General features: G+C 41.7%; 4 protein-coding genes and 1 long non-coding RNA gene across 15 annotated transcripts; 3 read left to right on the top strand and 2 right to left on the bottom strand.

Moving 5' to 3' along the window:
* Positions 1 to 3,926: 3,926 nt before the first annotated feature.
* LOC147210063 (uncharacterized) lies at positions 3,927 to 20,694 on the bottom strand. The gene is made up of 3 exons (XR_015102917.1): positions 20,198 to 20,694; positions 5,590 to 5,663; positions 3,927 to 5,454 (listed from the first exon to the last, which is right to left on the bottom strand). It is a non-coding gene; the product is annotated as an uncharacterized LOC147210063 (long non-coding RNA).
* A 7,795-nt stretch (positions 20,695 to 28,489) lies between these two features.
* oprl1 (opiate receptor-like 1) lies at positions 28,490 to 72,461 on the top strand. Its single transcript, XM_086103141.1, has 5 exons — positions 28,490 to 28,805; positions 56,205 to 56,292; positions 57,772 to 57,954; positions 58,610 to 58,700; positions 67,778 to 72,461. Exons 1-5 carry the CDS (start codon positions 28,597 to 28,599, stop codon positions 68,320 to 68,322), a joined length of 1,116 nt encoding a protein of 371 aa, XP_085959267.1. The 5' UTR covers positions 28,490 to 28,596; the 3' UTR covers positions 68,323 to 72,461.
* A 7,240-nt stretch (positions 72,462 to 79,701) lies between these two features.
* On the top strand, positions 79,702 to 83,398 carry LOC147210061 (Ig-like V-type domain-containing protein FAM187A). The gene is made up of 5 exons (XM_086129945.1): positions 79,702 to 79,881; positions 80,129 to 80,406; positions 80,614 to 80,973; positions 82,495 to 82,736; positions 83,181 to 83,398. Exons 1-5 carry the CDS (start codon positions 79,702 to 79,704, stop codon positions 83,396 to 83,398), a joined length of 1,278 nt encoding a protein of 425 aa, XP_085986071.1.
* Positions 83,399 to 96,723: 13,325 nt separating this feature from the next.
* LOC147210060 (regulator of G protein signaling 17-like) lies at positions 96,724 to 130,837 on the top strand. 9 transcript variants are annotated; one of them, XM_086102707.1, is made up of 6 exons: positions 96,798 to 96,948; positions 107,650 to 107,757; positions 118,734 to 118,903; positions 120,000 to 120,095; positions 121,250 to 121,484; positions 125,121 to 130,837. In XM_086102707.1, exons 2-6 carry the CDS (start codon positions 107,743 to 107,745, stop codon positions 125,307 to 125,309), a joined length of 705 nt encoding a protein of 234 aa, XP_085958833.1. In that variant the 5' UTR covers positions 96,798 to 96,948; positions 107,650 to 107,742; the 3' UTR covers positions 125,310 to 130,837. The 9 variants fall into 9 exon arrangements, with proteins under 9 accessions (XP_085959143.1, XP_085958710.1, XP_085958833.1 ...); XM_086102656.1 differs by having other exon boundaries at positions 96,810 to 96,948; positions 107,647 to 107,757; XM_086102512.1 differs by lacking the exon at positions 107,650 to 107,757 and having other exon boundaries at positions 96,840 to 97,490; positions 125,121 to 125,357; positions 127,036 to 130,836.
* Positions 130,838 to 132,943: 2,106 nt separating this feature from the next.
* On the bottom strand, positions 132,944 to 142,733 carry tcea2 (transcription elongation factor A (SII), 2). 3 transcript variants are annotated; one of them, XM_086102303.1, is made up of 11 exons: positions 142,479 to 142,733; positions 140,549 to 140,820; positions 138,698 to 138,760; positions 137,458 to 137,563; positions 137,056 to 137,152; positions 136,371 to 136,501; positions 135,388 to 135,442; positions 134,943 to 135,099; positions 134,687 to 134,833; positions 134,527 to 134,598; positions 132,944 to 133,281 (listed from the first exon to the last, which is right to left on the bottom strand). In XM_086102303.1, the coding sequence occupies exons 2-11, from the start codon at positions 140,615 to 140,617 to the stop codon at positions 133,273 to 133,275; spliced, it is 906 nt and encodes a 301-aa protein (XP_085958429.1). In that variant the 5' UTR covers positions 140,618 to 140,820; positions 142,479 to 142,733; the 3' UTR covers positions 132,944 to 133,272. The 3 variants fall into 3 exon arrangements, with proteins under 3 accessions (XP_085958429.1, XP_085958267.1, XP_085958353.1); XM_086102141.1 differs by lacking the exons at positions 138,698 to 138,760; positions 140,549 to 140,820; positions 142,479 to 142,733 and having other exon boundaries at positions 137,458 to 138,228; XM_086102227.1 differs by lacking the exons at positions 138,698 to 138,760; positions 140,549 to 140,820; positions 142,479 to 142,733 and having other exon boundaries at positions 136,371 to 136,498; positions 137,458 to 138,228.
* Between the last annotated feature and the right edge of the window lie 1,446 nt (positions 142,734 to 144,179).

Here is a 144,179-nt window from a genome sequence, read left to right as displayed (position 1 = left end):
GAAAATGCTGTTAATAGGCATTCCAGGCCGGCACGTGACAAAGTCATATAAAGGACTACAGTACACACATTTCCAAAGGGGGATGGTTTCAAGCTCCAAAAAGCACAGTTTTTATCCACTTTCCTTTCCTGCACATACGCCAGCACCTGAATCCATTTGTGATCATCCCCTCTTGAGTTTAAGTGGTTGTACCATATACAGCAGATACAAAAATGATGTCAAGACCCGGGATGGAAAACTGCAAGGCAAGCACTTCAGAAATCTAGCCTTTATGGAAGAGTGGCAAGAAGAAAGCCATTGTTGAAAGTCAGGGCATAAGAAGAGTCGTTTGCCATGCAGGGAGCACACCACAAGTATGTGGAAGAAGGTGCTCTTGTCAGATGAGACCCAAGTTGATTGTATTTATTTATTTTTACCTAAATGCAAAGTGCTGTGTGTGGCGAACAATCCAGACCTAAATTCCATTATGAATCTGTTGCCGTTTTGAAAAGAAGAGCGGGAAACAATGTCAAGGTCGAGATATGCAAAGCGGGTGGAGACATACAGTACCTCAAAAGACTGCAATTGCAGAGAAAGGTGGCTGGCTCTACAGAGTATTGATGCCAAGGGGCTGAGTACAAACGCACAACACATTCCACTTAACACCCTATGCGCTACTTTGTGTTGTATGTTCCAAAACCATACATGGCCATACTGTATTTTTATATCTTGAAATTTCCTTCGTAATAAGAGGCAATATTTTGCAGCTGAGGCGTTTCGTAACTTGAAAATTTCGTATGAAGAGACGTTCGTAAGTAGAGGTACCACTGTATACTGTTTACTTACTGTGATTCACTATCTTTATTGTTCTCTATCATACCCACCTTTGTCAGGGCTTTCTAGAGAACACGTTTCACATCAAAAAGGAACTGTGATCTCGAACATCTATGTTGCTGCGTTACATCAAAGGTCCGACTGAAGACAGTAAGGGGCACTGGTCTGGTCTCACCTCACCACTCCCAATTTTACAGCCACACCGGATCAGATTGCATTTTGCTTTCCTTGTTAGTGTTTTGCATGAGGGTGTGACTGTCTGCCTCTCATGAACATATTGTCCTTATCTACACTTATACCTGTATTTGGCCCAAATCAATTCATATTGTGTTGTGATAAAGTGAAGAAAAGATGTCGTGGTGTTGGGTCTTTATTCCACATGATAGGGAAATAAAAGAACGTGTGCGTGAAGGATGGGCAAACAGCCGGATCCTCTGCATCTTCCATCTCAGGCTGTGAGTGGAGCAAAAATGAAAGCGGAGACCAAAAATTTTAGCTCAGTCGCCATGACAACAACCTGAGGTGGACGCTCACTGATGTTGCAGTGGTGTTTTGTTTGAAGCCTAAAAGAACTTTGTGGGGTTTGTTTTTTTTGTTTTTTCTTAGAATGGCCCACCAATTCTGTGCAGTGTCTTGCATTCATCGTATTAGTCTGCAAAAAAAAAAATTAAAAATAGATCAAAATTAAAGCGTATAGTGCAGAACCAGAAAACTGTAACTGTTATGGAAATGTGTGTTGAATGCTAATTTCACCAATCCTCTCTTGAAAATGCATTTCAGCAGTCAATGAAATTCCAAAGCCACGGCAAGCAACACACAACACTTTCTGAGTGTTTCAATCAGCCCAACTGTCAAAAATAAATGAATGTTAGAGCAGCAGATAGCTTACAAGTTATGTAAGCTATCTGCTGCCCCCCCCCCCCCCCAAAGGCTGTACATGCTCGGCTATGGAAAGAAAAAAGAAACAATCGGTTGCGTGCAGACGCGCTAAAAATTAGAATTCTAATTTACGAAGAAATACGTCATTATTGTGAAATCAGACACGGTTTATGTAACTGTCCTTTAAAAACAATAACGCTTTTATTGTTTTTAACCTAAGGGCACTCTCTTGTTTTCCACACTGAACTCTGCTTCCTTGCGTAGAAGGCCGTCGGCGGTGGTCATTGCCGACACTTGAGGGATGAAGGGGAAACGGCTAATAGTCAGCACCATGTGATGCGAGTTGAGGGCCGACTCACTGCATGAGACTGAACCGTGCCCAGAACAAGCCACTTCCACCATGGGAAGAAATAATGCTGGAAAAATGTAAATCTAAACTTCTTGAAGCTTTGGATATTTTCACAGAACTAGGTTCAATTGACTTCCATTGCACTTTTCACAAAGAGGAATGAACTCCATGGCCGTAAAAATGACGTTCACTGTGGACTCTTCAGTTGGCTAGGAAGCACTTGTGTGAAGCAATGGAATCTTGTGTCGACGTTGCCCATCTCCACGCAGCAAAAATGTGACATCAGAGACTTGGCTCACCATGGAAACACATCTGCTGATACGACCGTCACCGCCGCCGTGATGATCCACTCCTCAGTCACTCTCGACGTAATGCAAACGGAAAACAGTGAAATATGATTATAGGCAGAGGGATAGCAACTGGGCCAGAATTATAAAACACAAAATGACTCAAAATGTCCATGTACCGCTGTGATTTTTAGTTTTCTCTTTCTATCTTGTGAGGATACATTTTGTTTCGCTCGTTTACGTGCCTTCCTTCCAGTCAATCTCTGTCTACCTCCTTTTTTTATTTTTGCTCATCCTTGTGTTTTTGTTTCATTGGTAGCGCTCTGTTGGACAAGGACACAAGACTGTTCCTGTTCAAACTTTATTTTTTTAATCTGCGTTGTGGTCCATTCATCTACCTAGGCCACTTTTGACTACAATAAGTACAGAATGCATTTACCTACATTAGCTTGTCCCATTTTTGGTCAGAAGTCTGTGGAATTGCATGATAAACTATAATAAATGGAATGTGACCCATTCTAGGAGTGGACACGACAAAAACACACACTGTCAGTTGCATACATTGGAGCAGGGGCTACTTTACCCCCTGGGGTATCAGTGGCTTGTTCAAGGACATCTCATCCATGTGTCCGGGGCTTGCTAAATGTCTTGTCAGCATGTGACAATCTTGACCACAGCGACCAAGACGAGGCCCCACCGAGACATTAACTTGGATCAATGGATTCAAAGTCGAGAGTGCGAACCATTATGAGACCGGTCGATGAAGGAAGCGCTAAATGGCCCTGTCTATATGTGCAAAAATGTTTTCGGTGGGATTAAACGGTGCTCTCTTCATTTCATCTCCTTTGTCCTATGGAAATTTGCATTGTTTGATCGACATACACCTTGAAATTGAAAACAAAATAAAAATACTTGAATGACACAGAGGGGATTGTGCTTGGCTTCTGAGATTTCACTCAACATTTTTCACTTATTTTTCTTTTTTTCCTTTTCTTGTTTTATGTTTGTGTTATGCTTTACCCACTACATCTTCACTTCTTGGACATATTCACTTGGGGAGCACATCTGCATCTGAAGAATGTGATCTGTTATACCAGCTTGCGTCTCCTCACGCAACTAATTAGCTCAGAAGCCGAAAAGAAAAACTCCATCATGGGGAATTGAGGAGGCCTCTTTCCTGGATGTTGAGCTTTCTTTTGAGTCCTATTCATTACTGCTACCACACAGAAATGGCTTGATCTCGATTGATTGACAAAAAGAAAATTCCAGGTGCAGGCCATTCACTTGCTCAAAAGTTGGTCACACTTGATCAAACATGAAATAGTGTCATGGTACTTGTACATCCATCCCTTTTCTAATCCGCTTATCCTCACAAGGGTCGCGGGTGTGCTGGAGCCTATCCCGGCTGTTTCAGGAATTAGTCGGGGTACATCTTGAACCAGGGCGGCCCGGTAGTCCAGTGGTTAGCACGTCGGCTTCACAGTGCAGAGGTACCGGGTTCGATTCCAGCTCCGGCCTCCCTGTGTGGAGTTTGCATGTTCTCCCCGGGCCTGCGTGGGTTTTCTCCGGGTACTCCGGTTTCCTCCCACGTTCCAAAAACATGCATGTCAGGCTGATTGGACGCTCTATATTGTCCCTAGGTGTGAGTGTGGGCGTGGATGGTTGTTCGTCTCTGTGTGCCCTGCGATTGGCTGGCAACTGATTCAGGGTGTCCCCTGCCTACTGCCCGGAGATGGCTGGGATAGGCTCCAGCACCCCCGCGACCCTAGTGAGGATCAAGCGGTTCGGAAAATGGATGGATGGGTGGACATCTTGAACCAGTTGCCAGCCAATCACAGGGCACACATAGATGAACAACCATTTGCGCTTACAATCACTCCTAGGGACAATTTAGAGCAGTGGTTCTTAACCTGGGTTCGATGGAACCCTAGTGGTTCGGTGAATCAGTCTCGGGGGTTCGACGGAGCCTCTGCCATGGAGGTTAAGAGACACCCGACTCAACATGTCAATTAGTTTAGACACGACCGCCTCAATTAACATTGAGCATAGTGTTCTTTGAACCTCTTAAATGTGTTTTTCTAGCTATAGACAATTCACACTTCAACTAACCTAATGTACATAATTCTGTAAATATCACATCATTTATAGTCTGGAATCAACACAATCGTAGGGTTGTTGTAAACAGAGAGGACAATTTATCATTTTTACTTAAGGACCGTAACGTATTTGTTTTTGGAATATGGGAGAAAACCACATTTAGACAATGACAGTAAGACAGAAAAGCACAAGGTTGAGTTTTGAACCTTCTCCATGGCAGAACTCAGGTGCTAAGCTCTCTTCCATTCCCATCAAACATAATTGGCTACATTATCACAGCGTTCGCTCGTGTGAGGAGCATCTTCACATCTCTACGGGATGATACAGAAACCTCTCCTACCTGTGTCTTCCAATTGTGTCCTTGTGCCGCGGCGTTATACCGGATTCTAACTTCCTCACCTCCTTTCAGTGGTCACCTCCACTCACTCATCTTGTCTTGACAAACCTCTTTTCATTTGGATTCCTCCCACTTTTTTTTAGCTCTTCTCTCTTTCGTCCCAGACTCACCAAGCTTGCAGTGTTCCACAAACCCTTTTCTATAAAAAAAAAAAAAGTGCTGCGGATTGACTCTATGGCCAAGACCGCGACAGGTAGCTATGTGTGAGTTGGTTTCGTATTTCCTCTCCAAAGGGCTAAATGTACATATGCGATTGTGTTTGTGTGTTTATGCAAACGATGGGTGTTTCTATGCCCAATTGGTCCCCTCACTATATTTACTGTAATTGCAGCCTTCTTTCCCGAGCGTGTCTTGTCCTAAGGCACCCATGCTTATATCCCCGGAAGTTATGAGCTCAACAACAATAAACCTATCTCGATATGGTCACAGTGCTCTCTGTGCACGCATATCTTCCTGTGAGTTCATTACAAAAAGATGCTATTGTCGTTGTTGAACTCCGAACATGGGGTCAGTGACATGGTGATCATCGAATCCGGACGACCCGGCGGCCTCATTCTCTTCCAAGATTTGTTGTCCGAGAGGTCGTTTGGGGTCGATTTCATTGGAATCTCAAAATTCCAAAACCAACCATCCTGCGAAGAGAGCGAGGCAACCAATTCTTCATTTTGTGAACTTAAAGGCAGTGCTAATGTCTGTTGGAGACAAATATATATATTTTTTTTCACAGAAAAATGTTTTTCTGGCAAATCTCTCCTTTTCTGCCTCACCTCAGTGGCGGGACGTTTCCTTCTGCCCACAGCAGTGACATCCTGGACAATTTTAGGCCAGCCTTCAGTGCTCCCTGACCAAAAAAAGTGCATGGTTAACATTTGAAACACTGCACCATCCTTGAAATTCGACCACCTTTCAGACATCATTGCTTTCATCAAGCTTTGACAAATGCAAGTGTTTTCATACTTGAATCGGACTACTGTATATAAAAAAAGAAAATCATAAAGATGTGCATTTAGTGTGCGCGCGCATATTAATTTGTAACCTGTGAAGCTTATTGATTTCCACAACCAAAGGCACGGTGCATACGCCAATTTTATTGATGAGCCCCAAAACATGCATTTCGTCCTAAGCTCAGTGTGCTGATTGAATTACTTCAATTGGATTTATTCCACCCAGAATAAAAACGCATGCACTCTTTCAAAGTAAGGGGCCTTTTCAAATGTAATATGTTTGTTTTGCTTTTTTTTCCACGGATTTGAATGTCTTACATAATTCTCTGGAAAATTCCATTGACAAGCGAGCCTCCATCGTGCAAATATCAAACTTCTGGGAAAAGGCTGCCTTCTTTCACGGTGGGTGTGGCACTAATCTGTGTGGAAGAATCTACGTCATTGAAAAGCGCACAAGTCCAGGGGCTTTAAAAAAAAAAGAACTCGACAATCGGGACAATCAGAACCTAGACACGTACATTACTGCACTTACTGAGATGTTGAACAGTGACAGTAATGATACCAGATGCAACAGAGCACCTTATCAATGTTTTTCTAAAATCTTGGCCATTGTCAAGTTTGTTTGTGTTGATTCATTGATGAATGGATTGATTGAATATGTGTATAAACACACGACGATATAAAAGTAAAAGTTGAGAGAAAGGAAAAGATCATCTATTGATGTCTCAGTTCCGCGCAGTTTAGGAGTTCAAAGTGTGTAGCGAGAAATAGCAAAACATATCAAGTCCTTTTGTGAAGTGGCTGCACAAAGTAACATCATCTGGATCCAGATAAAATTTCAGCACACTATACGGCTACTTAAAAAATGTATCAAAATCCATATGAGTGGATTGTGTGCAACCATTTGACAAATGAAAATTGAATGCATTCAACACAACATTTTTTGCAGTGTGCAAGAACAAAGAAGAAAAAGAAACTGTCAATCACAAAAGTGTCTCAAAGGGCTCGAGAGGCCCGCAAACGTCGACCACGGACCCTGGTCCAATTGTAAAATGTATGTTTTCAAATCATTTACTCCGGCGTAGAATAACCAAGGCCGACGTGACCCCAAGCTAAGGGATACCACAGGCTGTATTGAGACACCTCAGAGGTGGAGGACAAATGAGGTAAAGTGGACACAAGATGGAGTTGTCTTGGTAAATTGATGAGTGTCTCTCACAGTAACTACCCGACTGCAGTCCCCTCAAACATTGAAATATATGAAGCTCAGCCAAAGCCTATTACTCTGAGACTGGCTGTTTATTTGAAAGAGAAATTTCTGCTTTAAGGAGATCGTTAAAAAAAGCCCTGCAGCAAGTTGCTTTCGACTAGCTTTCAGAGCGAGTCTAACCGCGCTACCACCAGTTGCTTCATGACGAGAGCCGATTGGTTGGGAAAGACAAGAGAAACTTGTCTTGCCCTTCCATTAAGTACACCCGAGTGACTTCAGCTTGGTTCTCAGAATCCGTTTGATGTTTTTTGTAGGGCTGTTCTGTTCAGAGCTTGGCTCCTTTCTTCGTCACAGTATCTTTGGTGTAGACTATAGATTTTGTGGAGTTTTGGTTGGGCAAGACTTGCCCTCAAAATCTATAGTCTACACCAAAGATACTGTGACGAAGAAAGGAGCCAAGCTCTGAACCGAACAGCCCTACAAAAAACATCAAACGGATTCTGAGAACCAAGCTGAAGTCACTCAGGTGTACTTAATGGATGATTGCAATATCTTTCTAAGGGGGGCGCTGCTAAACAAGGGCACTTAGCAGAAGATTAAAATGGGTTATTCAATTTATGAAGCATGGCCCACTCAACGCCTCCTTGATCGACATTTGTCCTAACGGACACCTAGGAGAACTCCCCCGAATATCTCACTTGCCTTCAGTAAGGCCCACCAAGCGGCTGATAGCAACGGAAATTGGATTGGATACAACTTTATTGTCATTTTACAGACAACATCTGAAAGACGGGGCTGCATTCTCATTCACGGCCTGGTTGACTTGTTATGATTAATGAAACCATTCTGTTGTCAACCAAAAAAAATCATACGGGCATCATGTTCGGGCGGTTCTGTTTGTGACAAACGGGTGGCACTGTAGGGCTCTTCCTACAGTGGCACACATGTTGGTCATTATGTCATTAGTTCGTGCTGTGTCAAAAGGACTCCGTGCCCGACAAGTCGGTGTTGGATCATTGTCGCTGTTGTGTGTGTCTCTGTGCACGTGTCATGTTTTTGTTTTCTGTCTTAGGTTTTGTTTGCTACTTTGTTTCCTGAGATTTTCTGGACTTCATTTGAGTCCGTTTTTGAGTTCGTTTTTCCTGTGTACTTCTGTTTGTGAAATACATCTCGGTCAGCCACCCTGCTCCTCCCTGACTCCCTGGTTTTTGGGGTCCTCCCAACAACTACCATCATGCAAAATGTAACACAGCAGTTGCATCCCGCATGCACAACTGAAAAGCAGCAGGACCTGAAACATATCAGTAAGTGCGCCATGTAATGACTCAAAAATGTTTTTTGGAGGGGCTAAGTCAAAGTCTGGACTGTACTGAAACTCATATGCTGTGGTATGACCCAAAACGTGCAGTTTTCGTGAAAAAGAGTCAAAGGGACAATATTCTTTTACAGGGATGCAGAACCAGTTATTAGGCTATGGGGCAATTACTTTTTCACATGAGGCCAAATTTGTATTTTATTCCCTTAATTAAGAAAATCATTAAAAAAGAAAAAAGAACCCACACATTTTGTATTTAATCGGGTTTTCTTTGTGAGACGTCAACATTGGTTATTGAATATATATTTATAAATCAGGAAGGGCATAAATGCTTTATCCACGGCACTGTATTATTTCCTCAAGTGAGAGATATATTTAGACTTAACCCCTTACAATTTCAATAAAAACATTTGTTTTCATTCTTTCGGTACCTGTATGAGTTTCATTCAAACCTGAGTATTATTTTATTCAGTCTTTGTACAGTTACATTTATTTCACATTGGATTGTGTAGGTGTATCAAATAAAGTGGCCAATGTGACTTTTCAAAAGAAAACAATTGCTCAGATGTAAAAAGAATGGTCGGAGGGTGGGGGGGGGGGGGGGGACTGTTGATTGAGTAACATGTTTTTATTGCACTGGTAAATGCTCATTGGCACGGTTTGGAGACTTAATTGACAAGCAGAAATGTGTGAGCTGTGACAGAATTAATTGTTTGGATGAAAGACCTCAAACAGCTTAGCTCTTTATGCTCATTTACATCTTTGTGTTGAAAAGTGATTGAAGCGACTATTTCTTTCTTTTCTTTTTCTTTTTTTTCTAGATGTGTAATTTTGGGCGATGACGATGACTGAAAAAGCACTTTGTCACTTCACGCCGCCTCCGACTGTGGCAGGCACACAGTGGGTGGTGTCTCACTTTGGCCTCATGCTCATTTTGGACGTGTCGCAAGAGTGTTGCTAATAACGGAGCCAGTCCAAATCAATTCTGTCCTCCCTTTGTAAGCCTCCCACCAATTTCTTCAGCAGAGGTGCGAGCAAAATGTCTTCAAGTATTCCCTGAAAAAGATGAAGTAAGCACATTGCATATGAGATCGGGTGACTAGAATCCTTCGGGTATCTGCTACAGAGAGGTGGCGGCGAAACAAGTCAGCCTCCTGTAAGGTGAGGAGCGACCAATGTAATATAATTAGCCGTTACTAGACCTATAATTCTACTGTATATTAAAAAATGTACGTTGAAGTGATACAACTTTTTGTTTTGATTATTATTGAAGTTAATGGTGGGTTTTAAATGGATGAACATTGAAGAATCCAAAAAATTCTACACATTGCCCCTTTAAATTTGTGGATGATGCTGTGATACAGTATGCTGGTACATACTGGAGTAAGTCAAACAAGCTCCCTTCTGCCCACAAAGACGTGTGTTTCTTGGTTTGGGGCAATGGAATTGAGCTAAGACAGACAATGGACTACACAGCGTGCCTCTTTGGCTAAGCTTTATGGTGCATATTTCTCTCTTGGTGAATAATTCATGAATGCAAGCCAACATAAGTCACTGCAATGCGATGCTTTGACTGGGCCGCGGAGGCGTCTGGCAGCTGCAATGGTCCAATTGAAAGATTTCCCTCCTAACACGGTGGTTCTCCATTAACCTGATGAGCTGGTAGTGGAAGAATCCAATCCAATCCAAGCTCAGTTTGTAATTGATGCTTTAGATTCATCATGAACGACAACATTGTCCTAGATTTTATGTAAATTCCTTTTCAAAATAGAGTGGATAAGAATATTCTTCTGTAATGATGAGGTTTCCTGAATTGTATAATTGCTATACAGTAAATATTCTGGGCGGCCCGGTAGTCCAGTGGTTAGCACGTCGGCTTCACAGTGCAGAGGTACCGGGTTCAATTCCAGCTCCGGCCTCCCTGTGTGGAGTTTGCATGTTCTCCCCGGGCCTGCGTGGGTTTTCTCCGGGTGCTCCGGTTTCCTCCCACATTCCAAAAACATGCATGGCAGGCTGATTGGACGCTCTAAATTGTCCCTAGGTGTGAGTGTGGGCGTGAATGGTTGTTCGTCTCTGTGTGCCCTGTGATTGGCTGGCAACTGATTCAGGGTGTCCCCGCCTACTGCCCGAAGACGGCTGGGATAGGCTCCAGCACCCCCCGCGACCCTAGTGAGGATCAAGCGGTTCGGAAAATGGATGGATGGATGGATAAATATTCTCTAGTACGGACTCGTGTTTGCGCTGTCCAATTTGTCCTGATAACAGAAATTCCTCATTTGGGAAATGAGCACATGTCCTTTATGAACCTGCAAGTATGTTGACAAAATGCACGTGTAACAACACAATCAATAAAATACAAAAATACACTGTCCAAAAACTGTTTATATAACAAAAACTGCAATACAGGTGTATCCCCAAAAAATCACAACAGTAAAATACGTACAGTATTTTAATGTTTATTTTTTTCTGTCTTGGGGGGGGAAAAAAAATGCGTATTTTGGATTGTTTTGTTGGATGCATTCTTTGGTTTATGACAATGTTTGCCTGCGTGTCATACAGTTTTCTTGCTAGTTGCAAGTAACTGACCCGTTGATCACCGATGTCTGGTAATTGTTGTGCATACTGAAGGATTTTTGTTGCCATTTGCATTGCTTCCTTGCTGGATGGTGGCTTGTCGTCAGGAGTTGAATCGATGCCTTGTTTTTTAAAGTTTCGTAGATTTGCGTCTTTCCGACTCCAAGTGTCTGCTGGATCTTTTTAACTTTGTGTCCAGCCTCGCTCAAACGGATGCATTTCACTCGCTCCGCTCCAGTCGTTACAGTTCCTCTACGTTTGGATGCGATGATCTACACAACGTAAGTGAATAAAGTTAAAATCTTTCGCAATTACAGTAAAACGCACGCCAATAAAAAGTCGCTTAAACGTCTTCGTTTCGAATCTGATGAATGAAAACGGCGAAGCGAACACGTTTCTTCGGTCGTGTCGAGTGGGTGCTGCTTTTAAACTAGTGCCGCGTTCTCCAGGACGTAAGTGAATAAAGTTAAAATCATTCACAATTACAGTAAAACGCACGGCAATAAAAACTCACTTACACGTCGTCGTTTAGAATCTGATGATCGAAAAACGCGAAGTGAAAACTTGTTTCAGCGTTGTGTCTTTTCCGTCGCATCGGGTGGGCGTTACGTGTATTTAAGCTCCCGCAGCATTACACCTCCATCGGGGTTACGGGTAGTGGAATTTCCGCTTACGCAAGTTCCGGTAACACGTAATATCGTAGTCAAAATGTTAATGCATAGGTTTTTATTCCGGGTGAAGGATATTCCTTTCCATAGAATTCCGGGGATGGGAATATTGACTGTATTGTACAAGCGTACTCCCATTTTTTTATTATTTTCCTCTCTTGTCATGCTCTACAACACTCCTTCATAAAGCTGCTCCTTCTTTTGGAATACTGCAAGTGTTATAAAGAAAAAAAGAGACATGAAAAGCCAAAATAAAGTGAAAAACGCCTTGAGCTAACAATTTGGTCCTTGTTAAACTGAATGCTCGAGCGACATCATGCAATTCAAACTGCACAGTTGCGTGTTACTCCAGAGGTTAATATCGCGGCCCTGTTTTGTTTGTTTGGATGGCCGTCCAACGTGTGTTTAAGGACCACACTTCTAGCGTGTGTCTCCACAAGTCAATCAATTATGTCCATTTATTATTTTTGAATGGTTGTCATTGTTATTGTTTTTCTTTTTGTGTGTATCATTGCTATTTTTGACTGCTGCTATAAAGCAGGATACTTGGTAAATTGTGTGTTGGCTGGTTACATGTTAAAGGAGAGATTAAAAAAAAAAAAAACAACAACTTTGAATTGTGACACTATTCTTTTTGGTTTCAAACAAATAACTGTCCCAGCTAAGCAATTATTCATGAAGCTCTATGTCAATATGATATTGTGCGACGGTTGCAGTTTTGTTTCCTGGTTTGGGACCAGAACTGAACAGCACGGTGCAGTCGCGCTTTACACGTCTTCTATCGAGTCTTCCTGGATGGGGTTTGCACATATTCTTTAAGTGCTCGCTGGGTTTTCTGTAGGTATCCTGGCCTATATTCCCATCAAGCGAAGACTCTTCACTGCCCATTGCTGTGTAGCTCACTGTGAAGGATTTTTTTTTTTTTTGTCTGTATGTGCCCAGCTATTGGCTACAGGGCGTATCCTGCCTTTTGCTGGGAACGTATCCAGTTAAACCATGACCCCAATGTTATTGACGACAAGCTGTAGAGAAAACGGAGAGGGGGATCACTTATAGCGTAGCGATAAATTCTTGTGACTTTGGAACATGCAGTGTGGCTTTGTTCTGTCTTTATATGTGCCCTGGGATTGACTGGCAGCCAATCCAGTGTGAATACCTCAATTCGCACAAAGTCAGCGAAGAGAAGCTCAGGCTCCAAGCAAGCGTGAACAGGATAAATGGTAAAAGAAAATGGGAGTACTGAATCAGGGCGGCGTCATTGAGACAGACAACAATGACCCATTTCCACTGAAAAACACTGTTAAAGAACATCTCCAATGACAGAAGAAGACTCGATTAAACCGGTTACTACACTCAAAACGCACATTCTGCCAAAGCAGACGTAAATATATCAGTCTCGCAGAGGCGATAGAACATGAACGGAACACTAGCTAGACTCCTTCATTCTGCCTTTGGGCTATTGTACATCGCAGTGTGCATCACATACATCACTACTTGTGTTGTATGTGAAGATCATGTCCCATTAATTACAATACACTTAATCGTGGCCCTTTTGGTATTCTGAATAACCCCTCCCGACCCCCCAAAAAATGGAAAGGGTCAATTGTGACTCTAGTACATGTGCATGGACCTAAGATTGAACCAGCCTAAAGCTGGTGCCTGCCGAGGCGGGCAAATAGCAGTCTGATTGCGACACTCAGCTTCAATCAGTGACAAAAAAAGCTACGGCAGGACCAAGGATGCAGCTGGATTCTGAATTGTGAAGAGCGCAACTGCTACAGTAAAGCTACAGTAGGAGACGATCACCTATTTTTAGCTCTTTTCAAACATTTGACTTCTCATTTGTGGTTTGCAAAGCCTCTTAATTGACACCAATGATCCTCAAAACACATTTGTCAAGCGTGTTGATGAATTGTTTGTGTTGTTTACAAAAAGACCGATGTAAGCTTTGCTCAGCTGTAAAGGTAAGAGTACAGTCACAGCTATTTGGTTTTCTGCATTTAAAGTTGGTTACACATGTATATGTACCAAAAATGTCAACCCAATGGTCCCCTTCTGATCAAAGTCAGCAAGGGCCCATTCTCGGATTATTGTGTGATACGGAGTTAGTTAAGTGTTTTCCTCCACGATCTGCTTGGAAGATGGTCGTCGCTGACAACTGTGAACATTGAATCTGTTCGATATTTACAATGACAAATCCATATGTGCGTGGTCAACACAAAGGACAGCCAAGCCATTGGCTCCAACAGTGAGAGAAATCCCACTTAACACGACCAACACATGAAGATAATCGGTCAGGATTGTCTTTCAAGACATCTGATACACAGGCCTTTAACGACTTCAACTGGAAGAGGAGAATTGGGTATTTTTTAAGTATTTTGTGTGTGAAAGGCTTAAGTTTCCTCAAATGATTACAAAAACACCCATGTTAGGTTATCTGAAGGCAAAACATGTTCCTTAATTTACAACAAATACACATTTATTGATTATGAAAACATAATGCCTATTTTTTTTTGTTTTCAAAACTCCTATTGTCTGCATATTTGCTAACATAGCATCAGATACTGTACAACCCATACATTATTCACATTATAGTGGCATTATTGGACTCTTTAATATTCTTTTGTGTCACTTGTGCCTTTCCTCCCACCCGAGGGCATCACTTCACACTTCACATACTTTTAAGTGGAGTGTAAAATGAAAAGACTTCAGGCAGGCCTGCTGTAATTGCTAAATTTCTAGTTACTGTGAACATCTTTGAGTGTCTTGGGCAAGGACTGATTTATTAAATTCATCGAACAAGCAATGCTGCCTCTAATTTTTCAACTGTCTGAGCATTGATTCAAACTTCTTGATCATTCCTTGGATCACGGTGAGCTACAGCAGACAAACCAGTATCAAAACTATCCAAAACCTGAACTCATAATAAGTTGAATGATGTATAAGTCTCACTCATTTATCTTTGAACTAAAGTTTCCGGCACTGCTTTTGAACTAAGGAATCAATCCCTACTTGTTTTTATGTGTCTTACAATATTGAATCTATTTGATTAGTTTTTTTCAGAATTTTAGGTTGGAAGTTTCCTTCAATATTTTGTGTTTTAAGATGGATGTGGGGCGGCACAGAGGTGGACTGGTTAGCACGTCTGCCTCCCAGTGCAGAGATGCAGGGTTCGATTCCGGCTGCGCCCTTCCTGTGTGGAGTTGGCATGTTCTCCGAGTGCCTATGCGGGTTTTCTCCGGGTACTCAGGTTTCCTCCCACATTCCAAAAACATACATGTCAAGTTAATACAGTGGTTCTCAATTATTTTCTATCATGCCCCCCCCCCCCCAAGGAAGAGGAAAGCATCTCACGCCCCCCCTCCCCTCCCGCACGGCTATAAATAGTATCATTTGTCTATAAAATTCTTATAAGTACACCTTTGCATAACACCGTATCCTTATTAAGGTATAAGAGAATAAAAAAAAGAGAAATATGGACCAACTTACAACAAAGAATAGCTTTAGTAACTGGAACAGAAAAGGTTTAAAGTGCATCTGAAATTCGAAAATAACATTGAATCCTTAATTTAACAATAAATATTTTTTGACTGAGCATGTCAAACCATACGATACTGAAAAATAAAATGGCATAAACTCAATAACTAATAATGCATCCAAACTAATCACCAACATTATCTCAGAGCACAATATTAAAAAAAAAAAAACTTTAACCAGCAAAACAAAAATATATAAAAGAATGTGTGCTTTTTTTTTTTTAAATCAAAGATGATGTCTGGATTCATGGCTACAATGAGCACATTTTGCAATGCACAGCTTTTCAAAGCGAGGTTTGAAGCAGGACACGGCAACTCTCGGCTCCTGCTCAATGTGTAGCGGGGACCTGTATTATTAGTTTACTGAATTAGCAGTCACAACGCGGCATGATTGTTGGCAATATTCGGCACGTTTTCGCTGAAAAAAACTCAAGCAGCTTATCAGCGTGATTGGGGTGTAATGTCTTCAAGTGACGCCTTAATTTATTTGGCTTCATGCTGTCCGCTACCACAACTTTTTGGACAAAGTAAGCACAGCGATCTTCCCTCGTCTGCCACCGCAGGCACATTGAAGCCAAGCTCTACATACGCCTCGCCATATTTCCTCCCTGAGAATGCTCCCTGCACAAACTCTGCCAATGAGAGCGCCACTGCCCCCTAACGTAGCGGAGTTGCAACTGCAAGTTATTTTAGGACAGTAAAAAAATAAAAAAGCATGTTCCCCGAGGTCAAACGCGCCCCCCCCCCTGACGGAGCCTCGCGCCCCCCCAGGGTCATCAGTGGACTAAAGCAGAGATGAGTTCCATGTGATTCAATGATGCTCTCAAGTCAGGGTCCTTTAAGAACCAACACCACCGTTTTTCTTTGCAAATGAATGGCAGGACCCCTTGCATGGAGATCAGCTTGAGTCTCACAGTATGTTTGTTGATGTTCCAGGGGAAGTCTGACACCAAGATATACTTGCATTGTGATCTGTATGTCAGACGCGGACATTGCATTGATATTCCTTTGCAGTAATTTTCAGGAAATCTGTCGGTGGGCATTGGAGCTGCTTTGAAGAACATCAATTTAACTTTTATTCGTGCTGAACTGGGATCTGACCTTTTTGCTGCACGATCAGCCTTCCATGCACTCACGGGGTCTGACTATACATCAGCATTTGTCGGAAGAGCAAAGGTTTGACCTTTGGTTTCAAATTCTGGAGAAAAACACATTGAATGCTTGACATAATTACAGATTTAACCGACAGAAAATAGCGTCCAGTCCACTCAAAACAGCCTTTTTTATAGACTAGAGCTCGGACTAGCACCCAGAGTCCATGTTTGCTATTCTGCATCGAGACCCGATTCAACTCAACATAATGAATTGTAGATTTGCCGAAAAACACGTTATAGTCCCCAAAAAATTACCATAACATGTTGTCCAAAGCACTTTACCAAGCCTCATATTCACTTTCTGAAACCTTGTGGAATGTACACTGACACACGAATGCAGGTTTTTATTTTGGGTTTAAAATATCTTACTTTAACCTCCAGGATCCCTCGCTGTACACTGGCCAACGGCCATTTACATCGTACTAGCGACTAATTAGCGCTAAGCTAACCTGGGCATTTTCATAAAGTATTTCATCTCCCTTGCTAGGACAGCGTGAAAAGCCAACAACGAGCAAACAAAAGCATTGATACACTGCCTGACTCACGACTGCTTAACAGTTGACTTGAATGCTCATTTGAATGTATGACGTTTATTCACCAGATGTATAGCTGAGCAAGTTCTGTGGTTTACTTTGGTCGAGTCCCGGGGCGAATGCAGAAATGACACTGCAATTTATGCAGCGGTTAGTGTTGTTGCTTTGGCGTCACCCATTCTGACTGTAATGCAAAAATTATGATTCAGCGTTTATTTTTAACAGCCAATTCGCTTCTCTTGACTCACCACCAATTCACGCGGAACCCTAGTACAGACAGTAGTTGTCTAAGTCTTTTAGTTCCAGAATTGGCCACTGTTATTTACTGGCGCAATCAACAGACTGAGACTGGTACACATATTTCTGAGATATACCGCTGTTGTCACATATACTGTCTACGATACAGATGCGATCTGGCTAGCAGCGAGCCAATGTGGTGTCCACGTTGGCAGGGATGACATACGTGGTGGCCATCTTGGCCGGGGCAACATTCCCATCACCATCATCATCTTCATCATCATATATATAAATGTCTAGAGTGTGTGTGTGTGTGTGTGGCAGCGTTATGTCGGTTGAGCCTTCTTTTACAGTGGAAAGCCCTTTGTGGTGTAATGTTTGAATGAAAGAAGTTGCATCCAAAGATTGATTTCATAATCATTTTCAAGGGAACTCAAATGTTTGCATCTTTTAAATAAATTTGCATGCAATCATGCTATTAAAAGTGTTTTCATCGAACTGTAAATTATGACCTTCCCTTTGAGATTTATGCCCGGCATCTAACCTGCTTCAGTGTTACCATGGTGATGTGCTGCAGTTTGAGAAGCGCGGAGGACAAACCACAATGGGTTAACACTGTTTCTTATTCTCTTCATCCTTGAGAGTGTTTAATAATAAATAAAACTGTTATTTCCGCGTGCACCTTATGCAAGACACCTGTGAGCTTTTCTCCTATAAACAGCTTTGTTAATAATTATTTTATTTTATTGTTCTAAATGGAATAGGCTTTATGTTCTTTTAAAAAGAACATCACATTTTACCAATACAAACTGTGACCCCACACATTGTGGTTTGTCTAACAAAACTACCAAATTTGCCTTGTGTGTTATGAAACAATACACAAATTAAATACAGTGTGTTGAATCTATTTAGTGACTACTGGCTTGCTCTCGATGGTTGAGGTACTCGATCAGTGTGTTAGTCTTATGTTGAATTTTCTACCCTGCTCTCCACCGCAATTCATGAGCCCATCTAAGTGTGAGTCATTTGCTATTCCCTCTTATTTTGAAATAGTTGCAGTTTTGTTTCCTGGGCTGGTCTTTGTCTTTGTTTTTGTTTTCAGGGCTGGGCGTGGTCAGCTGTGCTTTGCTCCTTGCACACCTGGTCTTCATCACTCAGACTTCCACTCTTCGCCACGTCTTCTTAGAAGCAATTTCTTTACTCCTTCCGGCTAACCATGATCCTGAGTGTTTTCCTTGCTCTGAGTTTATTTATTCATTTTTCCTCCATTGTACATTACCTCTAGTGTGTAATTGTGATTTTCTATGAATAATTTTGTGTATTTGAGAGCTTCTTCCTGGGTTCTGCCAGTGCTTGACTTTTGAACACATTTCTTCTTTCTTCTTTTATATGCTCGAGTGTTGAGAGCTCAGCCGTTGCCATGCCTGGTCCTCGGTTTGTTTGTGACTTTATTTTTGAAATGTAGCAAGATTTGTTCCTTTTATATCCGTGTCCACTTCTGAGTCCTAACACCACCAGCCTCACCCGTCTAACATCACAACTGACATTAATGTAGCTATTATCATTAGCCGGCACAGTAAAGACAAGATATTTAATGTTTACACTCATAAACTTTATTTTTATGTACAGTATGTATTTTCCATATATTCACTTATTTTGAATTTGACGCCTGCAACACTATTCCAAAAAAACTTAAGTGAGAGGCTTGTTTACCAATTGTTTTTGGAAATCATGAATCATCTCACAGCATTTTGTATACAGCGAGGGCTGTTTTAAAGTGCTCTATAAATACAGTTGAGTTGAGAAAAAAGGAAAAGGTCGTTTGTTATTAGCATCAAGTTCACAAGCCAGTATCTGTGATGGTGTGTGAATGTATTCGAGCCCATGGCATTGGTAACTTGCACATCTGTGGAGGCACCATTAATGCTGAAAGGTACACACAGTTTTGGGAGCAACATACTACATCTTGCCATCCAAGCAATGTCATTTTCAGGGACATCCCTGCTTATTTCAACAAGACTATTCCAAGCCACATTCAACGCGTTACAACAGCGTCGCTTCATAGGAAAAGACTACCAGACTGGCCTGCCAGCAGTCCAGAACTGTCTTGCATTAAAAATGTGTTTCTCATTATAAAGCGCAAACTATGACAACAGAGACCCCGGACTATTTAACAACTGAAATTCTCCTTCAAGCAAGAATGCAAAGAACTCCAGCTACAAAGCTTCAACAATTGGTGTCTTCATTTCCCTAATTCTTAGTGAGTGTTGTTAAAAGGAAAGGTGATGTAACACACTGGTTAAAATGTGAAAAATGAAATGTCCTGTTTTTGTTGTGCACTCTATGGAATATAGGTTGAATTTACCCGACTGTATAAGTGAATATTTTTAAAAGGATAGAAGGATCATTGTTGTCAGTTTTTATTTATTTATTTATTTTTTACATTTTACACAATATCGAACTTCATTGAAATTGGGGTACGTAATTATATGAGTAGTTACTGGATGGATGGACAACATACTACGTGAGACCGCTCAAATATTTTGGATGGAATTGTAGCGAGGAAGAAAAGGGAGCAAAGAAGGACAGAAAGAAATTGAAAGTTGAATTGAATTCAGGAAATTAAACGAAAATTAATTATAGAAAGCAGAGAGCACATGGACGATCACGCGGTTGTATGTCTATTATCACAGTTGTGGGTTTTGGGTTTGTAGAGTGAAAAAAATCAATGAAGAAATGAAAGAGAAGTACAAGACATGACAGAAGAGAAGAAGGGAATAAATGAAAGGAAAAGGAGACAAACAAATTGGAAGTGGAAAAATAAAGAATGAAAGAATAGTCAGTGGTCTTGATTGGGATCAATCAAAATGTAAGGTTAAATATTAATAATTTGATACAGATTCATTTAGCTTCAACAAAATGGATTTTAAAAATGTGCATTTTTTCAACATACATCTTTTTTTTTTTTTTTGCCTGTGTATTTGTGAGCAGTGCAGATGTTGAGGTTCCACTGATCTGTCAGTGGTGGGGGAGAAGGATGCATCTTTATACACCGCCCCCCCCCCCCACTCACCCACGAACCACCGTCCACCAACTCACCCCCCTCCTCAGCCCCCCCCCACCCCCACCCCGTTTGCCACCCGCCTGATGCGGAATGCTCCGCGCGTAGGGGTAAACCCGTTCGTTCGTCCGCCCTCCTCCTACCTCCCACTTCTTCATCCGCACCGGACCAACAGCTCTTGGACCAACTAGTCCTTCCACTTCATCATCTTAGCGTTCTCTTCTACGGTGCAGGAGGCTGCGGGGTGAAACGGGAGCAAGAAGAAGGCAGCAGGACGCTGCAATCAGGCGACAACTACTTGCGCCGTCGCTGCGCGGTCCGCAAAAAAAAAAAAAAAAAAAAGGTAGGACCAGGAACGGGACCTAGACTAGACTGGGCTTTACTACATCCAAACCTAGCGCGCTGCAGCGGAACGTGAGGTTGTGCGGAACATTGCGGGGAATGTTCTATAGACATCTGCAGTCGGTTGTGGCAAACACGCCGTGCAGATGATGCGTTCGGTATGCAAAAATGCGGCTGCAGTTTGTACCGCGGGGCGTGAAGTGACAGGTTGCACGCGACAAGGAGAGAGCTGCAAAATGTTGCGTTGAATTGTACGCGTAATTATATAAACACCTGTCTGTCTGTCGGTGTGGCTGAGGTGACTTCTTCCACTCCCGTGCGTGATGCATTGTGGGTCTTTTTGCTGTGATTTACTGACTGGAGTTGTTGATCCTGCCATAGTTTGCGCCTCATCTGCTCAGCAACGAAAACAAAGACGTTTCTGGCACCACTCGTACACAAAATAACTTGATGGAAAATGTGGATAAGGACGATGTCAGGCTTTTATTTAGTTTAATGGCAAAGCGTATTCATGTTTGTATTCTGGTGAGGTCAAGAACGATGTTGATCTGATAATGTTGAGGCTAAATGTGTTATTTATTGTTGCCTTAGTGATGCGCTAATGACCAACAACAGCAAATGGTTTTACAGGCCGAAAGTATTTCGTGTGGCGCTTTACATTCAAGAGGCTTAGACTGAATTTTCCTGCGGCGCCACGGTAGTAGCCTGCTTAGCACATCCATCCAACAATACAGAGGTCCGGGGTTCGATTCTGTGCTCTGGCCTTCCTGTATGGAGTTTGCATGTTCTTTCCGTGGCTGTGTGGATTTTTTTTTTTTCGGGAACTCTGGTTTCCTCCCAAATTCCAAATGTATTATAGGTTAATGGAACACTCTAGATCAGGGGTGGGCAAACTTTTTGGCTCGGGGGCCGCATTGACTTTTAAAATTTGACAGAAGGGCCAGGTCAGCACGAGCTATGGTACATTAAAAAAAAACTGCATTTGTTGACAGTCCATATCAAACATCAACAGAACAAAAGCATGAACGTACTGTATTAATATACTTTTTTAAAATGACGACAGTGTTGTTGATGACCTATTTTAGCCTGTGCATTTCTGCAGATGGGTTGTGATCAGACCAGTAGAAGTAGAGCGATACAGAGGTCCTAGGTGGTCGAAAAGATCCCGCCCCCCCCTCCCTGTGTTCTGCAACTTCAAGTCAATGCGCCACCTGGTGGTGAAATGCCTGTCATTACAAGTCCAATTGAAATGAATGCAATCATTCACATCGAACCTTAATTGTAGACCGACCTTCGGCGGGCCGGATTAAAAAGACCAGCGGACCGGATTCGGCCCGCTGGCCGTAGTTTGCCCACCTCCGCTCTAGATTGTCCCTGCAGGTGTAATTGTGAGTGTGAATAGTTTTTCATGTACATGTGCCCTGTGACTGGCTAGCAACCAACTCAGGGTGTACCAAGCCCATTGACCGAAGATAGCTGGGAAGGGCTCCAGCATGGCCGCGACCCACGCAATGATGAGCGGTTCAGATCACGGATGGATTTAACTGAGTTTGTGAATGTCAAGCGTTGTTTGTTGGCCAATCTGAGTACTCGCAACACAACCAACAGTGGGCCACAGCGCTGTTGTGTTTTCATTTCCCCTTCATTGTCGAGACTGCTAATGCAGACAATCCAGTCACATTACCTGTTATTATTTGCCTAAAAATAACCAGTTACCAAATAAAAAAATTGTATTGTACATGCCAGGCCAGAAGATGGCGATGTCACTTTGTCAAGAAACCCTACCTGCATGCACATCAAATTGAATGTAAAGATAAAAATGTTGAATAGACACAAGAATATTGACATTTAATCTGGATTGGGCACCCCATTTTGTGTTCACCCTTTTCACTCAGTGTGAGTAACAGTTTCTCGCAAGGTGCAGCAAGCTACTCTGAGGTAGCAGTGGAAACAGAAGCTGCGAGTGGGCACATTTGTGTGTGCATGCTGGTGCGTGCTCTTCATCATCAGTGTCATCGCACCCGGGTAGTAATGACTACTTATGTAACCAAAACTATTTGGACGCGTCCAAGAGACCAAACAACTCTTCATCTTCTGTTTTCACTGAGTTATGTTCACTTTAGTGCGACCTGTTTGCCCTTAGTCACACGAGCATACTTTCAAACGAAAGGAAATGCGGTTTGCATTTGTTATCAAACTGGATTAGGTTTTTGTAATGTTAATAATGAAAGAAGCGCACCTGATTGGGACCAAGAGAGTGGCTTTGTTTTTCCTGTTGTTGTAGAGGAGAAGGAAGCCTTACATGGACACACACTTTGGACTGTGAGTTGAATGCATATTCATCAAAGTGCAGACGCACACACACACACACGGATTGAAGCAGGAAAACAAAACACGCTCAGACAGATTTATTGACGGACTGAGCATGTGCTGTATTTATCAGACAGATGCAGCCAGTCCTTCATGGGCACACTTCCATTTAGGGAAGGTCAACTGCTTTGATGACATTTTTTTTTTTTTTTTAGCCTGTTGGCTGAAAAATTTCCTCTTTGAAATTGTGTGATTTATTTAAAAAAAAAAAAAGAAAGCAAAAATTGGATTTTGTTCAGAGAAGGATGTCTAGACATCTTCATGAAAAGTAAAGAAAAAGTGGAGTTGCATGGTAACACGATTTTCAGCTTGTGTTCCGAAGGGGTTGTGACTTGTGGTACACATGAAAGCTTATCATAGCCAATTCTTCGAAATGATTTGTTGTAATGAATTGATTTTACTGCATCAGCACAATGAAAATAACTGCCCTTATGACATCCGTGACTTGCAGTGAAAGCAAACTGAGTGGTCTTGTTTGTCTGAATATTCTCATTCGGGGTGCTCACGAAATAATATGCCTGACACACAGTGCAAATAAAATTATAGCCCAACACAGTACAAGTAAGTAAAACGGACACACCCAACTACTCTATGGTTACAATTAACAACTATAATAGCAGTAAACAATTAATTCCTAGCAACGTGCCTTGAAGTATTTTAATAGTTGTTCCCAATTATGTGTTTAGAGTTGTTTTCTTTCAGAGGGCTGTTATGTGAACGCAAATAAATGTATGCTAAATGCTTGCCACATATCGACATTTTTCAAGATGAAGATAATTGGCAATTTTTGTATTTTAGCAAAAACCGTGAAGTCAATGCAAATAATTGGCTTTTGGGGGGGGGGGGGCACATAAAATGATGTGCGGGGCCTGATTGGCCCTCAAGTCTTGAGTTTGACATCTCCGCCCTAAGATCAGACAGAATATATTCCAGGAAGCCGGTCAATGGAAGAAAAAATACTTTAAAAAAAAAATAATCAAAGTGATCAGTTCCGGAACTGTTGCCATCATCAAAATGGCAACATTTTTGGGACAGTGGATAAGACGTTTTTTTTTGTTTTTTTTTAAAGGATCGATTGTCAGGAGGCAAAATAACAAGGCCAGAGTGTAGTCAAACATTGCATTTTCTTAACAGTTTTTTTCATCTCAACAGTATTTTTATAGCAACACTAGTGTGGAGTCGGAGAAAATAAAGTTCCTACGGACACCCATTTCACTAGCCATAAATCCAGCTGGATAAGAAAGCTGACTGTGTTGTATATCTCTCGGTACCCGCCCACCATGCTGATGACCTTAACGTTGATAATAAGTGACAAAGTGTGGTGACATTGCAGTGTTGCTTTTTCTTTGAGTACGCTTACATCTTGTAAATGAATTCCTGTATATTGTTCTTCTATTCTGGCTTTCTTCTTCTCTTGTGCTCTTTTTCTGTTTTGCTTCTTGGTTTCTCCCTTGTTGAGGCTATTCCGAGGTTTTGAATAAGTGGTGCAAAAAAGCCCACAACATGAAAAGAAAAAAACATAACAAATGCAGAGAGTGCATATCCTTTGATGATCAGTGAACGAAGCTCTCAAATGAAGGCGTACAATTTGTCTGCTGATTTGATGACGTGTGTGCAAGGTGTTTCACTTTTATTTTTGATGTGACTTGAAAGATAGGTATGTATTTTATTTTATTTTTTGAAGCTTTTGTGCTTCTCCTCATTCGGGTTGCATGTAAGTTGCACCCTATCTCGGATGACTTTAGGCAAAAGGAGCTGTCCGCCGCGGGTGTCGCCATTCAATCGCAAGGCTAGGACTGCAGACTCACAACCATGCACACTTGCATTCACTCCTTTGGCATAACTCGGAGTCTTCAATGAACCTGACATGAAAGTTTTTCAACTATAGTACAAAACTTGAGAAACATATAAACTCCACTCACCAGATCCAGAACCAAGATCTGAACCTGAAATCCCCCACCTAAGAGGCAGATGTGCTAACCATTGCATTTGGTTGAATTCCAAATTGTAAAAACACTTGACTGTTTGAATTTTGTGACAACATCGTATATATAAGTAAAGTAAACATGAGAAAGACGACTGAAGCACTCAGGCTGCTGTTAATCGTCTGTGTGGCCACGGTAACGGAAACACTGTGAGGAATTGGAACATGATCATGGCTGCTTGAAATGCTTCCACACTGCCACACAACTTGGTTTACACTGTCCTTGCCAGCCAGGCGGCATTTCGACTTAAAGGAAGTCATGCAACACCCACAGACTGTGGAAACATTTCCAAACAAGTGCTTTCATTTGAGCTAACAGGAGGGCAGAAGTGTCCCGGCGATTAGCTCACTTTTAGTCTCCTATCACCGAATGTAATTTACCGTATTTTCCGGACAATAAGTCAGTTTTTTTCATAGTTTGGCTGGGGGTGCGACTTATACTCTGGAGCGATTTATGGGTGAAATTATTAACACATTATTCTATCATTTCACGTTATTTTCACATTAAACCACAAGAGGCCGCCCTAGACCTGTGTTGATGAAACCACGATGAGTCTGACGTAAGCGATGTAGAAGAGGAAGCGCTGCCATCTTCAACCTCCGGAGTTGGTGGAGTTGCTTTAAAGTGACACAGAGGATGAAGATGTCATTGGATTTAGTGATTTGGAGTGACATTGATGGTTTGGTGAACTTGTTAGCATGTTCTTTATGCTATAGTTATCTGAATAACTCTTAATATGTTACTTGAACATACCAGGCACGTTCTCAGTTCGTTGTTTATGCGTCATGTAACGTTCGCACATCGTACACTTATTCAGCGTGGTGTTTTCTATTTTATTTTAATTTTAAATTGCCTTTCAAGATGGCATGTATGTTTTTGGTGTTGGATTTTATCAAATACATTTCCCCCAAAAATGTGACTTATATATGTTTTTTCCTTCTTAATTTTGCATTTTTTGGCTGGTGCGATTTATAATCCGGAGCGACGTATAATCCGAAAAATACGGTAAATACACGGGTCGACACTTTTCTGTAGCGTTTGTCCTCATTAGGTTTCGTGGATGAGCTGAGCAAGAGGCAGGTACACCCTGGAGTGGCCACTTGCTAATTGCAGTGCACACGCAGCATCTCACAAAAGTGAGGACACCCCTCACATTGTAGAAAACAATTTTATGACCGTACGTGCAGGCATTTTAAAGTGTAAATGACACTTTGCTACAAGGTGAAGTAGTCATTGCACAACTTGTAGAACAAAGAAAATCTGTCTCCTTAAAATAACTCAAGACACAGCAATTAATGTCAAAACTGCCGGCCAGAGTGCACACCTAGGTAAAAATTTGCAAATTGGGCCCAATTAGCTATCTCCTCTTCCCTTGTGTTCTGTGACTCGTTACTGTTTGAAGATCTCAGGTGTGAAGGAGGAGCAGTGTTGCAGTTTGTGCTGTCGCTCTCACTCTCGTACTGGTCACTGGTAGTTCAATATGGCACCTCATGGCAAATAACTATCTGGGGATCTGGACAAAAGAGATTTGCTGCTCTGTTTTATGAAGACGATGACATTGAACTGAATTTCACCATGGTGGCTAAGACCGCAGAGCATTTTAACAAGACGGTCAACGGGAAGTTGAGTACATGTGGTCAGTGTTGTATCCCAAAGTTTTCTTCAGAAAAACAGACATTTGAATGCTGCCAGCATTTCCGCTTTGAAGGTGTGACGGGTCAACAGCATACGCCACACAATGCAACAAACTGCTCTCGCGTGGCCGTTGCCCGAGAAAGAAGCCTTTTCTGAAAATGAGGCACTAGAACCCCTCAACCACATTTGCTCAGGACACGCAAATTAAAGACATGGATTACATGAGCCATGCCGTGTTGGCCTGATGAGACCAACATAAACTTAATTGGTTGAGATGGTGTCAAACATGTGTGGCGGCAACCAAGTGAGCGCTGTTATCATCTCAGCGTATTATTACCTAAGACACAACAAACTGTTAAGTCACTAGTTCTGAAATCAAGAGCTAAGGATAGTAATTAGTTCGATTATTGTTCAAGTTATTGTAAAAAAGGGTAACAGAAAATTCTTGCATAATCTCAATGTCATTCTTTATAACGCATGACAATAATTTATTTTTTTTTACAGATTTGAGCAAGGGTCATGGGAGTTGACACACGTGACTTGCTTTTCGAGCGCCTGCTAAAATGATGTGGTGGTCCGGATCCTTGAATTTGACACCTGTGTCCTAGTTGATGTTTTTAATGCAATGAGAGAATCTGTCTCTGGATGTTTTGAGCTCCTGTTTCAATGGCGGTGTTGCCTTGAGCAAAATTATGCTTCCCTGACATTGGAGCTCATTTCCCCATTGCAACTAAAATATCCAGTTCGGTGTCGACTGAATTAACAGCTCTGCTGGGTTTCGAAACATCACTCAACTTTCAGTTCCACACAATCGGCTAAACAGTAAAGAATCAATGAGTCTATTATTATGCCCATCCATAGCATGTATTGATTCGCTCATGGCTCTGGAGGAATTACAAAGAAAACAAATCATACAATACCTGCTTTATAGTCTGCCTAAGATGCATGCAACCCCCCCCCCCCCAAAAAAAACAAAAACAAAAACAAAAACATGGACATACAAGATGCTTGCCAGGCAACGCCACACACATGCTCACTATCCTACCACAGCGTCCGTGCATTGGTTTAAAATGTGACGACTTCTCTTCTCCAAGAACTGTCATGAGCACCTGTCATCATAAAACGAACACATCGCATTGCACGAATGCACCCTGATTTTCCGCCCTGCAGTGACTGACTGGATGTGGATGGTGGATCGCGTATCAGTATGGCGGGATGCAGGAAAGAAGGGTGGGGGTTGGGGGCGGTCTAGCGCATATATAGCTCACATGTATTGAGGCTGGCAGTAACCGCGGGGATGCTGCAGCCACAGAGTTACTGTTTCGATGAATATTCATGACCAAAGAGAGGCTGAGTGCAAGAGTCGGTTCGTGGCGACAATTTGAGGTATTGGTGCAGCAGGTGATGCAGGAAAGCAAGCACTGCATCACCATACGCTGTTCATGTTTCTTCACAACCAAAAGCCTGAAATGAATCTTCAACAAGATGTTCGGCGCGGAATTTGTTTTTCTTTGATTATAATGTTTGTGAGAAGCCAACGTGGAAATCAGGATTAATTTTTTGATGAATGTCCAGCCCTACCTGTAGGTGGCGTTATAATTCAAATTAAAACTAAATTCCATTCCGATTTGTTATAAACCGATTTCAGGGACACTATTCCGTCACCTCATTGTCTTGGCAACTTGCTTTTCTCTCTTTGACACTGTGAGAGTGAGAAAACCCGCGTCCTTGACCAAAATGATCTTAACATGAGTCGCAAACTGTGTCACAATGGGGAGGAGTCATCAGCGGTGAAAGAATGCTTAATTAACTGTTGCCATTGTACATGTAGGGCAACGATAACAATTATGTTTCAAATCTGTACGATAAAATGTACAGTTAGTCTACTTTTTTCCCCTTTCTGTGACATCATTCGTCATTTTAACTAGTGGGTGAGAGTAGACTAACATGACAAAACAAATGCAAATAGCCTAGCTTGATTCATGTTTGGGGCAGTTGGTGGACATTTAAGGTCTGTTTTCACTCAACAGAATCAGGGTCAGACTGTTCCAACATACGTGAATGAAAAGCAAATTTGATTGTTTTCATAGGATGGGGCAATATCTTTCGTTCGGACGAGTAGAGAGAGACTCAGTGTGTTCTTTTGTGTCCCTCTCTGGTCAGATTGATTAATTAGCAGGCATCTCCTCGCCCCGTGACCTCGCCCGGACATGGACTTCCCTGACGAGCTTCTGCTGGCCGAGCTGAGTCACCTGCAGCTTTACAACGACTCCCTCTTCGGGAACAACTTCAGCAGCGCCGACAATGAAACCGACGCCCTGCTTCCGACCGGAGTGAGGGTCACCATTGTGCTGGTCTATATGATCGTTTGCGTCGTCGGCCTGGTGGGGAACTTCCTGGTGATGTACGTCATTATAAGGTAAGAAGAACTCTTGATGGAACAGACTGTTCCCAGTGTCCAAAATGATACAACAGAGAAACATCTGCTGTGCTGTGATATAGTATAAATGAAACGCATTCCGAACCGGTAAGCTCACTGTTGTGATATCGATGGTGAGTGTCTATTTGATTACGTTTATTGCATCAGATGTGCTGCAGCTGTGTGCTCAAGCTTCACCCTGTCACGTTTTGCGTGATGGCAGTTGTAGGACCCCAAAAAGCAGGGAGGAGCAGGGTGGATTGACCAAAATGTATTTAACAAAAAATACACACAGGAGTACAATGGAAAAAAACACTAAGTTGAAGTACTCAAAAAATGCCTGGAAATCACAAGTATCAAACCAAACTATAACAGGAAACAAATCACGACAGGAGCACACATATGCTCACATACTCACAGCTCACAATGACCCAACAAAGACTAACAGAAACTCAGGGAACTAAATACAAGCTAAGTGATGAGACAACGAGAAACACCTGGATAAGACACGAAGGGTTGAGGGAGCTAATTGGTTACACACAAGGAACACTGATAACGAGAACAGGTGGCGAAAAAAGGGCACATGAGGAACCAAAACCAAACGTAACCAGACCGAAACATAACACACCCGCAATTCAAACTGTCACTATCTGTACCTTCTCGGGTTACAGTCACAAAAGGGTAATGTATATTTTTATTTTTATTTTTTTTTAAGGTGAGGGTTTCTTTTTTTGACATCTTCATGTGCTCCTTTTTTTTTTTTTTTTTTTTTGTATGTGAAAGGAATGGTAAGGGGCGGGGGAAATATCATAACTGCTAAGATACTCTTATTTTTGCACTTACATCACAGTATCGAATTAAATGAGAAGATTTTTCTACAATCAAATTAAAACAATTCCATGGTGTCTTTGTAAATGGTCTTTGAAAGCTTTGGTGTAATTTACACAAAATGTATCGAATTACAGCACACCGAATATGCTTTTGGAACACTTCACCTGAGATTGCTTTGTTTTTCTACTCTATGGTGCATTCTCATGTTGCGCAGGGGCACAGTTTGGGCATTGCAATGAGGCGAGAAGCTAGTTGCTCTCGAGCAAGCCACAGTCTGAAGGGAAAGGCAAGCAGAAACACGTTTTCACTTGTGGAGGCGGGACTTCAACAACGCGTAAATTCAGCTTCTCATTTTACATGTGGATCACACACATCACCAAATACAACACACATTTTTGTGGGTGTGCTGTCCCAAGTTTTAAACGCAATATTATGCATGATTGGGACTTGTGATCAGTTCAAACAAATCATGACTTTTTTGCGCTTGATGGCTTCATCCAAAATGTTTTGAGATATGAATGTGTTTTGTTGTCTTGCAGTCACATTTCCAATTCCATCACTTCAAACTGCATTTTGCGCTTGTGGTACTGTTGCGTGGTGAAAACAGTCGGAGCTACCAAAAGCATAAATGCCTCTTTTAAAGACAGGGGGAACCACTTTCACACCTTTTCAAGTTGTTGAAGTAAGCAAACATACAATTTAGAGTCTGGTATTTGGTATCGGAGTAAATGAAGCCCAAAGTGAGCTGTTGTCATGACAACAGTGATGTAGGAAACGGCAAAGAAACAGTCTGGTGGTCCGTTTAAAAATAGCACTTTCAAATTGACTCTTTTTATTTTGTAGTGTCATCTGCCTTCCGCTAAAACCAGCAGTCTTCATTCTTATTAGAGTTCGTGTGTGGGAAAAAAAAAAAGCTGACGTTCAAAGGCAGGTGAGCGGTGTCACAGAGGCCAAATATTCTCTCAAAGATTTTTTTGGGGAATATCCCCAAATTAAACCTCGTCTACTCTGACTTGCTGTCTCTTGTTTAAGCCGCATCAGATGAAGGATGTGGTGACCAAGGACACACGGAGGCGTGTCACGATGACTCGGCTGTGATAGAGGGGAGGCGGCAACAGTGGGAGGCAGGAAAAAGTGAAAGGGTGATTCACTTTCTTAGAAAGACCCAGAGAGGGCTTGGAATGCCAACAGAGATGATGTCATGCCCATATTTTGCATGGGAAGCAATCACACACCATAATGAGACATTACCAAAGGCTATATTTGTATTCTGTATTCTTCAGATCGGTCCACGGTTTCATCCTTCCTTGTCCTCCCAAGTCGCAACTTGTATCAATCAAGGTGATTGTGTTGCTATAGTGAGTAGGGTCATGCATGACAGGTATGATATAAATCAATGACTCTTGGCAATTGCATAGAGTTAGATACTGATGTTCTTCTCAATGATCCCATGTCACAGCTACATTTTGGGAATCGAGTGAAACAGCACAGGCAGAAGTATTTAGCAGCCAAAATGCGCTACAGTGAATCCCTATCCGCTATTAGCGAACAATCCCTCCCGCAAAATGTGAAAATCTGCAACTAATTGAGAGCCCACATAAAAAAGTGTTTCGATGTAATGGGAATTTGACATATAACAGTGCTAAAATGGGGCAACCCGGTGGTCCAGTGGTTAGCGCGTTGACCTCACAGTGCAATTCCAGCTCTGGCCTCCCTGTGTGGAGTTTGCATGCTCTCCCTGAGCCTGGCGTGGGTTTTCTCCAGGTACTCCGGTTTCCTCCCGCATTCCAAAAACATGTACGGCAGGCTGATTGAACACTCAAAATTGTCCCTAGGTGTGAGTGTGAGCGCGGATGGTTGTTCGTCTCTGTGTGCCCTGCGATTGGCTGGCGACCGGTTCAGGGTGTCCCCCGCCTACTGCCCAAAGACAGCTGGGATAGGCTCCAGCACCCCCCCCCCCCCACGCAACCCTTGTGAGAATAAGCGGATCGGAAAATGAATGAATGAATAACAGTGCTAAAACGTAAGTACCATTGAATGGTGACCAGTTATTTTGCAGATAAGCAAAGTTGCCTGCTCATGCACTAGACTGCATTCTGTGTAGCTGCTCAAAATGCTGATTGTGTTGACCTTAACCCCTCCCAAAGAGAAGAAAACAAGTTAAAAAGAGAATGCACGACGCGAACTAAAGCTAAAATTGACAAAACATTCCCATTAACGAAAAATGTCAAACTAGTGTTTTTTTTTAACTAAATAACCATGAAAGATAAATTCCCTCGAATAATATCCAGTGAATACTTTTATAAAATTGATACAAAAATGCATCGATTGCCCACTTTTAATTGGTATGTGGACCCAGGATGCCTTGTCCGTATATTCTCAAACGTTACCAATATACAACAACATCGATGATGTCATCTGTGAAATCTCCCTGAATGTTTTTACGGGTAGAAAAAAAAGTGTAAGCGAGCCATGAGGAAATTCTGAAGTTTTCATATTTACATTGCGTTTGATACTTATGTACGGTTATAGAAACAAGTTGTTGCAAAGTAACAAAGGTTTTGTGAAAATGTCAGTTTGACCCTATAACAGATTTATTCGATTCTATTCTATTAAATCTTATTTCTAATGACGTCGTATTTCCAACTGTAATCATTGTTTTTGAACAAATCGGCAATCAAACAGCGTCCAGAAAGTGATGGTGGTTTCCTAATAATTGGCAAGACAACTAATTTGTTTTTGATGTCCCAGACTACAGTCATGCTAACGGATCTGTCTGGCTATAAAACAAAACAATTGATGTTCCCGCTTTCTATCTGTCCAAATCAGCACTGAATTTTGGTGTCATTTCTCAGGAAGTGAATCAAAGTTGAAAAAAAAACCTTAGAACATAAAGCGAGGCTCGTTGATGTTATGATGTTGTTTTTGTGACCACTGCAAGCAGCACATGTTCTCTCATATGTCAAGTAGGGGGAAAAAACATTTCGAACCCTCATGTGTTCACGCTCACAATGATAACAATCAGGGCTATGAGAAGGCACTTGGACAAGCATCTGCGCTCTCCTGCATCCTTCACAAAAGAAGTTGTACTTCAGAGAGGACCGTCATCATCGTGAAAAAAAAGTGAGCAGCTAGCTGGCCTAAGGCCGAAGCTCAGGCTGAAGCCTTTCTTTGAGCAGCCCTCCAAGGCTCCTGCCTGTTTCCATAACAGCCCATGTTTCGAGTATCCACAAGATCCATGTTAGGATATCAGACCTCAGCACTTTAGCAATCCTCTTCCAAAAAAAAAAACCCCCAAAACTTATTCAAAACATAAAATTGCACATGCGATGTTTTGAGGTGGCACGGTATGTTTTGAGGCACTTCGGTGAACCTTTGACAGGAGTGTCCAAATCTTTTCGTTTGAGGGCCACATACAGGAAAGGACACAAGAGCCACTTTAAAATTCTTTGATTTAAGAGTGTTTAATTTATAATAAATCAATCAAATAAGCAATTATATATTAGGGGTGTTCACACGGCACACATTTGCTCCGGCGCTGCACCGATGTATTTTTTTGCGATATATTTTGCACCGCAGCAAATTGTGTGGAGCGTTCACACCTACAAAGCCGCTGAGCGTGTCTGCACCGGCACAGCGTCGGCGCGGCCCCACTTGCGTTCACACGGCAGTTTCTGCAGCGGAGCAAAACGACAGAAAACAAATGAGCTGTCGTGTTGGTTCTTTTTAAAATGTATACACAACTCAAGCGACTACTGGACAGGAATGTTCTTCTCCTTCTCGGTCTCCATGCCTTCTGCTCGAGAGTGACCGCCCCCGAAAACGTAAATCAACGATGACTTCAATGACACACAGAAAAGCAAACACGTAATGCGCCAAACAGAAAATCAAGAGAGGAAATCACAAAATAAATTATATGGGGGGCGGGGGGTTGTGGACACACAACAAAGGAACAAACTACACTAACAACTCCGAGACAGTTCAGTCTCCTACAAAAGGAAAGATGTTACCAGCCAAGTCTTGTGTCGTTATTAAACAAACACATGACGGAAGTCCGACAGAGCGCGAAAGCAACGCATTCTCGCCGTACGTAAACTCTTCACAAGCATTTGCTCTGGAGCAAATTTAACCCAGTTGCGTTCACACGTGCAAATTTACATCGGTGCTGCTTCGCTAACAAGCATTTGCTCTGGAGCAAATTTTTAAACCACCTCCCTGAGGTGGATCAAATTTGGTCCGGTGTAAGCTGTTTTCCGGGGCTACTCCGGAGCTAAGTTGCACGTGTGAACGCTTTACTGGGGCAGCCCCGGCGTAGCACCGGACCAAATGTTGCCGTATGAACACCCCTATTGTTTATATTTTATGGTTAATTTGATAAACTGCTACAGTTACACGATTTTAGTGTGCATCCCACCAGACTATCCCATCTCCACATTCAGAACCAAAACAAGAACAGTCAGCTGATCCTTTTTCAATGTATTCAGCATTTGTTTTAGTTGTATGTTTATAAAACTCTACAAGATCTGAACCAATTTATTTTCTTTTAATTTCAGTTTTTTTTTTTTCAGGTACTACAGCTTCTCTAAAATTCCAGAAACATGCCACAGTGGCTGTTGCCAGAGCAGGCGGAGGCCTCAGAGGACGATCATAGCACTTTAAAAAAAATTATAATGAATTACTTCAGTGACAAAATCAAATCCCAAAAAAAGGAAATCACAAATGAACGCAACATATAAGAACCGATCGTGCAGCTCTGTGCTGAGAGCTTTTCGTGAGATTCTCCAAATAATGACAGCAGGCTGAGTTCAAACGAAAACTCCCGTCTAAAATAATTAAATATATAAAACAATCAAAAGCAACAATGAAAAATCAAGAAAGAAGCCATTCTTGCAGGATTGTTCAATGTTTTACAGTCAACATACAGAATTCAGAAAAAAGAAACAGTACTTGTAATCACAGCAAAATGAACAACAAAAACGGCAACAACAGCAAATAAACCAAAGCAAAAAACAAACAAACAAACAAACAGACAGACAAGAAACCCCCCTAAAAAGTGGCGAAACACTGTATTTTCAATTCCAAGCAAATATGTTAAATAGAGAAAGTGAAGAGATGAATAATAACATTTTAATTTTGGTTTTAGACCAGCTCGTCAGTGTGTGCCCTGTGATTGGCCGGCAACCAGTCCAGCTGGGTTAGGCCCCACAATGCCCAAAACCCTCGTGAGGAAAAGCGGATTAAAAAATGGATGGATGATTTTAGATCAGTGCCCCTCCCTGAGGGAGCACCTTGATGACTGGTCAATATGATCTGTTTAAATATTACATATGCAAGAATGAAGGTGGACAAGCACACTCTGCTGGCATTTTTCTCATTTTTATTATTATAAGGAATGAATTAACCCATGAAGAACGCATGAAAAGCATGTGTGACACTGGTGCTCTCCACAGCCAGCGACATCTTGAGGCCAAAGAGGGCCGCCCTGTCGACCTTGGCACTCAATGTTTTAGGTCACATTTTATCATTCTTAATTGTTGCTATATAAATAAAGATGAGTTGAGTTGATTTGAGAATTCAAGTTGTCCACGGTGCGCAACCAGTGTTCCTTTTGCACTGCTCAATACCTGCTTGTGCTTACAATTTAGGTAACATCAGTGTTTAAGAACTACAAAGTCCTATTTTCTAGTATTTGACGAGTTGTTTTTCCGAGTGTCCGTAGCAGGTGCAATTTGGGTGATGAAAACCATTCCTGATTGAGTCATCAAAGTTTCAGTGCAACATCAAAAATTCCATTTTAATTAGAATGTATTGGTTTTACTTGAATTTGGTTTTCAGGCGGTCGCTAAGAGGAAAGAAAGCAGAACTTGAATAATGCGGCAAAGTCCTTCTTCTTGTTTTCCTTCCATTCCTTATTATCTGATTTTTCTCTTTCATCCTTGTGGCCCTCCTCATCTCCTGGTAGCCGTGAGTGTCGGCTAATGATTGCTGTAAGCTCACAGCGCAAAGCAGCATTCGGTTGCATTAGAGAATTTATCAGCCATGCGCAGCTCATTAGCATGCTTCATAATGATCATGAAAAAAAATCCCTGTTCCGAAAACAAGGTGCGACAAATTAGATCCATCTTGTGAATTGCACCGAAATGGTGACCTCCATCAATGATGCGCGAAAGCCCTTTTTTCCGCTTTAATATTGTCCCCTCTCAGGCAGCTGTTTACATTAGGGGTGTTCACACGGCACACATTTGCTCCGGCGCTGCACCGATGTATTTTGTTGCGATATATTTTGCACCGCAGCAAATTGTGTGGAGCGTTCACACGTACAAAGCCGCTGAGCGTGTCTGCACCGGCACAGCGTCGGTGCGGCCCCACTTGCGTTCACACGGCAGTTTCTGCAGCGGAGCAAAACGACAGAAAACAAATGAGCTGTCGTGTTGGTTCTTTTTAAAACGTATACACAACTCAAGCGACTACTGGACAGGCACGTCCTTCTCCTTCTCGGTCTCCGTGCCTTCTGCTCGAGAGTGACCGCCCCCGAAAACGTAAATCAACGATGACTTCAATGACACTCAGAAAAGCAAAAACGTAATGCGCCAAACAGAAAATCAAGAGAGGAAATCACAAAATAAATTATATGGGGGCGGGGGGTTGTGAACACACAACAAAGGAACAAACTACACTAACAACTCCGAGACAGTCCAGTCTCCTACAAAAGGAAAGATGTTACCAGCCAAGTCTTGTGTCGTTATTAAACAAACACATGACGGAAGTCCGACAGAGCGCGAAAGCAACGCATTCTCGCCGTACGTAAACTCTTCACAAGCATTTGCTCTGGAGCAAATTTAACCCAGTTGCGTTCACACGTGCAAATTTACATCGGTGCTGCTTCGCTAACAAGCATTTGCTCTGGAGCAAATTTTTAAACCACCTCCCTGAGGTGGATCAAATTTGGTCCGGTGTAAGCTGTTTTCCGGGGCTACGCCGGAGCTAATTTGCACGTGTGAACGCTCTACTGGGGCAGCCCCGGCGTAGCACCGGACCGAATCTTGCCGTGTGAACACCCCTATTATTTGTGCATGTGAATGGAAAGACAGTTACGCAATGTCACTGAAAAACTTTGATGAAAGAGCTTGTATCAATGTCACCCTGACGCAGCGAGACTTGTCCTCGTCAATGCTGTTTTGATTTGCTTTCATACTGTCATGTGTGATTGGCTGGCGACTAGTCGAGGGTGTACCCCACCTCTTGCCCAAATTCAACTGAGAGGCTTCGACTCACCCACGACCCAAATGGCGACAAGCGCTCCATGAAATGGATGGCTTGATATGGAACATCATTATGGTGATAAAACTACAGGAAGCATGTAAACAAATGAGACTGAAGAACAGGGACAGGGACATTCACCCTGTCACGTTTTGCGTGATGGCAGTTGTAGGACCCCAAAAAGCAGGGAGGAGCAGGGTGGATTGACCAAAATGTATTTAACAAAAAATACACACAGGAGTACAATGGAAAAAAACACTAAGTTGAAGTACTCAAAAAATGCCTGGAAATCACAAGTATCAAACCAAACTATAACAGGAAACAAATCACGACAGGAGCACACATATGCTCACATACTCACAGCTCACAATGACCCAACAAAGACTAACAGAAACTCAGGGAACTAAATACAAGCTAAGTGATGAGACAACGAGAAACACCTGGATAAGACACGAAGGGTTGAGGGAGCTAATTGGTTACACACAAGGAACACTGATAACGAGAACAGGTGGCGAAAAAAGGGCACATGAGGAACCAAAACCAAACGTAACCAGACCGAAACATAACACACCCGCAATTCAAACTGTCACTATCTGTACCTTCTCGGGTTACAGTCACAAAAGGGTAATGTATATTTTTATTTTTATTTTTTTTTAAGGTGAGGGTTTCTTTTTTTGACATCTTCATGTGCTCCTTTTTTTTTTTTTTTTTTTTTGTATGTGAAAGGAATGGTAAGGGGCGGGGGAAATATCATAACTGCTAAGATACTCTTATTTTTGCACTTACATCACAGTATCGAATTAAATGAGAAGATTTTTCTACAATCAAATTAAAACAATTCCATGGTGTCTTTGTAAATGGTCTTTGAAAGCTTTGGTGTAATTTACACAAAATGTATCGAATTACAGCACACCGAATATGCTTTTGGAACACTTCACCTGAGATTGCTTTGTTTTTCTACTCTATGGTGCATTCTCATGTTGCGCAGGGGCACAGTTTGGGCATTGCAATGAGGCGAGAAGCTAGTTGCTCTCGAGCAAGCCACAGTCTGAAGGGAAAGGCAAGCAGAAACACGTTTTCACTTGTGGAGGCGGGACTTCAACAACGCGTAAATTCAGCTTCTCATTTTACATGTGGATCACACACATCACCAAATACAACACACATTTTTGTGGGTGTGCTGTCCCAAGTTTTAAACGCAATATTATGCATGATTGGGACTTGTGATCAGTTCAAACAAATCATGACTTTTTTGCGCTTGATGGCTTCATCCAAAATGTTTTGAGATATGAATGTGTTTTGTTGTCTTGCAGTCACATTTCCAATTCCATCACTTCAAACTGCATTTTGCGCTTGTGGTACTGTTGCGTGGTGAAAACAGTCGGAGCTACCAAAAGCATAAATGCCTCTTTTAAAGACAGGGGGAACCACTTTCACACCTTTTCAAGTTGTTGAAGTAAGCAAACATACAATTTAGAGTCTGGTATTTGGTATCGGAGTAAATGAAGCCCAAAGTGAGCTGTTGTCATGACAACAGTGATGTAGGAAACGGCAAAGAAACAGTCTGGTGGTCCGTTTAAAAATAGCACTTTCAAATTGACTCTTTTTATTTTGTAGTGTCATCTGCCTTCCGCTAAAACCAGCAGTCTTCATTCTTATTAGAGTTCGTGTGTGGGAAAAAAAAAAAGCTGACGTTCAAAGGCAGGTGAGCGGTGTCACAGAGGCCAAATATTCTCTCAAAGATTTTTTTGGGGAATATCCCCAAATTAAACCTCGTCTACTCTGACTTGCTGTCTCTTGTTTAAGCCGCATCAGATGAAGGATGTGGTGACCAAGGACACACGGAGGCGTGTCACGATGACTCGGCTGTGATAGAGGGGAGGCGGCAACAGTGGGAGGCAGGAAAAAGTGAAAGGGTGATTCACTTTCTTAGAAAGACCCAGAGAGGGCTTGGAATGCCAACAGAGATGATGTCATGCCCATATTTTGCATGGGAAGCAATCACACACCATAATGAGACATTACCAAAGGCTATATTTGTATTCTGTATTCTTCAGATCGGTCCACGGTTTCATCCTTCCTTGTCCTCCCAAGTCGCAACTTGTATCAATCAAGGTGATTGTGTTGCTATAGTGAGTAGGGTCATGCATGACAGGTATGATATAAATCAATGACTCTTGGCAATTGCATAGAGTTAGATACTGATGTTCTTCTCAATGATCCCATGTCACAGCTACATTTTGGGAATCGAGTGAAACAGCACAGGCAGAAGTATTTAGCAGCCAAAATGCGCTACAGTGAATCCCTATCCGCTATTAGCGAACAATCCCTCCCGCAAAATGTGAAAATCTGCAACTAATTGAGAGCCCACATAAAAAAGTGTTTCGATGTAATGGGAATTTGACATATAACAGTGCTAAAATGGGGCAACCCGGTGGTCCAGTGGTTAGCGCGTTGACCTCACAGTGCAATTCCAGCTCTGGCCTCCCTGTGTGGAGTTTGCATGCTCTCCCTGAGCCTGGCGTGGGTTTTCTCCAGGTACTCCGGTTTCCTCCCGCATTCCAAAAACATGTACGGCAGGCTGATTGAACACTCAAAATTGTCCCTAGGTGTGAGTGTGAGCGCGGATGGTTGTTCGTCTCTGTGTGCCCTGCGATTGGCTGGCGACCGGTTCAGGGTGTCCCCCGCCTACTGCCCAAAGACAGCTGGGATAGGCTCCAGCACCCCCCCCCCCCCACGCAACCCTTGTGAGAATAAGCGGATCGGAAAATGAATGAATGAATAACAGTGCTAAAACGTAAGTACCATTGAATGGTGACCAGTTATTTTGCAGATAAGCAAAGTTGCCTGCTCATGCACTAGACTGCATTCTGTGTAGCTGCTCAAAATGCTGATTGTGTTGACCTTAACCCCTCCCAAAGAGAAGAAAACAAGTTAAAAAGAGAATGCACGACGCGAACTAAAGCTAAAATTGACAAAACATTCCCATTAACGAAAAATGTCAAACTAGTGTTTTTTTTTAACTAAATAACCATGAAAGATAAATTCCCTCGAATAATATCCAGTGAATACTTTTATAAAATTGATACAAAAATGCATCGATTGCCCACTTTTAATTGGTATGTGGACCCAGGATGCCTTGTCCGTATATTCTCAAACGTTACCAATATACAACAACATCGATGATGTCATCTGTGAAATCTCCCTGAATGTTTTTACGGGTAGAAAAAAAAGTGTAAGCGAGCCATGAGGAAATTCTGAAGTTTTCATATTTACATTGCGTTTGATACTTATGTACGGTTATAGAAACAAGTTGTTGCAAAGTAACAAAGGTTTTGTGAAAATGTCAGTTTGACCCTATAACAGATTTATTCGATTCTATTCTATTAAATCTTATTTCTAATGACGTCGTATTTCCAACTGTAATCATTGTTTTTGAACAAATCGGCAATCAAACAGCGTCCAGAAAGTGATGGTGGTTTCCTAATAATTGGCAAGACAACTAATTTGTTTTTGATGTCCCAGACTACAGTCATGCTAACGGATCTGTCTGGCTATAAAACAAAACAATTGATGTTCCCGCTTTCTATCTGTCCAAATCAGCACTGAATTTTGGTGTCATTTCTCAGGAAGTGAATCAAAGTTGAAAAAAAAACCTTAGAACATAAAGCGAGGCTCGTTGATGTTATGATGTTGTTTTTGTGACCACTGCAAGCAGCACATGTTCTCTCATATGTCAAGTAGGGGGAAAAAACATTTCGAACCCTCATGTGTTCACGCTCACAATGATAACAATCAGGGCTATGAGAAGGCACTTGGACAAGCATCTGCGCTCTCCTGCATCCTTCACAAAAGAAGTTGTACTTCAGAGAGGACCGTCATCATCGTGAAAAAAAAGTGAGCAGCTAGCTGGCCTAAGGCCGAAGCTCAGGCTGAAGCCTTTCTTTGAGCAGCCCTCCAAGGCTCCTGCCTGTTTCCATAACAGCCCATGTTTCGAGTATCCACAAGATCCATGTTAGGATATCAGACCTCAGCACTTTAGCAATCCTCTTCCAAAAAAAAAAACCCCCAAAACTTATTCAAAACATAAAATTGCACATGCGATGTTTTGAGGTGGCACGGTATGTTTTGAGGCACTTCGGTGAACCTTTGACAGGAGTGTCCAAATCTTTTCGTTTGAGGGCCACATACAGGAAAGGACACAAGAGCCACTTTAAAATTCTTTGATTTAAGAGTGTTTAATTTATAATAAATCAATCAAATAAGCAATTATATATTAGGGGTGTTCACACGGCACACATTTGCTCCGGCGCTGCACCGATGTATTTTTTTGCGATATATTTTGCACCGCAGCAAATTGTGTGGAGCGTTCACACCTACAAAGCCGCTGAGCGTGTCTGCACCGGCACAGCGTCGGCGCGGCCCCACTTGCGTTCACACGGCAGTTTCTGCAGCGGAGCAAAACGACAGAAAACAAATGAGCTGTCGTGTTGGTTCTTTTTAAAATGTATACACAACTCAAGCGACTACTGGACAGGAATGTTCTTCTCCTTCTCGGTCTCCATGCCTTCTGCTCGAGAGTGACCGCCCCCGAAAACGTAAATCAACGATGACTTCAATGACACACAGAAAAGCAAACACGTAATGCGCCAAACAGAAAATCAAGAGAGGAAATCACAAAATAAATTATATGGGGGGCGGGGGGTTGTGGACACACAACAAAGGAACAAACTACACTAACAACTCCGAGACAGTTCAGTCTCCTACAAAAGGAAAGATGTTACCAGCCAAGTCTTGTGTCGTTATTAAACAAACACATGACGGAAGTCCGACAGAGCGCGAAAGCAACGCATTCTCGCCGTACGTAAACTCTTCACAAGCATTTGCTCTGGAGCAAATTTAACCCAGTTGCGTTCACACGTGCAAATTTACATCGGTGCTGCTTCGCTAACAAGCATTTGCTCTGGAGCAAATTTTTAAACCACCTCCCTGAGGTGGATCAAATTTGGTCCGGTGTAAGCTGTTTTCCGGGGCTACTCCGGAGCTAAGTTGCACGTGTGAACGCTTTACTGGGGCAGCCCCGGCGTAGCACCGGACCAAATGTTGCCGTATGAACACCCCTATTGTTTATATTTTATGGTTAATTTGATAAACTGCTACAGTTACACGATTTTAGTGTGCATCCCACCAGACTATCCCATCTCCACATTCAGAACCAAAACAAGAACAGTCAGCTGATCCTTTTTCAATGTATTCAGCATTTGTTTTAGTTGTATGTTTATAAAACTCTACAAGATCTGAACCAATTTATTTTCTTTTAATTTCAGTTTTTTTTTTTTCAGGTACTACAGCTTCTCTAAAATTCCAGAAACATGCCACAGTGGCTGTTGCCAGAGCAGGCGGAGGCCTCAGAGGACGATCATAGCACTTTAAAAAAAATTATAATGAATTACTTCAGTGACAAAATCAAATCCCAAAAAAAGGAAATCACAAATGAACGCAACATATAAGAACCGATCGTGCAGCTCTGTGCTGAGAGCTTTTCGTGAGATTCTCCAAATAATGACAGCAGGCTGAGTTCAAACGAAAACTCCCGTCTAAAATAATTAAATATATAAAACAATCAAAAGCAACAATGAAAAATCAAGAAAGAAGCCATTCTTGCAGGATTGTTCAATGTTTTACAGTCAACATACAGAATTCAGAAAAAAGAAACAGTACTTGTAATCACAGCAAAATGAACAACAAAAACGGCAACAACAGCAAATAAACCAAAGCAAAAAACAAACAAACAAACAAACAGACAGACAAGAAACCCCCCTAAAAAGTGGCGAAACACTGTATTTTCAATTCCAAGCAAATATGTTAAATAGAGAAAGTGAAGAGATGAATAATAACATTTTAATTTTGGTTTTAGACCAGCTCGTCAGTGTGTGCCCTGTGATTGGCCGGCAACCAGTCCAGCTGGGTTAGGCCCCACAATGCCCAAAACCCTCGTGAGGAAAAGCGGATTAAAAAATGGATGGATGATTTTAGATCAGTGCCCCTCCCTGAGGGAGCACCTTGATGACTGGTCAATATGATCTGTTTAAATATTACATATGCAAGAATGAAGGTGGACAAGCACACTCTGCTGGCATTTTTCTCATTTTTATTATTATAAGGAATGAATTAACCCATGAAGAACGCATGAAAAGCATGTGTGACACTGGTGCTCTCCACAGCCAGCGACATCTTGAGGCCAAAGAGGGCCGCCCTGTCGACCTTGGCACTCAATGTTTTAGGTCACATTTTATCATTCTTAATTGTTGCTATATAAATAAAGATGAGTTGAGTTGATTTGAGAATTCAAGTTGTCCACGGTGCGCAACCAGTGTTCCTTTTGCACTGCTCAATACCTGCTTGTGCTTACAATTTAGGTAACATCAGTGTTTAAGAACTACAAAGTCCTATTTTCTAGTATTTGACGAGTTGTTTTTCCGAGTGTCCGTAGCAGGTGCAATTTGGGTGATGAAAACCATTCCTGATTGAGTCATCAAAGTTTCAGTGCAACATCAAAAATTCCATTTTAATTAGAATGTATTGGTTTTACTTGAATTTGGTTTTCAGGCGGTCGCTAAGAGGAAAGAAAGCAGAACTTGAATAATGCGGCAAAGTCCTTCTTCTTGTTTTCCTTCCATTCCTTATTATCTGATTTTTCTCTTTCATCCTTGTGGCCCTCCTCATCTCCTGGTAGCCGTGAGTGTCGGCTAATGATTGCTGTAAGCTCACAGCGCAAAGCAGCATTCGGTTGCATTAGAGAATTTATCAGCCATGCGCAGCTCATTAGCATGCTTCATAATGATCATGAAAAAAAATCCCTGTTCCGAAAACAAGGTGCGACAAATTAGATCCATCTTGTGAATTGCACCGAAATGGTGACCTCCATCAATGATGCGCGAAAGCCCTTTTTTCCGCTTTAATATTGTCCCCTCTCAGGCAGCTGTTTACATTAGGGGTGTTCACACGGCACACATTTGCTCCGGCGCTGCACCGATGTATTTTGTTGCGATATATTTTGCACCGCAGCAAATTGTGTGGAGCGTTCACACGTACAAAGCCGCTGAGCGTGTCTGCACCGGCACAGCGTCGGTGCGGCCCCACTTGCGTTCACACGGCAGTTTCTGCAGCGGAGCAAAACGACAGAAAACAAATGAGCTGTCGTGTTGGTTCTTTTTAAAACGTATACACAACTCAAGCGACTACTGGACAGGCACGTCCTTCTCCTTCTCGGTCTCCGTGCCTTCTGCTCGAGAGTGACCGCCCCCGAAAACGTAAATCAACGATGACTTCAATGACACTCAGAAAAGCAAAAACGTAATGCGCCAAACAGAAAATCAAGAGAGGAAATCACAAAATAAATTATATGGGGGCGGGGGGTTGTGAACACACAACAAAGGAACAAACTACACTAACAACTCCGAGACAGTCCAGTCTCCTACAAAAGGAAAGATGTTACCAGCCAAGTCTTGTGTCGTTATTAAACAAACACATGACGGAAGTCCGACAGAGCGCGAAAGCAACGCATTCTCGCCGTACGTAAACTCTTCACAAGCATTTGCTCTGGAGCAAATTTAACCCAGTTGCGTTCACACGTGCAAATTTACATCGGTGCTGCTTCGCTAACAAGCATTTGCTCTGGAGCAAATTTTTAAACCACCTCCCTGAGGTGGATCAAATTTGGTCCGGTGTAAGCTGTTTTCCGGGGCTACGCCGGAGCTAATTTGCACGTGTGAACGCTCTACTGGGGCAGCCCCGGCGTAGCACCGGACCGAATCTTGCCGTGTGAACACCCCTATTATTTGTGCATGTGAATGGAAAGACAGTTACGCAATGTCACTGAAAAACTTTGATGAAAGAGCTTGTATCAATGTCACCCTGACGCAGCGAGACTTGTCCTCGTCAATGCTGTTTTGATTTGCTTTCATACTGTCATGTGTGATTGGCTGGCGACTAGTCGAGGGTGTACCCCACCTCTTGCCCAAATTCAACTGAGAGGCTTCGACTCACCCACGACCCAAATGGCGACAAGCGCTCCATGAAATGGATGGCTTGATATGGAACATCATTATGGTGATAAAACTACAGGAAGCATGTAAACAAATGAGACTGAAGAACAATACTGCCATCTTTTCATTGTGTTAAGGATGACATTTTTTCTGACTGTAGGAAAAATTTGTCTTAACAGTATTTGCAAGTTTCCAAACCCATCCACTGATTTGTCCCAATGGGACAACTACAGGTGCGGCACCACCTCTAAAGTGTGAAATCAAATCACCAGTGAGCATCTCTAGAGTAGTTGCCATATAAATTAAACGTGCCACATTCCAAATCCTTCTCTCATTGCTTTAAATATCGGTTAGCAGGCAAGCTCGGGGGGGAGGAGCCATCGATGTAGGTGAGGCATATTTACATTTGCCTCCAACCAAATGTCCAGTGCACACATTTTATTCTTACTGGCTGGAGATGTTAGATTTGTTTCGGTACTCTCACATAGGCGAGGTTAACTATGTGTGCTGCCAAACCTTCTCTGTTCTATTTTATTTTCTTTTTTTTCTTTTTCTTCTTCTCCCTTTTTTCTTATTTTTGTTGTTGTTGCTATTTTCCCCTAATGGGAGATGAAATGCAAAACCAAACCAGAGCTTTCCCCCCCCCCCCCCCCCCGAGTAATTTTGGTGAGAAAGTGGCAAGAGCATGCTGCAGCTTCCTTCCTAACAAGATGTGCAAACTTCCCCAACATGCATATTTGACTAAAAATCAACATATATTCAACCATTAATATTGTTTTAAAGAATAGTTTTGGGTGACAAGATGTCTGCCTTTTTCAAGCGAGGACCTCCAAGTATTTGAAAACAAGCCTGAGTATATATGATAGAATGACAATTAGAAATTAGATCACTAATCAGAATTTATTCATTCATTGTCTAGTGCTTAATCTGTTTGGGTCATGGGTGAGCTGGTGCCTCTACCAACTGACCTTGGGCTAAAGGTGGGGGTACACACTAGACGGGTTGCCAGGAAATCCCCAATCCATCAGAATTGTTTTTACCAATATTTAATTATACCTGATTGAAATATTGGCAGAATCTGTAAAGTGGCATGAGCCTTTGGTTTCACAATGCTGCTTTTGTTTGTGTGATAAGTTTGACATTCACGCGACACAAAAAAAATGACTGAAAGAATTGCGCAAGTTTTCTACTTCGTGCGGCCCAAGTACTAAAATTCTGAACCGCCAGGATTATTGTTCACTCAAGTGATGTATTTACATGGTTGTCAGACAAAATGTTGTTTGCCATTCACCTTTAGGTTGGGCCTTGTAACCTTCCAGGTTTTATGTACGTGTCAAAGCTGGCCAAGGGCAACTCCTGTCAGTTGGTTTTGCCTCATTTGCTATCAGTCTTTATGTCCTGGCTCTGCTCCTGGATCCCCGGTCCTCCATCCATTCAAATCTTGTTCTTGTTGAATTTCAGCGATAAATCTATTGCTAGGGGTGGCCTTTGGGTCAACCTGCCTTCAACAAATGGCAAAATTGTTATTGAAGTTGTCGTGCAGTGGTGAAATCACCTGCAACAAGGGATTATTTGTCAACATTCTCCTCACTTTAGGTTTGTGCCATCAAATGGCCGTGTTGAACTTGTGTGGCTGTACATCAAATGCCTCTGGCAAATGAATTGGGTCAAGTTTAACAGTGTCCATTGTAAAGTGGGCATTGTAATAAACAGCACAAACCTATAATGGCCTTCAAGTCGGGTATACCTCGGTTGAATTTGGAAAAACTGTGGTCAACTGTGGGCTGAAGACAAAACATGTTGGAGGTGAGCAGAGAGACAAAATTATTTTATTTTGCTTTTATGGTCACTTTTCTGCCCCATCGGTGCCTTTCGCCCTTGATGATCCAACACACCACCGCCACTACTCTCATAGATGCACCCAATGGGGCTGTTCCGATTCTTGGCCAACTTAAAGATATGGGTTGCTGATGGGTGACGAGCATCAAGGCTCTTGCTGACAGGGTTAGGCAACGAACCATCCACGCTCAAACTCACACCCAGGGACAATTTAGAGTGTTCCATTCACTTGCCATGCATGTTGTTGGAATGTGGGAGGAAACCGGAGTCCCCGGAGAAAACCCACGCAGGCACGGTGAGAACATGCAAACTCCACACAGGAATGCCAGAGATGGCATCGAACCCTGCACTCTGCACTGTGAGCCGGACGTGCTCACCAGTCTTGCACCGTGCCGCCCATATTTTCATCTACACACGTGGAATTATATGCAAGTCATTAATTATTTACATGCTGCAGTGAGAAGGGCAACTGCTGTGTCGGAAGGAGGAGTGTGACAGAGGTCGATGATGTACAGCAAAACTATACGACTCTCATCTCATCCTCCGTTTTAAGTTCCAAGTTGTCTTCCGTTGACAATTTCAGTAATCACAGACAAAACAAATCTGTTATCCATCTGTGTCATTGATGAACGTTTCGTTCAAGGGAATGACACTTTTGCATGAATGTGACTGAAGAGATCACTTCATGAAGTGATCCATTTATTTTTCTCAGCTCATCCAAGCTCATGAATCGCATGCTTGAGGAAATAAATGCAGATGAAAAGTCACCAAAATACATTTTTAAATTCATGTATAGTCTAGTGAAAAAATGTATCGGTATCCAGATGATTTGGAGTGCAACCAATCCATCCCACAATTTTCTGAGCCGCTTTATTCCTCATAAGGGTCACGGGGTGCTATCCTATCCCAGCTGTCTTCTGGCAGTAGGCGGGGAACACCCTGAAACGGTTGCCAGCCAAACACAGAGGGAAAGGTTTTATATACAGTATACACAGTATATATATGCAGTATATATATATTTTTTTACTTGTACAAGCTCATTTCTTGTACATTTATGTTTAAAGTGGGGCGCTAACACTGTGAGAATGCATTTGAATTAGACAAATCCATCAAGTTGAAAAATCATTGGATTTGTGTTATTCACAATATGATCCTACCAATCAGCATCCTTTGAAGAGATCGGAGCAGTAGTTACTGGGTGCGGGTGCCATTTTGGGCAATGCAAGAAATGTAAGCAACAGATGAAAACAAGAGATGAATGTGGTTGATTAATGTGACTGAACCCCTCGCAGATGACTGAGCTTCTCGTGGTACCCACCAGTTGCCTCTGCAGTCCCACAAAGAGGTCCAATGGGATTCCTTTCCCAGCTTAACAGCATCCCTCACCTTTGGTGTCCACCATTGGACTTGAGGATTGCCGCCACAACAGGCACCGACCATCTTTGCGGTCACATGTTCAAGCGAACATGGCTTCACTCATGTCCATCGCCTCCTTTGAAACATGGTCATAGTTCTGCCGGAGGTTGGGAGATGGAACTTCTTCGAACAGTGGACTCTGATGGATGTTCCCGTTTCGGTCTGCCAGTTCGGAGTGGCATTGATCCCCATCGGAGCCAACACACCACCAGGTTGTGACAGGTTGAAAGCTCTGCCCCTCCCTTTTATCCGAGTGAGAGGAATACTTATGTCACAAAATCCAAGACCTGAAGTAGGTTTAAAGCTCATTAATAGTACTGGCAGTTCACAGTTCACTCAAACTGAAAGTCAACATCAGAATATCAATCCATAGTTCTGACAATTTGCCATTTGAAACTGCTTTAGAGCTCACGCGGACGTGATGAAGTGTGACTCGTTTTCTCCCCATTTCAACTGCATTCTTTTCAGTTACGACTGACTGCAGCGCTATAATAGTGCTATTTTCAATTAAGCATATGTCACTATGAAAAAGATTGAAGGGTGTACCGTATTTTACACACTATAAGGCGCTTCGGAGTATAAGGTGCACCTTCAATCAAAGGCCTATTTTAAAACAGTTTTCATCTATAGGGCGTACCACATTATAAGGTGCATAGATTAGAAGCTACAATAGTGGCTTAGATTGCGCTATGCATTCACTAGACCAGGCATGTCCAGCTCCGGGCCTGGAGGACCACTGTCCTGCCTGTTCTCCAGCTGATCAGTTCATCAGCCAGCTCTGAAGCAGCATTAGAACGTTCAAGATGATTTGAATCGGGTGTGTTGCTCTTGGGAGAGCTGGAAAACAGGCAGGACAGCGGCCCTTGAGGACCGACTTTGGACACCCCTGCACTAGACGATGCTATGCTAAAGGGAATACAATACAATACACCTTCCTTGATGTAGCACTTTATGCAGCTTAACAAAGCGCTTTCCAAAACATTTAAAATCATACGTTCAAGGAATCTGAATACTGATCCATCTATAAGGCGCATCGCATTGTAAGGCGCACTGTCGGCATTTGAAAGAATTGAATGATTTTTGGTGTGCCTTATAGTGTAGAAAATGCAGTAGTTTTGATTAAGAAAACATATATATATATTCTACTCACTCTCTATTTTCGTCCATTCCACTGCGGTAACTCCGCTTCATCCTCACAACCGCGTCAGCCGTCTGGAATCGGGTCTTCATATGCACAAAAACAACATGGAGTCATGTAAGTCCACGTTCTAACCAGATGCCTCGATATTCGTGTTCTATGACTCTTTGTATATAAGATGAGTGAGTGAAAGTCTTTTGAAGATTCTGTGTACAAAGTGTACAGTACATAATTTACATTATTCAATATGACACGGGGTGACAATAATTAATCGTCGATGATGGTGGAATTTGGCATTTGTGCTTCTGTGTGTGTCGGCCTTCACAAAAGGATGATCCTCATCCCTTTGTGAAGGCTGACACACACAGAAGCGCAAATGATGAGGATCATCCCTCCAACCGTGCAGAGATCAAGGTAGGCCCTGTGAATGGCTTACTGAGACTCTTGAGGGGAAGGGTTGATATGGTGACATCAAGGAAAGGTTGTGATGCTCTGCAGGCAGCGGACGGTCACCGAAGTGGCGTTGTGATTGTCATTGAGGGGTCATGTTCAAAAGGGCTCAAGGTGGAGAGCAAAACAAAGTCATTACGAGCTTTATCGTCAAAGTGTAAAAAAAAGGTACGGAAGGAATCAGTAATAAGATAGAAAATTATTCATTCACCTGTTCCCCGTGTGCAGTTTGCGGTTGTGTTGCTGTGAGACGTTAAGGAGGACATGACTCAGTGCATTCAATGTCAAAGATCCATCCATCTTCTACCGCTTATCCGGGGCCGGGTCGCGGGGGCAACAGCTTTAGCAGGAAAGCCCAGACTTCCCTCTCCCTAGCTACTTCTTCCAGCTCTCCCCAGGGGATCCCGAGGCGTTCCCAGGCCAGCTGGGTGACATAGTCACTCCAGCGTGTCATGGGTCTTCCTCGGGGTCTCCTCCCGGTGGGACATGCCCGGAACACCTCACCAGGGAGGCGTTCAGGAGGCATCCGAATCAGATGCCCAAGCCACCTCATCTGGCTCCTCTCGATGTGGAGGAGAAGTGGCTCGACTCTGAGCCCCTCCCAGATGACCGAGCTTCTCACCTTATCTCTAAGGGAGAGCCCGGACACCCTGCGGAGAAAACTCATTTCGGCCGCTTGTATCCGGGATCTCGTTCTTTCGGTCACGACCCATAGCTCGTGACCATAGATGAGGGTTGGAACGTAGATCGACCGGTAAATTGAGAGCTTCGCCCTTTGGCTCAGCTCCTTCTTTACCACGACAGACCGATACAACGTCCGCATCACAGCAGACGCTGCACCGATCCGCCTGTCGATCTCTCGCTCCCTTCTGCCCTCACTTGTGAACAAGACCCCAAGATACTTAAACTCCTCCACTTGGGGCAAGATCTCTCCCCCGACCCGGAGGGGGCACTCCACCCTTTTCCGACTGAGGACCATGGTTTCAGATTTGGAGGTGCTGATTTTCATCCCAACCGCTTCACACTCGGCTGCGAAACGCTCCAGTGAGAGTTGGAGAGCCCCGTTTGAAGGAGCCAACAGCACCACATCATCTGCAAAAAGCAGGGATGCAATACTGAGGCCACCAAAACGGACGCCCTCAACGCTTCGGCTGCGCCTAGAAATTCTGTCCATAAAGATTATGAACAGAATCGGCGACAAAGGGCAGCCTTGGCGGAGTCCTACCCTCACTGGAAACGATTCCGACTTACTGCCGGCAATGCGAACCAAACTCTGACATCGGTGGTATAGTGACCGAATAGCCCGTATCAGGGGGTTCGGTACCCCATACCCACGAAGCACCCCCCACATAACTCCCCGAGGGACACGGTCAAACGCCTTCTCCAAGTCCACAAAACACATGTAGACTGGTTGGGCGAATTCCCACATACCCTCGAGGACCCTGCTAAGGGTGTAGAGCTGGTCCACTGTTCCACGGCCGGGACGAAAACCACACTGCTCCTCCTCAATCTGAGGCTCGACTTCCTGACGGACCCTCCTCTCCAGCACCCCTGAATAGACCTTACCAGGGAGGCTGAGGAGTGTGATCCCTCTGTAGTTGGAACACACCCTCCGGTCCCCCTTTTTAAAAAGAGGGACTACCACCCCGGTCTGCCAATCCAGAGGCACTCTCCCCGTCGACCACACGATGTTGCAGAGGCGTGTCAACCAGGACAGCCCCACAACATCCAGAGCCTTGAGGAACTCCGGGCGGATCTCATCCACCCCTGGGGCCTTGCCACCGAGGAGCTTTTTAACCACATCGGTGACTTCAACCACAGAGATAGGAGAGCCCACCTCAGGGTCCTCAGACTCTGCTTCCTCCAAGGAAGACGTGTTGGTGGAGTTGAGGAGGTCTTCGAAGTACTCTGCCCACCGGTTCACAACGTCCCGAGTCGAAGTCAGCAGCGCCCCATCCCCACTGTACACAGTGTTAGTGGTGCACTGCTTCCCCCTCCTGAGACGTCGGATGGTGGACCAGAATTTCCTCGAAGCCGTCCGGAAGTCGGCTTCCATGGCCTCACCGAACTCTTCCCACGCTCGGGTTTTTGCCTCGGCGACCACCGAAGCTGCGTTCCGCTTGGCCAGTCGATACCCGTCAGCTGCCTCTGGGGTCCCACAGGCCATAAAGGCTCGATAGGACTCCTTCTTCAGCTTGATGGCATCCCTTACTGCTGGTGTCCACCAGCGAGTACGAGGGTTGCCGCCACGACAGGCACCAGCCACCTTACGGCCACAACTCAGATTGGCCGCCTCAACAATAGAGGCACGGAACATGGTCCACTCGGACTCAATGTCCCCCGTCTCCCCCGGAACATGGGAAAAGCTCTGTCGGAGGTGGGAGTTGAAACTCCTTCTGACAGGGAGGGGATTCCGCCAGACGCTCCCAACAAACCCTCACAATACATTTGGGTCTGCCAGGACGGACCGGCATCTTCCCCCACCATCGGAGCCTACTCACCACCAGGTGGTGATCAGTTGACAGCTCCGCCCCTCTCTTCACCCGAGTGTCCAAAACATGCGGCCGCAAATCCTATGATACAACCACAAGGTCGATCATCGAACTACGGCCCAGGGTGTCCTGGTGCCAAGTGCACATATGGACACCCTTATGTTTGAACAAGGTGTTCGTTATGGACAGTCCGTGACGAGCACAGAAGTCCAATAACAAAACACCACTCGAGTTCTGATCGGGGGGGCCGTTCCTCCCAATCACGCCCCTCCAGGTCTCACTGTCATTGCCCACGTGAGCATTGAAGTCCCCCAGTAGAACAAGGGAGTCCCCAGCAGGAATACTCTCCAGCACACCCTCCAAGGACTCCAAAAAGGGTGGGTATGCTGAGCTGCTGTTTGGTGCATATGCACAAACAACAGTCAGGACCCGTCCCCCCACCCGAAGGCAGAGGGAAGCAACCCTCTCGTCTACCGGTGTGAACCCCAATGTACAGGCACTGAGCCGGGGGGCAATGAGCATGCCCACACCTGCTCTGCGCCTCTCACCATGAGCAAGTCCAGAGTGGAAGAGAGTCCAACCCCTCTCGAGAGAACTAGTACCAGAACCCAGGCTGTGTGTGGAGGCAAGTCCGACTATATCCAGTCGGAACTTCTCTGCCTCACACACCAGCTCGGGCTCCTTCCCTGCCAGAGAGGTGACATTCCATGTCCCAAGAGCTAGCTTCTGCAGCCGAGGATCGGACCGCCAGGGTCCCCGCCTTTGGCTGTCGCCCAGCTCGCATTGCACCCGACCCCTTTGACCCCTCCCACGAGTGGTGAGACCATGAGAAGGGGGACCCACGTTGCCTCTTCGGGCTGAGCCCGGCCGGGCCCCATGGGTGTAGGCCCAGCCACCAGGTGCTCGCCAACGAGCCCCACCTCCAGGCCTGGCTCCAGAGGGGGGCCCCGGTGATCCGCGTCCGGGCAAGGGAAACTGAGTGCCATCGATTTTATCTATCATAAGGGGCTTTGTGAGCCGTGCTTTGTCTGGTCCCTCACCTAGGACCTGTTTGCCATGGGTGACCCTGCCAGGGGCATAAAGCCCCAGACAACTTAGCTCGTAGGATCTTTGGGACACACAAACCCTTCCACCACGGTAAGGTGACGGCTCACAGAGAGGAATGTCAAAGATGTCCTTGGTAATTGTCTGCTGTTTTTGCTTATTGAAATTCTGCATCGGGAAAAATATTTTCAGCCCTCGGTGGTGTCAACAGCTCGTCTGTGCTAAAGAATCCCTCTTTGCCTTCATTAGATTGGAGAATTTGTTGTGTGAAAGAAAACGAGACAATCATCTTCAATTACACTAATGCAGTGTTGTGTTTAAAATAGAGGCCTAAAAAAGTTAATAGCTCCTTTGACAGTATATTTTCTGTTCATGCAGTGATGAGCCAACACGGCGCTGGCTGCCGGGCGTGAATAATTCAAAATGATGATTAATATTTGAAAGCGAACAGCACGCCGGATGAAAGAGTCATCAGATTGCAAATTCCTTTCATCCTGGTTCCTCCTTCCAACTTTAATGGAGAGAAGAGGAAACGCGGGGAGTCGGCTTGAAGATCGACCAGGAGAGGGGTGACCGAGGAAGTCATGACTGAGGAAAGTTTATAAACCAATTGGACAAGGGATGGTGCGGTGAACTTAATAAGCGCAGCATCAGCTGCGAATGAAGTGAACTCAAGGAAATGAAGGAAAAGTTATCTGCTTGAAGCTGTTCAGCTTTGAGTTCACTCGTAAAGGTGAAGAAACAAAAAATGTCTGCACATCCCAGTGCAATAAAGATCCTGCCCCTCATTAAATAGTTCCAATGGCCAAACATGTTCAAAGCAGTGATTCTCAACTGGCGAGTTGAGGTTGCGAACAGGTAGTAAAACTTTACTCGAGGTCTTTGCTTTACGGTGGTATTGACGTGCAGCATCACGGTTACTACTTTGCGCAGTGGCATAAGAATCCTTGGTCACATGACACAAGTTGGTCTGCTCAGTTAGCGCAAGTGATTTTCACACAAATGGCTACACTAACAACGACTTTACTCCCGTGTTTAGATAAGTGACAGACTATGGCAGGTCATGTTATGCTATGTCGATGCATGAGAACGAAATGTTAAGATTTAGTCCAGGTTGGACATGCCTTTTATTTTGGAAATTATTATTTTGCTTTGTTTTATTTTGTTTTTGACAGGTTTGCATGAGAAATGTTTGGCTCCTTCCTAAAAAAGAAGAGATCAGTGCCAAAATTTTGGTGTACTTCTAATTTTTGCACTTTTGATATTTCGTACATTCAGTTGTCATGTTCATCCTCAGTTTCTACTAAGGGGCTTTGAAAGGCACTTTGAACATGTAAGCATGCACGATTCGTCATTATGTCAAGTTTATGACTATGAGGGCTATTCCATAACAATGCGTTTTCTTTATCGTTCTTAAGTGCTCTGAAAATGAGTCACGACTTGACGTCAATAGCAAAATGTGAATCCTGGGCTGACACCGCTGGGTTAAAATGCTATCATAGTATAATAGCACAGCTCGGCATGCAGGACGTCCTTGCTAACCCTCCGCATCTTGAATTCACAGAGCCGAAATGGGGCTTTGAAGCTTGCTGATTGCTTGTGCCAAGTGCAAATAGGGAGTTGAGTCACCATGTAATTTGTTTGTTGGTTGATTCATTAGTTTGTATGATTACGCAATCGATCACGGAACTCGATAACCAATTTAATAAGTCCTAAGTTGGCCCTTGGTGGAGGGCTTTATGAGGATACGCTTTGAATGAAATTTGCCCACTTCAAACATCTTCCTGTGTATACTCCTCACGTTCTTCATTAAACAGTACTTGTTGACTGGTATTTTGCGGTTACATTTTTTTCTTTTTTTTTTTTTCCTTTGTTGATTGCGGGCCAAATCTTGATCATATTTGTATGGGGTGAGAGATGGTCATGCATACTGTTGGAGAAAGTGTCAATACCAGGCTTGGACACAGGACACAGTTGCGGGGTACAGAGTAAAGGAGATATTTATTTGAGGATCAGTGGCTGAAAACTCAAAATAGGCATGGCTGTGGAAACAAGGCAAGAACTGGTCAGATCTGTGGTGAGAGGCTGGACCAGAAACGAGACAGCGTCCTTATTTCAAAATAAAACAGGAAGTGACCAGACCAAACACAAACAACCCTCATCGCGATGTGACACTAAGTTTCTGCCCACATCTGATCTTCTGGATCTTCTGCTCTGCCAGCACTGTAACATGCCGCTTTGTATCTTATATCAGTCCAAAGGCCTGATATGTGCAGACACTGGAGACAGCTACAAGCATAGCATGTATTCGCATCAAACTTCTATCTAGAAACATCTTGGGGAATACCTGGATGTCTGCATTGGTGTCGAATCCTCTTGTATGATGAAAAAAGGAAAATGTTACGTGTGTTATTTCTCCTTGGAAATAGGTGCAGAGCAGCCGTCTCACTCCTGTCTGCCCGTGCCAGTTTTCATGCCAAACCTCAATTTATGGATGTGGATTTGCTCAAAACTGCTCCAGTGGTTACTGTTTCAACTTGTGTGCAGCTAGCTCCATCACTCGCATTAACATCACTTGAAAAGGTCCAAGTCAGTCCAGTGATACCAGGACCGGCTGGTTTAGAGTGATGCTTTAAACGAATTCCAAAACTGCAAGGTCTGATTAAAGTGCTCCTCTCCGCCCCTCCAAACAGCAGACAACGCACCTTAGTGAATTTTTACACAGTGTCACCACCATGCTTCTATTTGTCATGCAGACTAACTAAAACAGTATTTGTATGTATGTGTGTATGTGTGTATGTGTGTGTGTGTGTGTGTGTGTGTGTGTGTGTGTGTGTGTGTGTGTGTGTGTGTGTGTGTGTGTGTGTGTGCGTTTCTATAGGTACACTAAGATGAAGACGGCCACTAACATCTACATCTTCAATCTGGCTCTTGCTGACTCTTTATTCCTTGCCACGTTACCATTCCAGGTGAGCGTTTTATTCATTCAAAATTGTCAAACACAACAATTTAACAGAGTGAAATGTCTAAACGAGCAGGGGTTTGTCAAATAGTGAACAATTCTACAAAAAAAGAGGCTTTCAGCTTTTTAATGCCACTCCCAGTTGAAGTTTTCTGTCAAACTAGACAAACGTTCAAGAATTATTGCTACGTATTTAAAAGAGATGCATTACTTTACTTCAGCTGAGCTAATGTTAACAAACAAAGTAAAATGCCATAGATGGGCTAATGAATAGCATCTACCGGTATTGGCACCTAGACGAGTTTGCGTTGTGGAGTGTTGCAAAAACTGGAGGACGCAAATGGAATGAAGCGATGAGGTCAGGCAGAATGAAAAAAATATTTCAAGAAACACAAAGAGAAATAAGGCACTGAGAAAAACTGTAAATAGTCACCAAACAAAGTCCCCAAATAATCAAAATTTAAAGTTCATGACATCGATGTCGCGGCGTTATAACGCTCTAAACCAGGGGTGTCAAATTAATTTTTGTCACGGGCCACTTTGGGGTTGCATCTTCCCTCGGAGGGCCGTTAAGACGGTGAAACCAAATAAATGTTGAATCATCACATCGCATTAGTACTTGTACACAAAAAACATGATGGCTCGCTAGTTTTGAAATCAGTCAAGTATTTGTTCCATTATTGCTCAGGTGAGTGTAAACAGGGTAACAGAATTATTGCAAAATGTCACCGTTATTTATTCCGTATGGCAATTTGAGATTAACATATTTCAGCAAGGATCATGGAAGTTGACACAGATGATTTGCTTTCGCGGCCCACATAAAATGATGTGGTGGGCCGGATCTGGCCCCCGGGCCTTGACTTTGACACCTGGGCTCTAAGCAATAGATATTTGAACACAAACAGTGCAACCACACATTTAGACAGACAATAAAAGAATGTTCACAGGCATATATTCTTTATCCCATACAAAGAACGACCAATATGACTTATTAATAATATGAAGCTTAATGACGGCTGACCTCTTCATGTATATCTTCATTGTATCGTCCCCACATGGCCAAGATGTGACCAACGGAAGGAGAAGCACAATGTTGAGTCAAAGCAATAACAACAAAAAGATGATTTGAGATCGAAGCATTTACGAGTGTGGTGTCAACAATGCATATAAAGTGAATACATGTTTAGATCCCCCGAGCACACAAAACATTCATCCACCAAGTTCTCTGTGCAATCTTACAAACAAAGACAAACAATCAGTGACCTCAAATGATCTTTTCACCAAAGTGATCAAGGCCAAATGATTATTTCCATTTTTAATTAATGTGCAAATGAAGTCTAATCTGTGTAAGGATCAATTAACAGTGCGAGCGAAAGGTGAAGCGGTTTCACGCTCCACTTGACTGATTCATGAACTCTCCATGGAAGCGCTTGAGTGTCGACGTGAGCTCCACATGCTCATTGTTTTCATTTGGGACTGTTTCCAGGGCACTGACGTGTTTCTGGGCTTCTGGCCGTTTGGCAACGCCTTGTGCAAGGCGGTAGTGTCCATCGACTATTACAACATGTTTACCAGCACCTTCACGCTGACAGTGATGAGCATTGACAGGTATGTGGCTGTCTGCCACCCCGTCAAAGCTCTGGACATGAGGACGCCTCACAAGGCCAAGGTAAAAACGTGCGCTTAGCGTACAAACACAACAGAATGTAAACAAAATACAAATATGCGATGTGATTGATGAAGCACAAGGCTGGATTTACAAGGGAATTCAGATTTTTTTTTTCCCTCTCCCAGTCTGAATATGCATGAAAAGAATGTCATATTCTTCAAATTCGCATCATAGAATCAAGCCTTCATCATATTATTGCATCCATCCCAACGAATCATATTTAATGTTTCTGTTATCACTCTGATGTACAAGACTATTTCGATGGGCACTAAATTGGAACTGGACATTAAACCAAACAGTGTGCCCAGCTCTACATTGTGACGACGTCGCATCAAATCTGATAGATGGTTCTGTTTTTCTTCCTTTAGAATATTTGTTTGGAGTTTGACTGCAGACCAATAATTAAATCACAAAACATGATGAATCCCATAAATACATTGATCTCATTGTGTTGCTTCTTTTTTCTTTTTTTAATAATTACCCCAGCGTGACATTCTGACTTCCTTTTCCTGTCAGCGCTCTCTCTAGGGACACACCACTGTCAGTTCCGCTCAAAGAACCTAAGCGGGGGCGGCTTTCATTGGCCTATTGGGCAATTATAATTGAGCCTTCTGCCTCGCTACTTGAAAACTAATTACTTGTCATTTTTGTTCAGGTGGTGAATATCTGTGTGTGGGTGTTGGCCTCAGCCTTTGGAGTTCCAGCCATGGTGATGGGGAACGTTGAGGAGGAGCAAGAGCATAACAGTCAGTAACTAAGCACATTGCATTTACAGCACATGCGTACTGTCTTTTCCACATACACAATACATGTGAGCCTGTATATATATTTATTCATCCCGGATTAATATGCAAAATGATACACAGTGGCATACACAGCCTTTATTTTTCATTATCCATTACTGAAGAAGGTTCATGGGAACAAAAAGGGCTCAAAGCTATCTTTCAGCAGGACCCTGCGGAGCTGCAGTATGCGTGAGCTTGTTTCCAAATGTGCTTGCTCGCACTTTTTTTTTTCTCCAGCTTTTATGGCACAGCGTCTCACTAATGGTCTTGACACATGCGATTTATGATCACTCAAGTTATTTGCCAGCAAAGTGACTCGTCATGGTCGATGTTATGAATTCTCACACTGTGGCATTTAAACAACATCTGGCACGATTTGTATCATTTGCAAAATGGAGTCAAACCGCACATTTCTTTTTTGGGTGTGCAGTTAAGTGTTGTGTTGAATTTATTTACGTAACTGCAATGAATACCAGGTATTGATTTGAAGTACGGTGATTATTTGAGAGGAAGGCTTTATTTTTACAGATGTTTTGAGTAAAGCTGGAGTTAAATGCCCCGTATGTCCATTAATTGGTCCACAGAGAATTCAATGTGAGCTATTGTGTTTTATTCTTAGTTCAATTATGCAATGCAAGTAGGGTTGGAAAAAATTGTACCTAATGTAAATTTTCACATTGTCACACAGATGATACTAGACACATCTTCCTGAAAAGCGGGAAGGTTCATGTTCGGACACCAGAGTTTGGAATATATTCAATCAATTAAACTTTATTTATGCGGTGCTTTTCAGACATTACATGCAACTCAAAGTGCTTGACATGGATTCAAAGTAACCCCTCCCGGTAGAGGTCCTCAAGGACACACACGCACACACGTACATGCACACGCAAACGCACACACAAGCAGATTAAAAATAGTTATGTAATGACCTAGGGACCCGAGGCTGTGTAGAGAACCATCCAAGAGAGTAGCCAGAAATTGCACGCGACTAAGACCGTTGTTACATGAGAATAATATCCCTCAAATAAAAGGAAAATGTAGCCCTCCAGATAATTATGTGAGTAACATTGAATGAGTGGAAAAAAAACCCGACTCAAGTACTGAGTAACTGGTAACTTCAGAATTAGCAGATCCCTGTACACTCGAGGTCTGGCATCCGCGGATTCACCTTTGTGTATTATTATTATTATTTTTAGATTATTCATTTACATCTTTGCCATCAGTGCTGGGCATTGCAGATTGCTTTTCTTCCTGCTCCTGTTGAATGCACTTTCTCCAGTGAGAGACATGTCGAATACAGCATTGCATTTTGCAAGCACACACTGAAACAGCCTCTTGTATGTTCCTCAGGTTGCAAGTGGAGTTATTGTAGGCTGAAATGCTGACATTTGAGTCAAATGTAAGAGACAATGGTTGGTTTGTAGTCCATCCATATTTTTTTTATTTTTTTGTAATAGCCATTCACCCCAGTTAGGCGGGGGTGAGCTGGAGCTGTTCTCCAAGTGTAGACTCCTGCCATATTCTATTTAAAAATAAAATAACAAAAAAAAAATTGTAAAACACACATCACTTTGAAAATTGTGCATCATTGTTCGTGTGCATTCATGAAACAGTCTGCCTCCATTGGATTGGCGAAACAGAGTCATGTGTCGTAAGTCTCTCTGACGAACCAAAATAAATGACACAAGCAATAAATACTCTACCAATAGATAAAATGACCCGAAGCAAGCGGAATATGGATATGGATCACGTAAAATCAAATGTAGGTGCTGTACCTGCAGTGAGATTACAGCCTAAGAAGGCTGAGTAGTAAACAAGCAAGCAATATCTTGAAAACACTCAGATGAGCACCGCTGATGAGTCATCATTTTACCTCATAAACACTTGTGTAATCAGTTTCCACACGTGACATTTTCATCTCGAGTCCGTTGATCTGTTTTTTGATTGCCTCTAAAAGCAGTTGAACATTTCAATCATGTCGGCCGCAATAGTTTCCGTGCCGCACCCGCTTTGATGCTCTGGTGAACTCCATTTCATTTAATGAGATGTCTATTAGCCCAACACACAATCGCTCCACTCCAGTCAAACTTTATTGCCGTTGTTGGTCCTCTTCCATGACAACAGTGAAACTCTCGGAGGATCATCAGTGTGAACTTAGTGCTTGCTTTCTGCAAATATTTGTTTTCCCTTTTGTCAATTTCTGGATACATTCTTCTCTCATGGTTAGGTTTCTAATGTTTCTATGCCATTTGAAAGCTTTTGTACATCTTATATGACGTAATGCTGTAGACGAACAAATATTTGCAATCATGAAAGAAGCAACAAATTAAGTGAATTTGGATAACTTCCTGCAGCTCACCTGATGATGTCACTAATGTGCCAAGTCAGAGTGGTTGGAAATGTCTAGCATAAGTTTCTCTTTCAATCTGCAGGAGCTTATTTACAGTATCCAATGAGCAGTGGCGGCTCTAGACTCTTTTCCCTTGGGTGGTGAAGGGGTGGCACGAGGTTCAGTTGTGGAGTCACAGATTGTAACCCCCCCCCCCCCCCCCGCCACACACACACACACACACACACATGCACTTATTATTAGCAATGCAAAGGTTTGCTCTTCCATCCGAGACTGAGTGCCTTTTCCAGTTAAGGGAGTTGAACCCGTGGTCAAACAGCCACAAGCCGTATTTCAACCACATGGCAACCCACGGCGTCCTCAGTGATGCATGCATTTTAGAAGGTTTCTAACATGGATTCATCATAGATTTAGTGTGTGTGTGTGTGTGTGTGTTCACATGGTGTTGTTGGTGGCACTCTGCTGCTCTGCATGAGGCCCAACAGCTTCCCCAGAGGAGGTCCTGTTTTGCCAGCTGGCCTGCCGACAGAATGGCGGCCCGCCCCTAATCCTGTGGTCACGCAACCTGCTGAGCTCTCTTGTCATCTTGAATGAATCATTTAACATTAATCCACATATTGGTCATCAACTTTTTTGTCTGGTTATATATTTTAGAAAATACTTTTTGTTGGTGAGGCTTTGCCCTTTTTGTCGCTAGTTCTTATACAAAGCAAAGCAACGGCAAAGCAAATAGCATTATCGAGTAAATTAAACTCTGGAAAACTGTTTTGTACTTTTGAGTTGATTGGATCTGAAATAGGAAGATGAGAAAGCACCGTGCTATTTGTAAATTTCTAATCTAAGATTTTTTTAAAATTACAGGTTTTATTCAGGGTAAATCAAATCAGGTCCTGGTGCCGCAAACCAATGCACTGTTGAGAAATGTATGTCTAATTAGTCTAATCTTCTAAAGCTAAATTAGAATCAGAAAACCTAATTTTGTTTTTGTTTGAAAAATACAAAATGCAAATTTTATACACAGCAAGTCAAGTCAATAATGACCACAGTCAGGATTCTGTAGCTTCACCATACAGTGGCAGTTACCACGGCAACTACAGCTCAGCTAACTTTTAAAGGCATATTGCTTGTTATGACCAGCATTATATGTAAATTTATCTTGCATATATTTAATTCAATGACAATACACACACACACGCACACACACACACAAAACCATGTTCTCATTATAACCTTTTAAGGGGGTTTCACAAAATTAATTTGATATTAAAGTCAACTCATGAAGACACCGTTTGCGCCATAAAACCCCCACTTTAGATATGTAGTGTTACAGTGTTCCCTTGTAAGATAGGCAAGCCATCTTACCCAGACGTTTGACAGGAAGCAATATGCCAGCCTTCCTCAAATGGCGGACCGCGATCCACGACCGGACCGCCGACCTCCTCTATCCGGACCTCCTCTGTCCGGACCCTCTGCAAATTGTATAAAATAATAAATTATAAAGTGATTTTTACATTATACATTTGATATTTTTGGACTATAATCTGCGCATTACCGCGATCGCTTGTTAAAATTATCCGTTGTATTCTTTGCGTGCACTAACAGATGGAATGCAGAGGACCGCAGCAGCGCGACTTTGTGTGTATAATGTTTGACGAACTGGAGACCCTGGCTGAGCAGGGCATGTCGGCGATAACGATGCGCTGATTGGCTCCTCTTAACTTAAGGTGTGCCCATACATAAGCGTCAGCACGCGTCTATCCCAGTACACACGCATTCAAAATGGATGATTGTGTCAGGAAACAGACGCATGCGCGACGCCACAGTGTGCTCACAGCTTCAGCCCAGGAGAGCCGCACACAGACAATTGCGGGAGGTTTCGATTGTGTGCAGTTTGCTCCCGTCTACCCGGGAATCTTTGCAGCTGTTTAACAGCAGAACACCGCAACATGGTAAATGAACATCAAAATGGCGTCCTCAAATAATATTTGCATGCCTCAGACATTGCATTCACCTTAAGTGGAAGAACAGCACTGAACATTCCTGTGCTCCCTTGTGTCAGTATTTTAGATGGTTCTTAACTCCTCTTCTGATATATTTTTCAGTGATTTCAGAGGGGATGTGAAAAGGGGAATTGTACAAATGAAAAGGATATTTTTCTTTTCATGTTTAGCGTTTATGTTGGTAAAATTTGTATTTTGTTTTGTTTTTGTTAAATTAAGGGGAAAAAAGACAACTACTGTTTAACAAAGTTAAAGTAAAAATGTCTTATTTCCCTAAAAGGGCTATTTCTATTATTAAGCAGGCACAAATTAACAAAATAAAAGAGTTCCTGTGCCTCAACACAGTACCTCTCATTATTTGCTGTGTACTGGCAAAGTGAATAATTTTTATTTTCACGCACCCCATTATTGGTTGGTTGTGAGGAGTGTTGATTTGTATAAGCTTGGCTTGACCATACTAAATGGGCATATAGCCCTGCTCCCCATGACCGCCGTGCATGGGACCGGGCCTTGGTCTTATTAAAAAAAAAAAGTGGACCTACAGCATTTCTAGTTGAGGACCACTGCAATATGCAGTAATTCACGATGTAAAATATTGAACATTTTTGTGTGTACGAGTGTGTCTGTGTCCAACATCGTCACAATTTGCGTCAACAAATTCAATATAAAAAGCTCATTGACTGAGGCTTGACTTAATGAATGCCATTTCAGGCCAAAAATGCTTCCCTGCAACAATGGCAATGCGCAGTAACAGCGATTGGCGGAAGAGATTTAGTGGAAGGGGACAATTAACATTTGGGAAGGTGAGACATTTCGAAAGAGTGATTGCCACTAAAAGCTATTGAGTGAATGACCTTTTCTTCTGCTGGTATGCAACATCCTGCACTGGACTTCCTGTGAGCGCGCTTAGAGCTGACGTAGCCGATGAATGACACAAAATAATTGAATAAATAAATCAAACTGTACCGTGCACTTGCCTATTGTGTTCAGGGAACTTGTGGAAAAGATCTCATGGGAGTACAAGTCATCTTGTTGAGTGTTAAACTGCCTCCATTACGAAAGATTTATCCTCTACGCAGGTGTTTGAAGAAACCATTTAACATTCTCAACCATCATGAAATATGTTAGGCACTGATTAGATAAACATTTGGAAACTATAATGACGGTGTAGTTCACATTGTATTTCATTTTATGGGAAAGAAAATAAACAAAAGAACACAAGGTCAGTTAACTATTAATTCTCACTGCACTTGCTCGCCAATTAGGCCTGGTGTCGAGGAAAGTTTTACTCTGTACTAGATTACTGACAAGCATGTTGAAATAAATAGCACGATAATCCATTCATATATACATTTGTGCTGTCAAACGATTAAAATATTTAATCGCGATCAAATGTATAATTTCATAATTAACTCAGAATTAGCCATAATTAATCACAGATTTGTATCTACTGTATTCTAAATTTCTTTTGATTTCTTTTTCCCATTTTAATGCTCTCATCAACATGGAATCGTGGATCAGTTTTCTTTGTGCAAATATTTACTGAAACAACAATTTCGGTTTTCAATTTTACATTAACATTTTTCACTTGGAGCAGTTATTCAACCTTGGAGCACATTTTATTATTTTAGAGCAACGTAACATCCGTTGTGACATGGAGCCGCATTAATCTCGCGACAAAAAAATTAATCGAGTTAAAATTGTTTTCAATTAATGCTGATAATATATATATATGTATGTATTCTCCTCGTTATCAGCTCGAGCATGTTCTCATAGTTGCACATTCTTGAAGGCAGTGCATCGATGAGCCGTCAGATTACTCCAAAATCCCAGATGATAGATCAAAGTATCTGCGAAATGTCTAAAGTCTGAGGAAAAAACAAAAACAAACAAGAAAATCAGGCGGAAGGGAATCTTACCAGGGAGATGGTGACATGTGGTGGAAGGGAGCATCGCTTAAGGCTGAAAGAAAATGAGGTGAGAAACAAATACAGACCTTCAATCCCCATAAAGGTTTGAATGTGTTGTAAAAACTGTAAAAATAAATAAATAAATAAATAAATCTAATAATAATAAATAAATATGAAACACCAACAAATAACATGTTTCAGCTCATTTGTTGCGGTCGCACGCAGCATAAGTGGTTCCATATAGGACTGGCAAAGGACATTATCGCCATGATTTATTCCATCAAATAATTGTACCATTTACATTACAATTTGATCCGGAGGAAGTCTTGTTTTGGGTGACCTCCTTTGAGCTTTTAGATGATAGATAGGTAATTACCCTGTTATTGATTTCACAGCTGATAAATGCCTTGGTTAAGGTCTGCTCTGTCTGTGTGTCACTCTCCTATTTCTGCTTATCAGTCTGTAGCCTCAGACACATTAGTCTCAGACTGCAGCCTCTAATTAAAAGCAATAAAGCGGCCGTCTCATCTTCTGTTACGGTCCCTCGACGCACACGTCATCTCTTTGTCCCTCCGCCATCAAGTGCCATTTCACATGCATATATTACCATCTTTTTCTTTTCATCCGCCTTTTAATATGAGCATCGCTGGCTAAACACGTTTGTTGTTTTCATTTTTCATGCCCTCCCAATGTATGCAAAAAACAGCCACATTTTCTGCAATTGAAAAGGTTTTTGATGATGTTTATGAGGCAATATTTAACTGGCAATGATTTGGGTCAAAGCACAAGCGTGTGGCATGTTTGCCCTCCAATAAATCTGCTCAAAAGTGTCTTTGGCTCTGACTCCATCTTTCAAACGGCATGAATGACGTACAGCTTTCGGTGACTGCCTGGGAATGGCAAGGTCATTCTAACAGAACGACATTCATCAACTTTAACCCATAAGGCAGATGCTAATGTGTATTTTCAGTCATTATCCTGATGGAAGACTCATGAACCCTGTGACCGAGACCAAGTTTTCTGACATTGGGCAGCGCATTTCTCGTGAGAATACCTCGACACCCTGTACCAGATGCTACAAAGCAGCCTCAGAACATAACAGAGTCTCCTCCATGTTTCACAGTAGGGGCAGTATTCTTTTCTTGGGATGCTTCATTTTTGCATCTGTGAACATATAAGAGCTGACATGGCTTGCCAAAAAGTTCCAGTTTTGTCTCGTCTGTGTATAGAATTTTCCCAGAATCTTTGTGGCTTGTAACATGCAGTTTTTTTTTGTTTTTTTTTTTGCTTGTTATTTTAAACAGCGCTGTCCTCCTTATTCATTTGGCTCAAACGACGATGGCTGGTGCAATCTGACACTGATGTGCCTTAACCGCGGAGTTGGCCTTTACATTTTTTTGGGTTGCTGAGGGCTGTAATGCTTCCATTTATATTAGCCGTAGCTTCAATCATCAGCGGCAATGGCTCAGAGGTAGAGAGTGTTGTCCAGTAACCACATCGTCCACTGTTCGATTGCCAATCTATCTGAGATAATGTATGTGTCATGTTCTTGGGCGAGACACTTCACCTACCTTGCCTCAAGTGCCACTCATGGCTGGGTGTGAATGCTTGGTGGTGCTCGTCGGGGCCGTAGGGGCACACGGGCAGCCACCCTTCCATCTGCCTGTGACTACCAACATAGTTTCAAGGCATCAGAATGTGAGTTTGTGACTGCATGAATAATGAATTCATTGTGAGTTCTCCAGTGTTCAGAAAGGTGCCATATAAATCATTATTACTATCATCAGTCTCCCCCCCCTGCAGCCATGTCCAGGGAGTTTGGCGACAGTCTTGCCAATCTTAACTTTCTGAGTAGTATGTGTAACTGTTGTCACAGGCACACAAAGCTTCTGGGAGATCATTTTCTTTCGAATCTCCCAAGACAACTCTCTCCTTCACTTTCTCTGGCTTGGTGTATTCAAACTCTGTCACCATCCTCACAGTGACTGCTTGTCACTACTCATCAGTTGAATAGGCCGAATGACTGATGGCAAGTTTGAGGACACCCGTAAAGCTTATCAAACACACACTGGTTGAAATTGTGCCAATGGTCTTTTCTTTTGTAGAGGTACCACCATTTTTTCCAGGCCTCTTTCTTGAGTTTTTTTTTTTTTAATTATTTTGGTTGAACCACAAGTCAAAAGTCAAGTCTGACTTACATTGGTTAATTTTTATGCGTTTTTGTTGATTTATTTTGTCAGATTCACGTTAATTCTGTGACCACTGTAGAGTTTTCATTCATTAAGCTACCAAGAATTTTGTTCATGTGTGTATTTTGTCGCTTGGTACTTTTCAATCAATGGCTGAAAGTTCATTTGTGACTGTTGCCCCACTTCATTCAGGCAGTGACACACTTAAAGTAGCTTATAACTCAAATTTTGGTTGGCAACACAAAGATCCACCATGTCTCATAACTCCAAACACGCCGTGGGCACTTGTAAGTCAGAGTCAAAATACTTGAGTATTTCTGACTCACGAGGAACAACATTTGAACAGTCTTCAAAAAAGAATTTGGTACATTTTCAATGTTCCTCAGCAAAAGATATTTGATGTTGACATGGTAAGAAGTCATGTGTGATATTTTTCTCTGTAAAAATGACATACTGGGTCACATGACCACACATTTCTGTCACTCAGCGCACTTACAGTTCCAACATGATGTTGATTTGGTGATTTTTCCTTAAAGATTTTGTTTTTTATTTTCTCATGTCTGTTTTCATTCTTCTCTGGATCTAGGCGTCGAGTGCATCGTCGTCCTACCTGAACCTCGAAGTCACTGGGATCCCGTCTTTGGCACTTGCGTCTTCCTCTTCTCCTTCCTCATCCCCGTGGCCATTATCAGCGTCTGTTACAGCCTGATGGTCAAGCGCCTACGCAGCGTCCGCATCCTGTCAGGCTCAAAGGAGAAAGACCGTAACCTGCGGCGCATCACCAGGATGGTTCTGGTCGTGGTGGCGGCGTTTGTGGTGTGCTGGACACCCATCCAGATCATGGTCCTGGCTCAGTCGCTGGGTTTCAACCTGAGCAGCTTGTCTACATTGGTCCTGATGCACTTCTGCATTGCTCTGGGCTATGTTAACAGCAGCCTCAACCCTGTTCTCTACGCCTTCCTGGATGAGAACTTCAAGCGCTGCTTCCGAGAATTCTGCCAACCTTCGGCGTTCCTTCTGGACACCCAGCAGTCGGGCCGGATGAGGAGCCTCGCCCTGGAGGTAGCGGCCGCCTACACCTGCAAGGCCAACGGCGGCGGGCCCGGCGGAGGGACTCCCAATCCGGCGTGACTAGGCGTGGAGCTTCCCCTGGTGGGGGAAGATCCCCAACAGAGGAGAGAGACACCAGGGACGGGGAACTCCAACACCGAACTGACTCAGATTACAGCTCTCTAGCGGCACGAGCCCCCCCATCTCCCAACTATACGAGTGGCCTGGGGTGGGGGGGAGTCTGACGAGGACGATGGTGCAGAAGGGAAAAGAATCTGAGAAAACGTTGAGTCGGGAAGACCGTATGACTGGGAAAAGGTACGACTTGATCAAAACAAGAATAGAATTGACAGCGTGGCAGACATTTGGACTGTAGATGGTGCTTCATTTGAGAGCGGTTACATCCTGATTCTTGGAATGCTCCACCCCTTTGGGGAGATTACCGCATGTGTCAGAAGATAAACCCTAAATAGGATTTATTTTTAAAACCAATTCCCATGCTAACAAGCCTCACTGATTGCATGTCTAGTCATAGAGACAAAGGCTGGACCTGACTGGAGAAGGCGATCAAACCACTAAATTGGTGCTTTGAAGATGATTGTATATTGGGAGTGGAGGTGAAAGGACCGCAGATATCATCGCTCTAGGCTTGGGAAAGGAAAGATCAACATGATGGTTGATTGTATCTTTTGAGGTCTTTTTTTTCAGGCCATCGGGATGTATGAATTCCCTTTCTCTATTCCCTGGTGAGTCTACCAGATAGAGGTGTTCAAGTTTTATTCGTGATTTGATTCGTATGAACGTGACTTCAGCTACATGACTAGACCCACTTGAGAATTCAAGTCGAAGCAATTATTATGCTGCATTCTAGAAAACGGGGGATTCCAAGGTTTCAGACCACCCACTGGGAAAAGTGCAATGGAATGCTAATCGATAGCCAAAGTGGGGGAATTTATTCAAATGTAGTGCTTTGTCATAGCACATACTGGAAATGTAACAAGCTGGGTCAAGTCTTTTTATTTGTAGTAATAGCTTCTACTTGATATTATCTTTAATAGCAATCTGTTCTGCACGGAATTTGGTGTGAAGATATGTTGCTATATTCTTTCTGCATGCAGTCATTTGGTTAAATAGATCGATATAAAAAAAAAAGAGTTAGCCAGTTATGGGCTCTCCATTGTTGTCTTATTTCTATTTGCGTTACAAGGAAGATGTGGAATCCTCGGATACCTCAAGATCCTTCTTTCATGTTTTCTGGAATGCAGCATCAGCCCAGACAAACGTGGAGCCTCTAATTGAACACTGACATTGTTCACAATCTGGCTTTTTGGCATAAGGGGCGTGCATGATACAAGGCCCGCATCTTTGGAGGTGCTTTGCGAACGCTGCGAGGAGGTGCTGTGTTGCAGTTCGCCGGTTCAAGGGTCACTTTTGAGGGTTGGCTTGGGGGCCTCGTTGGAGTGCAACGCACGAGAAGGGGGTCACTAAGGTGGAACCCCACTCCAAGGGACAAAGGGGCTCACTCTCAATCTCTTCTTAGTGTCTTAAAGCTGACAGTAAAACTTCAACAAAAACCATCAAGGGTCATCATGATGCTGCACATTCTTAGTTTATTTATACCAGTACAGTACTCTTTTCTTGTTTTGGTACTGTGCATCCTGATTAGGGCTTTAGGGCACTTGCCACAGATGTGTTTTTAGTATTTATGTATAATCACCACTTTTAATCATGGCTAATTGATTTTAGCCACATGATATCCTTTAGGGCTCACATGCTTGACGTTGGTTGACGAATGTGATGGAAAAAAAAAAAGTTTCCAAGACCTGTTGTATGTAATTACTTTCACGTCTCCGGGGCTGGGTTCACACTGCATGTCCAATGAACCAATTGCAAATTAATGCCGTCTGATTTCTTTTACAGACACAATCCATTGGCACGTTTCAAGTGACACATCTTCCAGACCATCTGTTTTTATGTTTACAAAACACATGAAACAATCCACATGCTCAGATGCACAAATTGCACGGAAATAACTCCACACACTTGGTAGTTTCAACACGCAGGTCAACATGTTGAATATATAATCATTCAAAACTCAAACATTACGTAGCTGATCAGCCACCTGTCGCCACACCCCGATTTAAATGATGAGTCTACAAGCTGCTGGTGTCAATTATTTAGCTTAGCTTACTTAATGATGGACACACCTCATATTCAATTGTCCACACTTTCATAGTCGTTTATATTTAAAAGTGTTTTTTTTTATTCTTATTTGTGTTTTTTGGACAGACACGGCTGCTCATACGTCCTCATTGATCCGAACTGTCAGATTACACTGCACTTGCATTTACACGTAGCTGATTAGTATCAAATTTGTATGCAGTGTTTGTCAAAGTCCTGATTCCGATCTGAGGATGTCAGTGTTCAAGCATTTTTTTTTCTCGTTGTGCTTCCATGAAGTATATCCAAATTCTGTCACTTGGAAGGAAAAAAATGGCACTTGGATCACTTATAGTTTAAATCGTAGTTGAGGAGACAGACTCACCCCACCTGTTCCATTAGTTTAAAATAGACACAATCTAATCTATTGAACCAGAGTTCAATTTCTTACTATAAGCATAGTTTTCACAATTTGTATTACAAATCCACAGACTGAATCCTTGACAAACAGAGAATTGATGAAAGACAAAGAAGTTAAAATGCGTTATGGTTTAAATTTAAAGTTGGAGCAAAAGTCTTGTTTCAAGGTGAACTTCTCCTTTAATCTGTAACCTTTTCACGTGTAGTTCCTCCTGTGTTGTTTGGTGGATTTCGTTTCTTTGCATTCAGTTTGGAGAGGAACGTACACTTGCCTTAAGTATTGGAATGCTGAACATATTGTTTTAATGCTGTTAGTGGAAAGTATTATGTCAGCTAAAGTATCAATAGAATATCTTAGAAGCAAAGTTGGTGAGGTTTATAATCTCTGTGACCAGTTCCGGGAGTTGAACTTTAATGTATCATTCCAGCACGTTCATATAACTGAGATTCTTGATTTTATGGCAACCAGGCGGAAGACTCTTTGTCCAATTGCGACACACAGGCCCATGGAGGAATCCCATGAGCGTCCATGGACGAACAGCATCAGTGTCTCCATGGCAGCGGTCAAGACACAGTGGACACAATAATATGCTTTGCTTTCAGCAACAAAAAAAAAAAAAGAGGGGGGGGGGGATAATAATGGAAATCATAAAGGCAGACGCAAACATCATTGAGTTAAAGCTGGTGTGTTGTTTGGCTGACTCATCCTTTTGTATGAAACGACACGTAACCATGGTAACAATGAGGTTCTTCTACCAGTAGGTTAAAATGAGTGATGATGAAAATATAAAACAAACTCCAGCCATACACCTGGTTATACATTTGAAGGTGATCGCAAGATGCGAACATTATAATCTGAGAAGAGTGGTGTGGCATTGTGACTCAATTCAAATGCACTTATTGAAAGTGTTTTTTGTCCTTAAAGATCACTGTTATGTATCATTTGGTGTTCTTTTTGTTGTTGTTGTTGTTGTTGCGCAAAAAAAAAAAAAAGCTAAAGAGAACATGTCAAGAGGGTGCACACGCTGCCTGTTAAATTCCTGTACATTATTTCGTACCAGCTGCTTAAAGGTATTAACACGACTCTGATCATTATTTACCTCTGATCTCTCGTTCTTCAGTGTTCTCAGTGTGTAGATTAAAAAATAAAATAAAAAAAAAAAGTGCACCTTTCCGAGCAGGAAGGGACGTTTAAGTGCACCCGATTGCTCTCATCCGTTTACATTTTGCAGACCACATGAATGTTGAACCAATAACTGTTGAAAATCCAAAAGTAAGTAGAAAAACACATAATATTAATGTTGCTATTTGATAATTGCTATGAAAATGTGCTGCTTCTCTGTTTTTGCTGTGCAAGAGACAATGGTATATCTTTGTATAATTATCTCAGCTGATTGGAGGAAAACATTCAAATATGTTTTTTTTCTTTTTTTCGGGCTCAAGCTTTAAAAGCTATCCCTGTGTGAGATCACATTTTAAACAAGAACAAAATAACTTTTAAAGTAAAATCATGGTCATGTGTCAGAGCTGTTTGTATTGTATGACTCCAGGCACAGCTAGCTTACATTTAAACTGTATATAATTAAATCTATATATAAAAAAAAATTTGCACATGATATTAATAAAGAGATTGATGTTGATGAATGTGTTGAGTGTTTCTGTGTGCTGAATATATTGAAAGGTACACATCAATGCATACATTGGAATTGGATTTTTCATTTGTTGGACTATCCATCCATCCATTTTCCGAACCGCTCGATCCTCACTAGGGTCGCGGGGGGTGCTGGAGCCTATCCCAGCCATCTCCGGGCAGTAGGCGGGGGACACCCTGAATCAGTTGCCAGCCAATCGCAGGGCACACAGAGACGAACAACCATCCACGCCCACACTCACACCTAGGGACAATTTAGAGCGTCCAATCAGCCTGACATGCATGTTTTTGGAATGTGGGAGGAAACCGGAGCACCCGGAGAAAACCCACGCAGGCCCGGGGAGAACATGCAAACTCCACACAGGGAGGCCGGAGCTGGAATCGAACCCGGTACCTCTGCACTGTGAAGCCGACGTGCTAACCACTGGACTACCGGGCCGCCTTGTTGGACTATGACATGTTTAATAATTATATAGAAATATATAGCGCGATAGATCTAGAGATATGAATTAAGAGATAGGTAGATATGTCCATCTATCCATTCATCTATGATACAAGCCGGTTATCCTCACAAGGGTCGCGGGCAAGCTGGAGCCTTCGCTGGAGCCTTCCCCCCAGCCGTTTTCAGACTGTAGGCGGGGTACACTCTGAACTGGTTGCCAGGCAATCGTAGGGCACACATAGACAAAACCATTCACACTCACATACACCCCATATAGATTGTTTCAACTGCCATGCATGTTTTTGGAATGTGGAAGAAACCAGAGTACCTGGTGAAAACCCACGCAGGAGAGCATATAAACTCCACACAGGAAGACTAGAGCCCAGAATCAAACTCTGGACCTCTGCACTGTGAGGTGGACATGCTAAGAACTGAACTACTGTGCCACCCTCGGTAGATATTGATAGCAATCATCTTTACAGAGGTCTTTATTAACTCATTCAGTACCAGCCAATTCTGGACCAAGTCTGAAATGACGTATAAAAACGTCTTTGGGAGTGAATGAGTTAAAGACCTTTTTAAAGACTCTTTAAAAAATGAGCCATTGCTTCCACTTTAAAGTTCCTGCGAGGACATTTTGGGAGAAAAGGGAAATTCTAAGACGAGTAATGTCTTGGAATTATCTACCCAAGTTTATTAAAATATGTGGTTTCTAAAGTACTATTAACAGAAAGGGCTGATAAATGTGCGGAAAACCTAATAGAAAGTTAGTGAAGAAAAATTACCTGAGACTTAAAAAAAAAGCCTACTGAAAAATAAAGTTCTGACCTTTTCAGAGGGCTCCCGGTGTCAGTTCTGAAAGAAAATGAGAATCTAAAAAAGGTTACAGCTTTGAAGGTCAACACAATGGATGTGAGGTCACTAAACATCATTGTCCCCCACAACAGGCAGCTTATTAAATGTCATCAAATACCACATTTTAGAATGCAAAGCACGAAATTCATCACAGGGTGTGTTAGTCGCCGCTTCAACATAGCTGTTTTTTTTAAATCTGAAAACAGATGTACTGTGACAGACATGCAAATCGCAAGGCATCTCATTAACACCCTGGAGGTCATCCTGTGTGATGCACCACTTGAACCAGAAGAGGAACTTAATTATTTTTTTCTTTCTCACACTGGGGCAACCAACCCGACATTGCTGCACAAGCAACTGGTCTGGTTTGGGAAGACAGAACAACAGGAGTACAAACTGATAAAGGGGGAGTAATGATAATATAATATTATTATATAATATAATAATATATAATATATTAAAATATAATATATAATATAATATAAATAATATATTATATAATATTATATTTAAAAAGTAAAAATAATGGGAGAGCAGCAACATCGCATTTTTTCTTGTCATCTGCAGTCTTGTTTTGCACCATATTCCACCTTAAATACAAAAATAATTGATTTCCCATGTTGTTTGACAGTTGTTTAAATAGACTGTAGTTCGGTGCCATTAAATTTAGATTTGCTTTTATTTCACATGATTAATGAATTTTTCTATCTTTCGGAGAGATAAATGTAAATACAGTCTATATATATATATATGTATATATATATAGATAGATAGATATATACAGTATATACTAAAGTGATGGGAATCTGAATCTGTTCAAGTGAAGTGCTTCAGAGAACAAAGTGTATGCAGAAAAGGGGTGAAGATTGCACGACTGTCTGTGTCCTATGTGTTAGTTTTGTTATTTTGACTTCAAAATGGCGCCGTGTGAGTGGCTGCCTTTCCAGCAGCTCCTATATTTTGTTGTTCTACTTCTTCCTTTCATAACTTTGCTGCTGTGAATCGGGAATTTCTCCATTGCGGTGCCATTAAATTTATATATATATAATATATATATATATATATATATATATATATATACTGCATATATATATATATATACTGTATATATATATATATATATAGAGAGAGAGAGAGAGAGAGAGAGAGATACAGTATATACTAAAGTGATGGGAATCTGAATCTGTTCAAGTGAAGATGACAACTACAGTTGCAAAGATAGAATGCACTGGTTTCTTTGTGATGTTGAATGTCATCAAGTAGAGAAACAATCACGGAAGGCCAAGTGGATGCCACCAATTACACAAATTTCATTACTGTATTGGAATCATTTCCAGGCAGTTAGAATGAGGGGATTGTGGGGAGCAAATAATTCACTCATTCATCCACGTCACGTCCGAGTCAGTAAAAATACACATCATTGTCATCATCATCCTCAACATAATTATTCGCACCATCATCATCACAATCATTCGTCGTATTTATTCGAAGTGTGTTTTTACCAGTTGTCAAAATGATTTAATGGATCATACTGTAATTGGCCAATTGCATTTCTGAGGGAAAGTTTGTGAAAATCCCTTTTCAGGTCAATCATTATTGTGCCCCAATGCACAAACAAGTTCCACTAATGCAAGCTTGGTTGCATTAGGTGTGGAAGGATGAGCTGATCAAACAACTGAGATGAACAACTACTAGTAGCTCTAAACCAAGCTCAAGACAAGAGGTGTCGAAATTAGAAAAATAGATTCAAATGATTCTCATTGACATTTTCAGAGACACGCTGTATTAATGAAACGATGTTTATTGTTGTAGTAGTTATAATATTCCACCTCAAAACATGTCATGTTGGTGAGGAATAACGATGCTGTGCTGAGATGATTTTTTTAAAGAAAAAAAAAACAGCACAGAAATTTGTTGCTGTTCCCCATTGGCCACTTTGGAAGGACATCAACAACATTAATAGGGACAGGGTCTTAGAACAATATTGATGCCTCCGCCCTCAACAAATATCCACAGCTGCATAATGAACCTGTGTGACCTCCATTAACAACAGAGGGGCATCAGCGGTGGATATGGGAATTTTTAAATTTGAAAAATATCTATATTTTTGGGGATGAGAACATTATGTGCCATTACAACACTGAAAAACCCAAACACAAGCCCTTCTTCGTCCTCCAAAAATATGATGACGCACGTTAATAACCAAAAATACTCTTTCTAGTTTTTAACTTGAAAGACAATAAAATACTGTGGCTATTTTGAATCACATCGGGAATGCTGAGCGTCATTTATCAAGCAATAGCCGACTATTAACTTGAAAAATTGAAACGGACAGGGTCACTAAAATAAGAGCACAAACTGCACTCACGAAAAGAACAGCACAAAACACAACAGGAAGGTAAAACCCACAATTACTATTATGTGGGAAATAAACAACAAATGTTTCAATGGAAATCCAAATTAAAACACTGAATAGGCGCATCTATTTTCGGTTCTTTATATTCGACTCCGGAGGAGTTGGGTCTCACCAGCCATGAACCTCACCGCACATCACTGCTTTTACTGAGGCCAGGTGCTCTTCCTCAGCCAATCACAGGGTGTACAGTATACACACAAAAAAACATTCACATACACACGTATAAAGAATTAAGAGTCCTCAATTAGCCTAAGCTGCATGTTTTTGATGTGAATCCGGGTCCCGAGAGAGATCCCACGCAAGTACCGTACTGGAAGAACAGGCTAACTGCACACAGAGCCTGAGCCAAAATTTGAAGCAGAGGACTCTCACGTGTGAGACAGAGACCCTAACCACTCTATCACCACACAGCCGTGATACTCTATAACAGTGGTTCTTAACCTGTGTTCAATCGAACCCTAGGGGTTCGCTGAATCGGTCTCAGGGGTTCGACGAAGCCTCTGCCATACAATTTCTTTGTAAACTATACTTATGTCTTGACATTTTATGATCTTTTTTTCTATTTTTAATAAATTCGTTTTTTATGTCTTGACTTTGGAAAAGAATCCTATTTTTTTCACTAATGAAGGGTTCGGTGAATGTGCATATGAACTGGTTGGTTTCGGTACCTCGAACAAGGTTAAGAACCACTGTTCTATAACTATAAAAAACAAAGCACACTCGTATTCATAAAAGGATTACGTGCAACCGAGTTCAATCATACGGACTGTGTATTGAATGGCCTACTATTAATCCTGTTGCAAGGTAAAAACAAGACAAGACACATGACAAGTCGCAGGGGCTGCTGTGTGTCTGCCCTCTATGGATTGTAGTGCAAAAAAAAAAAAAAAAAGTGTGCCTGTGCTCTACGGTTGTGCTTCTTGAAATCAATGCCACCCCTGAAGGTCACCACAGTTACCTCCAAACCCAATTAAGAAGCCATTTGTGTGCTGGACATGTGAGCAGAGCGACATACCCACGTGGAAGACTGACAACAACGCAATTATATGAAATGCTTTGGCTACATTTGTCCTCAGACACTCAAGGATGCTATTACTGAGCCCGTTGCATTTGTGTTCACTACAGCACTCTTGTTTATTCAAATGAGGGATGATGGTGAGGCTTTTTCACTACAGCACTCTTCTTTATTCAATTGAGGGATGATGATGAGGGTTTTTATGCAATGGTGGCCCCAACATTTGGTCCAAAAATTAAAAATCCATATTTAACTCATTGCATCATACCTTACAAAAACATATTGGTTTTGCTTCATTTAAACAGTGTACATATATTATCCATTCATCCATCAATTTTATACAGCGATTATCCTCACTAGGAGGCAAGTGACATGAAGCCCATCCAGCGGATTTCAGGCCAGAGGAAAGGTGCACGTTGTAGGCTACTGTTAGACAGTCAATTGAAGGGCACATGCAATGTAGACATTCAACCAGTAACACTCACATTCAAATCTACGGACAGTTTAGTCTTGGCTTAACCCCTTAGGCTGAGGGCAACTTTGCCAAAAACGCCGAAAAAATACGTGGTTAATCCGCTCATGCTAGGGGAAGCTACGATCGCAAATGCATCAAAAATAGTGATATTGGTAACGTTTGCAGCTGCAGATAACGTGGCTTTATGGATGTGAAGCTGGGCATGGACACACTATTTTACCGGAATACTTTGACTGGCCCCATGTCGACGTAATGGGACCATGTTTGATGGAGTTGGACATTTTCGTGTACATTTATGACGTTGTTATGGTGAGTCGCCATTTTATTTTTAGATCTACGATTGTCTAACAAATGCTCACTCAGTCTGCAGATATGATTGCATTGTAAAATGTTGGGCACCATTCAAATCCCCAGAAACGCAGCTTTTAAAAGATGTTTAACATGTTCACACATGTACTGAGCTGAAGACGTGCATCAGCGATTTGTTTTGACAGATGACGGAAGGCCCCCTCGGTGGGCCGTCCTAACTTTAAAGGGACGTTGATGTGCAAGTTTGTGAATGCAGCGGGGAGCAGAAGTACCCGCAGACAATCCAAGAAAGCACAACGAGAACCCACATTGAGAACTGCAGAGTAAAAACCGAAAAATTGAGCATCAGGTTTTATTTTTCACATTTTGTTTACCTCTGAACTCCAAGTGACGAGTTGCAAACTCCCTAATACCCAAAAAGAAAATTCGGAAAATTAATAAATAAATATTACAATTTGTTGTGACTGTTACAAAACTATCCATACATTTGTTTTTCAAATCAAAGTCAGGGATTTATAAAGTCATTTAAATTCACCTCAGAAGAAGAAATTAAAGCTGTTCAGAAACAGGAGAAATTCTCTCTTTTAAAATAAAATAAGACACGATGCACTGAAGACTGTTGTCCTTATTTTCATATTATAGCATCTTTGTAGGAAGAAAAAAAAAGAATCACAGAAGTATTAACGTCCTCGGTGAACGACGAGTAGTCATGACGACACGCAGGCAGACGTCATAATACCGACAAAGTCGGATGTAGGAGATTTTATAGAATACCACCACATCTTGTGTGGTCTATCTGACTGTCAGGGGGTGGAAAAAGAGTCCATGTAAGTATTACTTTTGAACCCCTTTTCATTCGATGAAAGTACCGGTACTCGATACTTCAATGAGTTTATACCTCTACGAACACAAACCTGCACTTTTTTGTCTGTTTTAAGTCAAATTGTCGTATGTTCAACCGATTATTTTGAGTTGTCCAAGAAGCAGAATAGGGGAGAACAAGTGTTTCCTTTGCGCTAAGGAGACGCGTGCAGACGCGTACCCACTCGCTTGGATCATCATTATTAAACTGCGTCCCGGACTGTCGTAGGGTCTGAAATATGACACGTTGGTCCTACGAGCTCAAACGTTAGCTAGCTTGTAAATATAATGGATTTCCCTGGGGATTTTTTTTAATGACAACAAGCATCATTTTACCTGACGACTACTTCAATTACTCAATCATTTGATCCAGATATAGTGTAGCTGCAAAAGTCTGACAACAATCCTAATCTTACTTGACTGCCACTTAAATTACATTTTACCTGATGTACTGTATCTGCAAACCAATTTAAGAGGTTGTGCAGGTTCTGTTCATTGGCAATATATTGTATAACCTTATAAAACAGCAGTCAGCTGTGCAATTTATAGTCTTGAAATGCAACTGAGAAGAGGGCCATCGTCAAGTACCTGAGTTGTTCCAGTGAAGGCTGGTTATGGACTGTAAATATAGGTAGAGTACAATAAGTGGGCATCTGTTTCAAATTTGTTCAAATATATTTTTTAAAGTACTACTATATGGTCTCAACTCTCAACAACAAGTCCAGAGAATGAGTCCTTCATGAAGTTTCTGACTTGACTGTTTCTAGACAATGTTGTTAAATTTGAGACAACACTCACACTGAAAGGTCTTGGTCAGTTGAAAAGAAGTCTGACCCTCTCCAAGAGAGGCCTGTGCATGTCTCCGCTCTTCATCCTCCTCCTCCTCCTCTTCACCGAGGCGTGGAGCTACGAGGCTCCCAAAGACAAGCAAGATGTGTTTGCAAAAAAAGCCTGTCCAGCATTCCTGATCTTCTTCAACACCGCCTACCAGGCGGGAGCAACGGTGCAGCTGCCTTGCCACTGCAAACCTGAAGCGGTGAGACCATTGACAGTGACAACAATTATCCAGTGATTCAGTGAAGAATGTTGGTATGAGTGGAATGTCAACGTGGAATACAATCAACTGCTTAATTTGCAGTTGGTTCAAATGTGTCTAATGGATGGATGGATATTTTGGGGTCAAACTGTCATCATAGAACCTATATTGCCTGCATATGGAATGATTTTTGTAATATTGTAACATTCTTTGCTGTAATACAATTCGACCGTTGTGTATATTTCAGGTCCAATCGGTGGTTTGGTTCTTCAGGAAGCACCAGTCCGACTCAGAGGAGACCAGAGCCCTGACCGATTACGATGGGAACAAGCTGCTGGAGTCCAATCAAATTACCCACAGCGGTGACCTGCGGAGTCGCTTCACAATTCGTCTCTTTAGCCTGCTGATCTTTCGAACGGCTGTTGACGACTCGGGTATCTATATCTGCGGGTCAGCCAAGGGAGACTACTTCTATGCCTACGATCTCGACATCCAAGAGGTGCAGGAGCTCAGCTTCACGTCAAGGTTAGGAGTCATGTTGGAGATGATTGTATGGGTATTGATATTGTCCTGCCACCACGCAAAGCCTTCCGAAGATACATGTTGAGAAAAATAATGGTGCAAACAAGGATGTTATAGTACAAAAAAAAGATGTGGATATGCAAATGATCTGAAGTGCTCTTGGGGAGTAATACACCCTCAGTGATTCAGGTTCTTCATTGTTGCTTCCAGGCTGACTTCTAAAAGTATGAGCAACCCAATAAAAGACATAAGAGGACCAAGGTCTGGTCAGCCGCTCTACCAAGTTTTCACGGCTTTCCGTCCATGGTCACGTTGCGATCGCTGTGGCATGCAGGGTGAGCAGGTCCGAGTGGGGCTCTGCTACGTCCGCTCCCGGTTCCTGCACGTCCGTTACACGCGGCTCAACCGGACTGTGACGTCCTGCGGCTCAGGGGCGGTGCCTCAGGCATTCAGCCACCTGAAGGGAAACAGAGCTGGAGCCAGACTGGAGGTCAGAGGCTGTAATGTGACTTGTCCAACGGAAGCGCCTCCCACTTCCAAATCGGATAAAATGACTGTTGCGATTAACAGGTGAGCACACCTGATTGAAAGGAGCAGTTGGGTGCAAGGCTCGACATTTTTCTTTGCGGAGCGATGTTGCGAGTCAGCGACTTCATTTGAAGATCAACTTTCTAATTTTAAGGAGGAATTGTTTGCAGGGTACTCCCCGGGATCAATTGAACAACTGTTTTGTTTTTACGTAATCGCCTGTTTTTATTTCTTAAATTCAGATTGTGGAAGGCAGCAATCTATTCTGGTCTAGAAACATTTTCAGTGGGGCAATTTCGAACACAGTTCAGGGTGTACCCCGGCTACTGCCCAGAGACAGCTAAAATAGGCTCCAGCATGCCCACGGCTTTCGTGAGGATAAACGTATTAGAAAATGGATGGTTGGATTATTATCATTCTTCTTCTTATTATTATTATTATTACATTAGTCCAGGTGGCCCGGTGGTCCAGTTGATAGCACGTCGACCTCACAGTGCAGAGGTACCGGGTTCGATTCCAGCTCCGGCCTTCTTATGTGGAGTTTGCATGTTCTCCCCGTGCCTGCGTGAGTTTTCTCCGGGTACTCCCGATTTCCTCCCACATTCCCAAAATATGCATGGCATGTTAATGGAACACTCTCAAGTGTCCTTGGGTGTGACAGTTAGCAGGGATGGTTGTTCATTTATGTGTGCCCTCCGATTGGCTGCCAACCGGTTCAGGGTGTTCCTCGCCTACTGCCCGAAGACAGCTGGGATTGGCTCCAGCACACCCCGCGACCTTTGTGAGGATAAAGCGGATCAGAAAATGGATGGATGGATGGATATTTGTCCAGTGCAAGATTTTAAAAAGGCCATTAGCATTGTGTAATGGAATAAAATAAACTACATTTGCCAAACATCTCTTCAATATGCCTTCTTCTGTAATATTAATATGGTCTTTCCCTTGAATAGCGCTGTTTCACCTATGAAGGCACTCAAGGCACTTTACACTGACTTCATGTTCACAAGCTGATCACACAGCATCTGGAGCATGCGGGGATTTATTATATCAAGGACACTTCAATATGGTCACAAGGGCCGGGGATCAAACCCACAATCTCCGATTTGGCAGAGGATCATTCTAACACTGGACCACACCACCCACAGTATATCGTGAAATACGAAAATAAAATGATATCATAGGCGGCATGGTGGATGACTGGTCAGCACGTCTTGTCTTACAGTGCAGAAGTTATGGGTTCAAATCTGGCCCCGGCCTTCCTGTGGCGAGTTTGCATGTTCGCCCCATGTAACAACCGGGTACGTGTGTGGTATTTTGATTGAATGCTCTAAATTGTCCCTAACTGTGATTGTGGATGTCAACGGTTGTTCCTCTATATGTACCCTGCGATTGGCTCGCAACCAGTTCGGAGCGTACCCTACCTATGGCCCGAAGACGGCTGGGGTAGGCTCCAGGTCACCCGCGACCCTCGTGGGGATTGACGGATCAGATAATAGATGATGGAAGTTCTGTAGCTGTTCACACACTCGCACGATTGCAGTTTGTCTTCTCTCTGTGTTGCAGTTCTGATTCCATGACGAAGCAGGTGATGCAGGTTTCTTACCTAAACCACCCAGCAGATCATATCCTGACCCTCAGCTGCCCGGAGGCCCGGCCATACATGGCCGTGGCGTGGGACAGAGGATCCAAACCCATTTATCGTTCACAGACTTTGGTAGATGCGAATGCAGGCGTCATGTCTCAGAGGATTCATATTGATGCTGGACATCATCTGGTCTTCACCCCGGCTCGACTTGAGGATTCAGGTACGGAATATATTTGAAAACTACACTATTGAATCTATTTGGAAGACTTGACTGTGAATGTTTTTTTTTGCAAACCATGTTGGACGATGGATGAGCATGTCTTGACTCACAGTTTGGAGATTCAGTCTTCCAACAGCCTGTGTGGCAAGCCCATTAATTAACATGTATGTTAGGTTAACTGATTCTTCTAAATTGTCCGTAGATCTGAATGTGAGTGTGAAAGTTTGTCTAAATGTGCCCTGCGACCAGTCCAGGGTGTACCCGTATTGTTTTGTGTTTTTTGTTATTGAAAAGTGTCCTTGGGTGTCTTGAAAGGCGCTTATAAATAAAATGTATTATTATTATTATTATTATTACTACCCCACTGCGATGACTGGTTGAAAATGATGGGTGAATTTTTGTTTGCTTCAAATTAGATACCTTTACCAAGTTTTTACATTTCAGGTGTCTACTACTGCTGGCTGAGGGGACGCCGAGCGGCTGAGATAAACCTGCTGGTCTACCCCCATTTTAAACGGGGCATGTCGGTCACATCAAATCCAGACTTGCCCTTGGCTTTGCAGATAGTTTTAAAATCGTATGCCGCCATGACGGCGGTGTTTTGCCTCCTTATCTTGCTTCGAGTCTGCATTAGACACGTGCGGAGGGGCACATCGAGGTGAAACTTGGTTGTTTATATTTTATTTGTACGGAATGAAATCAAGTTTTTCGAAAGACATTACTGAAAGAGAAAGTAATGTCTCATTCCCTCCAAAGACCACAGTAAGTGCACGAAACATCAACATCCAAAAAATAATCTCAAAAGAATGGATCTGTGTTAAACTACCTCTGCCGGTGACATACGATGACAGTCTTCCAGTCTGTGCTGTCCTTTTGATGATCTCATTCCTGATTCTGCCCATCCTCATCACTCGCAGAGAATCTCAGCATTTTCAGCTCTACCACCACGAGCTCTCATCTCCCCATTGCGACGTCTCCAACTATATGGCTGATCTCCGTAGTATCCTATAAACCTTTCCTTTCTTCTCCCTTAACTCTCTTCTTCACCTCTCCTCCACACTCAACTTTGCTTTGAACAGTTCATCCCGAGTGCTTCAACTCCCGTTCCGTCTCCACCTCGACTCCTTTTAACCTTTCGTTGCACTTGCTTTTATTCGCACGTGTACTCAGTCTAACTAACCTTCGTTCCTCGTCTCTCCAGTGCATATTCCACCTGCTCCCTCTTCTTCACGGTGTCATCTGCAAGCATCATCATAGAAGACGCCTTTCTGACCCCGATCTGTCACTGTCAACCTGTCTGTCACCATATCAAACAAGAAGGGGCTCAGGTCCGATCCTTGATGTAGTCTTTCTTCACCTTCAAGTGTTCTTTCTGCCACTCCAGCGGTCCACTTTCCCACTGTCTTTCTTCTCACATGCGACCTGAACTCTTTTAACATCCATTTTGTAATCCGCTTATCCTCTCGAGGGTCGTGGGCGTGCTGGAGCCTATCCTGGCCGTCATCGAGGGGACACCCAGACAATCGCAGGTCACACATGAACGAACAAACATTCACACACGGCACAATTTAGAGTGCTCCATTAACCTGCCATGCGTGTTTTTGGAAAGTGGGAGGAAACCGAAATACCCATAGAAAACCCACGCAGGCACGGGGAGAACATGTAAATACACAGGAAGGCCGGAGCGGGAATCGAACCCCGCACCTCTGCACTGTGAGGCGGACGTGCTAACCAGTCGCTCACCATGTCGCCCTCTTTTAAACATATTTCTGTAAATCCAGATTTCATCATACGGTTCCACATTTTTTCCTAATCCACCAAAACACAATTCAGCTTCTCTTGAATTTTCCTCTACTTCTCCATCAGCATTCTCAGGGCTCTTTCTAAGGATAAAACCATACTTCTGATCAAAAATGTCCACGTCTTGTCTTAACCTGGCCTCCCCACTCGACAGTTTCTAACTTCTACCATTTGATCATCTGCTCTACCTTCTCTATTCCTTTTTATCACCTCCATTCTCAACTTACACACCACCATCTGATGCCTCCCATCTGCGCTCTCCTGCAACCACCTTGCAGTCTCAAATTGCCTCAACTCATCAGAATATCATGGACCCCAATCGATACAGTATGGAATTCAAGTTCATGTATCCCGCACCATTTCTGCAGGCACTCGAAATAAACTTCCTTGTGACCCCAAGTGGACACCGTTAATATAAAAGAAAAAGAAAAACAGTCTTAATTTTAATTTGAGGCAAAGGCAAAACTGGAGGCGAGTCATTGATTCATATTCATTATTTGTAAAACAAAAAGTGACTTTTTTTTGTGGTAAAAATGACCTGGCCATTTGTCCATTTTTAAAATCAATTGTGGCCTTTGGGCACTCCTGAGTTTCCAGTGTCAGGAGTACACATGCAGGCAATGATTTAAACTGAAGAACTTGTTGTTCAAAATGAGGTGGCCACTGGGAGAGTGTGTTTGGTCTCCTGCCACAAGAAGCATCTTTTCAGCAACTCAATCAGACGGCTATCATTGGCACTCCTGATGGACTCGTGTTGTCAATTTAGAGGTAGCGAAATGAGGAGCTGCGGGTAAAGAGCAGGCCATCTGTGTATAAATGAGGACACAACATCCATTCGCTTCCTACCCCCCCCCCCCCTTCTGTGCTGCCACTCTTCCTCAACAGCACCAAAAATCTTCAGAGTTTCTCAAACACCCGTGGGCCTTAGATGAAGCCCTATGAGGCTCTAGCTGTTATGAATCATCGATAAAACTGTTTATCACATAACTTACGTACATAACATAAGCATTAAAAGAGATGTCCTGTTTAATTTGTTATGAGTGTGGAGAGCTGAAATTGCTGAATCTTGAAACCTTGTATCAGGCATTAAAAGCAGAAATCGTATCTTAAGATCTCTTTGAATACAGAATTATACACAAGTGTTCTTTTGGATAAAAGTTATGTACTGTGACAAAAAATATCATTTTATTGCAACTGATACATGCCCTTTTTTTTGCATGCAGGATTTTTGTCAGAAAAATCATTCAATGTTTGGAAAGGTAATTATTTGCTCTGTAAACCAGAAAAAAGAAAAAAAACAAATTTTCAGCAAATAATTTAGATTCATGTAATTTTGTAATTGATGCAAAACAGTTTTGTTGGGGAAAACTTGTGAATAAAGGCATTGTTTTTGTTCATTATATTGTGCGTGAAAGGGGCAAAATTGTTATGTTTTTGCCTGCCTGCTTTTTTCTTTGGGTCCTCCACCATCACGAAAAACTTGACAAAAATAATGGTATCTGAAGAATGATTAGAAAAGAGTTGTACGTGGTCCAGTTTGTTCCACATATTCATACATGCTATTAATTGCAACCGTACGAAGAGACTGGAAACAGAAAATGAATCAAAGTACAATTAACGTTTAGTTTGCTATCCACCAATATGAGACTCAAAATGGTTAAGACTGAAAATAAATCAAAACAATACATGGCTTCAATTTAAACATCTAAGTCACTTGAGATAACCCCAAACAATACATGCAAGAGGTCGGGCAGGATATTTCAGTTAATTTATAATATGATAGATGTACAAAAAATATTTTCGAGTAAAACTTGCAGAGTGTTTTTCCTCTAAAATAATATGTTGAGTTAGAGGTGATTTAGGTCTGATGAATGTCGTTTTCGTCCTTGACACACGAACACTCATAACTTTTGCTCAATCATAAGACTAAGGAAGGATTTAGAAAAGATGGTTCAAGTAACAGGTGACAATTGGCATACTTTCGAGCACACTGAGAGATTTGGGGTTTAAATATCTGCTGTGGTCTTCTTTGTTAATTGGTTGAGCAACGAAACAGGTTGTAGTCAACATTTCAAGTCAGTCAATCGATGATATCACTGACTTTTTTTTTTTTTCAGATCAGTACAGTGGTCCCTAACCTTCTGGACCAGTTTCATTCTCATTTTGGGTAAAGCAGTGTGTACTGCTGTATGCTGTACTGCGACGAGTGTTGCAACACTGTGTTGCAAAGCTGGCGCCTGTTGTATCCTACAACTTCTATGAAGAGTCAAGTTCTCATTAGCACGCAATTGGCTACACATGACTGGACATAACATTTTGGCAATGAATATGTAGTGTCATGTTATGCCGTCATCCTCGTTTTTTGCTGCCGGTCCCATGGTCCTCTTGGTATGAATATTTTAAAACTAGCGGCATTTGGAATAGCCGATGCTTGTGAGAATAACTACTTCGGTTGTCCACGACCATCTTGGTTTTGTACTGGGACCAGTGAAGATGTATGAAGACTGTCACCATGTTGGCCAGACATTTCGCGGCTAATAGTCTGATAGCACCTCGGCATCTGACATCCAAAAGCATCTGGAATAGGCTCTCAATTATCCTGGCGAACCTTGTTTGGACAAGAGTTATCGTAAATGATAAATGGTTGAAGTGAGAGGTTTCCATTTTTGTGGCATATTAATTAAAAACATGCTTCTTGGTTCACCAAAATTTGGACACAATAAGAATGAAATATGTATTTGTCCATGTGTGGCAGGACGAAACACAGGCAGCCCAGAAGTGAGCACACTCACCAAATTCAACATGTGGCCCTCTGTAGGGAACACTCACAACTTGGCCTAAGAATGGAATTACAGAGGTCCCCCTGCGGAGCCTTCAGACAAAATGAAAGCAGCCTGCATGCTCAGCATGCTCAATTTTACAAAGAATTAAGTTCGGGTCACTTTTGCTTACTCCTCATGTTCATCTGTATAAATATAGTGGAATCACTTGACACAATTTGTTCATATGTTAACAAAAATTCTGCATGTACTTTATTCATTAATAAAATTTATAGACATTAAAATGTCTTAATAATAATCATCGTCACCGAGTTTCTATAACATATGCTTCCATCTTTCTGCCATTTTTTTTTGTGCTTAAGACCTCCGCTCTTTTACTATTTTTAATGTACTTTTTTTACTTGAATGTTGAATCTCATTTAAAGGTGTTTTATGAGTAGCTTATTATTACTTATATTACGGACGTGCCGGGACCAAAATCCGGTTCGGCAATAGTCGTCGACAGCTCCCGTCAACTGGCGAAAAATAATCTTCGATGGGGACCGGGTGTCTTCTGTCATGCGCTGAAAAGGTTGCGTTGATGGGCCCTCATGTGCCAATCGTAGTCGACGACGAGTACGGCAGTCACATGATGAGACGTAATTGTTGACGGGGGAGGCAGTTGGCAGCGGCCGTGATGGCCAGGACCATACCTGGAAATACACGGGCTGTTTGGAAAAATTTCCCTGAAATTTCCGATGGCCACCTGAAATTGGTGTGCTTTGTTTTTCAAGAATTGTATCAGTTGGAGCTACTTTTTATGAATACAAGTATGGTCATGTTGGATGACGTTTTCATTCCTGTCCTGCCATTTTGTGTGTGTGTGTGTGCGTGTGTGTGTGTGTGTGTGTGTGTGCGTGAGTGTGTGCATGAGTGTGTGCAACCATTGTTTGTTATTTCAGATGTCGCCGCTATGGTGATGCACTACCAAACATAATTTATTTTCTTATGCTTCTTGACAATTTACATGTAAATGCGGCCCAGCGATGAGTCATACAGCATGCTTGCCTATTGATGATGCTCTCGTTATTTGAAGGAAAATGATGCTTGAGTTGATTCAAATGGGAACTTTTTGGGGTTTGTAAGTGTTAGGAGGAGCACACGGGCTGATGCAAACAGCTTGTTCCAATGCATATAAAAGCAAGTGATTTGCTAATTATGTGAGAGTTCACTGTGTGCGTCCGGCCTAATGTCTCCTTTTTATCGATAGTAGCACACCAGCCAATTTAACACGATATTGATTCGAGAAACGCATTGAAAAATACTGTCAAGTCTGTTGACCGTGCGTGCGTACTACTGTTTACGTCCACACAAACACAGAAAGCCATGGCAGACATGTTGATTGGTTGCAAGTCATCCATATATTTTAACATTCAGGTGTACTTTCGCAAAGCCACCAATTCAATATTTACAAAGTACTGTACACAATTGTGGACTCCGGAGGCTAAAAGTAAATGTAGAGACTCATTCTTTCGCAATTTTTTTCCCAATCTTCAAACCTATAAAGATCATTTCAAAATGTCAGTAGATCCTCAAAGTCAGTGGATTCAATCAATGGATTGTTCAAAAATTGTAAGTATGACATTATATATATATATATATATATATATATATATATGTGTGTGTGTGTGTATAAAAATAAATAAATAAACAAATCCTCGTCTCACCCCTCGGGTGGTGTCCGTCCCTCATTCAGCTCGGGTCCTCTACCAGAGGCCAGGAAGCTTGAGGGTTCTGCGCAGTATCCTTGCTGTTCCCAGCACTGCACATTTCTGGACTGAGATGTCCGATGTTGTTCCCGGGATCTGTTGCAACCACTCATCTAGTTTGGGGGTCACTGCCCCGAGTGCTCCGACCACCACAGGCACGACTGTCACCTTTATTACCGATTTGTCTTACTGTTTATTGTGCATGTTAAATTGCTCCATGTACAGCACTTTGTATGCAGCGATGGCTGTTTGAAAGTGCTCTATAAATACTGTTGACTTGACTTGACTTGACTTTACCTTCCAGGCTCTCTCCAGCTCCTCTCTGAGCACTTGGTATTTCTCGAGTTTCTCGTGTTCCTTCTTTCTGATGTTTCCATCACTTGGGACCGCGACATCCACTACAACGGCTTTCCTCTGCCCTTTATCTATGATCACGATATCTGGTTGGTTCGCCATTACCATCTTGTCAGTCTGGATCTGAAAGTCCCACAGGATCTTCGCTCTGTCATTCTCCACCACCTTTGGAGGTGTTTCCCATTTTGACCTTGGGATTTCCAGTCCATACTCCGCACAGATGTTTCGGTAGACAACGCCAGCCACCTGGTTATGGCGTTCCATGTAGGCTTTCCCTGCCAGCATCTTACACCCTGCAGTTATGTGTTGGATCGTCTCAGGTGCCTCTTTGCACAACCTACACATTGGGTCTTGTCTGGTGTGGTATATAAGATAAGATAAGATAAGAAAACCTTTATTAGTCTCGCAATGGAGAAATTCCCAATTCACAGCAGCAAAGTTATGAAAGGAAGAAGTAGAACAACAAAATATAGGAGCTGCTGGAAAGGCAGCCACTCTTGCGGCGCCATATTCAAGTCAAAATAACAAAAATAACACAACACAACACATTGGACACAGACAGTCGTGCAATCTTCACCACTTTTCTGCATACACTTTGTTGTCTGAAGCAGTTGTAGATGAAAGAGGAGAGGATCAAAGTGTCCTTTCACCAGTGGATCAGAGACGTCATGCTGAAAATGTGCACACGTCTGCTACAAGCTAAGTTTTGAAAGCAAACACGAAGCTGTAGCGTCCATTGACGAAAAGATCTGGACCTCAATGGCTCTGGTGCTCAGGGCCTGCTCCTGAGCAGCCAGGATGAGTGCCTCTGTGCTGTCCTTCAGGCCAGCCCTCTCTAGCCACTGATAGGACTTCTTGAGATCAGCCACTTCAGGCATGGTCCGGTGGTACATCCCGTGTAGGGGCTTGTCCTCCCATGATGGTCCCTCTTCCAGCGCCTCATCTTCTGTTCCCCATTGTCTGAGACATTCTCTGAGTACGTCATCCGTTGGAGCCTTCTCCTCGATGTATTCATGGAGCTTGGATGTTTCATCCTGGACAGTGGCTCTCACACTCACTAGTCCCCGGCCTCCTTCCTTTCGGCTTGCGTACAGTCTCAGGGTGCTGGATTTGGGATGGAACCCCCCGTGCATGGTTACGAGCCTTCGGGTCTTAACGTCCGTGGTCTGAATCTCTTCCTTTGGCCACCTTATTATTCCTGCAGGGTATCTGATCACTGGCAGGGCATAGCTGTTTATTGCCCGGGTCTTATTCTTGCCATTGAGCTGGCTTCTTAGGACTTGCCTCACTCGCTGGAGGTATTTGGCCATAGCCGCTTTCCTTGTTGCCAGTTCGAGGTTGCCATTGCCATATTTTTTGTCTAATTCCAAATGTAACAATCTCCCTCTTTCATTTTTAAATAATAGAAAAGCTTCATTGTTCCATGTTGCCTGAAGCCTGGAAGCAAAGTTTCATAAGGCTTCATGTTTTCTTCGCTTCTGTCCATGTAGTCTCAGTAAGAACGCAGTGGAAAATAACCACAGAGCGGCAAGTGGGCTCCGCTGCAATCGTTTTTGTACTGTCGTTCATCCCAATGGTTTTTGGTGGGCTTGTTCCTTCACATCAAACCCATCCGGGCATGGCTTTGTGCCACGGTCATCACTTCTATCCATCTGTCCACCGTTCCCTTTCGATCTTTCCACCGTTGCATGTCTGATTGCTCATTCTTTGTCTGAAGCTGTGCTCTATTTATTATTCCCCAAAGCTGGCTACCTGTTTCGCCGTTGGTTGCATGCACAAGCGGGCAAACAGAATGGAATTACCCGTGTCAATGACCAAACCCCACAAAGCCAATGAGAGGCGACTAATGTGTGTCGAACGATGCGGTGTCACATGTTTGGTACGGTGATTAAGCGAGTTGTTGCGTCGGCGGGCTAATGTCACAGCCATGTTTAAATTCAGCCTGCGTCACGCTGCAGCAGCAAGGTCATTTGCGCCAAGGTTGCCAGATACCACGTCTCGCTCTTTGCAAAGAGCGAATGTGAATCTATAAATCTCAATGATATGCAGACACTTCTTTAGGTGCACCGCTCAATGACTTCAAATTCAAGAGTTGTTTTTTGGAGTACTTACATTGTAATGTAGGATTCAAGTGTTGAAGTGTTCTGCTTTCACAAAGATAATAATGCCCAGTTTTGGCACACATGATGAGATCGGTGATTTGAGCTTGGCCATTATATTGCCTTGACCTTTCTAATTGCTATGACCTTCCTTATCTATGTCACGATTGGCACACAATCTTGTTGAATACAGTAAAGACCATGGAGTCACACATTGTCAAATGGGCGCACCTAAAATGAATGAATTTAACAACATAGGAATACCAGAACTTACAAATGCCCTGATTTACAGGTGTTCTGCGTTATGAGTCATCACTTGGCCGGTTTGTTTAGTTTGTGATGCGAGCCGAAATTTGAGAGGCGAGCAAATGTAGCCGCTCGAGTGAAGTGAATTTTCAAGCTGGTGTCCAACTGCACTGACAAACAGAGTCCCATAGATGACAGCAGCGCAGCACTTAAGATTTTAGATCGATGCAGATTTTTTGAAGAGAACATGAGGGATTATGAGGGACATCGTGGCCAGATGTTGCAAGTCGGACAGGTTTGAGCACCTCCCGCTTGAACAGGTTATGGGTATTTATAGTGCAAACAGAATATGTGTCATGACAGTAGAACGTGTGTATGTGTGTGTTGTGATCGTGGTACGTGCTGTACTGTGTGGTACTGGTGTATTCTTGCCTGGGCAAAGACATTTTGTTTTCCCGTCAAGTTATTTTTGGGTGGAAAATCGCACTGCTTCAAATTAAACACTGACATCTTGGTAACCGAATTTAGCCACATGCGCCGACCATGACGACGTCCAAACAGTCAGCACAACTCCGTCTTTGTTCATGTCCCAGGATGTTTCTAAAAATATCCACTCAATCAAATTCTACAAAACTTTGAAAAAATGTGCAGAACGGGCCTGCAAAGTTTTGTGGTGTATCATCAAAGGCATTTTTATTCACAGTTTAGCATTTTGTTGTCTCCTCATCCCGGCGTCCGATGATATCATCACCAACATTACAGGCGGCCATGACCAGCCTTCTTTTGTCCTCACACAAAGTGAACATGCTGGGGTTTTTTTTCTTTTTTCAGTACCAGTCAAAAGTTTGTCAAACTTTCAAATTCACACGGTCTCAAACACATTAAGAGGTCAAGAAATTCAAACACTTGATCATCCACAACTGTGAACTGAAAGTCATTCCAGGTCATAAAACATCATCATAAAGCTGGTTGAGAAAATATCAAGATATGCGCAAAGCTGATATTCGGGCAAAAGGGGCCCTGCTTTTCTGTTTCTGTTTGATTAACATTCTTTTGTTCAGCAAATAATTCCATTAATATTTCGTCATAATGTGGGTGACTTAAGTATTATCCTCACAGATTTAGAAATTTGTGTTCAACCTTCCTTCTAATGTACGGCCAAACAGCTATCAACCTCGCGAGTTTCAGTTAGTTTTATAAAATTCAATCTTAGTTTCAGTTAGTTTTCATTTTTTAAAAGCCATCTCGTATTTATTTTCTTTCATTAATGGGAAGAGTTTTTCAATTTGAGTTATTTTGTTAGTTTTCGCTAACTTTAATAACCTGGGCTTAACATGTTTTGTGTTTTTGTGAAGGGGTTTTACTTTTGAGACATATTTTTTGCTCAAATTTGGAGGTTCACGCCTATTTATTTTAGTTTACCTCACTTGTGTAAAGAAATGGCCATGACAATCCTTAATAAATCTGGCGCGTGTGTTTGCATGCGTCAGCCATTTTCATCACCTCAACACATCACCTCCACATGACTGACAGCCAAATATGCGGCTTAACCTGCTGCAGAATCATTTGGTATCTCGTCCTAAGCTTCATTCAGAGCGGATTTGCATCTGCAGGTCACTTCTGGTCCTTTCATTTCCTCAGCCGTAATGTTAATCCTTTCTGGATCAGCCATTTAAACACCTTCTGTGCACACAAACTGCGGCTGTCCACGTGGAAAGGATGCATAACCAACAGGACAAATCTTTCCTCAAACTTTTGTCAATTCTGTAAATGGGTTTTGAAGTGTCTGAAGTCAGCTGCGAAAGGCTGCAACACACCCGTGACCCAAGTGTAGATGGTTTTGAATTGCCGAAACATGTGGGAGGTGGTTGGGGGTAGCAGAATGGAATGTTCTTGGAGGTTTTTGTAAAAATTTGATTTATTATTGTTTGTATGCAAATATTTGAGTCGCTGGAGTGCCTACCCATCAAATGTGAAATTAAACAACCAAGTACATTTTCTTTTATCTGCCAGTTTCTGAAAATGCGTCTGTGAGCGAGATGTTCTGCACCCCACTTTTATTGTGACGAAACGATGAGGTAGAAGGTATTATTTGCTCCATTTACAGCACTTTGTATACAGCGGTGGTTGTTTTAAAGTGCTCTATAAATACATGTAAGTTGAGTTGAGTATCCAGGCTTGGGGAGTCATAGAATTTTACATGTACAGTCATGACATCATTAGGATACCAAAAAAAAAAAAAAAATGGCAACTGTGTTACAGAAAAAAAAAACAATCAGATTGCAGGTCGATTTTGTGTAAAAAAATAAAATTAAATAAAAGATTATTACAGCATTGCAATTCTAATGCGGTAAGAGGGTGGTTGTTGCTTTGAAACTTTGGTCGAATTCAAGCTGATGAAGCAGATGGTTTGTCACACAGTCGCTCAATGGCACACCGTGACTCTACTCACACACTTGTCGCTGTGATATTGTGAGCAAACTGGGTGACTGTTTTTTTTCCGCAAGGGCGCTCCCTGTATGCTTGCGTGTGAGTGTGTGCGTGTGTGTGTGTGTTTTCTGTGTGTGTGTGTGTGCGCGCGCGTATACGTGTGTATCACGTGTGATGTTATGTTCGGTGAGCATCAGACAATTAACTGCACATTTTTTATTGGCTTCAACATTTTCTATTAAATTGATTACCTACTTTTCCCGAATGTATATTGATATTAATATATTGATTTACATTTAATTGCTCAGCAACAACGATTAAACAGTCTAGTGGGCATTTTACACAATGTGAAAAAAACTCACAAATGGCTTGAAAATATGATGCTTCACTAAAGTCAATGCAGAGAGAAACAGGTTCCTCAAGAACCTTATGCACCTTTTGTGCCTCCAAGTGGTAATAGTTGGAATTGCAATTCATTCAACAGGTGCTTGCCTGGGGAAATTGTTGGCTCAGACAGCACAACACGAGGCCACAGGGCATCCAGACTGCCAGAAAATACGAAGAAGAACAAATAGAAGAATCTCAAATTCGGAGTCATATTTTAGTCAGCGAATGACAACACTCCAGCTGCTCCTCTTTTTTTGTGTCTGGCAACAGTGCAAGCTTTAGGTCACTCCATTAGCCCTACCGTGGGTAGCCAACTCCGGTCCTTGAGGATTGCTATCTTGCATGTTTTAGATGTTCCCGTCCTCCAACACACCCAATTCAAATGATTAGGATCATTATCAGGCATCTGCAGAGCTCGTAGATGAGCTGATCATTTGAATCAGTTATTTTGGAGGAAGAAACACCCAAAACTTGCAGGATAGCGGCCCTGGAAGACCGGAGTTGTACGCTGACAAACAAAGTCTAAGTATTGGACAGGTACAGGTCGGAGAAGAAAATGATTTTGTGCCTTTTTAATTACTCACATTTGGCTCGATCTTATGTCCAAACTACTCACAGGAAGGCCGAAGACCAAACTCAAACTCAGAATCTCAGAACTGCGGTGTGCAAACCGTTGTACAGTATTACACAGTAACAGTGCTGATTGAGGTCCATTTTCTAGCAGGGGCCGCTAGTGTGATGCAGAAACAGAAATACGGTATTTCCTGTTTCACGTACAGGCATTTCAAATACCTGTACGTGTTTCGAAGATGTAACGTGAACAAAAAACGAAATAAAGGTCTTTGCTTTTCTTGTTACGTCCCACCTTTCATCACACCCTCACTTCCCCTAACCTTTGTGTGTGGCGTCCCCTCATTCTCTTCATCTCTCTCTCTCTCTCTCTGTCTTTCTGTCACACACTTGCACACACACTTCGGATCTTCGAGACGGAGCATTCTGCGCATGCGCGTGATTCATTCTCCAGTCTCCTTGAATTTCTCTCTCTCTCTCTCTGTTCAGGTGTAACGACTAGGAAACATGGAAATCTCCAGTTTTCTGGATTTTAATTATTTACAACAATTCTAGAGTCAATATCTGCATTTGTTTTTTTCTACATGCTATTTGTAAATGTGAATGTGATTTTCTTTTGGTTTGAGTTACTGTTTCAGTGCCGGTCAATATCTCACCAGTGGTGTCAATGGAAACGGAAAAACACATGATTTAACAGTTAATAGTGTGTGTGGGGGGCGCGGGGTACGTGTCGCACACCAGGAAATCTTTATTTGTAATATTAATTTGGTGGCTAGAAGCACACATGGAGTACAGTACTCTTTTTTGGGTATTCTTTTTAATGACCCGTTGTGAATTTATATAGCAGTTCTTGGAATGGTCAACCTGCATGCCACTCGTTGGAATATCTAGGATGAGTCACGTAAAACAAACAATCAAAATGTGAATGATGACACTGGACAACAGCAAAGTTTCATCAGACATGGCTTTATTTGTCCCTAAATGTATTTTTTGAAGCAAATTTTAAAATGTGTTTACTTTTATTCTAATACATCAGGTTATTTATTTATTTATTTATTTTAGCTGTTTATTCCTTGTCTCATATATATATATATATATATATATATATATATATATATATATATATATATATAGATGGATCGATAGATAAATAGACAGATAGACAGATAGTCATTTCATGTTATTATTATTATTATTATTAATAATATTATTCGAGAGGATGCTGTAATTACAAAACCAAATGATTCCGCAACATAATTTTTAAAGTTTAGCAGTTTGATGACATTGAATCACACGCAGTTACTTTTAAATGAACTTAAACTTTTAAATAAATGTAAATTGTTCTTAAATCTGACATAAACATATGACTATTTTTAAATGTACTGTACAGTACAGAGGAACTTGGGCCCTTCTACTCTCGGGACGAGACAGACCATTCTGCGCATGCGCAGGATTCTCTCTCTCTCTCTCTCTCTCGCACACACGCGCGCGTACACACGCGCGCACAAACACACACACACAGACACGAACACGCACTCACGCGCGCGCGCATACACACACTGTCTCTCTTTCTCTGGTCGGGAAAAACCCGAGCTGGAGGAGAACCGGTATCCAGAAAAAGGAGGACTCCTTCCTCCGCTTCGGACACGGTAGCAGAGCCATTTGGAGAAATATATTAAGCAAAAAGGAAATAATAATAAAAAGTCCACACGCGCTGCGGAAGAGAAGAAGGAAAAGGCGGATGTGCCTCCGAACGCGTCGCGGATGCCGCCCTCCGGACCCCCTTAATGCCAAGATTGTAAGTATGTGATCTGCTGAGAGAGAGGCGAGCGAGCGGTGCGGGAAGGGCAGCCAGGGAGCGAGCGGTGCGGGGCCGGGACGGGCTCCCGGTCGGGGAGGGGGGCGCGGTGGTTTCGTATCAATGCTGCGGTGTGTGGCGCGTGCACGAAAAGGTCGCGTTGAAGTGATTCCTCGCCCACTTTTGCTTCCTTGATTCCTTCCGAAGAAGGCGGGAGCAATGGCGACCCAAGCAAGCCTTTGTAGACTTTCTGTGTCCTTCTTCCAGGTGTTGTCATTGATTGAACATGTTGAGGTTACCTGGACAGACAGCACACAGAAGAGAAAGGCATCTGAAGTTGTCACACTAGTGAAGTGACAGTTTTGGTCACGTTTATGCAGATGTTCCAGTCAAACTAGCATGAAGGATTTCTCAATGTTGTCCAAGACTTAACTTGGAATCCGTGACGTCTTTGCTGTTCTTTGTCACACCTGGTTCTGGCAGATATGTACAGGAAGGATATGACTGCACACGTATCAACTATTCACTACGTTTTATTTCATGTAAGTAAGACAATTTCTTTTTAATCAGGAAAATGAAGCAAGCCTGCATTTTGTATTCTGTCATTGTGTTTTGGAGAAATTACTTCATAAATAAATTATCTTGAAATGCCCCTTTTTCATTGGTAATATGTATTTGCCTCCTTTCCCCATGTCTTGTAACATCAGCGAAGGAGCTGGAGATAATTAGTAGATGGCAAAATGCAGTTTATAATGTCCCAATACTGTGCTCAATTTTCTGGTAAATTTAAGTCAACATCTATACTTATTTCCACTTTAACCTCTGAAAATATCAAAACAATAACCCTCTCCTTAGGGGTTACTAATAGAGAATGAGGAAATTAGCCGCTTAATGGGATGGTTACGTCCCATGGTGGGTGAAGCTCGTACCCGAAAAATATTTTTCAATGGCGGGTTGCCGACAAGCAGCAGAGTGGCGCAGCGGCAGCGTGCTGGGCCCATAACCCAGAGGTCGATGGATCGAAACCATCCTCTGCTATCTGAACTTCCCACTAGAATCTGCCGAACTTATGGGCGGCCCGGTAGTCCAGTGGTTAGCACGTCGGCTTCACAGTGCAGAGGTACCGGGTTCGATTCCAGCTCCGCCCTCCCTGTGTGGAGTTTGCATGTTCTCCCCGGGCCTGCGTGGGTTTTCTCCGGGTGCTCCGGTTTCCTCCCACGTTCCAAAAACATGCATGGCAGGCTGATTGGACGCTCTAAATTGTCCCTAGGTGTGAGTGTGGGCGTGGATGGTTGTTCGTCTCTGTGTGCCCTGCGATTGGCTGGCAACTGATTCAGGGTGTCCCCCGCCTACTGCCCGAAGATGGCTGGGATAGGCTCCAGCACCCCCCGCGACCCTAGTGAGGATCAAGCGGTTCGAAAAAAATGGATGGGTTGCCGACAGAAGAGTTTTGGAGCTTCATACCACCTCGATCAAAGGGGGTGCCACAGCAACCAAGCTGTCAGCGTTTGGGGACTATCATTTAAAAATTTTCAGTGACCGGGGGATGGGGCTACCTGGGTTAGCCACCCTGTCCCCCCCCCCCCCCCCCCCCTCACACACACACAGAATGCCTAACATGGCCAAGCAGAGCCATTATATAATATTAAACAAGGCTTGCACAGGCAAGAATAGATGATGACATGATGGAATTGCTTTATTTTTGATGGTACCAGACCTTATTTTCAAACCTTTTTTCCATTATTCTCCCCCCCAGAATGAACTTGTAAGAAGCAATCAAAATATATAGTTTTTTTTGAGGGGGGGGGTGGTTCTGAAAGAAGTGCTTCTTGGAAAAAGTATGCCCTTTGTCAAAACATGCCGTTAACGTTTTTTCATGGGAATTAAAGTCGCTCTTTGTTTTTTGAAACATACTTGCCAGAAGGATCAGTAAAGGCACTAACTTGTTGAAACTGACTGTGCTTTTGTAAACTAGCTGCTCTGTTCGCGGCCATGTTGTTATATCAGCAGTGCACATAAGCGAGGATGCACTTTGAATGAATGGAAGGCAGTCAAGAAGAGGTAAAAATAAAAATCATTCGGAGCCATGAACTCAAGTTAATCACTTAATTCACTTAAAACGCAATTAATCAATTCAAGCTTGTTACTTGCCGACCTTCTTAAGCCGAGTTAGTTGCTGCCTGGTTAGTTACTCATTAACTTATCTTTGAATATGTTTTCCCTCTTAGTATTAACAACTTAGAACACAGTTACCAAAGTTTCAAAACAAACAACCTGAGTTCAACAGCGTCAAAACTTGCCATGTTGAGTAATGGGTTGTTTTGACTTGTGCTGTTCAGCAACTTGCTCATGCAGTGCAGGAGGTCCGTATGTCTTATTGTGACAACAGTTTTGTTGTATGCCAGACCTGTCTGGCATACTCTACTTGTCGTAGTGTTGGAATTTACAGTACTGTATTAGGAATGTCACAGGACCTTATGTGGTTGAGAGGGAGAACAAGAATTACGAGAAGAAACGCAATAGCAGAGGTCAAGAAAGCAATAAAACCTGAAAATATACTGTTTGTGGTTTCAGAAGGAATAGGCAGAAAAAAAGAGGGAACAAAGCAAACAGTAGCAAAAGAAAACAATAGCCACCCAAACAACTGTTGGTCCTTGGTTTGCAAGGGGGCGGACCGAGAGAAGAGATACCCCACAAGAAATAACAATGTTTCAGATTTTTTAATTTTAGATGGGACAAACAAACCTGAGATTTGTCGCAACAAGGTGATGTTGTGTAGTCGCAAGTCTCGGAGAGATGGAGATGTACTGGTTTTCACTACAGTGAGGCTACCTAAATGTCAAAGATACTGGGAGAAAGAATGAGCATAATATTGTATGTCTGCATTTCTGTGCCTTTTTCCTGTGAGGTGCAATAAGAATAAAGTCAAATCTAATCTATTGAATACAACAGCAACACCACAGAGTCGTGTTAACATGAGTGAGATTGCCCAGGTTGCTGAAGTTAGTGCTTTGCTAACTTGGGTACCTTGTTAGCATTTATTATCATCTGCTGGTCTGACTGTCACCAGACTGCTTTCATGTTTTGACATGCTCCTTTCTGTACGAGAATCATGAATTTATTTTTGCACACTTGGTTTATCTAATTAAATGTGATGTTCAGCTTGGAGCCTTAAGATTTGTTTACCGCCCGGCCCTTTATATTTGGAATAAAGTACACTGAAATTTGAACAACATTCCTGATGAAAAATATCCAACCAGTCTTCTTATCCTCCTGACTACCAGTAGTTCAAATTTGTCCTCTGTAGAGGACATTTGTGAACCTAAATATCTCCCACCCAGTGCATCCAATCGCATTAACTCCCTTTGTTACTCTAAAGAGGACATTCAGTGCTTTCCAATGATACCAAATTTGTAGGGGTTAGAAAAAGTAAGAAAATGGCTTCCCTGAGTGCAAGCACCTTTAATGGGAAGAAGAAAAGTAATACTTTTTATCAAACACATTTTGAAATGCTGTTGGCATTTTATTTATAAGACTTTTATGAACACGTTGAGTTGTTTTAAGTGTATTTGAGCCTAGTATTCAAGTGTTTAAAAAATGTAGTGGAATTTCAAAAATGTCTTTTGGAGTAGTCCAATTACTTCACATAGATTGGGGAATTTCGAAATAAATGTGATTGGAGAACATTTTTTTTTCCTGTTAGTCAGGAGGATATGTTCAAAAGATCATATTAACTAAATAACCTTCGCGATTGTTAAAAGGTTCCCTCACTTTGAGTTGGTACCTCGAGAGACACCCTAGCATCAGCATTCCCGAAAGGGCTGACGCTGTTTCTTTTGGGTTTGTAAATCAAACCAGAGAACAGAACATGGCAAATCATGAATGATCTCAAGCAAAGCTGACGAGCCTTGTCATAGAGCGTCGCATTACGTTTAATCAGTTTGGCTTTGCGGCTGACTATAAATACAGTGGCACGCTTGACACCGCTCATTGCATTGGAGAGCAAAATAGTTGGCCCAGCTCCCAATATAATCCCAAATTCACTTACTTCTCTGAACATGCAGTGAAAAAAGATGTATGATGTACAGTACGTTTTTCTTTTTAATTCAAATATTACGTGAAATTATAATCATTGAAATTGTTTTAAGACCATGTTTCTGCTCTCATATTGGAGATATTACTCAATCAACACTCTCAAAATTACATTACAGTAGATCTTTGTTATAATAATGTATGAAGGAATTGTTTATTTGTGTCGGTTTTAAGATAGGGGCGTAACACAAAGCGATTTGCATCAGAAAATCGGTTTTGGTTTGATGAATCGTATTGTTAAATTTTTTAATCTTTGCATCCTTGAATCGTTTATCGAGATAGGTTGAATCTTTTTTTTTTTTTTTTTTTTTCCAATGAGAGAGTCGCACCAAATATGAATCCGTTTGATATTACGGATGATTTTGAAGTGTACCATACACGTCATCTTTTTTTCTTTTTGCCATTTTATTCGTCGAAGGATTAGCTTTGAGCTAATGACTGAGCGGGCTTATTCAAAAGGGGGCGTTTACCCGTTACCCGACGTAGGCCAGTATCATCCAATCGCAGCAAACTGCAGCCCTGAACAGGACACGAGCAGTGAAAAGTCGATGGATGGATTAAACAAGCAACAATATTTAGTTTTATCTGCGAACCAGATGCAATCATCAAAAGAGCCACATCTGGCTCGCGAGCCATAGGTTCCTGACCCCTGCTTTAAGTGTAGGTTTTGACTTTATAATAACCTTGCAGGTGGTTGATGGCATGTTTATGTATAAACTGACACTGAAGCTCACAGCTGTGGCCTTAGTTTTGTATGTAAAAGGGAATGCAACATAGCCTTTGTGATGGTGTTCTTCGTAGCACAAGACTTCTCACATTGGACAGATTCAGTTATTATAAACCTCTTTCGAATTGGAAAATAAAAAGACTTCAAAGCATAAACTTCAATCATTGTTCATGTTCATATATTCCATGAAACACACCCTCTAGACTCAATCTGTATGTAGTTGGATATAATTATATATCTACCACTGATTTGTTTGTATTCACTTGGTAAAAGCTACAGTGTGCGACTTTTATTGTATCAGATACAGACTCGGTATGCTGGTCTCGCTGTCAATTCTGGCACTTGAAACGTGTATCTGTTGCCGGTCGCCAGTCTCTTTAAGTTCGCTGAACAGCAGAATTGCATAAACAAGCAATGAAATAAGACGAAAAGAGAACCGTTGCGTTGTTAGTCGAAAGCACGGTTGCAGCGGCTAGCATTATTGCTACTTGGCTATTAGTGGGGTTACTTTGAACTGATGTGCCTCATTAAGTAATGAGAAAAATTTGTGAGTGCTTATGAAGTGATGGGACACATGTGGATTGAACTGAAATAGTCAAGCTAAATGGTTTCAACGGGTATCAAGAGCCGAAATTAGAACTATCCAGAAGAGGGAACCAATGTTGACGTTTGGAAACAAATGCATGTAAATAACCATTTATTGAGTCAGAAGAAAACTATCGTGTTCATTTTTGCTCATCAACTCTCGATACAGTAATAATCGTGACAGGCCTAACTGTATTTATACTTTTGAACAACTCCACCAGAAATAGTGCCGAGCATCACTTCAAGTTTGACCTTTTTTTTCCTGGATCCTGGATACTGTCTGCTTGGACCACCAGTGACATCTGTTTTTTTTGCCCTAGCTTTAGCACCTGACGCTATGCTCTGCGCTTCTGTCCACCTCGTGATGAATGCCTCATATTCTGTGTTGTGGTCTAAACTCAGGCTTTCACAAGGTTTGTTGTGTTGCCACAACTCCCTACAAACACCACAAAAGCGCAGCTTGGCTGTTTATGGAGTTGAAATGGCTCCTCTCACGACTCGGAATACGCTTTGCCATTGTCTCCTGAGTGACTTACTGACTGAACTTACTGAACAGGGCGCTGCTGCACTTATGCGTTCCATACTGTCCTTTCTACGAATCACATATCATTTAGATATGTCATGAGTGCAAGACGGCAGTGGACCCAAAAAGCAGGGAGGCAGGGTGTACTAAACCATTCATTCATTCATTCATTATCCTCACAAGGGTCGCGGGGGAGGGGGGGGGGGGGGGTTCTGGAGCCTATCCCAACTGTCTTCGGGCAGTAGGTGGGGGACAGCCTGAACCGGTTGCCAGCCAATCACAGGGCACACAGAGACGAACAACCATCCGCGCTCACACTCACACCTAGGGACAATTTTGAGTGTTTAATCAGCCTGCCATGCATGTTTTTGGAATGTGGGAGGAAACCGAATTGCCCGGAGAAAACCCACGCGGGCCCGGGGAGAACTTGCAAACTCCACACAGCGAGGACGGAGCTGGAATTGAACCCGGTACCTCTGCACTGTGAGTTCGACGCGCTAACCACTGGACCACCGGGGCCGCCCAAGGGGTCTACTCAACCAAAACACAAAAACGCAAACAAACACAATACAAACAAGTCCTGAAAACCCCCAAAACTCAAAGTAACAACAAAACACACCACAACGGCAAACAAAACGTGACAGGCTCGAAACCAAAAAAACTGCACAAATGACTGAAGCAAGTATAGATATTCCCACGTTAAAGCATGAAGATATGCATGGTTTCGGAGGTATGGGAATTTCAGTATCAATCCAAACATCAACATTGAACCCCACACAATCAGCACAATTTTTTTTTCAATTAATTAATTTATCCATGTACTGTTACATTCAACGCTCACGACAGTTTCCAGATGACCTGGTCTAGTGGTCTAACTTTGTGGTGGGACGAAATATTGATATTGCGAAAAATCTACATTGTGCCAGTTTAACGTCAAAATAATGACTGCTGCCGTGTGATTTACATGGTGCACTTAATAGAGAGTGGCACTGAATGTGACTCTGGCTATGCACCTCCATGTAAATGATGCTTTGCTACATTTTGCAGTGGCCAGCTTCTCTGTACTTTGTTCCTTTCCTTTCAAGAAAGCGATCCTTTACGTTGTTAGTTGATTACTTATTATTGTAATTTTGCTGAATTGAGTCAAATTTGTTTGCCTAATTAGCCATTATACTGCAGTATGAATTCATTTCTTGTTGTATTACTAGCATCATTGCTAATGCTGCTGTTCCTGTCGTGGTCCAATGCTTGTGGACTAAGACTGAAATGAAGAACATTTCATATCCATCACCACACATCTGGACGTATTAACTAAAATTGGTACAGCAGCACCACTCAGACCTGTTGTGTTCATTAATCCACAAGTGGTGTTTTTGTTTTCCCGCTTCCTGTTGATACACACTTCCTGTTCCTGAATCTTTCTTCATTGTGCCACTCACTCTGCTTCCTCTTTTTCTCAAGTTGTCATCGTCCCTTCCCTCCGGCTGTTGCTACATTTGTCTCTGCCTTTTTCTGCTTCACTTTTGTATTTCTTGTGTCTGTCCCACTCCGTCTTGCTAATCCACACATCAAAATGTCTCCATTGTAGACTTTGAGACATCAGAAGTAGAATTCCTGTGTTCTTGGGATGTGAAACCAAAGCTTCAAGATTTGGCTCATTGCTGCTTTTTCTCGGTTGCTGTCCTATGGTGGCCATGCGGCGTGGGAGGGCTGAAGTTAGCCAGCAAATTTGCCACTTGGGACACTCAGAGGCATAATAGAACGGAAACATCACTATCAGGCGTCTGTGACCACACAACGGTTTGCTACAAATTACGCTTGAAGCATTAACGTCTATGTGAACGCAAAGTACAGACAAGCCATTGTCCCGCTTCGATGAGATCTGTCTGAAGGCACTCATTTGTTCAAATGACACCTTGAGGGTGAATATCACTATGAAGTGCTTGTGGGTTCCTCATCAGAATTGCCCAGTCATCAGGCAAGGCTCGAAATAGCATGTTTTTTTTTTTTGTTCTTTGACGAGCAAATTTTCAAATCAGGGACTTTGTTTGAGGAGCAATTGACACATTTTGGAGAGAAACCTGTTGCAAGTTAATACAAGGGACCCGAAGCAAGGGTTTTATTAAACAAGTCTTAATGTAGAACTGCAGCTATTAAATGTTTCAATATTCGAGGTTCCTACTGAAAATGTAATTAAAAAATAAATAAACGCTAACCTTCACTTGAGCATAAAAACACATAATTCACTGCTGTGTGTTTATAAGCTTATACGAGCTAACTCTGAATAAGACAAATCTTTATACTGCTCGAAATTTGTATTTCAGTGTTTATTTCCTAATTACAAACGCATATTCCATATCGACACGTGGGGCCCCTTTTTAAAACAATGCAATTTACTGCTGTATAAAAACACATAAAATTCAATTGGTCACAATTTAGGTTCATATGTTTGTGTGGCCCTGAACAGCTGTTTCGCACATGGCCCCTTCGAAAAATATATTGCCCCGATTTGCGGTGTGGTACCCGCTTTCATGTGATCAAAAGTACTGGAACAGACATGAAATCAACTTAAAGTGAAGAACATTTAAATACTGCATTTGGGAGCAAAAGCCTTGGTTACAATATCTGCATTAAGCCTGCGACCTATTGACTTCATGATACTGTTGCATTCTTCATTTCAAATGCTTTTCCAGGCCTTTACTGCTGCACCTTTCAGTTCTAATTTCTTTCCGGAGGTCTCACCCTTCAATCTCCTCTTAAGGATGGAAAATGCAGGCTCTATTGGGTTAAGGTCCGGTGACTGACATGGCCAGTTTAAGACGTTCCACCTTTTCCCCTTGATGAAGTCCTTTGCTGTGTTGGCAGTGTGTTTTGGGCCATTATCTCGTTGAGGATGAAGCCTCTCGTCATTAGTTTTGGATGCATTTTTATGGAAATTTAGAGACGGAATGGTTTTGTAGACCCTAAGAATGAATTCTGCTGCGACCTTCGTGAGTTGTGTCTTTGTGCCATTCCACTCCCAAGAATGCCTCAGGTCAGGTCGGTCAGCCGGGCAGAGTTACAGGTCATGAATGCCCTGGTTGCCGGTTCCTTTGTCAGTCACTCCTTCATTGATTTTACACAGTCTGTTCTCTCTTCTGTCGAAGCAGGGCCAAGTTGAAATAGGGGGGGTGTCTCAAATATTCCGCCATCAGCTGTAATATTCGCACTGTGATGATGTCTGCGAATGCCGGGAGAAATGGTGTTCTATTGAAAGCAATGACACAACGTCTTTGATACGTCACACCAGAAGCAATGCGCTGTCGTCTTCACATATTGGCTTATTGTCTGTTGCAGGAGGTACATTTTTGAAATAGGTTTTGTGCAATCCTGCACATTGACAAAAGCAACTGCAAATAGCGAATATGGCATCTCTCTCTGGACGAAGTGTGTAGTCAGTACATTGCAGTGCACGAGACATTGCACATACAATACGTCTCATTTGATTATGCATATGTATACAATACAATACAATACAATACATGCTAATTTATATAGCGCTTTCACAACAGCGGCAGCTGTAACAAAGCGCTTAACAAAACAGTTAACATAAAGTGAAATAATAAACACAACACATTACATAAAACACGGACAGTCGTGCAGTCCTAACCACTTTTCCGTCACACACTTTGTTGTTTGAAGCAGTTTGAGATGAAAGAGGAGAGAATCAAAGTGTCCTTTAACCAGTGGATCAGAGACGTCATGCTCAAAATGTGCACACGTCGGCTACAAGCTAAGTTTCAAAGTCAACAAGAAGCTGTAGCATCCATTGACGAAAAAAGTATAGTACAGTAATGACAACAAGTTTCTTTCCTAGTTGGTGAAGTTTTTGACATGTTAAACAAACGCGGCAGCCATTCCTCTGGTTTAGGACAGGGACATCTAGTTACAATTTGTCACACAAAATGTTCCGCAACAAGATGTCCCAGCATTGTTCCTTTGTGTCAACTAATTGACTTGATGAGGGACAAATATTCTGCTAATCTTAGTCTCATGCTCTCGGTATGGAAGTCGAGGTAATCACTTGAGTGCAAATTCCAAGTAAAGTGAAGGGTATCACTATCACCGCAGGAAAGACGCTGTTGAACAGCGCTGCATCTACAAACTTTTGTCCTCTTAATATTTTGACTCTTGTTATTTTCGCAAAACATTATAAGAAACAGCACCCGGTATGAGGTGCAAACTACAACCACAACCAATAATGAATGTGATATTATCTTTCTGAAAGCACAATCATTGACTCAGCTCTTGAACTGCATCCAATGAGATTGTACATGTATGTATGACACTGATGACATTTGATTACTCCAAATACACTTTTTTGTCTGGTCTTTTCTTTCTTAAGGATGTTTAAATGCATGGTTTTGTAGTACGGTGGAAGCCTGATCAGTTGAAATCGGAAGCACATAATATAGGTTGTTATTTGTTGTTTTAAGTATTAACAGTGGTCAACGTATTCGTATTCATAAGGGGATGTGAAACTTTAATATGAAGTCGACTTATAGAGTAGATGGGGGGGGGGGTGATTTTGCTCACACTCACTTTGCCCTTTCTCTCTGTTTGTGTGCATGTGTTTTTGTGTTGCATTTTGTTGGGGGGCCATGTTTGTCAACTCATGTTCTTGTCATTTTCATATCTGTTTAATTTGACACGTCCATGTCCGTTTACACCAATACATGCTTTTACATACTTACATTTTTTGTGTGGTGTGCGTGGCTGTGAATTTACAAAGAAGAGGTTCGAGACCAAAAGGGGGATGACATGCATGTGCCCGGCCTGCTAACATCGCTGACGATTCGCACACTGCCACGACGGCTGCCCTCACGACATGATGGACATGCTGGTAAACATTTTTTTTTCTTTTTCAGTGTCTTTGGGTTTTTTTGTTTTTTTGTTTGTTTTGTTCTTTTCTTATTGGACATGTGTGTGTTCTAGACATTTCTATCCATATGTACACACACACACACGCACACACACATATACTGCTAGAGAGACCCAGATTTAATTCACGGCAGACGGATGTGGTGTTAAAGACTGCTTTTATTAGTGTGTTGTTCTATTCATACATATTTATTTTCTAGTAAAACCTCTTTGTGTCATAACTATGAATTACACATTAGGAGTAAGAAGGAAGAAACACCTCCATCTCCATCTAGTAGGGCATCGACCTTAATGACAAGTTGTCTAATCGTAATCATAACACAATAGCACCATACCTTTTGATAAGTTTCTATACTGTAAAAAAAAAAAAAAAAAAAAACACTTTTGCAGCGTGGTCAACATTACCCATGAAAATCATGGCATAGAAAATGTACCTGATTATTTTAGGTTGTAAAGGTGATCTAAAACCTACATTGCGCTACTTTATATTAGTAATTAGTGTTACCTTGAAAGATTTAGCAAGATATTTCTGAATTAAAAAAAACAACAACAACTATAGAATCTGGCCAATAAATGTATTTTGTAAAAATTAACCCCATAGGGTCAAGTATTTGAAATGGACTGCTGAGGGCACAAGTTCCAGACGTGATCTGTCTTCGTTGACTCAGCTGTCATAACTCATGATCAATTAAAGTATTTCACTTTTTATTTATCAACAAAAAAAAAGTCATTTCCATCCAAGCCACTACTACAGGAGATGACACAATGCTGATTAAGTTGATCAGCTCTTCGAGCATCTTGCTGGATTTTTCAGTACACTATTTTATCTTTTAAGTTTTCGTGTCGACTCGTGACATTCCTACTCTGGCCCACTTGATGGTGGACCAAGAATGAATGGTGGAAATGAGGGACCAGAACTGACGCATTTTGCCTTGTGCTTGACGAAGCGTGGCCCCTTTTCTCCAGTGTGTAAAAAGCTAACTCAACATATTTTGCGTTTCTGAAGCAGGAAGTAATCAGTAAGTATTGTGTAAATAATTAAACCTCTTAGCTTCCCAGAAATTGCCTAATGTAAAATACATGAAGCACATACGCAAAAATAAATTCGATTTTAACAACAATTTATTGAGTTACCAATCCACTTTGTCTACTAATCACTTATTTTCCACAAACTTCAACTCAATTTTTAAATCTTGCTGCTGCTGCTGCTAAGTTTAGACCATAACACAGGACTGCTGGGAAATGAAAATGTAGACCTGCAGGAGAATATTTTTGGACAAATCTCAAAATTGACATTTTCTACCAAGCGAAGTACTTTTTTTCTGCACAACAAAGTCCTGATTGTGTGAAAACACATCACATGTACAGTACATATATGTAGAATTGGAACTGTAGGGCCACTACAGTACTGTAGTGCTCATGCATCTCTTGCAGGAGCTTTAAGATGCATGAGAACTAGGGCTAGGGCTGCCAGTGTAGAAAATGCACAAATACATAATTTATGATTCTGTTTTGGGTTTGACCCCTAAAATGTCAGAAAATCAGGAAAAATGTTGATCATTGTTTTCCAAAGTAAAAGCAAATATTTTGTTTCGATTCATCACAAAGATGATCAATCTGATTTCATGGAGGAGTGCAGAAATTGGAGAATATTTGCAGTTGAGAAGCTGAAATTCTGAGGATTTGGACTATTTTACATTTTAAAAAAAGGTATCTACACGATTAATGCTCTCCGTTTGGGGCTCATAAAATAATGTCACAAGACGATACACAGTACACAGAAATCTTTTCAAGGATGCTATATGGAGGGACTCAACATGGGCCGGGCTCATGACCGCTTGTATTGAGGTGAAATAATTAGATTTGGACATGGTTAGAGACAGTAAGACTGGAACAAAAATGCCTTTGCGCGAAAGATGGGCCTTGTGGCCATGTGGATTTTCAGAAACTTTACTGTGTATGTCAATGCATGCACTCTCTTATGCTGGATGCAGCAATTATTTTCCGTCTATAAGCCCACCAATCAGAACTGTTCAGTGAAGTCTGGTGGCTGTTTGTGCTGCACTGTACTACGTTTTGGGACCACTTCTTCCAGATCCAAGTGCCAGGCCTCAAGGGAAGAACTGTTTCACAACACGGATGCTAGATGGTTTGGTTCCGACCAAAGTAGACGTATTTGTTCTGACATTCGGTCACACTGGCATTTTAACTATCCTACCAAAGGAAGGCAAACAAAATGAAGTAGAGGAGATGTTGGTGGAATGGTGCACTGCCACAATATTGCCAGTGTTCCCCGACCTTTGTTGAGTCAAGGAACCCATTTTGCCTGACAAAAATCTCACCGTTTTAAAAAGTAAACAAATAAAGATGATCTCAATTTACAAACAAATGACTCACTCGGAGTGTGAGCCTAATGTACCGTATTTTCCGCACTATAAGGCACTTCGGAGTATAAGGCGTGTGGACCTTCAATGAATGGCCTATTTTAAAACTCTTTTCATATATAGTGCGTACCACATTATAAGGCACATAGAATAGAAGCTACAATAGTGGCTGCGGTTGCCTGATGCATCCACTAGATGGAGCTACGCTAAAGGGAATACAAGACAGCTTTATTTTTGTTTGGCTTTCGCAACTGCTGCAGCTGTAACAGCCCTTGACAGAACATTTAAAATACTACGTCCAAGAAATGAGAATATTGATCCATACATAAGACGCGTTGGATTATAAGGCACACTGTCGGCTTTTGACAAAATTGAATACTTTCAGGTGTGCCTTATAGTGCGGAAAATACGGTAATGAAACAAAGCTGGTAAACTCGCAGGAAGCGATGACTTATCTTGTTGTACAAATAGCAACAAATGGGATTTAGTGTTCCAATTGTCATGTAATTAGAGAGCATTTTATAGTTATCCATGTCACAATATGTTGCTGACATAGATAGATGAGCAAAGATAGGTTCGTATTTAATAGATAATCATTTTCAGACAAGTTAAATGAAATTGGACAGTTTCCTGCGGCACCCATGACAAAATGTTTTGTTGTCTCAAAGTTCTCAAAAACAAATGTATTAACCCCAGCAAATTCACAATTTGCTATTCCCAAATTCATCAATACACTTTTTGTCTATGGAACCTATCTTCAGCCATTTGCTATTAAAAAAAAAAAAAAAAAAGAACCTCACTGCCCATTTCTTTCTGTTCTTTTGTGCTTTTTCTATCAGGGCTCTACAACAATCACAATTCACTTTAGAATGACCCCTAAATTCCAATTGTATTCCAGAATTTGAATTTGAATTGAGGTGGTGGGGGAAACAGGAAGCAGAATTGCTATTGAAATTCAAATTGCAGGGATTGGAATTGAAATTCTATGAAGGCCAAAGAAATTCTTGACAGAGTTGGACAACATGCAACGATTATTCTAAGGCCTTTATGTACGCACTACTTTATACTTTAAAACTTTGAAAACATTGTTTCATTTTATTACTTTCAAATTTAAAAAAAAACTTCACTTTTGCTTCACTTTTATTCAATCCAGCACCTGAACATCCGCTCTAATAAAACTTGCCACAACTTTTATCTGTGGCCTTCCTCTTTGTTCAATTGATTGGTGCTTTGCAAGAAATCACCGTCTTATGATGTCTTGCCATTTAGGTATTGGACACAGCTCCTGTCAACCAACCTGCCCTAAATAAATAAAAAATAAAAACTCTGAACACCTTTGCAAACTATACTGTGTTAAACTGGGCCAGACTGTATCGCTTATTGTAAACGGGGGTGTTTAACCTGCTGATACCGTCATCTTTTTAACGTCATTATGATGCCTGCAAGTGTGAGTTCAAATCAGCTTTGAGATGTTTCAAAAGAGCGGGGAACAAGTCAAGACTTGAATTGGCTGGAGTTGTCAGGGTGCAGATGCCGTGCCTGATTCATCAAGTTTCACAGCGAAAGCAAGAAGTGTCACAATCAACGCCATCCTCTGTGCACCTCCCTCCCCCAGACTCTATTTCCTGTCTGCCATCTATCAACACTTTTTCACGACTTCCCTTCCTCCTTCGCTCAATGAAGACATGTTGACTGTTAGAAGTCTTTGGTGACAGCTGCGAAGAAGAAGATCTCTGTTTGTGGGTTCCATGGTTCACGTTGACTCATCTTGTCTTTGGTGAGCTCTCCCGTTCATTATTTGTGTAACTGTAAGACTTGAAATTCTGACTTTGGTCCAGACCGGTTTATTTCCCGCTCTGATTGAGGGCTGACTGTTTGCGCCATGCTGCATGCTGACACAGGTGCACAGCAAAGATTGTTTCCAAAGTGTTGTTGAACGACTTTACCAGGATATTTTTTTTTCTTTCACCAGCATCGGTGAACATGCAAATCTTAGCTACAATGTGATCTCATTGCCTGAATTGCTTTCGTTCGAATTTGATTCTAGTGGTAAAGTTTTGTATTTCTACAATAGCAGAAATGAAGCAGAAACGTTTTTTTGGGGGCGGCGGGGGGAGGGGGCAGGGGCGGTGGTGGTGAGGGGGGTTTAACGTGATCTGCATGCAACAGGGTTATTTATAATAGTTTTGGATTTTTCATGATACCGGTAGTTAGTTTTTATTTTGTTTTGGCTTCTGTTTTTTTGTTTGTTTGTTTTTTTAAATTCAGTTCGTTGTAATCAGTTTTAAATTAAGTGTGTTAGTTTTTATTTTCACCCCCACCCCAATGCTTTGTTTTGGCTTGGATTTGATTCGTTTTAGTATAAGCGTAATATTTATTGATTTATTTATTTAAATGTATGGAGTATTTTTTGAGTGGAAAAAAAAGGGGACATTAAGTGTTGTGTAAGAAAGTTAAGGAAACTACACCTCTCAAACGACTGTTTAACTGTTCTTCTTTTGTATGGCCATACAGCAATACCACCTAAAAAATACATTTAAAAGGAACCCCAAAGTTCGTATTTGATATTATTGACAAAGACTAAAATGATGACATTTCCTCTATAATTAGACTTAGTTTTAGTTAGTTTTATCACCACAAGATGCCATTTCAGCTAGTGTTTTTTTTTCTTATTTAGCTCATGATAATGTTTTCCCAATGCCAGTTTTAGTTATATCATTCATGATTTTGACATGAATGATATAACTCATTCATGTCAAATGAACACCACAAAATGGTGTGTTGAATTTACACAATTTTATTCCATCAATTGGTTGAATGAAATATAATCGTCTGGATCCAGATGTTTTTTCTAAGTAGACTACGGATCTACTGAAATAATGCATCAAAATCCAGATGATTCTATTGCGTGGAGCTATTTGATGAAATAAAACTGAGTAGACTAAATTCAACACACCATTTTTTTCAATGTACACTGCAGAAAGTCTTTATTGATTTTTTTTTTCGTCAAGTGGTTGAATGTACTATACATTTACTTTAAAAACGCAAAGGAGAATAACACACTTTTGGAGGGGGGGGGGGTGTTCCTGTAAGGATTCTGTAAGTGTATTTATAGCTGTAGCTGGTTATAGTTTCGTTTGAGTTGGATTTGTATATAATGATTAGTGTGTGCGTGCATTCATGCACGTGTGTGTGTGTGTGTGTGTGTGTGTGTGTGTGTGTGTGTGTGTGTGTGTGTGTGTGTGTGTGTGTGTGTGTGTGTGTGTGAGGAAAAGGGTAAATCAGATCTAAAGCAGTGTTTGACATGCTTGGGCAGGTTTTTGCACAAGTTCTTCAACTAATCCGGGGTTCTGAACCACTTAGAAGGCACCTCTGGGAGGTTTGAGCGAGGGCCAAGAAAACCACTGAAATGTGCACGAGCTGATCCATGAATATTTTTTCCTTTTGAAAATAGAAAAAAGAATTATATGAATTACAATCAAAGGACCCTATAATGTGAGTTCAGAGATTTGTTTCTGAACATTTTGTTGGAAGATAATTGCTGAAGACATTACAAAACGGACAAATATATTGTCCTGAATTATGCCGCTCTCTCTCGAATCCTTTTATGCACCCTGTAACATGATAACATGATAAGCTGTCCACTGTAGTCACCGCTGTCCCTGAAAGGGTTAAACTATTTTTCACCTTTTCATTTTTCCAAATTTTTGACACATGTCCAGTGAAACACTGGTACCTTTCACATTTAAACTGATACAATACCGAATCCTGGTACCTGGGAATCGGGGGACTGGTACTCAGCGGTCAGCCTTGGTGTTCTTGAAAAGCAACTGCACAAGGAATGACGAGAAACACGAATACGATTACTATACTTTATATTCTGAAATAGTTTTTTTTCCTTGATTTTGTTGTTTGTACTTTATTAGTTTGTTAAATGTTGCACTTTGATTCAATTCCGTTTTGCTGATTTGTTTTAAACTTATCATTTGGTTTAGTTGTGTTTGTCAAAGTCTACATATTGAACATTTACATTTTAAATGATTCAACAAATTATCATTTCTTGTCACAAACACACAAAAAACACCAAAATTGGTCTTGTTGAGTACCTGTTTCAATCTGCAGGTACTGGGAATCGGTATCGCGTCCAATTTAAATGTGAAAGGCATCCATCCCAACATCAACAAGACAATTGGGTTTCTCAGTCAGTCCATAGAATGAGACGACTAGCGGTGAGAAATCGCAAACTGAATTTTGCCGTTTAAAACGAACACTTTTAAAATCATACGGTGTATGCCTAGCCTCAGTTAAATGTCAAACTTCCAGCCTGTATTTCACCCTCTGATGTCGGTGAGCAACTCTTGGCATTTTTTTTTTTTGTATTTTATTTTGACATCACTGGAAGTGATCACATATCTACTGACGTACGTTTCTACAGTCATCACGACCGAATACGACACAAATCGGTTTCCTTCCTACTTTTTCCTTGATTTGGCAACATGACAAAGTAACTGCCCTTTAGAATCTTTGAGACTGATCGACGCTTGTGCACAGACGCTTGTTGGCAGGCAAGCCGCAAGATGAGCCACCACGAATAAAACAGAATAATATTTGAAATGAGGAGGGAGTGGGGTGAGGGGACATTTGGCAAGTTGAGATACAGTTGATAATCTGACTGACCACAAAAGGGCAGAAATGAGCATCCATCCATCCGGTCATTTTCTTATCCTCATGAGAGTTGCAGGTGTGCTAGATCCAATGCCAATTTCAATTTTACATTTTCCCTGTAAATAATGGAAATAATCCATTCCAAGGCCATCATAAAATTACCAATGGATGTAAAAGTACGATTTGAACATTCTTAACTGTTATACAGGTGTAATAAATGGATAACAACTGTTAATTTGAAGATGTAAAACAATGACATACTCATTCTTTACTTAAGTGACAATTAACGGTCATTTGCAATGGTGATTTGCGTCACATTGAATCTCCTTTTCAACCCCTTTTAAATTTAATTGGAAAAGCAATCAAACTGTAAACTTTTGTTTCACTCTGATCGTCTGTAAGGTTCACCCGAGATTAGCAGTTCTCAAAGTGTGGTACACCGGTGATACGCAGGCTATCTGTTGTGGTATATTTATTTATTTATGTATTTATTTATTTGACCTCTACTTCTCCAGCTAAGGCGATTGAAAACAGATTCAACAGTTTTGTTGTTGTTGTTGTTGTTGTTGTTGTTTTGGGAAGCACCGACCGAGATGAAAAACCGAATGAATGTGTTCAAAAATGTTAAGACATGGATATCACTTGTTTTTCGGATCAAATTTATCTACCCATAACATTGTAAAATCAACAGTGCCATTTGTGTAGAAATAAAAACCAGTGAGTGCAAAGCCGTAATGCCATCAGGCCTGCGCTTTATGAATCAGTGAAACTCAATTATTGAAAAGAAAAAATTTAGAACACATTTTGGAGTCTGGCACTGTGATTTATCAGAGCCTTCATTGAAAGCAAATGCAAAAGGTTAACAAAATAGCGAGACAGTCACGGGACGAGCAGAAACGCTAAATCTGAGGTCACCAACACTGGTGCCCGTGGGCGCCACGTAGCTCCTAAGGACCACATGAGTCTCCTGCGGGCCTGTTCTAAAAATAGCTCACCGCTGATGGGACATTGTGATTTTCTGTTGCCGAAGTGTGTGATCATTTGAAATGCAAGCACGGATTTATCGAAATGAAGTGTAGTCGATTGATATTCATCCGTTTCCATGTCATTCCACGATCAGTGTCTTCACATAAATGAATGTCATTGATGGCTAACAATAACATTATTCAATTTGAGCAGATTTGTTATGTCAGAAGTGCCTATCAAATTGGTAGCCCTTCAGCTAAATCAGCCCTGAAGAAGAGCTCTCATTTTTGTTTTCGTCTCTTCCTTACCACATCAATCTGATTTATTATTTTGTCAATTCCTTCCCCTCCTTTTTGATCAGTTCTTTTTCCTGGCAGACATTTTCATCCGATTTTCATTCATTGTCAAAAATGACAAAACATTTCGCCCTCTGCTTAATCCTTGGAAATGCTTTTTCGTGTACTCGTTGTGTCATTTTCGGCAGATAAAAACGGTAACTGACTGTGCCGAAATGTTTTCTGCAACATAATTAACACTGCTCAATCGGAACCCGCCGGTGGTTACCTCATTTGATTGAACACGATTTTGAAAGGCCGCCACCCACAAACGACAGAGCTGCAGGTCAGAGCACACGGCAAATGTGAAGTCAATTGAATAGTCGCGAGGCCTCTCAGACAGGATTGTCCCGATGCAACATCAAGGAAGGGTACAGAAAAAAAAAAATGCTGCTTTGAAGGTCTCGTTGAGTCCAGTGGCCTCCATCATACATAGAAAAAGTTTAGAACCATCAGGACTGCTTCGCATTAATCAGTTCCCAAGTAGTAGCACTGCGATTGCAAAAAGTCTTTTTGCCGACTGTCCGGAACACATTCCCCACGGCAATTGTTCAGCAATTTCTATTTTATGTCACATCTAGGTGCAATAAAATGTATGCCAACTATGAGAAGTTTTTGTGAGGCTATGATCGAGAGACTATGACACAGAGTTGGCAAATTCAGGCCTCAAACCCTGCCAATGTTTGGCTTTAGCCACAGGTCCTTCTACTCAACCAGCGGGTAAATGAGCACCTGTAGCTGAAAGAGTTTTTACTTCCTGGACCTGGATTTGCCAGCTCTGCTATCACATGCTTGTAACTGATTTGTGCGTGCACAAACGAGATCGTCAACAACAGGTTGTAAAGGTTTCAAAAATCAATCATGACAGCAATGAACTCGAACTGACAAGTCGTTTGGTGAACGACGAAGTGCTTGAACGTGTGCGATTACAAAGTCTTTCTAATGTAATCACTCTTAATCAGATGATTTTGCGCAAACAAATCCTGTTACACACACACACACACATTTAGTCACTCCACAAAAGGTGGACACAGAAAAGTAGTATTATACTTGTTTGTTCAGTGGAAGCTGTTAAATTTGGAGTTATTGAACGTTTGGGAAGTGGAATCTTAATCTTAAATCCACTTTCTTGTTGGTATCACCCAAAGCTGTCTGCTAACCGCAAACGCTCGCACACCACAAACGCACACAAAAGAGTCAAACATAAGCAGAAAACCCCTTTGAACATTTGTCTGTGTGTCTGTATGCGCGTGTTTGCTTGTGCGTGATCACAGCTCAATCACATGATGCCTCGCACTGTCTGCCTCTCACTTCCTCTTCTCAACATGTCTCCCTCTTCCTCATCATTTCTCCCAGTGTTCTCCTGTTAATCTTTCTTATGTTTTACCCTACACCATGTTATTCGTGGTATTAAAGTAGAGGTCGCTCTTTGAGGGAGTACAGTATGTTGAAATCTTATGTAAAAACCACAAACTGTCATTTCCAATGGGCTCTCGTACATAAAACTTAGCATAAAACTGAGGAGCAAAAAGTGCAAACTAATTTCTTCTGGAAAAAAAATCAAATCTACTCACTCAAGATTTTAATGTTATTGCGGGACTTGTCCTGCAGGTCACTCCAAATCCGCAAAACAATATTAGGCCTACTCATGTTGCAAGTGTAGTCACTGATTTATACAGTAATCCCTCGTTTATCGCGGTTAAAGGGGACCAATACCACCCGCGATAAACGAGAATCCACGAAGTAGCGACCAATTAACATATTATTATTATTTATTTATTTCGTTATTTTTAAGTCCGCAAACGGTCCGCGAGAAGCTGTGAAAGTCAGCAAAACAACAGCAAGTCACATAGAGCAACATATACAGTACTGTACTCCATGGATATGATTTTATTTATTCATTTTTTTATGAATATGTTTGATCAAATCTGCGATGCACTGAAGCCGCGATAAACGAACCGCGAAATAGCGAGGGATCGCTGTAAATGACTGGACTAACACTTGACCCCTGGCGGCCATCCTACGTTGCCACTGTTACTGACAACTTCTGTTATTGTTTTTGCTGAAAACACTGTTATCCATGCAAGCTTTGCAATACTGTGGAGTAAGTAATAAGAGCCACTCAATTAATGGACTTTCCTGTTTACAACTGCCTTTTAGATTATATATTCTCAGTAACCTGAATTGTGATTTACAAAGGTTAGATTTACATTTCGCACCAAACTTTGTCCAATGGACTTTGCTATGTAGAATAACATTTAAAGAACCTTCTTGTTAAATTACCTGTGGTGTTGTAGTTGTTTTTTTTTTTTCTTTTAAATGCCATTTCATTCCTAACTGGGATCAGAATCAGAATCGTCTTCACTGGCCAGGCATGTAAAAACACAAAAGGAATTTATCACCGGAGGAATGAGCCACACAAGGATTGCCGTAACAAGCACCGCTAACACGAAAGAACGTTTAGAACAAAACACACAACTATTGAGAGTCTGGAAGGGAAATCAAATTTCACTGATCAACATACTCACTGTAGAAAGTCGGCTGTTCACAAAAAGTCCAAATATATGACAACCTATCTTTTTCTAAAGTACACAGGTCCAATCCCGGCCGAGCGAGAGGGTGAACTGGCCATGGGGGTGGGTCGCAGCGAAACCTCACCGCTGAGCGGGCCAGCGGTGCAAGGCCTGAACACGACCCAGAATTCCCAGCGGCCGAGCGCTTGCTGCTTCTGCTGGTGCTGCTGTTGCAGCTGCTCATGGTAGGACACACACACACGCACACACACACACACACACACACTCACAAAAGAAAAACGTGCATACACTTTTTGAATGAACCAATCAGACACGAGTGACTAAATGAATGTTGAACATTCACGTTTTATTGTTTAACTCGGTGGCAATGATGGCTCCCTCTAGTGGGCCACAAATGACCGCCTAAATGCAGTTCAGTTGTATTTAACTTGAATTCAATACATTTGTATTCAATATTTCGGGACTGAAATGTTTGTCTAGAAAACATGTTTGTTTAACTTTTAGGTGCAATCAACTTCAATTGAAACTTTACACTTATCAACAAATGTTTGCTAATTGTTTTAATCAGCGATGCAATGAAACTTTTCGAGATGATTTTTTTGCGCCGATTCCGAATCTTCCCTCTTTTTTTTTTCTCTAGCGCATCAGGTTTTTATAATAATCATAATATTCATAATATAGGAACAATAATATCATTTTTATTATAGTAATATGTAGTGATGGCAAAATGAAGCGTACGTTGAGGGACACATGAAGCCATGTCTGATTCAAATCAGTGTTATTTAAGTACAGCTTCTTTATTTTCCTAACCTTCCGCAATGTTAATGTTCAAACTGCACATTATGTTCCAATGGCTTACGAAAATATTGATTGTATATTTGAAGAATAAAACCTCCATCTCATTTTTAATGGCCTGTTACATTACTGTGTTTTAATGTTGGGCACGATGGTAGTACATGGAGACAGAAGAATTTTCAAGGTTGTACTGCAGTGAAAAAAAAAAATCAAATAACTACTAATTAAGCTGATTCAAAATTGTGGATCAGAAATTGGACACCTGTGTATTGTGTAGCCTTTATTTTATGTCATTCATTTTTTTCCTGTGGAAGTTTCTCTCACACACACCCTGCTGTTAACACAACTGCGGGGGTGTTGTCAGTGCATGGTGAAGTAAGATCCGTGTGTGTGGTTGAGTGTTTAAAAGTTCTTTCATCAGTGTGTGGCTGTTTGAGTGTGTGTGTGCGTGTGTGTGTGCGCGTGTGTGTGCGCGTGTGTGCGTGTGTGTGTGTTACCTGTCTGTAAGCCGTCTTATCATGTCAGTCTTAATATCAGGAATGAAGATGAGAGGAGGAGACGTAGGAGGAAGAGGATATCACAGGACAACAAGATGGAAACAATACCAAACTTTGAAGCTTGGTGAGTCCACACCTAACATGCTCATGTGGCACATCAACTTACAAAATCATTTTATGGATGGCCTGCACTTGGACTGACGAAGAAGTCATTCCATTTGACTGGATAAATGTTCATGAATTTAATTTCACCATTTGACTCTTTTGCGGAAGCACCTCTTATCCTGGCACTGTCTGCATGATCATCATCTTTCACAAATCATGAAATGGCGTGCTAACTAATAAACACAAATATGATGGCTGACAAGTTAAGTAGAGGTTTGGCTTTAGTGGAGGTCAGTGTTCCACAGAGTCATTGTCAAGTTCTTTGCAGGGCTCCAGACTATGTTTTGTTTTGTTTTCTTCTTTTATAAATGAATGTTTTATTTGTTTTTTTCTTTTTTAAATGAGCATAGTGGCCCTTAACTTGAAAGTTTACGTGCGCAGATCTAAAATTTAGGGCTGCACTGTTAGTCGACTTGCAAGGTAAATGTTCAGTCCACTCATTACTGATAAATGGGCTGAAGTGTGGCGTATAAGTTTGTCAGCGCAGCAAAGAAACAAAACAAAAACAAAAAAAAAACAACATTTGGAATATTTTGAAATAGCTTTGAACAATTGAATACAAAATACTAAACATTTCAACAAACGTGATCAACCATGAACTAGTCTGTTAACAAAGAGATAAAATATAAATACAATAGACAATTAACACTTCCACTGAGTGGCATTTAAGTTCTTCGTCATTTTGTCCATTTGTGTGCAGTCCCCCTCGCACTTGGAAAACGGTTTGTTAGCCATCAGTGCCAAACTTGGATACAGGACACAGTTGCAGGCTTCAGAGCAAAGGGAAGATTTATTCGAGCTTCAACGGTTTGAAAACTCAAAATAGGCATGACTGCAAAAACAAGGCAAGGGCTAGACAGAACTGTGGCCAAAGGCTGGAATGTACGCACAAAGACAAAACACACTGGCACAGGATAAAGGGAGACAAGGACCATTTAAACACAAGGTCAGGGGCAACAGGTGGAAACAGTCAGGGCTGGACTGACAATCAGACTGGCACAGGAGGAAGGCCAAGTGACCTGAAACGAGAGGTGTGACAGCTTATGAAAAAGTAGATAATCAAGTGGTTTTCCTGACTGCTACCCCCCCCCCCCCCCACCCCCCCTCCACTAGCACTAAACCTTCAGCGGAGGAAATGCAGCTCTGGTCTCAGTCCTTCGAGAAGCTGATGAGGAACCCGGCGGGACGCAATGTTTTTCGGGAGTTTTTGCGCACCGAGTACAGTGAGGAGAACATGCTGTTCTGGCTGGCCTGTGAAGACCTCAAGCAGGAAAAGAACAAGAAATCCATTGAGGAGAAGTCGCGCTCCATCTATGAGGACTATATTTCCATACTGTCACCAAAAGAGGTAGGAACGATCGTGAAAAAGACCAGTTCGCCTCATTTTCGGCAACCATTTGTAATATTCTTTAAAAAAATAGTCATAGTCTAGTCAAATCTGGTCTTGGACCTTTCATTGTGGAGTTTGCATGTTTTCTATGGGATTGTGGGTGTTCTCCACAAAACGTCTTCACAGAAGGTGCCCCCTCCCCGCACGTGTACACACGCACACACACATTCACGCACATTTCAAGTTCGAGTGAAACACATAGCACGCTGAACACTGACTCAGGCCTAGTAGGTTATGTATCACTGTTTATCAGAAATAATCTCAAAGATAATAATTCAAGATGGTGGTGACCACCATGATCAAACAAAACATTTTAACAAAAGTATCTAGGTCAACAGTGCCTTCGCACAGCTAAATGTCACAACCGTTCGCTTAATATTGTTGACTTATCGTGTTTTTTCAGTGTTGGGAAGCTGCACTCAGATCCGGCACTACTGACAGGCCAAACGGATGCAATTTATTTGTCATCTTAAAAAAAATAACAACAACAAAAACAACCTACACTTTTGATTTCAATGTGTTCCTAGCAACTATCGTGAAATCTGTATGAAACGAAACGTGAGTGGAACGAACCAGCAGTTGAGAATAAAGTTCTGTTTGAATGTTAAACATTTTCCCCAGTTGACTAAAAAGCATTCGTCATTAAATGGATTGTGCAAAAAGTCCTGCAATGGCAATAAAAAGCATGATATACCAAAAGCATGGAAATTTAATCAAATTGATGGAAAACCACTGCTATTTCGGTTTCATTTTGATTATGTAAACATTTAAAAATAGCTGTATGGTCTACAGCCGGTGCACGAAATCATAAAACCAAATGTTTGGAATGTTACGCCCTGTGAAAGAGCTCACGCTGTGTTGAAATCGCAAAGAGGAATACATGTGGCTGACTGAGAAACTTTTTACAACCTGCTTAAAGGCCGCTGATGGAAAACCATGAATATCAGACAAAAATTCCAACTTTTACATCATAGTATTTACGTCAAAATGTGTTCAACAACTCGGGACAGAGCGCGTTTTGTTTGGAGCCACCGGCTTTCATGGAATCAAAAGTAGTGGAACGGACATTCTGAAATTAATTTAGAGTAACATGTAATATTTGGTGTCATAACCCTTACTTGCAATAACTGCCATCAAGCCTGCAACCCATTGACCTCACCAGACTGTTGCATTCATTTGAAATACTTTTTCAGGCTTTTAATGCAGCATCTTTCAGTTCTTGTTTGTTCCTGGGGGTTACTCCCTTCTGTCTCCTCTACATGAGGTGAAATGCATGCTTCATTGGGTTAAGGTCCAGTGATTTACTTTAATCCGATGCGCATTAAATATGGTTCAATATTCAGATTTCTTGGACGTAGTATTTTAAATGTTCTGCAAAGTGCTTTGTTACGTCTGCAGTGGTTCTGACAAAGCTATATAAATAAAACTGTATTGTATTGTATTCTCTTTAGCGTAGCTCTATCTAGTGGATGCATAACGCAACGGTAGCCACTATTGTAGCTTCTGTTCTATGTGCCTTGTAATGTGGCGAGCCCTATAGATAAAAACAGTTTTGAAATAGGCCATTCATTGAAGGTGCGCCTTATACTCCAAAGCGCCTTATAGTGCGGAAAATACGGGACTTGATTTTTGTTAGACATGATTACAATAGTTTAAACTAGCATATAGTTGTTTATTTTTGAGTAAAACAGAGGGAACTCACACCAGTTAGCATTTTAGTGTTGTACTTTTGAATTAAGTAAATCCAAAGGCTTCTATTTTTTGTTAGTCAACTGAACGCAGATCTGCCTGAGTGCACAAACAAAACTTTTTTCCATGAGCATCTTTCTTGAAGAATTTCCACTACATATTACATTTACAGTAATATGTATGTTGGGCTAACTAAAGATTCTTAAAATTTCAAGTGTGTGTGTGTGTGTGTGTGTGTGTGTGTGTGTGTGTGTGTGTGTGTGTGTGTGTGTGTGTGTGTGTACGGGCACAGGAAGCTGTTAATAGTTGCTGTCATTCACACACTAGACTGTGTAGAAGCCTGCTTGGTTTTCTGTCTGTGCGTCTGACCTTGGTTTAAACCTTTGTGTGTGTGTGTGTGTGTGTGTGTGTGTGTGTGTGTGTGTGTGTGTGTGTGTGTGTGTTCATCCCATTCCTAAATGGGAGCAAAGAGAAAACATAAGAACATAACATAAGATTGTTCTATAAATATCGGCTGACTGGAAGAGGGGAGTGTCTCTGAGTATGTGAATGGTAAATGGAAGCATTCATGCACCGATGAGAGATTTTCATGGCAAAGCATCAACATCAAACTTGAACGCGTGTGTGAGTCATAGCCACTGTGTACTGGGTGCTTTGGTGTGGAAATGAAATGCATGGAGATGGTTCTATTTGCCATGTTTGTACTCAGCGGTCCAGTTCAGTTGAAGGACTGGGAGGGTAAACCCAGATGTGTCAAGTGGCGATAGCGTGAGAACACAATGTAAGGGAGTTCCACAATCGGGGGTGCGTAGAAACAGTGAATAATTTACTTATAAGGTGATAAGTAAATGTTTTTGTCAGTACAATGGTATGTGTTAGCTATAGGGCTGTCACAAACAAATATTTCTGCAATTGATTATCCAATCGATCATTCCACCGATTACCGTATTTTCCGCACTATAAGGCACTTTGGAGTATAAGGCGCACCCTCAATGAATGGCCTATTTTAAAACTGTTTTCATCGATAGGGCACACTGCATTATAAGGTGCATAGAATAGAAGCTATAATAGTGGCTGCCGTTGCTTAATGTGTCCACTAGATGGAGTTATGCTAAAGGGAATACAATACAATACAGCTTTATTTATATGGTGCTTTCAAAACCGCTGCAGCTGGAACAACAAAGCACGGAACATTTAAAATACTGCATCCAAGAAATCCGAATATTGATCATATTTAAGGTGCATCGGATTGTAAAGTGCACAGTCGGCTCGTGAAAAAATGGAATGCTTATAGTGCGGAAAATACGGTACTTGAATAGTCCCCGCTGTGCGCAGAGACACAAAAACACAAAGCCCAGTTGACTTTGTTTTCCAGTAAAATGTGATAAGTAGCACTACATCTACAGATAACACCTCAGTTTCCTTAGGTGGATGTATGTTAACTGGGCCAAGTGCCAGTCTGCTGACGTGGCTCGCTGTGTATGTGAGGACTTAAAAAACAAAATAAAAAAAAACATAAATTCTTTTTGTGACATTAATGGGTGACATTGTAGATGTTCATCGATAAAGTGGCATGAGTAAATAAAATCTGATGATAGACTGAGACATTTGCATAATATTGGCAAAGATGTGTACTTGACCACAAAAAGAAAATGACCTGTAATTTTATTTATCATAGTGAATTTGATCTTTGGTGTGAAATTTACATTGATGGTTAGACAACATGGGGATCAATACTACATTCATAATTTTGAACGATTCTATTTTTGCAGGGTGGAATGATGATACAATATACCGTAGATAAAAACACCCTGCTTAATTTGACGTGAGAAAAGATATATGGACTTGAGGTGAGCAATCTTGAGGAGGGATCTTCCTCACCGACCTTGTTGGTTTTCCTTCCAGGTGAGTCTGGACGCTCGCGTACGAGAGGTGATCAACAAGAAGATGCAGGACCCGACGCCTCACACTTTCGAGGACGCCCAGTTGCAGATCTACACGCTGATGCATAGGGACTCCTACCCACGATTCCTCTCCTCCAGCATCTACAAGTCGCTCCTTCACGGCAACTCACGCAGCTCCTCTGAGTCCTAGTCCTGCCCTGTCGACACGCCTCCCCTCCGACCATTTCAGACCCTTCAGGTGAAACTGCCCTTACCCCAAATTTATGCCGTGACTGCCAAGACATGACAGTGGCTAAAACACCTTCAGTCCACTTTTGTCTCAACTGCCCTCTTGTGTACTTCCCCCTTTTCTCCACCTTCCTTTTTTAATCAGTCTTTTCATTCTTTAATATATCTCTGCTCACTTTTCTATCCAACATACTGTAAAATCCCACGAATGACACTCACTTGCTTGAAAAAAACAAAACAAAAACACCCCAAATCAAGCGGCTTGATGAGAAAAATGTTCACATTGTTTAGATGTTTACCAGTACCTAGGCGGTAGCTATGGGTCATTTTTATTCTACATGGGGGTGCATTATTCATGGGATTTTACAGGATTTATATATATTCATTTTAGAAGTGAAACTGCTAATTAGAGATGATTATCATCCGACATCTTTTTTTTTTTGGTCCATTTGGAAACCGCACAGAACACATTTCGACAATCCGTATGAACTAGGGCTTCATATTTCCCTCAAAATCCAAAGAGGACTGCAAGTAGCGCTGACTCACTTTCGCCAACCGGAGCAATTCAATTCTCTCACAAGAACGTGCGGAGACTAAAATGTATGTCGCTACGATGTGTACAGTAACAGATCTTCAAATCCCACCAGAAACCCTTGAACAATATTGGCACTATAATATTTCGATTTTGATTAGTGTTATTCAATCTGGACAGCATCCACGGATGTACTTTGGTTTTCTCCTACATTCCAAAGGCATGCAGTGCATGTTAGGTTCATCAAAGACTCCAAATTCTTCATAGGTATGAATGTCAGTGTTACTGGTTGTCTATATGTGCCCTGGCGACCTGTCCAGGGTGCACCTCACCTCTTGTTCAAAATCTCCTGGTATAGGCTCCAGCTTCGTCAAATGAGGAAAACATTCTTCCCTTCCTATCCCAAATGTGGTACAAAATGACCATACCACAAGATGCCATTTGACAATCTATTTTTTTTTTTAACCAGGAACCAATTAATTGCAGTAATCAAATAAATTCAACTTAAATAAATAAATATGAAATAAAAATAACTTCAAACTGAAAAGAAATCATTAAACCTAAAGCGAACATGCATGTGTGCCTTGAACAGAGAAATACGGGGTCTTTAATGAGGTCATTGTATGACAACTGCTGTGCGATGTTATCATTGATGCTTCGGATCGCCAGGCCGATTTAGCGCTCTTGACGAGCGCACGTTTTTTTTGAATGAGCTTCACTTTTTTAAAAGACTGAAGCAGGCAAAGTTACTGCAATGCGCAGGGCAATCCAGAGATTTGGATAATGTACAATTACAATGTAAAAACTACTACTGGTATTGTTAAAGTACTATCTCTTATTATACGCTATGCAAATACTAGCCTCCAACTGCGACTCTGAGTCAATACTGTAAATTGATAGGACATAATTTGATTGTCTAATTAATATGTTTACATGAAAGTTTATCACCATCGTTTTGGTCCTTTTATGACTCCTTTTCGTCCGATGAATGTACAGGGCGTTAACAACATATCGTCACTGCCGGGCGGAATCCTCGTACTGTCAAAATGGCAACTTTTCAGGAAGTCCTCCCCAATACGCCATCTTGCTTCCATCGCAAATTTACACAAAACCAAGAAATTGTCATTATTTATGTTGATTTTTTTTCCATTCACAGTACCTCCTTGTCTTTACCCAACTCCTTCCTCAACGCTAGTGTTCCCAGCCACCTGATATTTTAGGCGGCCCGAAGACTGCAGAAGTTCAAATCGCTGAGCTAGTTAACCAGCCAATCACCTTTAAGAGCTACTGAGCTGAGAGCAAGACTCCGCCCACCCCATTGCCTTGTTTGCCTTCTTTCAGGAGTGATCTTTCTCCCTCTTTGCCAACTGGAAAGCACAGGACCATTTCTCCAAACTGATTCTTCTCACTGCTGTGATAGACTCATGATGGACGCTGACTACCGATTTACAAACTCAAATAAGAGTTGTTGTTGTTTTATTCCCTGAAAAGTAACGACAAGGGCTTTTGAACCCTTCATCTATTTAGATTTCGTTCCTGGTCACTCACACTTGTCACACTCTGGGATTTTTATTTATATTTTTTAATGAAAAAGAGGCAATTCCTTTTCGGACTGAAATGACCCAACACGGGATGCAACACACTTAAGCTGCAATAAAAACTGGAGTCCAAACACACACACACACACACAGTATTTATATCACCTTACTTCGGATGGTATAATGTTATTCTGTGACTAACATGAAACTGAACATGTGTTTCATACAAGTAAAACTGTCTGAACAGCTCATGTTCAAAATATATATATATATATATATATATATATATCTCGATGTTTTTTTCTCAGAAACCTTAAGTGGGGTGATGCAGATACACATGCATACTATGTATATCACCATCCTTTAGGACAGGGGTGTCAAACTCATTTTTTATCGCGGGCCATTTCGGAGTTATGACTTCCCTCGGGGGGCGGTGCAAAGTCTCAGCGTTATTTATGACCCATGACAATTTGACATTTCGTTTCAAATTTCAGCAAGAATCATGATAGTTGACACACATGATTTGCTCCCGCGGGCCACATAAAATGACGTAGGGGACTGGATTTGGCCCCCGGGCCTTGACTCTGACACCTGTGCTTTATGAGATTCGACGGTAGTATATTTATTTATTTATAAGTACACTGGAACCTCTTGGGTCGAACACAATCTATTCTGAGATGCTGGTCAACCTCCAATTTTATTATTATTTCCATTATGAAACCTCTTAACTGAATAGACAGTGTTTTGCATGACATTTTAACATTCTCAACTGTTACACAACTCCAAGAAAATGTTAACCGCTGTTAGGAGTGGTGCCTTGAGATATGAATTTAATTCATTCCGTGACCGCGCTCGTAACTCCAAACACACATCTCAAATTGCCATGAATCTGTTCCAGCCTCCGCAAAAAAAAAAAAAAAAGACAAAATAAAATGTTTTTTTGTGAATAAAGATAAATAGTGGTACTTTATAAAAGCATAGAGTAATAACGTGAATGAACCAAATGTAAATAATTAAACCGTTTGTACATCATGTTTTCGTGCTGCAATTTCATTCATTGTGCTGCTCCTTCTGGTGTGCCCCTCCTTGGACACTGGGAGAAAGTAGAATACAGTCAGGCAAACACAAACGAAGAAGTGTAGTACTTCTACTATTGTGACACAGTAAGGTGCCTTAATATTATCGTTTTTCGTAGAAGGAAAATAATATATGCTTGTGAGTATTGTGACAATCTTTACTCTACCTTTGTACTCGGCTCTCTCTTGCTTCTACAAACCCTGATTCCAATCAGGTTTATCAGTTTGAACATGAAATATCATCTTCGTAGTGTATTCATTTGAATTTAGGTTGAAAAGGATTTGCAAATCATCGTATTCAATTTTTATTTGCATTTTACTTCCGAGCTTCATGGGAATTGGGGTTTGTAAAACCGCAGCTGTCGATGCTAGCCGTTAGCATGTCAATGTCGTTTCCCACTATATGTTAGCGTTAAGCTAACATGCCTTTTTGAAGGAATGTTATGTTAAATACACGGCGTGTAATTGTCATTAATTTGACAGTGAACTTCAACGTTAAACAGCTTGCAGCCTAACATTGACAAATTGTTCACTGTTTATCAAACTGCTGCTTATTGTAAAATGAGTTCACTGCCACCTAACAGCGCTAGGACCTCAAGTTTGTGCTTGTAAGACATAGCAAAAATTGTAATAAAAATAAATCAGCCGAATGATAGCTGGTTGTCTCAAAAAAGTTACAAGTCGCGCCGCTCGTATTTCAAGGCACCACTTTATTCAAATGCAAAAATAGCAATGACGAATCAAAAAGGTGTAATAAATTTAAGTTTCATGTATTTTTTACAATTACCTACACATCAGTGTAAATAGTAATTCTAATGGTAAAATGTAAAAACAATGTCTGCCTTAATTTGGGAAAAACAAGTCACTTCATTTGCTTATATTGCAACTCCGGAGTCTGACTGACATAAATATGAGGTCGCTGACTTGACATAACTTCCAATTTTTACTTTTTTTTTTCTTGTGTTCTTCTCTTAGCACTTCTTGTTTAGGATACTTCTACTAATGGAATATGTATTCGAAGAACGCCAAGTGTCCCAAGCAACGCCAAACGAACAATACATGCAGTCAATCCTTTGAGGCTTGTAGAATTGAGTTTATTTCAGAACAAGTCCAGTCAAAAATGTTCTGTGCGACCCCACAAGTCTAAACACGGCATTAATATTGTGTTTCTTCAGCAGTACAATCCACCCATTTTTATCCAGCTCCGGGAGGGGGTCTAAAATGGGACAAGTCAAAATGGCCGCCCCCTGAGATGGATCAAAACAGGTGGATTTCGCTGCTGAATTAACATCGCACAAACGCAATATTAATCAGAATTCTGTGTCCACACCTGGTGGGTGCTCATTCAACAGACTATCGTAAGGCCAATATTTGACTTGACTTCCCTGTAAAGTTGACATTCATTGACACATAAAGCCATGCTTGTTGGCGGTTTGAAGTTTGAAGCATGTTCTGAAATTGTACAACCTCTGAAACGTTTGACTTTTGAGGTTCCACGGGAACCATTTGTGTCTCAAGCCCAGCAATGTCTTACTGTTAAAACATGTTAGGAAGTGTCTTAGGATGTCATAACAAACTAAAACATTTCCCAGCAGCCAAAGTCAAAATTGTTTTCCCGGATTTGTCAGTATAGTGATGCAAATACACACACGCGCACACACCCGGGTGGCCTCCCAGGTTGCTACTGCTGATCCCTGCCTCTGCGACTTCTCACCTTTGACCTCCCCACTGTTTACCGCCGGCTCCTGATTGGCTGCCGCCAGCCTCCGGGCTCAACTGTGGTTGGTGGATTCACGGGTGAGGTGGGAGGGACATTCCCAAGTGCAAAACCAGTCACAGCATTTTGAACACTTGCATAATATGATATCTCATGCCGTAGCCGTCTCAAATATTGTGTTTTCACAAATATAAGAATTGCCATTTACACCGTCATGGAGGTTTTCATTTCGCCATTTAATGTTTTATCATTTGGTTTGTCGTGGATAACTGCATCACCATGAGAGCTGTGTCCATTATTTCTGTTTCTTCATTGAGGCAGAAGCTCTCTGTGAGCATTAGTGTCTTTGTAAATCTGAATGTTTAAGACTGTGCCTGTATTGTATTTTGCCATTAGTCAAACTGCTTGTGGCTGGTTAGTGATGCTTTGTGGAGAAACCGAGTTAGAATCAGTCTATGGAGGCAAATATGAAAAAAAAAAAGCCTTGTTTTTAATGAAACTGGTCACTAAATGCATTTATCTTGCTATTATTCATGTTATTTATTTTTTATTTGGTTGAAAAACTGTGATTTTAATTGTACATATATAAACAAAGTCTTGAATATCCAATAAGTTGCCTTCTTTTTGGGGTGTTTTCGTTTTGTGATTCGTTCAATTGTTTCTATTTAATGGTCTGTGAAAGAAGCACTGTGAGTGACTATGGCAGGTATCGGCAATTTAAATGATGACGGGAGTGACACACAGTAAGTGCAACAAAGACATCTCTGCCATCTAGTGATGATTTGTCAACATCCAATTTACAAACTACAGTCCACTCCTGCATAATTGCAGTTCAGCAACCGCAGATCCACATATTTGTGGATGTCTCCCCCCCTCTCCCATATTTTGGATTTTCCAGAGCATTTCCAGGATTCCGCAGATACACCTTCATTTACCTCCCCGAAATCATATACGATTCTTGGATTTGGCGTTTGTACAAAAAAATAAAGTAATAATTTAAAATAAAAAAATCAATCAATTACAAAAGTAATTCTTTACGGCCCAGTGGGCGAGTGGTTAGCACATCGACCTCACAGTGCAAAAGTACCAGGTTCAATTCCAACTCTGGCCTTTCTGTGTGGAGTTTGCATGTTCTCCCCAGGCCTGCGTGGGTTTTCTCCGGGTACTCGTTTCCTCCCACATTCCAAAAACATGCACGGCAGGCTGATTGAACACTCAAAAATTGTCCCCAAGTGTAATTGTGAGTGTGAATGGTTGCTTGTCAATGTGTGCCCTGCGATTGGCTGGCAACCGTTTCAGGGTGCCCCTCGCCTACTGCCCGAAGACGGCTGGAATAGGCTCCAGCACACCCTGGGACCCTTGTGAGGATAAAGCGGATCAGAAAATGGATGGATGGAATGTATCAAGGGGCCACTGAGCATGTGGTCGCCCGCGAACCACTAGTTACCCATCTGTAGTCTATACCAGAAACCAAAACCTAACTTACAAAACCAGTCATGTGATTTAATGCATTACAATAGTTGCAAAAACTGTGATGTCGCATCTGTCACGTAGCAAGGTGGTGGTGGACCCCAAAAAGCAGGCAGGAGGGAGGAGCAGGGTGTATTTGAAGAATTGTATTTAAAACAAAGAAAACTACATCCAAAACGAACAAAGTCCAAAGTATCAAAACAAAAACCATGATTAAAGCTAAAACATAATGAACTAAACATGACAGAAGCTAAGAGCAAACAGCAACACACATGACAGTAGCAAGAAGCAACAATGACCCGACACCTAGTGTTCGGGCAGGAGTCCTTTTATACGACTAATTACCAAATGGCCCAACAGGTGTGCAGCTGCCGGGCGAGCCCTACAGTGCCACCTGTTGGTCCGTAAATCGAATCATGACAGCATCGTTGTGCAACTTCATCATTAACAACTACATATATTTTCCTAAGACCTCCGAAGCTGGGAAAAAAATGTTCAAAGCGTTCAATGCATGTACGGATGTGTGCTCTATTACCATCCTTGCTAACTAAGCTCTTACTGCAGTTGTTTTGAGTCCAAAGTGAACATGACTTGAGGAAACGCTCATTGTTGACACAACACTCACACACTAACTTACTAAACACGCAGTCAAACAGTCAATTTATAGTTCTCCCTCATATTTTGCTTTCCGCAGTCCACTGTAATCTGATCCTTGTATGGGATTCATCGTCTGTATGACACACACACACGTCACGTAAACATACACTTATTCAAAGAAAAGCATGTGTGCTCGCATAAACACACACACACGCAAGATTCAGTCCCTCCGGCACCCTGTTCCAAATCCGAAAACAGAATGAATAAGAGTATTCAACAAGAATATTTATATGAATAACATTTCACTCAAACTATTTTATATGTATATTTTTATTATACGGAACACAACTGCACTTCAAAGCAGGAACGCCACTTTCCTGATAACTTTTTCTCCCAACCAGTTTGCTGGGTTCCATCGGGACCGTTTGACCTCACAGTGTTTTGTTCCGAGATTCCTCACATCACACAGGACCCAACTATCATCATCCTCTTCCCCATGTTCATGTATGGAAAGAAGCTGAGCTGAGTTTCCACAACAAATAGGTGTCATCCACTAGTCAATGACTAGTCTTCTCACTTTGAACTCGAAAATGATGGCGGCAGATGCCAAAAGTAAAAATAAAAAAAGAATTTACTGATCACTGTATCAGCACCAAGACTTTGCAATGATTCAAGAGCAACTTTATTAGGCACAACATTGTGTGCAAAACAAGAACACATATTCAGTCCACAAAGCCCTCATAGCTTAACACCTGGAGGAAATGTTATGTTCATCATTGCGCTACTTAATATTTTTCAAAATAACACCAACAGACACAAACTTGTCCGTTTTCCTCCAAATATCCCCATCATTACTTTCTAAAATAAATATATTGTGCATATTTATACATGTTTTTTGTTGTTGTTTTTAGAAATGTTACAAAACAAAGCTAACCTTCAAACCAAAATTCAGCTGGTTGTTTTTACATCATGGTGGCACAGTAAAACGGCACTCCTCAGAAGAACTGAAAGACAAAAAGATTTTTTGAAAAATGGATATAAATGTGTCCGATTTCAAAAGAAACGAGTTCATACATTTTAGCTTTGCATTATGAATTATTATTTACTTATTTTTCCATATGAATTATTCGAGGTTAAAGCATCAAGCTTCACAGCGAAGACGATCCAAATTGTCCATTGGAGTGAATGTGAAGATCGTCAGCGTTGACCAAATGTGATTCTGTTACTGCCCAGTAAAGTGGCGCATCGATTGGAGTGGTATCCACGGCTCAAATCCAAGCGGTGTAGAAAATGGATGGAGAGATATGTAATTCTAGCAGTTCAGGGTGGCAATCACAACAAAAAGAGTCCAGAAAAGAGAACGACTTAAAATAACGGAGAGAAACAAACAATTGTTTGGTCTCTGCTGCCACCTGGTGGAGAATGTTTTTTTCTGACCCATTCATTTTCGGAAACATTTCTTGTCAATTAGGGTCGCAGGGCTACGTATTTATAATATAGTGGAACTTTGGTTCAGGAAATAGTAAGGTATTGTGATCTTTAAAAAAAAAAAAGTGACCATAAATCGCTCTAAAACTTTTTCCACCATTGAGACAGAAAGTAAAAAAAAAGCTGAGAATGTGGTGGCACAAGTCTGCACATCCTCTTCTACCTGCGAACGGGGTTGCGTTCAGAAATAGCCGATCACAATCAAACTCGTGATCAATGGGAGTCATCATATGATTCACTCCAAACAATTTTCAGATGTTCTAATGTTGTTTCTCACCAAGTGAGTTGTACAGGTTATAGGTCAAGGGTGGAAAACATTCTGGAATTATTTTATCTGTTCTTCACTGCCGACCCACCCGAGCATTTGAACAGGGGTGTGTAGACTTTTTAAAGCCACTGTATGTGGCACACAGGGCAAACAACCGTTCCTACACAACTGAGCTTGAGTTCATCAACCGTAGCAACATTTGGATAATAATCTTAAATTTTTTATTTATGAAGAGGGAATTTATTAAACTGAGGTTCCATTGTAAGGTCTGTTAAAAAACGTGTTACTGTCACACATTCTATATTGTAAAATTATTTGAATTTAATATCATTGTTTAATGAAAAGAAAAAGTTAAACCCGGCATCAGTTACTTAACTAAAATTGAATTTGCAAAAATATCTAACACACACTTCACCACTAATTGAGGCTTGGTTTTCTCTACAGTCAAGTGAAAAAGTCCAGACGAGAAGAATCATGAATATGATGCCTTTACCTTCCATCGGTTGCCACATTCGTTACACAATACGAAGGTGGTCATCGGCTCGTCAGCACTGCGAGTTTGCACCTAAAAAAAATGCACAGCAGTGATTGGTGCACCACACAGTCAGACCTACAGTACATATTTTGTGTGGGTGTGTGTACAGTACTCGTACCTGTGTGTACGTGCAGTCCCTCCCCTGACACTTTTTGCACACAAACATGTCAGTCTTGCTCCCGCCCACTTTGGACAGCTGATGCTCTCGAATGGACTCTTTGGTCAGAGTCTCTCTGATCTTCTTCAGCTCTGCACTCGCCATCTCCTGCTCGAGCACAAACACACACACACACACACACACCACATCCAAAAACGCACGGCAGTGACTTGTCAACCGAGAGTGAGCCAAAGCGGTGGTTGCAAGGCAAGCAGACCTCAGAAGTCATGGAGGCGATGCGCTGAGCGGATATGTTCCCACACAGGACGTTCCGCCGCAGGTCCGGGTTCTTCTGGTCCTTCAGGTTGGAGATTCGACTCCGTAGACGGGCTTTGTACTTTATGTCCGTCGACTTGAAATTCTCGAAGATCTGTGAGCGCGACCAGCTGTCAAGGATAACAAATTCCTCACGTACATCGGGTCACTTAACTACTTTTGCAGTGCCGTGTGATGCACGTTGAGTGTTTTACATTTCGTATATTTTGTATTTAAATCATGCAGTGGCTATAAATAAGGCAGGTGTGTTATGAACATCGCCAGTCTACGAGCATCACACATTCCACTGTACCTTGCTCCAAACCTTTTAAAAAATATATATATGAAACCAGAACTATTAAATGCTTAGCTTGTGGTTATATAATCAAGTCAAAGAAAGGATATGTTCCTCAATTTGTGCCGCGAGGAGGCTACAGTCGACTCCAAAGGTCTTGTAGTCATCTAAGGAAAAAAAAAAAGATTTTTAGACGCATGTATTTCTGACTAATGAAGGATGATGTACAAGACTATCTCATGACAATTTAGATTTAGGTAAAACTAACATACAGTGCCCTGAAAATTTATTTTCACCGTTGAGATTTCACAATGTTGTGCATATTTATCACGCTTAAATGTGTCCAATTATCAAAAGCAGGAGGCAAGCGCTTGCAGACACTAACTGATAGCCGCATCATTCGCCTGTATTATTTTCAAGTTGTCCAGGTCCTGCAGAAGCAAAGCGGTCCCATCCCATCACACTTCTACCACCATGTTTGAGTGGTGGAATGATGTTACTTTTATTGAATCTTCTGCATGCATTCCCAAGAGTTGAACTTCTGCCTTGTTTTTCTTGATCTTTTGTCTTGATCGCTTGTGACGCAATTCTGACAGGCACGGCTTGTATATTTCTTTTTTTCACTCATTTGTCATGCAATTAATGCTGGCCTTCTGCTCAACGCAGCCACCATTCACGGTTACACAAGCAGTCTTGTAACAGGGACGTGAGATGCACCCTTAGTGAAATGCTAAAATTGGTTTCAGGATTAAAATATTTACATGTGATGAAAATGCAAATAAAAATGAGGAATCACGAAGGGACCAAGTACTTTTTCACGGCACTGTCCGTGTTTTTGAAATGTGGGAGGAAGCCCGAGTATTGTGTTACTGTGCTGTCTTTTTTTCTTTTTTACTTTGTCTGTCCATTTCATTTAACTTAAACTTTCACCTCGACCCTTTTGACATTTTTACTCCTTGATACATGGTTTTGAATTCCAAAACATTTTTTTTTCTTTCTAAATCCACAATCATTAATTCTAATTATTTTCACCAATAAAATGAATTCCGATCATAATCTAAGAACAAAATATTTGCAAATAACATTATCCCTCACCAGCAGTTTGCAGCGCCGCCACCAGCAACTCTCGACATTTATTCCGAACAATGTCAGTGGTGAGGGGAATGGCTGGGAAGGATGTAATCGAAGAGGGCAGAGCAACAGGAGACTTGGCTCTAATCTTGCTGCTGTGACCATATTAAACAAACAACAACAACAACAACAAAAACATGTTCGTAGCTCAACGACTTGCCGCACACTACCGCATTGTCCCTGAATATATGTCAATAAAGCTGGATGACAATGCATGGTTCAAGCGACAAATTTAAATTTTTTGCTCTCTCATGGCGCAACGGGAATATTCATGAAAGGGTGAAGACAAAAAAAAAAAAGACATTACATATCTTCAGATTAGAATCAGGTGTCTTACAAATGTGGAAAAAAAGTCAGGCGAAATGGCCTTCAAATAAAATCTGGACTGTGCTTTTTTTCCCTGCTGATATAGAAAAAGCTTTTTTTTAAAAACATTGAAAATTTTAACTTGAAGCTTTGACAGAAAAATATTTTTTGCCCCCGCTTTAACTTGCATCAACTCCCAGAGAAATAGTTTTTTTTTCTTAACAGATCAAGTGAACATAAGTAAGCGTGTATAAAAAAAAAACACATTTTTAATCCATTTTGTCAAAACACAATCCTAATTTTTTTTTTTTTTTTTTAAACCTATGGTGATTATAGGACACACCTTTTCTCACTGCTGCACAAGTCCTTGGATGTGGAAGATGTCCTCACCGGAGAAGTGTCATTCTTCTCCTTTTTTTCTGACTTACCCTTAGAGCCATCTGACACAACCAGAAATAACATGACCGAGTATGATTCTACAGCTTCTAAACATGGGAAGATGTACTATTCATAAACTCCGTAAATACAGAGGAACCTCCAAAGTTGAATGCTGCAGGGGTCACACACGTCAGAATTTGACCAAAATGTTGTGGAAGAAATTGCCTCGAGGGCAAGTGTGGCCTTTTCGCGTCCCACATTTCTTAAAACAAAGCCTGCACACTTAAAGATGAGAGTCCAGATTCATAGAAAGAACTGCAAGTCAGTTTGACTCTAGAGGTTCCGCTGGATACACAAAAACACACACCTATTAATTTCTTCCAGGACTTGATGAGGACTTTGGCCAGATTCTGTACTTCCTGATCTGAACTTATTTTCCTCACAGCATTCACCGACATTCCAACTCTGGTGGACTGAACGAATGACATGACATGAAATTGAAGTGTTTCGATTGGGTCAGAGTGAAGGTTTTCCAAAATGTAATTTTCAATGTCATTTACAGTACGTACTTCAATATGAACAGTTTTCTTTCCCCCCCAATAACACCGCTGATAACTGTAGCTCCAAGTAGCTATAAAGCAACCCTGGTACAAGCGCATTGGGGTACTGGCCCATAGGACAATAAACAACTCAAATAAATGCCGCAAGCCTCACGTGCGTGCAAAGTTTCATGAGTTTTTGCAGAGATTAAAAAACTGCCCCATTTTTATCTGGAAACAGCACATCGCATTGGCTACAGCGAGGGACAATATAAAAAGATTGAGAAGTAAAAATTTTTCACTGGCACATATGTTCAAACGTATTCAAGTGCGTATTGAAATACGGTCCAACGTCCTCACGAATACGATCCAACGTTCCTGTAGGCTAAATGCTATAAATGTAGCATTTTGCCATAATGCTACAGGGTATTAACTTGCATATGCAAGGGGAAAAAATCATGCACTATAGCCATAATAAAACCAGACAATTAAGAAAAAAAACAATGTTTACTTCATTTTTTAGCGTATTGGTATTATTAGAAAAGAACGTTTTTTTCCCATAATGCCACGGGGTATGCACATGCAGAAGTCAATAGCCGTGGCATAAAATGTCGAATGTAAACAATGCACTGCAAACATAAAACTATAAAATTACAAATGAAGCATATTTACTTATTTAATTTTTTAACATATTACTATAATGTAGGTCAAATACATAGATAAATACAAAGATTTTGACTCGTGCATGCGCAAGTCGATACCCCGTGGTATTTTGGGAAACATTTGTAGCATTTAGCCTCCAAGTATGTTCAACGTGTTTGAGAGTATCTTTGAATGTATGTAGTACGTTTGAACGTATTTGCCAATCAAATTATTTTTACTCCACATTAGCAGCTCCACGCTTCTGTTAAAACGCTTTTATAGACAGGGGTTATAGTGCCTCCTGTTAGTTTGTTAAGTACTTGACAGGGAGAACGTGCGAGAGCAACAAGGTCAGAGCCAAGATTCCAAGCCTGAACCTACTCGTGCTACCGCCAATGAATCATTGGGGGTTAAATTAAAATCAACCTGCAGAGTTTCCAGAGACATTGTCATGCTCTTCAATTCGCTCAGCAGTTCCAAAGCACCATCCTGCAAGACAACATTTGTGACACTGAATTCCACATTTTATGTACCTGCCGTGTATCTCAAGACTGTTGGGATGTTCAAAATATCCCACTTGGAATTTGCTGATCACATCTAACAGGGGACGGGGGGGGGGGGGGGGGGGGGTTGCATTCTGTCACTCAATTCATGTTTGATAATGCAAATTTTCTGTAAAAGGAAAGTAGACGAATCCAATCAATCCTTGTGATTTAAAAAAAAAAAAAATCCAAGATGGCGTCCGAGTCGGCAAGTGCTCTTCAATAGCCTTGCTTTCTTGTTCTTTTTTGTTGTTTTTGTCTTTTGTTTTGTCACATGGCGTTTGGTGTTACGTCGTGTGGATCTGATGTGGATTGCTTTCAGCGTTTTTTTTTTTTTTTTTGCCGCGACATTCGTCAAAGGAGAAGAATCTGTGCTTGGTGGTTGCGCCTTCTCGGCAGCGCGATTGTACCAGCACTGATTTTGATTGGGAGGAATGGTGGCGCAATTTGACTGTCGGTGCTGCACATCCCCGGGCCACTTGTGTTTTTGCGCCTGTAATGGGCAGCATTTTTCACAGCCCCATTTTGTTCAGAGGAGATGTCGGCGCTGTTGGGCAGTCTGCGTTACTGCGACTGGATGGATGGCTGCTTAAGTTGAGGATGATGAGTGAGGAGCATCGGCACGGAGCGCGGATACGTATTTGGGTCTGAGAGTCTCCGCTTGGAATTGAAACAGATTTACATGGGACAGGAGAAGTGTACCAATCTCTTTTTTTAACTCAACGGACGCTACAGCTTCTCGTTTACTTTGAAACTTAGCTTATAGCCGACGTGTACACATTTTCAGCATGACGCCTTTCATACACTGGTGAAAAGACACTTTGATTCTCTCCTTTTTCATCTCTAACTGCTTCAAACAACAAAGCGTATGAGGTAAAAGTGTTTAAGATTGCACGACTGTCCGTGTTTTTATGTTGTGTGTTGTGTTTATTTACTTTATGTTAACTGTTTTGTAAAGCACTTTGTTGCAGCTGTTGTGAAAGCACAAAATAAATCAGGATGTGTTGTATTGTATTGTATAAAACATGTTTGCCAGAAAATGTGAGCTAAGGTTTTACCCAAATACCTTTTTGGAGGGAGAAATGCCTGCAAACGCACTCCCATGACAACACAGTTCGAGTCAAATAAACGTCACCAACCATGATTAGGTAACATTTGTTATGTTTGTGAATAGATCATTTGATTACCACTCGTTTTTGTTTTTTTTGGGGGGGGGGCAAAAAAAAAAACTGTCAGTCATCTGAGATTTAATGAAATACTTTTGACCCACGTACGGATGAGTCACAGGTTAATGTCTCCCAGGGAAATAAAGTTGTAGCGCACTTATTGCATTTTATTGAGGGGCTGATGAAATTTAAATCACAAAGATGTTTACTTATCTTGGAAATAAATGTTCCGCGTATAACCCCTGCAACCCCCTGGCTGTGAAACACTGATTTAAAGCATTTATATACAGACCATGAAAAATGACCAAAATATTCCCCACATTTCATTTTATAAATGTCCCGCGTTTTTCAGTTTCTACCTTTGAATTTATGTTTTATTGAAATAATATATAAATACAATGCATTTAAGCTTTTTGCGTGTAATTTGATTCCAGGTGGAAGTGATTCGGACTCAGCGATTTTGACCAATCAATGCTCTGATTTTGTTCTAATTATGACGAATGTTTTCGTTGCCTTTAACAGTTGATGATGTCAGCTTTTATCAGAAGAGATGTTGGGCACTCACTCACCGTGTTGTTCTTGTGGACCATTTTGTCAAGTTTTCTGCCGATACGCGCCACGTCTGGTTGGGTGGCCATGTCGAGTGGACTGTCAAGCGTGATCCACCGGTAATTTCATGAACGAGGACAATTAATCACGCTGGTTGCTCTTTTGGCTTCCCGGGTTCCCTGGCGCCCAGCTGCGGCCTTGTCATCTGGTCAGCGGCAGGTGCATGCCGGGAGTTGTAGTTCATTTCCGGCTTATGGCATCGCTTTGTTGTGTTTTCTTCTCGACAACGGCCCTATTTAAAGATAAATTGGTAGTTTCAAATCATCATCAGTAGTGGTATCAGCATTGCTGTTGTTGTTTTCAAAAAATGCTTAATTTATTACGAGTTACGTTATTGTATTATGACGCCTGCAGGGAGTACGTTTGAGATGTGTACATACTCACTATTTCCGCTGGATGTCAGTGTTACCTGCTTTGTGATTGTTTTTTTTTGTGTTTACTGTCTTTACTAAAAGTTCAAAATCTACTGTACTTTAATCGTACTGAGCATTTAGAAAATGCTCACAAGGAATTTCACGTGGACATCATGAAATATTTACTCCAAAACATATTTGAGGGCCAGTTCACAAATTACCATTGGAATGTAGTACACTACAGGCATTTTGAGATTGACAATTTAAAAAAAAACACAAGCCTAAGAACATTTTTGAAAATTATTTATCTATTCTGATTACTTCGAATGAAATGCGAAATTGCAAAATAAAAATACTAGTAAATTAGAAAACAAAAGAGTTAATTTGGACTTTCATTGGAAGTTTCGCAGCCCATAGTACCCCTGAGCCATCTCTATCGTGGACTCCTTCCACTTCCCACCACCGTCACGCCGGACCTCAAGTGGGAGTTGAGGAAACTCAGGATGCCAATCAAGATATTGGTGCAGTGAGCCCATCCTCACCTCCAACATCACAGTATGATATGCTTGTGCAGGCACAGATTGCAGCGCACTGTGCGCACTGCTCAGAAGGTGATCAGTGTCACAGCGCCCATCCTACCAGGACATGTACATCTCCATGACTTAGGTGTTTGTAGGTCGGATGACAGCTGACCCTCCTCAGCCTGGACACAGCCTGATCAACCTCAGGAAGGAGGCTACTATACATTCAGACCAGAACCTCCCAACACATGAACAACAGCTTCTGTCAGACTCATGAACACTGAATAAACCGTTGTCATTTAAAACTGAACGCATAGCACCTGATTTTTATTAAACATTGTTTACACTATTGCACATTGTTTATTTTCTTTTTTATGAGTCTCTTTGTATTTTTAATATTTATGATTAACATTAGGGATAGGTAAGTCCATATTCCAAGTACTGGGGTGTCTAGAGTCTAAAGGAACTTAACTGGGGTGTGTGGGAAGGGAGGCAGGTTCTTACTGTATGTGCTTTCAGACAGTGATACTCTCCAGAAAAGTGAATATTGTTTTTAGAAACATTTTTTTAACTTTTGCTTCTGCACTAAACCAGCTTTTTGGAACGCACATCACAAACTACTATGAAGACTTTAGGCGCGGAGCTCCTCCCCTTTGTCGGGGTGCATGTTTTCCCCCCCTTTTCTAAAAAGGAACTCAATCATGTTTGCAAAGTTAATTTCCATATTTATGTCAGGGGATTTGGCAAAAAAAAAATTGTAGGCACCCAAGGATGAGTTGTAAAAGAAGCCAAATCAGGGCCTTTTGGTTACAGGCCACATTGTTCACCATTCAACCATGGCTGCCAGTTGCCAGAAGCCATTTTTGACAAAAGTCTTATTTATTTAGGTCTTATATTTGTGTGTACTGTATCTACATTTCTGAGCTTATCAAGCTTTTTTTTTAAATACCCATGCTTGCATCATTTTGATTTGTATCAGATCACCAGAGAACAATGTGATAGTACATTGGACCCACCTGGAGCAGGAAGTGTTTGTTCCAGTTATCAGTGGCACAATTCAGGAAGTGGACTTTCCCTGTGATCTATGGAGTCATTCAAATTCACCTCTGACGCCAGGAAGTGCTTCTCTACTTCAACTAGATCTATGGAGTCTCTGCCATTGACTCTCCCATGCAGGAAATGTCTGCTGTCCTTCTCCGCTACGAGACCAAAACCTGGGCACCAGTAATTGTCCTCCACCCACCGCTGCCTGCCCCCCAGTCTATTCAGCGAGCGGTGCTGATGATGTCAGACAGGAAGTGTCCTCTCTGGAGGATGGATGGAGCCATTCTAGCCATTGTGGGCTGCATTCTTCCTCTGATGGTAAATGAGTCCAGTAATCTCAGTCTGGATATCATGTGACCGGTTTGTTGGCAAGACCTCACATCACTGCAACAACAACAAAACAGAGGTGCCTCAAGATCAACTCCTGACTCGGCTAGGATGTCAAACAAGAAGTTTTATCACAAGCGACTGGGAGAAAACCTTTTGGCAAGTGACCTATTTTGACCACATGCATATTAAGGGTGCACTCATACTCAGGGCCAGTGATGCCGGGAACACATTGCTGAAACACGTTACTCTAAAATCACCACAAGGTCGATTTCATGGTCAAATAATAGGTCAAAATGTCAATATATAAAAGTAGGGATCAATCCTTTGACTGAATGGTTGCAATCCTTTTCCAACAATCTTTCCAACAATACCTGTTTTGTGAAGATTGCCCTCGTAGTTCCTGAGATAGAAAGGTTCAAAGGAAGGTGGCCATGCCCCTTTTGAAATTAGGTGGGCCTTTGCCCCGAAACTCCTGTTCTGATTGCTCGAAAATGTGAGATGTTGTTTTGTGCCATCGGCGTCAACAAGTACAGCAAGTTTCATTAAAATCAAAACAATCCTGGTTAAACCCACTCTGTGATTTGGCATGGAATGACCATAAACATGTCATCAGATAACAAAAACGGTGGTTTTCTGTATTTCAATTTCCACTTTTCAAACAAGAAGCGGTAGATGACTCGTTCCTGTTCAGTGGAGACCGTAACACTGTCTTCTTGTGGACGAAAGAGGGATAGCCTTTCAACGCGTGAATATCGGAAACTCGGGTACGTGGATATCTTGAAACACCATGACGTTTGTGTCAAAAATGAATGCAAGTATCCACTTTGTTTATAAATGTAATGTTTACAAATAGTAAATGCACACACAACAATTTAATAAAAACATGTGATAATCGCAATTATATTTGTGGATCTGAAAAACGTGAAAATGGCGGATGAATTTGTGTGAATAATTTTGAGACAAATCTCCCCATAATTTATAACGTTACTTGTACAGTTCAAGGTTTTATGATTGGAAAAGATCATTTCTATTTGTATCATTTCCTTTGGGAAATTTATTTTGAGATATGAACAAATCAAAAGGTGACCAACATCCCAGAAAGAAATGCGTTTGACCTTGGAGGTTTCACTGTACATGAGACATCATGCAGCAGCTCTGGCGAGTCTATGTCACTTTCAATCAGCTTTGTCTTGAAGTAACAGTCTTTGTCCCTTTTCAGCATGCCTGCCCTCATTATTGTGTGTGAGTGTGTGTTAGCAAGCACAGTTGCATATAGGTCAAATGAGGGGGTGCGCTTTGTGGAACCCGTAGTGTTGAAAAACTGGTCGAATGTAAAAAAACAA

Source organism: Hippocampus guttulatus, chromosome 1 (assembly GCF_054856545.1).
Source record: "Hippocampus guttulatus isolate MCC_2025c chromosome 1, RoL_Hgut_1.0, whole genome shotgun sequence".
Classification (NCBI taxonomy): domain Eukaryota; kingdom Metazoa; phylum Chordata; class Actinopteri; order Syngnathiformes; family Syngnathidae; genus Hippocampus; species Hippocampus guttulatus.
The sequence above is the reverse complement of the archived record's forward strand: the minus strand, read 5'-3'. Positions and strand labels throughout refer to the sequence as shown.

Excerpts from the sequence above, each read along its gene's own strand:
- oprl1 (XM_086103141.1), top strand. The coding sequence starts at position 28,597 with ATGGACTTCCCTGACGAGCTTCTGCTGGCCGAGCTGAGTCACCTGCAG. Across the intron at positions 28,806-56,204 it reads GTGATGTACGTCATTATAAG|GTACACTAAGATGAAGACGG; the intron begins GTAAGAAGAACT and ends GCGTTTCTATAG. Across the intron at positions 56,293-57,771 it reads TTGCCACGTTACCATTCCAG|GGCACTGACGTGTTTCTGGG; the intron begins GTGAGCGTTTTA and ends GACTGTTTCCAG.
- LOC147210061 (XM_086129945.1), top strand. The coding sequence starts at position 79,702 with ATGTCTCCGCTCTTCATCCTCCTCCTCCTCCTCTTCACCGAGGCGTGG. Across the intron at positions 80,407-80,613 it reads GAGCTCAGCTTCACGTCAAG|GCTGACTTCTAAAAGTATGA; the intron begins GTTAGGAGTCAT and ends TGTTGCTTCCAG. Across the intron at positions 82,737-83,180 it reads GGCTCGACTTGAGGATTCAG|GTGTCTACTACTGCTGGCTG; the intron begins GTACGGAATATA and ends TTTACATTTCAG.
- LOC147210060 (XM_086103017.1), top strand. The coding sequence starts at position 96,892 with ATGTGCCTCCGAACGCGTCGCGGATGCCGCCCTCCGGACCCCCTTAAT. Across the intron at positions 118,904-119,999 it reads TGCTGTTGCAGCTGCTCATG|TCTTAATATCAGGAATGAAG; the intron begins GTAGGACACACA and ends TTATCATGTCAG. Across the intron at positions 120,096-121,249 it reads ATACCAAACTTTGAAGCTTG|CACTAAACCTTCAGCGGAGG; the intron begins GTGAGTCCACAC and ends CCCCTCCACTAG.
- tcea2 (XM_086102141.1), bottom strand. The coding sequence starts at position 137,749 with ATGCGCTTGTACCAGGGTTGCTTTATAGCTACTTGGAGCTACAGTTAT. Across the intron at positions 136,502-137,055 it reads TTGTGCAGCAGTGAGAAAAG|CAGCAAGATTAGAGCCAAGT; the intron begins GTGTGTCCTATA and ends ATATGGTCACAG. Across the intron at positions 134,834-134,942 it reads TCGCCTCCATGACTTCTGAG|GAGATGGCGAGTGCAGAGCT; the intron begins GTCTGCTTGCCT and ends GTGCTCGAGCAG.